This window comes from Arctopsyche grandis, chromosome 1 (assembly GCF_051622035.1).
Source record: "Arctopsyche grandis isolate Sample6627 chromosome 1, ASM5162203v2, whole genome shotgun sequence".
In the NCBI taxonomy this organism is placed as follows: Eukaryota; Metazoa; Arthropoda; class Insecta; order Trichoptera; family Hydropsychidae; genus Arctopsyche; species Arctopsyche grandis.
The window spans coordinates 28,073,410-28,201,997 of record NC_135355.1 but is presented as its reverse complement, the minus strand read 5'-3'; the positions used below and the strand labels follow the sequence as shown (position 1 = coordinate 28,201,997).

Sequence of the window (128,588 nt, the reverse complement as noted above, 5' to 3'; positions counted from 1 at the left end):
GTAAATAATTCCAATATCTCAATAAATACATCAATATAATTAATAATTTGTCTTGTTTTATTATCTTAATGATCCTAGTCATGATTTCAGAAACTTTTAAATCAAAAATATTGCGATATATACGAATAAAATGAAATTTTGCTACTGCGTACCTATTTTTGTCGCTCACTGTAAAATCGATGTCATTCATTATGGTATACGGTAAATTTTTCGAAAGCAATTCACTGCATGCTATTTATTCTATGCACTAGTGACGTTTTCTCCGAAGCGCAGTTCAGAACACATTTTCCGAATCGCTATTTTTTGAATGACAAATTGTTCGAATGCATATTGCTAGCCAAGTTTTAAACCGGTGGTAATATGTTTAATAATATGCGCCTGTCGTAACGCTAATTTTCGACGCGATGTCAACAGATGGCATAGTAATATAAAATTTTAAAACTTAATACTAGAGATTGCATACACATGGTTTCTGCTATACATTCTATTGTCAATTTCTTAAAAATGCCAAAGTTTAAAACCGATCAGAAGAATGTAGGAATATTTTCAGACTGATTGGCGAAGTGAACCTAATATAATAAACCTTGTAAAAACGGACATGATATAACGAGCTTTTTTGCCGTCTTGCTTTGAACACTGATGGTTTTCTTTTTAAGAAATTAACCATTTCTCATGCTGCGTACGCACCAAACCAACGAACGGCCCCCAGGCCAACTTTTTAAACCAGTATCGTACAAAATATCTAAATAAAAATTAAATTTAAAAATTGAAATTAAATATCAAAATATTAAATCATTATATTAAAATTAAAATAAAATATTGAAAGTTAAAACAGAAAATACACAATTTAAATAAATTTTCGATATTGAGCTAAAATTAGATCATATTTACCGACACATTGTTTTTATATATGTATGTATAGTAAAATTGGCTAGAAAGGCGCATTGGGTTTACCTGTTAGGCTTTCCACGTATAAATCTATGTAAATAAAAATAAATATAAAATGAACATCTTCTCAATGCCCTATCCGCATCCGGACGTTGGCCACCTCGTCGATTATTTGAAGATATCCGTATCGGTTTTCATCGGCTCAGAACAGTCTTCGGCACTCATATCGGTCCACATGCGTATGTTTCGAAGCCAAGACAACTGTTTCCTGCCAATTCATTTTTTACCTTCTATTTTCCCCATGGTATCATGTGTCCGAGGTACTCCATCTTTCTCCGCTTGTTGACAGAAACAAGTTCTCTGCGTCTCCCTATCATGCCAAGGACAGCTTCATTTGATATTTTTTTGTTCCACGGGATCTTCAGCATACGCCTGTAGACCCACATCTCAGAAGCTTCGATGCGGCTGAGCATCCTAGTCTAAGTAGATACAATATCGATAGCATAAAAATATAAAATTCTATTGAAATTTTTAGTCACCATTTCGATAATCTTCCACAGACTATTTTTGGAATTCGGATAGGGTCACAGGGGGCACAGTGGAACGAAAAACGTATTTCGATTTTTAGAAAAATAAACCTTTATTCAATCAGTTTAAAATCTTTTATAAAATCTTAAGTAGTCTTTGATTTATCATTTCAAAACAAAAAATATGAAAAAATGTTCATAGTAAAATAATTACAGGCATTTTTCCGAGATCAGAACTTTGTTCCACTGTGCCCCAGGTCTGGGGTAGAGTGGAACACCCCTAGGGGCACAGTGGAACATACCAGTAAACTCAGGAATTATTCAGGAAATTATACATTCTTAAGATGCGTTGTGGAAAGTACAAAATGTTGGTCTGTCGTTTTGTTGATGTTTGTCTTATCCGTGGCAATAATTTGAGAACTATGTCATTTTTGGACACACCTGCCATGTCAGGTTCAAGAGGAAAGTAAAATCCGTCAAACTTTCCACTTTTCCTGAGGTAGCTGATATCATATTCATCATTTTCTTTGTCACAGTCAGTTAGCAGTTGTCCAATAAAATATTTGATTTGTTTCCCTCGAAATTGGACCACCACAAAATCATCTTTTTTCGGTGCCTCATAACAGGATAGTGGGATGTCCTGGTCTGTGTCTGTTGAATCATTTGATTCAGAAGAGCTCATATTTTCTTCAGAGTCATTAAAAATATTCTTTGTGATTTGTTGCACTTTGTCAAGGTATTTTCTTTCCTTAGATATTTTTGCTATTTTACGTTTACTTTTAATTTCAGCATTTCTTTCAAATTCTTCTTTAACAGGTGTATCAGTGGCGATGCAAGATTTTCCTCGTTTTCTACCTTTCCTCGAGTTCTTTCTTTCTTTAGCCTTTGGGTATCCTCTACATGCTATGGGACTTGTCAAATTTCCCTCCTCGACATGTTGCATCTGAGTTGGTGCCTTTGTGGATGGTTGTTCATGAGTCAGGTCGATTGATGGTTCTTGAACCGTGTGATCCTGTGTTTGTATCTGGGCTGCTGAGCTTGTTGAAGGTTGTGCTGTCCGGTCAACATATGCTTCATCATCGTCTTCTACTATATTTTGTTGCTGTCCTACAATTGGTTCAGGCATAGGCCGGTTTGTGACTTCGCACGGCATAAAATCGTCTTCGGTGAAGATATTTCGGTCAAAAGGGAATATCCCAGTCTTTCGGAACCCCGATTTTATGTTTGCTGGCGTCATTGCTTTCTCAAATGCCACTCCCAGTATTTCCGATATGTTGTAAATAGTCAGTGGAACTCCGTAGTTTCTTAACATCCATGAATCTGCTGCTCCATTGTAAAATGTCATTAGGGGTCCATAGACGGAAACATCCAGCGGTTGTAGCTTTGAGCTTGTATGCGGTGGGATCGTCAAAATAGTGACACCATTATCCTTGGCAATGTTCAATGCTTGTGGAGCAAAATGACTCTCATGATTATCCAAAATCAATAAACAAGGATTTTCCTTTGATTATCCAGTGACTTTTACAAAGTGTGTTACAACATGTGGGAACAATTCGGTATTCATCCAGCCCGTGGGCTGGGCGAGGCCCAATGTACCTGCAGGAGCTTTGTTAAGCATGTGTGGCTGAGATTTCTTTCTAGGAAATACCATTGCTGGTGGCAATACTGCTCCCGTAGCTGATACTATACAACAAGTCGTTACTAGGGTCCCTCGCTCACCACTCGTGACTTTATTTAGTTGCTTTGAGCCTTTAGCTGCTATGACTTTCTTTGGCTTCTGCACAGTAGTAGTGCCAGTTTCGTCTAAGTTGTAGACCCTTGTGCCGTCAGCAAATCCCGGATGTCGCTTCATGACTTCTTCTACATTATCGAAGAATGTTTTTACATTGTGTTTATTAAATGATGTCGCCCTGGAAAGATTGCAAGGCTCCGGTTTTCTCAACGTCAATTCGGGATGTCTTTTACGGTATCCGTAGAGCCAATCAATGCCAGCCATTTTCTGATGTATCCAGCTTTGAGGCATAGTCAGTTTGTGATGCTTGGCTAGCTCATATGCGAGTTTTCTTGTTTCCAGAGTGTCTAGTCCATAGCACATTTTCGAACAAGTGATCAAATATATTTTAAGAGCACCTTCTAATTCAGGCAAAGGCTCAGGGGGGTACCGAGGGCGAAGCCCTAGAAGGCAAAGGCTCAGGGGGGCGCCGAGGGCGAAGCCCAAAAAAAAAAGATTTTTTTTTGTTTTTTTTTTATTTTAAAATTTTTAAAATTTTTTTTTTTTTTTTAACAAAATGTTTACTATTAGATTAGTCATGTTTAAGCGGTTTATATTATAAATACTGAGCGAAGCCGGGTAATACAGCTAGTACTTTATAATAACTAATTTTTTATATTTTGCATTTTTATTTGTATTTTTTTGTATTTCGCATTTTTTGGATTTTTAATTGCATTTGTTTTTTTATATGTTATATTTATAAAATGCAATAAATCTAGAAAATAAAGTTACTTTCACTAGTTTCATTTTTGAGAAAACTTTAATTAATTGCATATATGCGACGCCATACCTTGCAGTCAACCGGTAGTTTCCAATACTGAAGAGTGAAGCAATTTTTCTTTCTCGGCGAACGAACTCTACATGGTGCAATATTTGGGAGCTGATTTGAACTAATTTTAATCTTCCGACCGCTTTGATATTTTATTTATTTATTTATTTTAACAACATAGGGGGCCAGCTCGAATTAAAGAAAGCAAATGTCTCTGATATATCGCTTCAGGAATTCATCAGAATCGACTGTCAGATCGTCACGTTGGCAGCTGGCTATCAGAAGTGCCAGCTGACCTCGCCTCGAATTAACTTCACTGGTTATATATTTATGTAGTTTAACAGCTATAACAGATAGTTTTTTCGCACTATCTCATATTCAATTTTAACAAATTTTGAAAATGAATGATTTTTGTTGCTTTCTTCTCGTTTATGAGAAAAATTGAGTCTTCAGCTCAAAATCTAGTAGTTATATATACTATATATAAAAACGGACTGTCGCTAAATATATTTGCATATTTGTATATTTGTATATATGTGACGGACGATCAACCGTCAACCAGTATGGGGAACAAATTTTTTTTTTTCATATTTTTCATTTTTTCAGTTTTTTCATTTCGGAGCGACGGAAGCGCCGGGGGCGAAGGCCCCGGGGTGCCGGAGGCGTCGACGATGCACAAAATGTAATTCGTAATTCGTAATCACTTCGTAATTCGTGCATCAATTTCTTTCCGAAACCAGTCGATTCAATATCTTTAACTTTATTTTTATTCGAGTTTCAATTCCTTTTCGAAACCACCCGTTGAAATCAACGGGTCCAACACTAGTTATATATAAAAACGGACTGTCGCTAAATATATTTGTATGTATATTTGTATATATGTGACGGATGATCAACCGTCAACCAGTATGGGGAACAAAATTTTTAAATTGCATCTGTGCACATCGAAAGGTTACTCGTCATCTGATGTGCAATCTATCATTCGAGAAAACGAGAATTACGTTTAAAGCCGTTCTGTTAATCTGGCGATTTTAGAGCGGATGGACCAAACCCGGCATATTCGAAGCGAAATGCGTGCTTTTATATTCAACACTAATTGAAACGTTGCACACTGCATTCGGATTTAACCCCTAAAAAACATCCCTGTGTGCATTTTTTTCTGTACCAGCATACAACCTTTTGTGGTTATTTTCCCCGTTGCCGTATATTTTATTATCGGGAATCGAATGGTGGATTTGAACCGGTACGTTGTTTGAACACTCATCGCCACATATGGAATATTTGTTCAGTAGGATCCCGCCGAATGCATCCATTCTTTTGCCCTGATTTTAAATCGCATAATGATTAATAATAATAATAAAAAAAATTGAAAACTTTTTGTACCTGCGATTTTAGCACTATTGCATTTTCTCGCGGATGTCATTTTAAAATTTCAAAATACGAAATGTATCACAATTTAAAAATAAATAGAAGTGATAGTATTAAAAGTATATCGTGCTTATTTTGTTTATTTTTAAAAATTTTATTTAAAATAAATACTCGCTCGTCTTTTATTTTGAAAAAAAATCGATATTAACCGTCTAACAAATGGTATGAGTGGTTCATTTAGTTACTTTAAATTAACAATTATAGTGTGAATAGTCGTTTGAATATAATTGTAAAATACTAGTTGGCTTACGGACTATTTGTTACGGACTATGAGTGATATTTTTTTAATTTCAATGTCGTATTGTAATAAATTAAAGTAGGTATAAATGCAAATTAATACGGTCAATGAACTTGCTATTGCTTTGCAACCGGATACAAGTATGTATGTATGTGAATTTAATCCATTTATTTTCGGTATTGCACCACTTTACATTTTTTGTAAAACTATCATTGTTACCAGAAACGTTTTATAAATATACAGTTTATTCATTCGGTTTATTAAAGAGTAAAAGTGAGTCAGTGACTGTGAATGAATAAAGAAAATACCCCACGGAGACAACACGAGGTTTGTAAAATGTATTTTACGGTTTCAAATACAAGTATTTACGTGTATGAATTTAATTTAATATTTATATTAAATTTACAGAAATAAAAGCTAGTACTTCATTTGAACAGCTTACGCCATAAAAATGTGTGAGTGGTCTTTGCTTTATTTGTATTCATTTGAGACGGAAAAATAACGTAATATGGGGATCTAGTCTTGTTGTGAAGGTCTTCTTCACCACCAGTCCGCCATGTATTATAGACAGGTTCGTCTGTGTTCGATATTAAATACAGCTATGTTCAATATGGTATTTATTTGGTAGTAACACGTATACACAAGTATGATTAATTGTTGGCAAAAGTTTGTCGTTCAGCGGTCTCTGGATATGGTAGAGTGTCGCTGGCTCGGCATTCAGCTATGTTCGGCAAGTCGCTGGATATGGTAGAGTGTCGCTGGCTCGGCGTTCAGCTATGTTCGGCAAGTCGCTGGATATGGTAGAGTGTCGCTGGCTCGTTGTTCTTCCAAGTCCGCGTAGTGAAGTGGTGGCTGGTCAGGAGCTGGATGTTGACTGGTCTGCTGCTGTGTGTCGACTGGCGTTGTTTGCGTTGTACCTCCTTTTATATGGTTTCTGGAATGCTTGGTGGAAGTGGTTATTGACGCGTACGAAAGGAATTTTGTTTTCGTCGAGGCGTCGAATTTTCTGGAATGCTTGATGGAAGTGGTTATTGACGCGTACGAGAGGAATTTTGTTTTCGTCGAGGCGTCGAATTTTCTGGAATGCTTGATGGAAGTGGTTATTGACGCGTACGAGAGGAATTTTGTTTTCGTCGAGGCGTCGAATTTTCTGGAATGCTTGATGGAAGTGGTCGTACGAGCATTTAGTTTGTTGATGCGTACAAGAGGAATGCACTTTTGTCGAGGCGTAGTATTTTCTGGAATGCTTGATGCTGTTCCGCTCGATGTATTTTGTTGTTGCGGAATATTCTCGAAGGTTTCGATGACGATGACGACGACGAGATTCCTACATGGCTCTCCGGTGAGTGTTAGCGATGTGTGTGATTTTGTGGGAATCTTGATGTGTTGGAGTCTATTGACTCGATGGCGTCGTTGTTTGTCCGGTTGTGCTGGAGAAAGTTGTCTCAACAGCGGGTCTTGTGTTGCATGCCGGTCCAAGTCTTGTTCTCTACCAGGTTGCTTATTTTGGGCGAGCTGCGTTGGTAGTGAAGGTTTGTGATGGCTTGGATGGTGCTGTTGTGCAGGCTGCTGTGTTCTGCGTGGAGTCATTCGCGTGACTGTTTTGCTGGTTGTGCTGGAGTTAGTTGTCTCGGCAGCGGGTCTTGCGTGAAGAACGTTGGTTGACGAAGTGCGTTGAGTGCTGGTCTTCGTTGGTTGTGCTGGAGTTAGTTGTCTCGACAGCGGATCTTGCGTGAAGTAGCTGGTCCATATGTACTTTCACACCATGTTACTGTTTCGGTCGTTACAATGGTAGTGAAGGTTTGTGACGGTCTGGACGGTGCTGTTGTGCAGGCTGCGGCGTCCTGCATGGGCTCATCGAGGTGATGAATCATCGAAGGTGTGATGAGCGGTGCTGGCGGATCAACAGTAGTGGATCCATTTGGTTGTTGTCTCCGGGTTGCGTCTTGTTGTGGCGAAAGCTGCGGAGTTGTTTGACATGGTCACTAGTTGTGGGGACATGTAGCGGACTGCGTTTGAAGTCTGCGTTGAAGGCTGCAGTTGCGTGAAGTCTGCGATTGCATGAAGTCTGCGGTTGCTATGTAGGCTGCGATGTGGGCTGCTATGTAGGCTGCGATGTGGGCTGCTATGTAGGCTGCGATGTGGGCTGCTATGTAGGCTGCAATGTGGGCTGCTATGTAGGCTGCGATGTGGGCTGCTATGTAGGCTGCAATGTGGGCTGCTTTGTAGGCTGCGATGTGGGCTGCTTTGTAGGCTGCGATGTGGGCTGCTATGTAGGCTGCGATGTGGGCTGCTATGTAGGCTGCACTGTGGGCTGCTATGTAGGCTGCGATGTGGGCTGCTATGTAGGCTGCGTGGTTCTTAGTCGGGGGTCACCAGTTATGGTGAGGTTGGAAGTTGACTGCACTGTGGGCTGCTTTGTTGACTGCTTTGAAGGCTGCGTGGCTCTTAGTCGGGGTCACCAGGTATGGGGATCTAGTCTTGTTGTGAAGGTCTTCTTCACCACCAGTCCGCCATGTATTATAGACAGGTTCGTCTGTGTTCGATATTAAATACAGCTATGTTCAATATGGTATTTATTTGGTAGTAACACGTATACACAAGTATGATTAATTGTTGGCAAAAGTTTGTCGTTCAGCGGTCTCTGGATATGGTAGAGTGTCGCTGGCTCGGCATTCAGCTATGTTCGGCAAGTCGCTGGATATGGTAGAGTGTCGCTGGCTCGGCGTTCAGCTATGTTCGGCAAGTCGCTGGATATGGTAGAGTGTCGCTGGCTCGTTGTTCTTCCAAGTCCGCGTAGTGAAGTGGTGGCTGGTCAGGAGCTGGATGTTGACTGGTCTGCTGCTGTGTGTCGACTGGCGTTGTTTGCGTTGTACCTCCTTTTATATGGTTTCTGGAATGCTTGGTGGAAGTGGTTATTGACGCGTACGAAAGGAATTTTGTTTTCGTCGAGGCGTCGAATTTTCTGGAATGCTTGATGGAAGTGGTTATTGACGCGTACGAGAGGAATTTTGTTTTCGTCGAGGCGTCGAATTTTCTGGAATGCTTGATGGAAGTGGTTATTGACGCGTACGAGAGGAATTTTGTTTTCGTCGAGGCGTCGAATTTTCTGGAATGCTTGATGGAAGTGGTCGTACGAGCATTTAGTTTGTTGATGCGTACAAGAGGAATGCACTTTTGTCGAGGCGTAGTATTTTCTGGAATGCTTGATGCTGTTCCGCTCGATGTATTTTGTTGTTGCGGAATATTCTCGAAGGTTTCGATGACGATGACGACGACGAGATTCCTACAGTAACAACCATAATTACGAAAGTTTGAAATGTGCGCGCGCAGAATACGGGAGGAAAAGCCTGTTCCTCTTGTTCCGTTAAGTGATTCCGTCCAAATTAAGTGAGTATGTACCGTTTACCATGCACCCTTTTTTTTGATCTTTCGATTTTCGATCTTTGCCTTCCGATATTTGGTTTTTCGTGCATTTCTAATTCGATCCCGTGAGGTGCACCCGGTCAGAATATTTAAAAATAACAAGTAGTCAGTCAGCAGAAAATAAAACTTTATAGACAATATTGCAAATAATTAGGTAGATGTTTTGTTGAAGAGGGTTGTAGATAGTGCGTGAGCACGTGTGAAATGTCGAGTGAGCGCGCATCCGAATGATACTCGTTTGACGTTTGTTTGGCTGTTGTCGTCTTGACCACTTGTACTAATCTTCAACGTTGCACGCACTAGTAATGATACTGTGGCGGCTCGCTTATACGACATGGTCGAGTTTGGTTGCCTTCCTGCGAGTGGGGACCAACTCGGCTGGGTTCGGAGAGCCGCTACTCACTCTGCCTTCAGCTGTCATAAATAAAACACGTGCATTCAACATGCCAGTCGTCTCATTCGTTCATCCCCCATAATACTAGTGCCAACTGACAAAAATGAATTTAACTATCTGTCAACATAATTCTGACTATTCAATACAAATTATGACCAATCCAGTTTAAATTCTGATCATTCAATATAAATTCTGACCAATTATTATAAATTCTTACCATTTAATATTTATTCTAGTTCTAGTATTCTGAGCGTTTAATATTAATTTTGACCAATGTAATATAAATTCCGACCAAAAACGCCTTTGCCCTACGACCATTGTCATAGGGCAAAGGCTCAGGGGCGCACCGAGGCCGAATCCCTACATGGTAATGACTCTGGGGGCGCCGAGGGCGAAGCCCTACAGGGCAAAGGCTCAGGGGGCGCCGAGGGCGAAGCCCTATAGGGAAAAGGCTCAGGGAGGTGCCGAGGTTGAAGCCCTACAGGGCAAAGGTTCTGGGAGGCGCCGAGGGCGAAGCACTACAGGGCAAAGGCTCAGTGGGCGCCGAGGTTGAAGCCCTACAGGTCAGAGGCTCTGGGAGGCGCCGAGGGCGAAGAACTACAGGGCAAAGGCTCAGGGGGCGCTGAGGGCGAAGCCCTATAGGGCAAAGGCTCTGACGCTTAAAGTTGGTGCGCCTATAGTTTTATTAAGAAATTTAAATGCAACGCGGCTTTGTAACGGCACTAGACTGTATACAAAAAAATAATGTCGAACGTGATAGAAGCGACCATTGTCATAGGGCAAAGGCTCAGGGGGCGCCGAGGGCGAAGCCCTACAGGGCAAAGGCTCAAGGGGCACCGAGGGCGAAGCCCTATAGGGCAAAGGCTCAGGGAGGTGCCGAGGGCGAAGCCCTACATGGCAAAGGCTCAGGGGGCGCCGAGGGCGAAGCCCTACAGGGCAAAGGCTCTGGGAGGCGCCGAGGGCGAAGCCCTACAGGGATAAGGCTCTGGCACTTAAAGTTGGTCCGGCTATAGTTTTATTAAGAAATTTAGATGCACCGCGGCTTTGTAACGACACTAGACTTTGTATACAAAAAAATAATGTCGAACGTGATAGAAGCGACCATTGTCATAGGGCAAAGGCTCAGGGGGCGCCGAGGGCGAAGCCCTACAGGGCAAAGGCTCAAGGGGCGCCGAGGGCGAAGCACTACAGGGCAAAGGCTCAGTGGGCGCCGAGGTTGAAGCCCTACAGGGCAGAGGCTCTGGGAGGCGCCGAGGGCGAAGCACTACAGGGCAAAGGCTCAGGGGGCGCTGAGGGCGAAGCCCTATAGGGCAAAGGCTCTGGAGGCGCCGAGGGCGAAGCCCTACAAGGTAAAGGCTCAGTGGGGCGCCGAGGGCGAAGCCCTACAGGGCAAAGGCTCTGACGCTTAAAGTTGGTGCGCCTATAGTTTTATTAAGAAATTTAGATGCAACGCGGCTTTGTAACGGCACTAGACTTTGTATACAAAAAAATAATGTCGAACGTGATAGAAGCGACCATTGTCATAGGGCAAAGGTTCAGGGGGCGCCGAGGGCGAAGCCCTACAGGGCAAAGGCTCAAGGGGCACCGAGGGCGAAGCCCTATAGGGCAAAGGCTCAGGGAGGTGCCGAGGGCGAAGCCCTACATGGCAAAGGCTCAGGGGGCGCCGAGGGCGAAGCCCTACAGGGCAAAGGCTCTCGGAGGCGCCGAGGGCGAAGCCCTACAGGGAAAAGGCTCTGGCACTTAAAGTTGGTCCGGCTATAGTTTTATTAAGAAATTTAGATGCACCGCGGCTTTGTAACGACACTAGACTTTGTATACAAAAAATTAATGTCGAACGTGATAGAAGCGACCATTGTCACAGGTTGTGCTAAAGGCGAGGATGTTTTTATCCCGCGAATCCCTTTAATACCTACTGATATGCCTTTTCAATTTAAAAGGATTCTGTTTCCCGCGCTTCTCGCGTTTGCAAAATCGATTAACAAAGCTCAGAGTCAATCGTTAAAAGTAGCAGGTATAGATTTGTCTGATGATTGTTTCGCCCAAGGACAGTTATACGTAGCGTATTCTAAAGTGGGAACCGGAAAAAATTTATATATTTTAGCTGAAGATGAGAAAACCAGAAATATTGTTTATCATAAAAATTTAAAATTACGCGTTATTCGGTTTATATTCATTTAAATTTTTACTTTAACTATGTACTTTAATTTAATACACAGTATACTTTTTACTGCAATCGGTGTTAAATTTATTTTTCTTCTTTATTATAAATATTTTTTACGCCTTTATTTTAAGCACTAGGATTGTCAATGATGTTGGCGTTGATGACAATTTTTATTTATTGTATATAAAAATGCAATAATATATTTTTACACGTAAATATTATTATATATATATATATATATATATATATATATATATATATATATATATATATATATATATATATATATATATATATATATATATATATATATATATATATATGTATATGTGTATATGTGTACTTACTGTGATATTTAGTTTTATATTTTAACTGTGTTAATATATAAAAATATTTTTATATATTTATATTTTAATAATAGACTTTATTTTTTACAGCCGTCTGATTATTTTTTTATTATGCATAATCATTTTTCAGTAATATTTTAAACTAGACTACCTATTTTATAATATACATATGTATATAAAAAACAATGAAAATTTTACATGAAATTGTGAATATGGGAAGAGTATAAGTTCATTTTTATTATTTCAATTAAATACATGCATTTCATATACATATTTTTCGTTTATAGCACTTCAATGCCACTGATAAGGAATTATGAAATATTGATTCTCTCTACATTTACGATTGTTATGTGCTTTACATGTGCTAATCCACTTATGTACATACATACATATAATATTGCTTCTAACATACTAACCTGACTTCCAAACTCAAGATTACAAAGTAGGATTACTTTTTTTCATATATAGGGCGTATTTTTCCTACTATATTATATAATATGTGCACATACATATTTTAATTAATCATTTTCATTTTTTTCTTTTTAGTATTTAGACTTTCTCCTATCACTATCCCATAAAATCTGTTGTATAAAAACTATTGTCTTCTGCTATGAACACCCATCTCAACCTTATATTATAAAATTCCTTCTTTTTTCATTTAAAAATAAGGGAAGACTATTAGTTTGTTTGATTAATTTTTTTCTTTGATATCACATCTATATATTTTTTTGTTCTTTATAGCAATCGTATATCTACAACACTGAAACTACTTCCACATTTAACTAGAAAATATGTGATAAAAATAAAATACAACTTGAACTTGAAATTTACACAAACGATCAAAAGTTTTGGGAAGTTTTAGTTTTTAATTTAATTTAAAAAATATAAAATATAAAATATGTTTCAATAATATTTTTATTTTTAGTGTTTCAATTACGCAATAAGACGAGTAAAGAGTTATATTAATTCTTCCTTCCTGTGTCTGGTTGGCTGATGACTTTATACTACAATATATTGCCTGAATATCTATCATTATTTTATCTTTTAATATCATATTTTATCTTTTAATATCATATTTTATCTTTTAATATCATATTTTATCTTTTAATATTATTTATTTTCTCTTTTAATAAAAAATCGAAATGTTTGTTTATCTTCTTGACAATTTTGTTACGTTTATTTGATTTAGTCTTTTTATTGGTTCGTATTATTATGTTACATACATAAATATGTATATTATATTATAAATTTTCATCATCATGCCTTTTAATGTACATATGTATGTATGTATATTATTTAAATTTTTGTTCTTAAATACGTGTACATATGTATGTATTTTGAAATTTTTTGTGTTTTACATAATCTTATAAATAAATCTCTGTAACATGGAGCTCAAACAAATAACTGTTTACTATTAGATTACCCATATTGAAGTGGTTTCATTTACAGCGATTCATTCGCATTCATCAGCTACATTTGAAATTAGTTGTGAATGTATGCGAATCGCAGAATATGTACTCGGATATACATACTCTTCGCAAGCATGTCGCGAGCTCAAATCGGTTATTTATCTCTTCTACTATTCTTCTACGAATTTCGAATGCTGAATACGTAGTTTAAATACTAAACGTAGTATTTTTCTCGTTATCGTATCCATCTCTTTCCTTTACGTGTACTCCTAGGAGAATGGAAATTTTTTTTCGAATTAATTAATTAATTTTCGAACTGGGGGGGTATGGGGGGTATAAGGGGGGATTCGTTGACTCCACCCATGATAACGCCTCTGACCACGCCTTTTTCGGGCATTTAACATTCGCTAAGAACTAATTCGGGCTCACTACCGCAACCCCATTCGAATGACTCGCACTTCGATAATCTGCTATTCGAATAACTCGCTACGACCAATTGATTTCGAAGAATTAACCTATATAATCATTCATTACATCAAATAAAAATTGATATTCAAGATTTATTAATTTTATTTAACAACATCACAATTTCAAAAACGAAAATATCACATATAAATGCAAGAAAAATACTGGAATCGTAAACTACATTTATGTAATATAACAACATTATCTTAAATATTTACAATATCGTATAAAAATTATTGTGTTATCATAAATTTAAATTTTTGATCTACCAAGGTTATTCCTAAAGGTCTTTAGAATTATTACCCTCTACTTTAATTAAAGCTTAACGTTTCACGAGCACTATACCGATACGCATCATACTGACGATTCTGGGAAATTAAAATCCTCGTCGTCGTCCACGGCATCTTGCCGCCACAGAAAATTACTACGGATGCTGGCATCTGAGGCACCCCTCGATATGATACTCAACGAGCACGGCTCCAGCAGGTACGGTACGGAGTTGGTGCTCCGAGTTCGCAACAGAAAACTACTGATCTCGTTCAACGAGCCGTGCGATCTTGATTCACCGACTATATCCTCGTTGCTATGCGACGATAGTTTATTGTCAACTATATCACAGTGCACTACGTTGCAAAGGCGCGATTCACTCAAACTTCGTTCCGGACTTGGACTAAAGTCGACACTTATCGTCATATCGGAGCAGTCGTGACGTTCGGGCGACAGGTTTTTCTGGACCGTAGTAGATTGGAGATGTTTCTTCTTGGTTTGTTTCATCGGTGAATTTTCGTTCGTCGATGAATTGGAAGAGTTGTGGTTTGTGGAATTGTTACTACTGCTCGGCGACGAGTAACGGCATGAATAGTCTTCATTGGATGCATGCCGGTGAATTTTGATCGATAACGACGGAGATGATCTTTCCGATGACATCAATGGGGTTGATTCGTCGTCGCTTTCTTTATCCTTTCTTTCTATGCTGTTACTTCTGCTGTATATTTTCTCTTTGAGGCGGTTTAAAAGCTCGCCACTCGGTATGATTGTTGAGATGTTGCTTATTTTGGAACTCTCCTGTTGACAACTGCTGTCTTCAGCCGATTTTGATCTGTTTGTAAACTGCTCTCTGTTTGGATCGAGTCTTTCATCGTCTTGACTTAACAGTAGAGATGACGGTCTCGGTTTTGTTGATCTTTTCAGACTTTGATCGTTGCTTGGTTTGCAGTCGTTTTCAGGTTTTAAATTATCATAATTGGGTTGTACTACTTTTAATGATTTTTCGCTATCAGTCTTGTAAATGTTATTTTGAAAGTCTTTACAACTTGAATTTCTTTCTAGACGTCCGTTGTCTAATTCTATATTGGACATATGTCTGTCGATTGCGGTGGGATAGGTGTTAACGGTCTCGTCTTCGATCCGAACGATGATCGGTGACGTTTCTAATGTCTTCAGATTGACGTTAGAGCCAAATTTAAACTTTGTGTCGTTGATGGACACATGTTTTTTCAATGATTTTCGTTTGAAGCTGCCTTTTGATTTTAGTATGGAAGGATCAGATTTACGAGACATTTGAGGTGATGCTGTGAGCGAAGCTGGAGGAGTCGTCGGCTTCCAGCCACCGCTCGGTGTGAGGAGAACCAGCTGAACTGCCTCGCTTTCATCTGAAACTGAATACTATAAGTGAAAAGACAGTGATGTTAAATAGAGCTGACCTGTAGAACAAATTGTAAACCTAAATATGTAGGCGTGTTTGGAAGGCTTTAACATATTTTGTATAGAAAATTTAAAAGTTTACAATTTTTACTGCTAGTCAACTCTTTTAGAACATAGCGATGGATTATTTACAATTTTTAGTCAATCTTAAAGGCTTTTCAATTTTAATGGGCTGGATAGTGTGCAGGAGAGGAAACGTGCAGCAAAATAAACAACTTTAAATAAAAACCAAACAAGTTTTATTTTTAATTATATCAATAAAAAAAGATAAATCGAGTTTATATAGAAAATATATTTAATACTAATATAAATAATAATAATTAATTAAAAAATAAAATGATACAGACAAAGCAAATAATGACATGGAATTTTGGTGGATTTGAAATATACATAAAATATAACTTGTATAAATGTAATTGTTTTAAATAAAGCATTATTTTATTATTGAAAAACAAAGCATTGAAAACAAGAAAAAAAAATTATGCAAAACATAATCAAATATAACACTGGCACATAAAATTAGTTTTTGTGCAATTTTTATCATCACAGTTCTTTATACACATACACTAAGTAGTTTAAAAAAATATAAGAATCAGACAGATTCAATTTAAGTAGTGAAATACTTACTGAATAATTCATTTTAACTAAGGATCCACCATTACATATATCCAGAGAACCAATGACATAGCGTCAATCGTGAATATCGTTTTTCTAGATATATCGATGGGTATATATTTAAAGATCTTTGATATCTATTCAAACATGTGTAAATAAAAATCAATACACATACAATGATTAATTTGGAATAAATATATAAATTAATACTGGAAAATAACTGGTATAATATTAAAAGGAAGGAATGTGGTGAACGTTTTTACAAGTGCACAAACATAGCAGCCAAATTTAAAAGACCAAGAATTACTACATACATATATTATGTACTTCTTCTGTTCAAATATTTATCTGTTCAAATTACAAAAATAATTGAAATTTAATTCAAACATTGTCTTTTAAAATGGATGCTGTTTTATTAAAATCATGCAATAGCAAAATAACGCATGGTCCCAAAATCAAACAATATACATATGTTGCAAACCAAACATAGATTAAATAAATCGCATAATTTACATAAATTTAAACTATATAAGGAACTTTCACATATGAAAATAGTGAAAAACAACGTAATTAAATTCACATTAAAATATATACATAAATAAATACGCATATGTAACGTATGCATACAATACGATGGCACTCGAAACATATTGTATGATAAAGCTATTACGAATCTTTCAGATCGTTTCCTGGAATATTAACGATGGTGTGTGACGAATTGGATTTGCTCAACTTACCTGTGACGACAACTACCGAGGGCTGTAAATCACCATCATCGTAATCGTCGTCGATTAAAGTGGACTGATTTTCAAACCGCACTCTCGGTGCATCTACATTTTTAGTGCTCGTCAACGTCAACTCGTCTATATCACCGTCACCGTTGATTAAATCGTTGCTTTCGTCAGCCTCATCGTAGTCGGTGGAACTTGACGCTTGGTTTCCGGACGATTTTTTCAACACGCTATCGGGTAGGTGCTCACTGATCGTGGGGAGAGGTACCGTTGTCTCACCTGGAGCTGCTGAAGGCTCTCCCAGCAGCACGTCTTCCATCGCCTCCTCGTTCAGCGTCTGAAGAGCGCCGCATATCATTTGTTCTTCCAAGGTGACCTGAAACACATATTCAATCCGATGTATACACAATTTTCATCACTTTTCGCTATTTTAATTAGTACTTTTAAGTTTTAAGTGGACATGTGCTGTTTATTATATTACAACTATTACTCATATTAACACATTTTACTTTTACTATAAAAAATCCAAACCTTCAAACCTTGTTTATGTGAAAAAGTTTTGTATCAAATGGGTGTACTTTAAATTGCATATTAAAACAATCTAATTTTTACAAGGCTATTCTATGTATGTTTTTACTGAAGCATTGTAAGCAAAATTGGAAAATCTTTATAACAATGAAATAACTTGCTCATGATAAGAAGTCTATATACTATATATGTATGTTTCAATAAGTAATGAATATAAATTTGTCAGTATGCAGTCTATATAATTCGGTGCAATCTATGTCTGCAGAGGCGTAGCAAGGGGGGAAGGTGACAGGGGTATCGATGCCCCGGGCGCACCAACTGAGGGGGTGCAGCAAAGGCAAAATATTTTAATTTTATTGTCATAACTTTTATTGCCATAACTTGGTTCACTTCGGAAAGAAAAATATGATACAAATACAAAATTTATCAAAAACATAAAAGTTTATGAGTGTTTTTACAAGGTTTTGCATTTAAGCCAATGTTTTCTATACATGTACATATATTTTATGTCTGAAGACTTGAAAATACTATAATATAGAAATTCTCGTATTTTTCTGTATTTTAAGATATACTTGAGTTTGACAAATCGAGATTATTTTGTCATAAAATAATGTACTATGCGTTTGTATCTCAGCAAATTTTGTGTTGAAAAATAAAAAGCTTGCCCCGGTCGCCCGTCATTTGGGGCGCAAACGTGTTAATTTTTAGATCATCATCATCTACAGCCGCTCACCTTCCACTGCTGGATGAAGGCCTCTCCAACACGCTTCGACTCGTCTCTGTTTTCCATCTAACCTCACACATTTTCCTAATTTCGTCTACCCATCTTCCCTAGTTTTGCACATGTAAAAAAACCCGCTAGCACGCAAATGGCACCCAGGTTTAAATCCTTGTATTGACATAACAGTGATTCACATATTTGAATAAATGCAGGGGAAACTTGTCGAAAAAAAAATGCACCCTGTGGCTATTTAAACATGGGATTCCAAGAACGTTAAAGTTCAATTCAGCGTTTTCGCCCTTATCTTCGCCATTGCATATATGTATGGATAAAACAATGCTATAGCCAAAAATGATTTCGATGAAATTTATAACAAGTTTCTCTAATTATTATAAATATGTACATAAATATCTAATTTTTTTTAAAACAATGCAATATTTGATTGGCAATCAATGATCTGAAGAATTTCGCATTATTTACCTGATACTCTTGTCCGTACGGCTGCATACAGATAATAAAAAATATATATACGTGAACGAAATTGAAATGTAATATATATGCTATCTGTGCGGTGAATGTCGACACTCACCTGTTTTTCCATGTTCGACGGTTTGCTCTTCTTCGACTCATGCACGCTCCTCGGCTTCGGTTCGATATCGGCCCTTTCTTTATCTACTACTATTTAAAAAATAATAAAAACGTCATCTAATTGCTGCAAACGATATGCATAAAACTTTTGTACAGAAAACAGTCAAACGAAAAATCAAATCACCTTGCGTTATTGAAATATTCGGCGGCATTCCCGATTCGAGTTCACGCAAACTCAATATCAACAGTTTAAACAGCTCCCAGTCTCCAAAATTCAAATTAAGTACCTACAACAATACAATACCGAAATTATATAAACAAAATAAGTAGCAATAAATATAAAGTGTACTACATATATACGATAACATACTCCTTTCAGATCATTGAGATCACAGTGACGTAAGACACGTCCCGATATATTCTGCTGTTTCAATATAGTCGTAAGCGAACTAGCCGCTGATGGAAGCTCACGTTCAATTAAAGAACAAATTCCACTCACGCTTAAACGTGATAAGTAAACGTCACTTATATCACCCTACAAAAAAAAAAAACAACAACAAAGAATTATATAAATTCAAACTCTATTGATTGTATGTATTCAACGCCATTTTGTATTTTACCTGAAAATTAGACAAAATATACGGTGTCATTTGAGTGGGTCCTGAAAGCATAGGCTGTAAAGGCTGTTCCGGCCAACTCGGCCATCCGCTCGGTGTCATACCACCGTAGATAGGCGGAAGAGTAGAAACTTTATGCTAAATACGAAAAACAATAAAATCAGCAAGTTTGTCGAATTTACAATAGTACATCCTATAACGAATACACCTACTTGTTTATGACGACTGCCTAAAAACTTCGATGTTTGCTGTTTCGGAGGATACATTGGATTTACCGCAACCTCCGTATCCATATTCAATTGATGCTGTTCATCTGCAAAATGAAAATATAATGAAATGACATACACTTCAAAGTACGTTTAATTACACCGAGCAACAAAAAATCACGTTTTTCAGTTGACAGAGGGAGGCAAGTATTATATAATATGTAGGCATCTCGTATGGTAAGTAAGTATGCCATTTTGTTTGCACCACAATTTTTTACGCACACGAGCTTCAACGACAGCCTTTTTTAACTCAATTTAAAATAAATTTCCGCTAGAATTAATACGTTTAGATAAAAAAAAAAATTGAGATAGAAAACCAATCATTTTATTATTTAAAGGCAAATGAATCTTGACTTCTGAGTAGGCAAAAAATTCTTTTGTGAAATACAATTTTGGAATCATTGAACTGAGTAATGAAAAATCACGTTTTTGAGTTTACAGAGCGTAGTTAATAGAGGCAAGTACATATGAAGTCATATCGGTGACCGGTAAAATGCACTCCAGATAGTTGCACTCTCGAGACATCCAAAACTTTCAAAGATGCTCAAAGAGAACTAACGCAATAGAATTCCACAAAAAAGCGTCAAGGGGTATTTGTATGTTATCCGAGGGTGCTAACCTTTTTTTATTTGTGGAATTCTATTGCGTAAGTTCTTTTTGAGCGCCTTTTAAAATTAGAACTTCTCAAAACTTCGCCACTATTCAGCACAATTTAGTGCATTTTTCCGGGAACCAGTCATATCATTGTCATAATGTACGTGGGAACATTGTTTCGTCTAATTGTCTTTGAAACATTAAAAATACCGTGAAAAAGGGTGCTGGAACTAGAGGTTGTGATCGAGAAATTTCGTCTCGAGATTTCTCGAGAATTTTCGTCTCGAGATTTCTCGAGAAATTTTGATTCTCGTTTCTCGAGAATATTTTATTGTAAAATTTCGAGATTCTCATTTCTCGAGAATATTTTATTATGAAAATTCGAGATTCTCGTATCTCGAGAAATTGTTTATTAGAAATATCGAGAATATTCTTAATTTATCACTACATGTTTTTGCTCAATAAACTGACAGATTTGTATACTTATTTGTCCGGTAAGTTATTATTCAGTCATCATATAAGTACATATACACATTTTACAACGAAATCGCACCATTTTTAAGTTACATATGTATACATATGTATGTGCATGTAGGTACTAGTCACTAGTGCGAAAGTATTCGGTTATGATATCACTAAAACGCTAGTGAAACTATATTTTCACTGACAATATGACCCCACTTAACACACATAAAACAAATACTTTTGATTTATTATTTATTTATTCGAGTATTCGTTCCTTAGATATTTTAATATGCATAGATAGTCAGTATTTTTATTATTTGTCCGCTCACAAAAACACGGGCAAAGCCGGGTAGCAACACTGGGAATTTTATAAAATTCTTTTTTACATTATTTTTACTATTTTAAATTTCTTTTGTATGTTTTATTTTTCTTTTCATGCCTTCTTTTATAATATTTTTTTTATATAATTTTACTTTTATTTATTTTCAATGTTCTATTATATTTCTCGATATCTTTCTTTCGTCATGTCTTTAATAAAGTTGTAAACCCCTGATATAATATACATACATATGTATGTAGTGTTTGTGTCCTTTTGATTTTTGTATGTTGTCAAGTTTATATGCTAAAAAAATCAATTCACTATATTAAAAAAAAATTATACTTTTTCGAGAATTCTCGAGAATCTCGAGAAACAAAAAAAGAAAATCTCGAATTCTCGAGATTCAAATATTTCGAGAAAATAAGATTCTCAAATCTCGAGATTCAAATATTCCGAGAAAAGGAGATTCTCGAATCTCGAGAATCAAAAAAAGTCAAGAAATCACAACCTCTAGCTGGAACGCCGTTCCATCGCGTTATGCTGCGTACGGACCAAACCAACGACGATTTTGGTCCAACGTTTTAACCAGCAGGATAAAACCAGTAGCGTACAAAATATCGAAATAAAAATTAAATTTAAAAATTGAAATCAAATATCAAAATTAAAAATATTATTATTATATTAAAATTAAATTCAAATATCAAAATAAAATTATAATCAATATATTAAATTTAAAATAAAATATTGAAAGTTAAAACAGAACATGCCCAATTTAAATAAATTTTCGAGATTGACCTAAAATTAGATCATCAACAATCACATACAGGTAATCCTCGACTTTTGTTTGTCGAAGATGTTTTGACTTACGTAGATACGCACTAAGATCGAAAAAAAAAATCAAAGAATTATTATTTTTACTTCCCCGTAATGCGCAGTTACTGAGAATATATCATGTGTTAGTATGGGTGACCGAGTGATGGTCCCAACCCGACACGTTGTCAGTTTATCAAACGTTTTCGTTGTCAACGTTGTCAGTTTATCAAAAAATTTTTTTAGTCTTCAATTGTTTCTCTCGTCGAAATAAATCAATTAATTAAATCATTTCAGAGGTAAATTTTATCGGATAATGTCTTCAATTGTTTCTCTCGTCGAAATAAATCAAATAATTAAATCCATCTCAGAGGTAAAATTTATCGGATGTGTGATTATTAATTTTATTTCGACGAAAGAAAAAAAAAACCCTTTGACAAATCACCGACATTTTTTTTGTTAAATATTTCATCGACGCGAAACACATTAGTGTATCGTGACGACTTATAAGAAACAATAACAAGGTTTTTTTCGCTCGTAATTATAATATTTCTCTGGTTGTAATGCATATCGTCGTAATTCAAAACATTGTTGTAATTCAAAACATCAACGATGATCTAATTTTAGCTCAATCTCGCTCGTTAGCTTAATTTTGATATTTAATTTCAATTTTTTTATTTAATTTTTATTTCGATATTTTGTACGCTACTGGTTTTAAAAGTTGGCCCAAAATCGTCGTTGGTTAAATATTTCCGAAGGGGGAAACACAGTAGTGTATCGTGACGAATTATAAGAAACAATAACAAGGTTTTTTTCGCTCGTAATTATAATATTTCTCTGGTTGTAATGCGTATCTTCGTAATTCAAAACATTGTTGTGATTCAAAACATCAACGATGATCTAATTTTAGCTCAATCTCGCTCGTTAGCTTAATTTTGATATTTAATTTCAATTTTTTTATTTAATTTTTATTTCAATATTTTGTACGCTACTGGTTTTAAAAGTTGGCCCAAAATCGTCGTTGGTTTGGTGCGTACGGACCATCACATGACAAAAAAGCCCTATATGTATATACGTATATTTGACTTTTAAAATTCGCTATATAATTAATTATAAATATTTAAAGCAATAAAAATGACAATCAATAAAATAAACATCCGACTGTTGATTCCAATATTCACTTTGAGTACAGAAATACTATATTTTGAGTTAAAAACCACAAAAGAAAAAAAACTAAAGATTGCGCATTATTTAAAAAGAGAACGAGAAACAACAAAAATCACTATCATATTCGAACTCAGTGTGTCAAACTTATCATGCATTACCTTTGATAACTTTTTTCAAGTATGGATCCAAATTGATGGTAAATGGTAAGAAAATTTTCAAATCGGCCGCCAGCAAACTAGTACGATGAAAGCCTAAAAATACGTCCAACTTCCTTTCATCTCTGTCCAATTCCATGAAAGGTTCTGATACTCGCAACGATGGTATATTAGGACGCACTCTAAAATAATACAATGATTAATAAATTATATCAAGTTTCAGAAGACAAAAATTAGCACAGACGGGATGACAAACATGATTAAATTAGGTTAAGTATAATGTTAAATTAGGCCTAAGACCTGCCAAATTAGCGATCATGTAGTTTTAGGAGGCCACTATATCACTCTAGGTAATGTTTATATTCCCATTTAGCAACTTGGGCGGTTCTATGGCCTCTCAAAACCACATGTCAAGGTCTTCATAACTGTAAGAGTAAGTGATTGAAATAGCTCAGTAAAATCGCAAAAAAAATATTACTTATCGTAGATGCTTTTTAGTGACGTGTTATCATCGATATGCTCCTCGTACATTTCGTGATGAAAAATAATCCAAGATGTTCTAAACGGCCATTGCTCGGTGAGGTTGATCCAAAATGCAAGATGATACCAGTCAAAATCGATTTGAAAGGCTTTCAGCAATCGTCCTATATAACATAATTTTTATATAAAACACATTGTATATGTTTTAAGAGGTATACAAAACAAAATAAGCTTACCTGTAATGTATAAAACGTTCATGAGCCGTTGCATACTTCTAGGATTTACATCACTGAAATAGTCATCCGTGAGCAATACTCTAAAATACATTAAAAAAAAATCGATTATTATTTTTAATCACAATCAAATACATTATTGAAGTCTAAATATATTACCGATTTAAATCAGCGGGGCCAGTTGTGAGACCGACTTTATGAAGATTGGATTGCATCGACGAAGCCACTGATTCAGATATCTTCAATTTGCGACTGCTTCTAGAATTGCTTGCGCTAGCACCGAGACCCTTCAGCTTTTCTTGACTCGACATTATTTCAGATGCTGAAGAGAGACGTCGAGCTGAAACCTGTCATTAAAATTTTTACATCAGTTCAATACATATACATATACAATACAAATCCGTTAAATAAAACAAAAACACCTACAGATCTTTGTAAGGACGATGTAATATCATCAACATTGACTAACTGTTGTTTCTTCTGCGACGTCTGTTGCGCGACTTTCACCCGACGCAGAGCAGAATTTTGCAGATAGAAAGGAAGCTGGACCATATTTTTTAAATAGTCCCATCCTCCAATATTGCTTTCGGAAAACGCTCGCTTACTATTAACTTCCACTGCCTGTCAATGAAAACATCAAATACTGTACATTGCATTGAATTTAACAATACCAGAAGTTTTCTTCAAAAAATTGGCACATCAGTAGATGTATTATACCTTACTGATAATATGCGGATCGATGGCTAAGATAATGATGAAGGGATTGTTCTGATCAGAGCACAGCGTGTGGATAGCATTTAAAACAATAGGAACTCGGTCTTGTTCGCAACTATCCAACGCATCGACCACTACTACCAATCTAGTCTGTTGACCGGTAAAAGCGTCCAAACACTTAACCTATAATAAATTATTTATTACATACAATTGATGTTTGAGTTTTGCGATTTTGCATTGAAAAATCATGTTTCCTGACCATATCTGTAAGAAGGGTGACTTCGGGTCGAAGAGCCTGTAAGAAACCTTCCGGCTGACGGTCGACACTTCGTTTAATGTGCGCTCGTGGTGAAAAACATATAGCCATAACTATACTACTCAATGTACGTAAGTTTGCCATAACAGCTAAAGACAGCAGAGCACCAATGCCGATCAACAACCCTTCCAATACTTGTTTCTCTCTATAAATAAAAAGTTTAACTATTATACACTTGAAAAATATACATATGTATACTTTATTCATCTAGCCCATAATATGTTTCATTTAAAGATTAATCTGCAGACAAGTCTCTAGCAATTGGTCTTTTGTAAGAGCCCGGCTACACTGGGTGACTTGCGGCTAACACGGTGGGTGACTTTGTTGCGCGACCAGATCAAATGTATGCAGTTGTATGGATCATACTACACCACGCAACTCACCGGTTGCCCAAGCTTATGTTTGATGGCGTTCGGTCTGGTCACAGTGACTTTATTGCATGCTTTAGAGAGACTGGCACGATCCCTCAAAATGTATAGCGGCCATTGGCTTCTTGTTGTCCGAGTTGGATGATCAAGAGTGACCTCGAGAAACTACGATTGGGCAACAAAGTCACTCGCAAGTCACCCGGTGGGACCGGCTCTAACGGTTCTCTAAAGGTTTTCGTCTTTCGAGTTAGCAGATCGGAGCTAATCAATCGTTATTACGTTTGATCCACTGAATTAGAATATGATAATGATTTTTGTTGGTTCGTTCTTGTTTATGAGATATGAGCGTTTTAAAAAATGCTCAATTTTTAGTTTTTTAGCTTTGGCTTGTCCGTCAATAAGAAAATATTACTTTTGCACATTATTTACTAGTGGTTTTACCCGGCCTGGCTCGGTATTTGTAATATAAACAGCGTTAACATGGCTAATCTAATAGTAAACATTGATTTGTTATTTTATTAAATTTATTTGAATCGAAAAATAATAATATTCAACGACAGCCAATCAGAAATGAATTACACACACACAACGAATGAATTTTTTATATATGTATAAGGGAACCGGATTTCAAAAAATAATCCTGATCCGGAACTCAAAGAAAAGGAATCCGGATCCGGAACTGAAACAGCAATCCAGATCAGGAACTGAAAAAGGAATCCGGAATCGGAATTGAAATCAGAACCGGGAATCGGAAATGAGAATTGAAATCGAAATATGAATTGAATACGGAATCGAAGTCGATATAGAAAATTATATTTTATGTAGAAAATTAGATTTTTTCGATAACGTCACAGATTCTACGAACCAAACCTTACATACAAAGTTGCTTTAGAAATTTATATTAGATGCAGATTTTAGGACGGGGCTTAGACGAATAAAAAATAATATAAATAATTATATAAACTTACACATTTTTATCAGTTATGTATATTACTAAAATACAAATGCCAAATATGGCAAATAGAAAGCACAGTTCAAAAGCTATAACGTTAGGAATGCAACAAACACGTCTCCACCTGAAAATTCATATGTAACCATTAAGAACATGTGTTAATAAATATCAAATTATAAATAAAGAGAATTCAAAAGAAATACCTCCAATTGGCAGTAGCACGCATTGGTTTAGGTCTAAACGCTCTATATAACCTAGTACACAATCGTCCGTACTGCCCTTCAAGGGCATCGGAAAGACTAACTAACATTTGTATCACAGACGCTTCGCCTTCGTGCGTGCTACTTTTCGCTTGATCGGTAAAGTGAAATCTATAGAAGAAATAAATAATTATATACTCTTTTTATTCACATACTTGCATTACAATTTTCAATACACAATCGTGCGTATGGTATACTTTTTTACCTGATGGGTTGAGCCGAAGATGACGGTGAACTTTGAGGACCCGGCGGATGACAAAACACAACTTGGAGCACTAAATACAGTGAATTAAATCTGTGGCTTAAAGCTAACATCACAGTATAAGGCCATGACCACTCGTATCTGAAACAAACGTAATACGAAAATTCATTCAAATGTTTTGATTCGAGTATTGTATGCGTTTGGCGTGCTTGAACTCACTTTTTGCTAGCGTACCATAAACCTAATAATATTACGTATAACAGAGCTAGTATTAAAGCCGCTGACGCTAATGATAATCCCCACGAGGCTCCAGCTAAATGAGCGATGGCTCCTCCGGCAACTGCGATACGCCATAAACCCCAAACGACAGCCCAGTTCCATTGCCAACCCAATTCTATCCATTGACGGGCAAAATTATGCATATCCTCTGAAAAATTAATTCGTATTAGTATGATTTAATTCATGAATAATTCAGCATGAAGTCAAACATAAGTTTGATATTTTAATGGTTGCAAGGTCACGAATATTTTCATATAATGTATGCAAATTTTGGAAACAGTAGACAAAATATGGTTCCGCGAAAAAACATTCACAGGCAAAACGCTCAGTGATATAATGTACACTATAGAAGGTTCATGCACGTTCACGTATAACATTTTTAGACGAAATTACATCCACGGAGAAACATTCACGTGACAAAACGAACACCCACAAAACGTTCAAGAATTCGATGAAATGTGTAGTGACGAAGAATTACACACTATACTTTCACAGATAAATAAACATAGTTATATTAGATAAATAATAAGAAGATATAAAAAATTATTATGATAATGTTTGTACTTCGTGAATAAAATTCGATTATACTGGCTTATCTAATATATGTACATATGTATATCTATTGTGAAAGGATAATGTGTAAATCTTCTTCACTACAAGTTTCATAGAATTTTTGAACAATTTCGTAAAAAAAATCATTTTTGAACGTATGAACGTTTTGTAGGTGAACATTTTATCGTTTGAACGTTTTATCGCGTGAACATTCTTTCGTGTAAACGTTTTTTCCATGAAAGCTATTTTATGTGAACATTTTATCCATGAACGTTCTGACGCGTGAACCTTCTATTGGGTACATTACATATATATTTCGGTAAGCGTTTTGCCTGTGAACGTTTGTTCTTGTCACTGCAAAATATACTGTTATTATTTCATTTTATGTGTCTATGATAGACAAAATCTTTTTGTAAAAAAGTTTTGTATGAAATTTTTGACAATATTCAAGCTGCAACATTTTTAAAAAAGCTTTTGTAAAGATGAAACATATTTTTGTTGAGCTTAGTCAACATTTGCATACGAAAAAAAACTTTAAGATGGGATTTATCAAGTTTCCTGACATACCACTTTCCCATCGACTGGCTTGACTTACCTCTTAGTCTATTTAATAAAAACGATTTTCCAGATCCCCATCGAGCATATAATCCTACAGTAATTGGCATTGATAAACTGGGTTCAGAAAGCATATCGGCGAGAGCACTACTATACAATTCATATCCCAACATATTTTCATTATCATCATTAGTATTTAATCTTCCTGAAAAATTAAAGAAAAATGTAACCAAAACAAACTCATAGAACGTACAGAACCTATTTTAAAAACTCACTGGCTCCAAAAATTTGTCCTAATATTGTTTTTGAATAGCTCATGTCTATATTGTAAGGAGTTTCTTGGGCTCTGTTAGGTCTATAAAGCAATTGACTATTCTTTGGATTCCTTAACAAAATTTCTACTATTGCCTACAACACAAATACATACTAATGAGTTAATTAATATGAAAATCTGGAACTTGAAGAGTCATAAGATCAAAAGATAGTTATGGGAATGAAGGATTAAAAGATTATGAATACTATAGATTCAACATAGTACGGAAGTAAAAGAACCTTAGATCGAGCTCTCATCGCTATATGCAGGCAGGTATCACCACGTTTATCGGCAACGTTAACTTTGGCTTTCTTATCCAACAACATTTGTACCATATCGGCATTACGAGATCTTACAGCTCGCAACAAAGCAGTATCACCATCCTATAAAACGAATTTTAACATAAAATCTATCAAGAAAATACAAAACATACAAACATATGGAATACGAACTTTAGTAGTGAGCTCTAAATCAGGATTAGAGTGCAACAAAAGTTTCAAAATTCCCGTATGACCCTTTTCAACAGCATTGTAGACTGCAGTCTTTCTATCTTTACCGAGCACGTCCACATCAGCATATTTTTTAAGTAAAGCTTCCACAACGGAACGATGCCCGCCTTTAATAGCGTGGATTAAACACGTGTCACCGCCTCGATCCTATCATAATCCATAAATATTAATAAAACAATTGAATTTAGTAAAGCAATCACATGAAAGAAAAGCACCTGAATGTTGATATAAGCACCACTGTTGATTAAACAAACTGCGATTTCATAAGAACCTTCTTTACAAGCTAGCGTTAAGGCCGTGCATCCGTCTTTATCCAAAGCATTCACGTTGGGTTTGAGCTCCAGTAGCATTTGTACGATGTCGATGTAGTTTCCTAATAAGAAGCAACATGTATATTGAGAATGTCTAAATTTTACATTGCAGTCTGAATTGAAAAGTTGATCAACCTTGTGTCGCTTGCAGCAACGCCGTCCAAGAGTACATGCCCGCTTGATCAGGTAGTGCTCCAGCTGCGATCAAAGACCGCACAGATGCACTGTCTCCTCTTCTTGCTGCCCATATAAGAGCCGTTGTGCCATATTTGTCACCGGCGTTGGCGCGGGCACCGGCAGCCAGTAATCGATCTACTATTCCTGAATGTCCCCTTCCAGCAGCCCATATAAGAGAACTGGGCAAATAATGGGTATTTATTAGATAAAAATTATGCATACATTTAATACACAATCTATTAAAGATAAATTAGCATACATATCTCATTTATTCACAGGGCAAATATTCAAATTATTAGATTTAGCCGTACATTAGATCGGAGCGAAAAATGCAAATTTTTGATGTCCCACGATGGACTTAGTTGAAAAACCCAGAGTACACATCGGTGGGCTTAACTTCACCAATTCTCGTCAAATGAACTTTTCGTTTCTATATTTGAATATAATTTGTCATCAATTTTGAGCAATATTAATAATTTTATGTTTATTACAGCATAAAAATTCCTACTTTGCATTTAATAATTATTGAATTAAAAGTTGAGATAAATTGTAATATAGGAGAGATATTGAACAATGTTTCTGTAATGATTACTATGCTAATTATAGTACCAAGGCGAGGAGACAAGTATAGAAACGGAGAGTTCATTTAACGAGAATTGATGTTTCATAGGGATGAAATCAATTTAAAATATCAACAGTAATATTTGGTGATATCAAAAAGGAATTTTAAAATGCTGTGCAGTCTTACAATTAAATAAGTAAATAAATAACAATTAAATAAGAACAGAAATAACAAATGTACTTTGATTCGTAGCCTAGCAGTCATGACAAGTGTGTAAGCGATACAATGAATTTTACCAGGTAAATTTGTTTACCTTATATGATAGTTTCCATGAGCATTCACATCTGCACCGCGTTCTAAAAGTAAAGCTACTACATCCTCGTGTCCTTTATATGAAGCCCACATCAGCGCAGACCAGCCACCCTAAACACAATATTATATGTTAAGTTAAAATTCATACACTGTATTATACTTTATATTTGATATTGATTACCATTTCTCTGTGTTCGATCTGAGCTCCATGGTCCAAGAGGTTCAGGCAAACGCTCAGTTTACCCGCTTTAGCCGCTAGCAAAAGTGGTGTCCAACTGTCGTTGTCCTCGGCGTTGCAGTCCGCACCGTGGTCCAGCAATTCTGATACCATATGATGACGTGCATTCTGACATGCCACCATGAGAGCAGTCGTTCCATTCTGAAAGTCAAGTCAATTAATAAATCTGTTGTATGAATTGTTTAAAAACAATAATAAATAAAGAAATTACTTCATCTTTATCATCGACTTGGATTTGTTTGTTGGCCAGAAAGGATTGCAAGGCACCGAGATTGTTTTCATTTATAATGTTGGACAATGAACGGAAACATAAAGATATCATCGATTCTGTGCGATGCAGGCTCTGAAATAAAAAAAAATGAAGCGAACAAATTAATATTTATTAAATTTTTAAATGAATACGATTCTATTATATTAGGAACTATAGAAGTATTGAGTTTTTACAAAAATATGAAGCATAATTTTGTATTTTAGATTCTATTTATGTATATTTGAGCTTAGAGGCATGAAAGAACTATGTATAAATCTACATTAACACGACATACTAATGAAAAGGAGTTTAAATATGAGATAAATTTGAAATAAAAACTACGTATATGTACTTTATACTACATATGTACACATAAAAGCAATATATTTTTATTCTAATTTTGTATATATATTTGAATAATTTTAAATAAAATTTTTTATAGAAAATCATAATGAAAATGATTAAGTATTATCGATATAAATAAAATTACTATAATATTACATAATATGTACTGTAAATTATAGATCCCAATATAAAAAGTATTTTTATAGACATTATATTACTAATTATTATCACAAATACAATAGAAGCAATATTAATTGTAAATTGAAATTATACAATGACTCCGATAACAGAAATTCTATTATTTTTTTACATTAATTAATAGCACAACACTTATGAAGAATAAACTGCTTGTAAAAGTTATATAAATGCATATAACTGTATTCGTAGAATAATGAAATGCAATTCAATCAGTGGCTTAATCCCATTATAATCCTATGTTTACAGTATGGCTGTATGGAATTGTGGGGATTAGCCGGGTGGATTATTTTGCAGAAAAAATACTTCGAGATAAGTGTCTCTTTCTGTTATAAAAATAAAATTTTGAGAGTTAGCCACTGGATTGAAATAGACAGTGTTAGAATGAGACGAAACTGCAATGCGATTAGGCGAAAGCGTGATCGAATTCAAGGAAATTTCGCTCTCGCGTCAAGCAAAATGGCATTGTATAATACACAATACAACATGCAAGTGGAAAAGTTAGTGTTAATGAGAATGATAACAAAACACAACAATCAAAATTAAAAACGGTGTCGTCAACAGAGTGTATCCATCGTGTATAATATAAACGCACAAATCAAGGCACCCAAACACATAGAAGATCGAATTGTGGGAAGTTGTGGGGTAGGGGGGTCGGTCCATAGGTGCTAGAGAGACAGGTCAGCTTTGGTTATGCTCTACTGCTTTAGTACAAAATTTAGTGACTACATCCGCTGGACTGACCGTGTTCGAATGACGGCGTAGAGCGAAAGCGCCAAATCCGTGGAAAGCACTGCTCAGTTTCCTTGTGGCGGATTCGGCAGGACCGGTGATGGTGAATGTGGGTATATGAAAGTTGGGAGCTGCAGATTGAGATCCGTGACGACTCATCGAGCTCGGATCCGGCATGTTCAAGTGCAAGAAAGAAGCTCCACGTCTCTTGAGAGTAGTCATTCGGTTTATCTCGGAAGGACCCACACAGATGCTGTTCCGTTTGAGCCGCTTTGGATCATTTTCGGATGGGATGGTCAAGGAGGTTGAGGCGACATCTAGAGCGTCAGGTAGTGAGGAGTGGGCTGATTCCATGTCTTTGGAAGCTCCGGCTATGTATATGTCTGAAGATATGGAGCAGGCGCTGTAGGCACTGTTCAGCGATGGTTCTTCGGACAGTCGGTTCAATCTGTCTGATTCCTGTCTGGTCGAGTTGAGGAGGTTTCTGGCGCTGAGGATCTCCGTCTCCTTCGGGTCCACCGCGCCATAGTCTTCGATTGTTGGTGGTCTCGCCACATTCTTCGGTGCATGGATGCTTCCTATGAGCGCGGTGCACACATGCGAACGATTCTTCCTGTTTGACATCAGGATCTGTTCGAAAGCGGCCAAGGGCTGTCAACCACGGACATCGCTGAGGATAAAACAAGCCGTTAGCAGGTCCCCTCGAATCCGCTAAGCACAAGCAATAAGCTCCAAAGAACAACTCCAGTTCCCATACGAAAACGATTGGATGCTAAAGCTCTATTTAAATATTTTAAAAAATAAGCCCCAATAAGTAAACTGGCTCGATAAAAATAAAAATTCCACTGTGCAGTTGACGTTATCAAAATAAAAATAAACAGCTCATAGCGGAGATTACAAAAAATAGCATGGAGTTTATGAGTACCAAGAAAATTCCTTCAGAGGAAGGGGCTTTGAGGCTTAAGCTCTCTTTCTTTCCCTTAAAATTTTTTAATAGTTTTTAATAGGAGAATATATACCGTTATTAAAATGTTGCGTTTCCAATTGAGTAAAAATGATTTAAATATTTTTTGTGTTAAATTTTTTAATAAAAAATAGTTGTTTTTAAATCCTGACAAGCATATAATTTTTTTTAATATATTTAACCGTGGTGATTACAGGTTTCTAAAAGGCGACACCTATTGCCAAAGTTGTACATATATATGTATGTACTATAGAGATGATAAATAAATAGTAGGTAGGTGGCCAAATTCGGCAAGGAACCGTTTCAACAAATAAATCAGATAAATGGACAAACTCGGAAAAATCAAAATTAAATATCAAAAATCGAAATTAAATCAGATAAATCAAATAAATGGATAGGAAACTATCGACCTGGAGTCACATATATCCAAGTTTCCAACATAATAACATCTGCTTGAATAGGATAAAGGTGGTGTCCTCATGTTGAGGATTTTATAGGTTGGCCTTTAAAACAGCTATAAAATAAAATATCTTTAAATATAAACTAACAGGTAAATTCAATGTTTCTTTCTGGTCAATGAATTAATAGTTAAGAGTAAAGGTGCGGGCACACAGAGTTTTCGTGGCACGTGTTTTTTTTTAAGATAGTTTTGCACGTGCAAAATAACGCTAGCACGCCTAATCGCTCGCTCCCTGGAGTGTTTTCGGTGATATTTTATCTTTGTATTGCAAAAGGTTTGAAAGTTATTGATAGCGATGATTCCCATATTTGAAGAAATGTAGGAGTAAATTGTCGAAATAATAAGATCTGACGAATTAACAATGACATGAAGACACGCTTATTACAGCTGGAGTTTGCTTAGCCATGTCGTGTCGTACGATTCCGTGTGTTACTACCAAAGATCAGCGTGTCAAAAAAAAAGTTCACTGTTATAAATTTACTATTTTTTTACATTAATGGAGCTTTCTCTTGCTTTGTACATTACTGGAGCGGTCTATTGTTATTTAAAAAGTCTAGTTATTACCATAATGTTGCTCCATTGCAACATTTCTACCATCTATAATATGACTTTTGGAAAAGATATTCCCTTATCTTCAGCAAAAACAAATATGGAGCGAATTATACCATTATATATTATATTGTATTCGTATCAATGTATGTACATATATGAAATACAATTTATCAACCGAAGTTTTTAAAGAGAATGAATAGCATTATGAGCTGCGTTATTTTTATTTGTAACATTTTTTTTGAAAGCCAAAGTTTCTTTCACCAAAGGGAAGGCCACTCCACTACATACATTTTATAATAGCTTGTCGGAATTTTCAGCTGCCGGAATAATAATCCAAGCTCAGGATTTAAATTTAATCTTAAACATGTACTAAAGCTGTCACTGCACACTTGGCAGATTGTGCAATGCTCGATATTCGTAGTTTCGGAAGAATAAATAGTAAAATTATCAATGATATTTGAACGGCAAACATATTTTTAATCAACAAGCCTTGACTTATAAATAATAAACTAAAATCGCAATTCATAGATGAAGTCCTTGAAATAACAGTTAACTCGGATGCAATAAAAAATTGCACTCAGGTCAAACAAACGCTCGGTGCAAATAAGCGGAAATCGTTTCCGGTCAAGAAAAGCAATAATTGGACGAACAAAAACGTCCAATGGCAAAGTTCACGGTGTATTTTATTTATTTATATAAATATGGAATGATGAATGACCTCCGGATGCGTGGGTGGAATTTTACGAAAATATCGTCAGGAGTCTTTTACATATGTGGTTTGTTATTTGGCAACGATACCAGACTTTCAGCTGTTCGGTTGAAAGTCTTCAAGTATTTGCGGGAAAACGTGTTTTTCCATTGTGACATTGGCATAGAACTTTTGATGCGTATTATGTTTACGTCTTTAACCCTTTAGATGTTTGGTGCGCGTTTAGACATTGTGAAATATATAATATGCGGTTATTTTTTTTTGAGCAACAACAACTCATCCGTTGAACTGTTTATTATCGTGTTTTTCCTCTTGAATCAAATTTATGCGGCGCCTACATATAAAACGACGACTATTGTACCAGAAAAGGAAACTTGAAAATAGGTAAAACCTCATAAATTTATTATAATTTTCAAAAAAAAAAAGAATATATTTACAAATAAGGATAACACGCTACGAATTATGTAGCAATCGTGTTTGATATTTTAAAATGTACTTCTAAAGACGAAAGGTATGGACGTACTTAAATCTTTATAAAGGATTCAAGTCCTAAATAAATATTGTATTTTAGCACGGCAGCTAAATTTTTGCTATTCAGTAACTTTTAAAAGAAATGGTATATACATACATATGTATATACGAATTTGGTAATTTTATTTGTCTGTTTATTCAGTGGATAATTTTATTGCATTCATTAAAATATCCATTTCGTATATGACTCATATGTTTTCGGCTTCAAAATTCATTTCATTATTCACAATAGCGCAATGTAACATTATAAATGGTAAGTTACAAACCAACTGTCAACATAAACTGTCCGTTTATTATAATTATTGACTGTTTGTCTAATGACCCGAACGTACTGACCGTTTATTTTATTTACTGATTATTTATTAAAATAACTGAGCAAAAGCATTTAAAGTTACTAACATAGAAGTAGAATGCATAGAATGGTCATTGTCAACAAAAGTATCATCTAAAAGCGAGCCATCGAAGCGAGAAGAGAGACAAAAGAGACGGAAAGTCAGAAGAGAGACAAGAGAGAGAGAGAGAGAGAGACGAAGTTTAGCAAACAATGAGCAAACAATGAACAAACTCTACCGCGCAGAGTTTTTGTAGCAACATTTTTGGATGCTGAGAGCGATTCTATGCATTCTACTTCTATGGTTACTAACCAATAATATGCATTTTAGCAACTGAAACTTCTTGAATCTTTTAGTATAATGAACATGCCCATTTATATTTACCCGAAAAAGCCCAAAATAGCATAACATTACTAAAATAACCAGGAGATTCTATGACAGACGTATTACAACAAGATGTCTATAGTCTTCAAGTAAAAAACACAGATCATAAACACAATTTGCTAGAGATCGTCGACTTCGAAAAGTATTAGGCAAAAAATAGTGTATATGTTACAGTTCAAGTGTTCACTCTGGTTAAGTATTGGTTTTAGTTTAAGTGATAACAATCAAAAGCTATCTTTAAATACACTAGGTGTTGCATGAAATTTTTATTTTTGTCAAAACTTTTATTGAAAACTAAGTATTTAAAAAGGAAAATCTATAAGGATCACAATGTGGTGATCACTGATCACCACATTTTAATTATATATTTTTATGTTCATAAACAAAATATTCTTTTTATAAATCTATGCATAAAAAAATTAAAACCTGATCATCAGCGATTAGATTAACGCTTAAATATGAAATATGAAAATTCTTTCGTGCATACTTTGAACTTTGATCACTGATCACTAGAGGTAGGATAGCCAAGGTGCCGCTCATTGTTCCATTGTTGTAAATCCTTTGTAAAAAAGGTTCGGCAAACCTTTATCAATGCATTTACAACATTTGAACAACGGCACCTTCTGGGTCCGGGCTTTAGTGATCACGTTGTGGTGATTTTTTTTACAAAATTAAATGAAAATAAATATAAATTCACACACTTTTTCATTCAATATTCGGTTAATGACCGGCTATCTAAACGCAGATTGTTCAATGAAATTCTACGACACGAATCAATGTCGACAATAATTCAACCTCAAACGCCCAATGCGATGAAAAAAAATAATAGATCAAAGATACATTTAGAAAGTATAACACCATTGATCAAATAAACACAACTCACTGAAAGTATACCTATGTATGTACTACTACTCTTATAATATAGTATGTAATACCAGCAAACTACTATATACTTTTAAACTACCAATGCAAACTTGAACCCAGCCACAATTTTAAGCACCGATTCCGAAAATTTCACTCGATGAAACAAACACGCACATATCTGGAGGAGAGCAGATCGCGTTTCGCGTGTACCAGACGCAATAGTCTGGAGATGTTGAGGCGAGGCATCTCGACAGTCAAATCGAACGGACTGGTACGAAACGTCGAAACGTCGTTAATTTTATATGCACGCGAACGAACCAACGCACAAATATATTTATAAGGTAACAGTAAAAGTCGGATGAAGTTTATTTTTAGCCGGACTCACGAAGGAGTAACTGTTCCGGTTCAATACGGACACCCTTCTGGCCGAGGAGGGCAGGTCGTCCATGGTCCTTCGAGCCGGACACCAAGGGTCAAAAAACCCTCCCACTACTCCTCCTCGAGCCCTCCTCCGTCCTTGCGAGGGCGACGATCCAGCGGCAGTGCGCACGATCTCAGATCAACGACTGCGTTCCGAAAAAAGTGCATTGTGCGTTGTCGAGATGCGTCGGGTTACGAAATTGACGTTGTGTGTCGTTGGCGTTAATTACCATAATTAAGGTCGACGATGATTTAGATAGGTGAGTGACTGTTCGGGTCGTTATATCTGCGGATAATATCCAAAGTTGTGTTATTATGTATAGGTACATCTGTTGTGGTGTACTGTTTATCGGCAGATTTCAATCGATAGTGTCCTCGCACATTCTTTTGGAGCGAAGCTTCGACATATAGACATTACCAGTGGTGTAGTGCTAAACAAAAAAGAACCAGGTCGGTGCTTAATTTTTACGAGCCCACCCCCCCCCCGCTTTTTGCCTTACTAAAAAAAAGTTGTATCCTAATATTGGTAGTTTTAATATTTATAAAAAAAATCAAATAGTAAGTAACAAATATTCTCACTTGTTGAAATTATGATGTAATTTTTATATTTTATAAAAACTTCCATAATGCATCCTCTTCAACATCTTTGATTTTGCAAAACCCGTGTTTGTGTGTCAACAGCAACATTTTCTTTTAGCAATGCAAAACCATGTACATATGTATATGTACCTACGTCAAAATACTATAAAATTTTAACTTGTGAATTTAGAGATGACTATTCATTAAAGCCGAGTTCCATCATTTTATCTATCCTCAAGTGCGTATGGTCAATAGTTAAAAAAATGATTTCTTTCGAAGTTTTGGGTAATTTAAGATAAAAAAGCCAATAAGTTACATTAAACGTCTTTTAAGTTTTGAATGTGCTCAGATTACTATTCGATTGTGGTCATCGATTGTAAGAACGAGAGTCTGCTCACAATATTTGAAATACAATGTTTATATGAAATTTTAGTCAAAATATTTTTTAATTATATTTGAAAAACAATGTTTATATCAATCAAAGTGCCAGGACCTAGCTCAAAAATAAGTACCAGAGCGGCGACCTGGCTCAAAAAGAAGTACCGGGGCGGTGACCTGGCCCAACTACACCACTGGCATTACGGAAGTGGTCGTGGACTCTCAATAAATATGCCGGATTCACCATGTAAGACATCTGTACTACACCTGAACCTCTTTTTGCAAGGAGGATGCACATATATATATACAGGGCCGCCAAAAGGAATCCCGAGCCGTGGGAAAAATAATTCCGGACCCTATAACAAATTTCAAAAAATATCTTATAGATATATTTTTAATAGTCGAAAAATCTATCAGAACTATTAGAAAAATACCTACGTATATTTTGGTTTTTATTTTTTAGAATAATTGAATGAGAAAGAGGTAACGATTAACAGGTACGATTTCCGATACGGGGCCCCTAGAGTAGCCCGGGCCCTGGAATTTTACCCCGGGTCCCCCCCCTTTCTCGACGGCCCTGCATATATACAAATTCGGATGTGATCGATATAGAAATAAATATATGATGCACATATACAAATTTGGATGTGACCAAACCACGACTTTCCGTGAAAAGCACCCATATTTAAAGGGTCGAAAAATATAGTGGAAGAAAAATCGAACACGAGTAAACTGCCACTTCCAATTTACGGATGCCCACCAAATTTTACATATAACTTGGAATTAAGCTTATACTTTTAGATATGAAATTTCAGTTCAATAAACCAAAAGGCTTCTGAGAAAAACATAAAAAATATTTAAAAAATATAAGTGTGTAAAATTTATAATTTCTATTACATGTAAAAAAAATTTCAGTCTGATTCATTGAGCGGTTTGGGCAATAATTGAACTTTAAAATGTCCTCTTTTTTAAATAATCTACACTAATAAGTGGAGGTACCATTTCCGGTCAACTTAAAATTTACGTCATATCGATAAGCATTTCAGTAGCCGACACTAAATAAGTTTCAGTTCGATAGGACTAACGGTATTCAAAAAATCCCCAAAATACACGGACACACATACTAACACACACACACACATTTATTCTAGATCATGAAAACGTGATCAGTGATCGATTCTGAGTTCGAACCAGTCAAAATCTCGAGTTCAAGTTTTCCCGTGATCACAAAATTTCATCTATTGTTACTATGTACATATGTATGCAGTGGCGGACTGGCCATACAAGCGAACATGCCCGATGGCATGTGGGCCCCACTATCTGTTAGAAAATATGGGCCCTCAGTAAAATTAAATAACTTTTCAACTATTTCACGTGTGTAAAAATTTATAGGATATTGCACTTTGGGACCTAAAGTTTAGGTATTTCAACAAAACAAATTTCGTACGATATACACAAACAACTAATACATGCTTTTACAGCCCAAGGATCGGTTAACTTTTTATTAGGCTCGAAATGTAAGTTTCAACATTTGCGTGGGGCCTTTTGCCGGGCCCATTTCCAACCTCAAGATTATATATATACCAATACCTATGTAACAACTACCTACTGAAATAAAAATGGGAATAAACAAATTTCCGTCAATAATATAAACTGAATTGCTTAAAACAATTTTGATAGGACGATTCATCATCAACCAGCGATTAGAAATTTAATTCATACTTTCAAAATAACATTTGATTATACTTCGACGATATAGTAAGATTTAAATACATAATTTTAAACAGTTTCCGAATATAAAATCTATTCCTAATCTAGACACATCCATGTATATAGAAATATAGGATAGGGGCCCCCTCCCCAAAATCCCGATTTTCGATTAACATTAATTGAAAATATTATGCATTGTTTTCAGGGACGTAATTTGGGGGGGGGGCTTAGGGGGGTAATCGCCCCCCTAAATTAAGGAATAGTGTGAATTTATAAAATATTATAAATTTAATGATTAATGAGATACTACGGATCTATGAATGCTACGTTTATTTCTTATGTATGTTACTTTTGGGCTATGTGCTTTGAAAAAAAAAAAGATTTTATTATTTCGAAGCAAGTATATTTTGGTTTTTAAGTGGTATGCCTTGGGTAAAATTCTTAGAAATTGTTCATCCTATGGAGCGAATCGTTAGAAAGGTCCTCTTTACTTTATTTTGTCTCAAAAACACATGTGTAACGTTAATTTTTCCAAAAGTTAGTATATTATTTGTTATCAAGAAAGGTTTTAAATTAATATGTTACTGAATCGGTTCAATCACAAATGATTTTATTTCTCGTATTTTTATTTTATTTGCAGACGTCCATTCTCTCACAAAACAATGAATGAGATGGATTTAAACTTCATGTGTAATGAATTCGGTCCAAAAAACGTTTTAGTTATTCAATAAAATTGCTCTCTGACCAAAACCTTATCAAATTTAGTACATAAAGAATACAAATATAAATTTTCAGCTTGATACGTTCAGGGGTGTGGTAGAAAACATTTTTTAATTTTTTAAGAGGAAAAAATCCCAATTTTGGTTAATTAAATTTAATGATTTTTTTTATTATATTTTCATCACAATGATACAACGAATTATACATGAAATCATGAAGAGCACACATATTTAAAGGCTCGATTAAAATAGTGGAAGAAAACTGCCAACAGGAGTAAACTGTCACTTTCGGTTAACGGGTGTTCACGAAATTTTATATATAATTTGGCATTAGATTTATAATTCTATATATGTAATGTCAGTTCAATACGCCGAAAAGTTTCCGAGAAAAACATAAAAATATCTCAATCTTATAGGGTACAAGGACTAAAAGTTGAGATAAAAATAATTTTATATATACATATACATATATAAAATAATAAAAAGACACACAGAGCCACACACATTTTTCTATATTATGTAAACGTAATCAGTAATCGATTCTGAGTTTGAATTATCCCATGATCACAAAACTTTATTTATTGTTATTACGTACATATGTATGTACATACATAAGTAGATAAAGTGAAAAGACAGTCGGTAGAAATTAAGTTAATTGATAATTTTTTAGTGACAGTTTGATGGTCGATTTTTGGAAAAAAATTTTCACCTGCGGCGCTTTTTTAAATTTTTACATCATTTTTTTTTATAATTATTTTTGAAAAATTAAGCTTATTTTTTGCATATTTTATAACTCAATAAAGTTTATGCAAAGAATACTTTCCATTTTTATTCCGATATAAAAAAGGAATTTTTGAAAAAAAATTGAATATGATCAATCTTTGCCTGCCCCCCCCAAGAAAAAGCTGAAATGACGTCCCTGATTGTTTTCTACCGAAAGTAAAAGCCGCTTTTATGCCGCATTCTTTTATGATGAATTCTATTTACCTAGGACAAGGGTTATAACGAAATATACAATGTAATTTATGGATCTATTTTGCTTTTACCATTTTTCTTGTACCTAAATTTATGTATTCCCATTTTTGAAAAAAAAAAAAAAAAAATTCCCTTGATTTTTAGCGTGATGGAAAGAAGAAAATTTTGTTATATGGGGGGGGGGGACAAATTTTTTTAACCCTGGGTGGGCCCCCTTTGACTCCTGGCATGTACTAATTTCAGTCCCAGTCCGCCACTGTATGTATGTATGTATAGAAAGTAAAAATGGTAGATTGGTTCTCCATTGCTGAATATCAATCGAAAGTATGAAATTCTTCAACTCCAAAATACAATTTTTAATAATCTTTTTGAGATCAATTATCATTATTGTGCATTTTTACTCCAAATTTTTGGCATTCGTTGTTTGCACTACATACACTTGTACTAACAAGTAGTAACTTGTAGTACTTGTTATGTAGTAACACTTTTTTTTTGTAAATAATAAGATTAACTATACACTGACTGATATTTTTGGAAATCGAAGAATACCCCGTCAATTTAAATACTTACTTATTATGTACATATGTATATCGAACGTATCCGGTCCTCCGATATATAATATTAGATTGTTTGTTACTTACAGTCCCTGACCAGAATATTACGCCACCCCTCTCGAGATGCGTTTGGGTAAATTTGTCACGGTCGTAAATAACTCATTATGGGAAATTTTGGCCTCATTTTTTTTGTGATCTTATCCTTAAATGCAACTCTATTGACTAGCAAAAAATATCGGTGGATTATCCCTCAAAAGGTCTTCAAAAACAAAAGAAAGATGTTTGAAATCGGTTTGCGTCTGAATTTTGTTCAATATTGACGTGCGTTTCCGTTAAAATCATTCATTATTTTGTGAAAAGTACTGTGTTTTTTTCTCTTTTACTGCAACTTTATCATATTTCTAAGGTAAGTTGGTATTTAATATCTCAAAATTTTACTTTGTTTTATGATTTAAATTGCTTGTAAAACTTTTATTGGATTTTTTTAGATGGGTAGAAAATCAGATCTTTCTAAAGAAAAAATTGCAAGCATTACATCATTATTAAATACAGGAAAGTTTTCTCAAAACAAAATCGCGACAATGGAGGGTGTTAGTAGGGCGTCTATTAGAAAAATAAAACAAAATCTGGAGACTGATTGCGACCCCACACTCAAACGGCGAGCTAATAGTGGTACTAAAAAAAAATTTGGCCCTCGTGTGGATCGAAAAATCGCCAGGCTTGTTCCCAAGAATCGATTTATTACAAAAAAAAATATTCAACAACAATTAAAGGACGAAAACGTGAAATATCTACGTCAACAGTACGACGTCGTTTGGTCCAAGCTGGATTGAAAGTACGGCTACCTGCAAAGAATCCAATGTTGACCAAAATAATGTATGTATGTATGTATGTATGTATGTGACAACAGGCTCTTATATGTAGTAAAAATACATTGTTATTTTCCATAACAACCATTAAAATTAATGTGTATAAATATGTCACGTTTGATCAGATCAGTGGTATAAATTGATTGTTTCACATTTTAAATAAATATTCAGGCAAAAACTTAGCATCAACGATAATAAGCGTGTGATGAATTTTTACATACGAATACGCGTGCGATATTGATCTCAAATATTCCTTTGAATATTTTAAATGGTCATACTATTGAGCGTGAAAATGCCTTTATGCTTTTAAGGGCAGTGACTTGCGAAAAATAAACGCGGAATTTTCATATTTGAAAAAATTCTGCACATTCATTGATAATTTGTAAGACACATGTCCAAATACATACGTATAATATAATTTTATTTACATATTAACATGTACTGTATATGTACATATTATGTTTACAAACATGGAATATAATCTATGAACGATTTTTCGAAATTGAATTATGTCAATATATATTTACATAATAGCACCGAATGAAAATAAAATTATCAATTTTAATGTCAGAAGTGTGCAAATCCATCTTTACATTCCACAAGTTGCATTAATTCAAATAAAAAATGTTAATTTAACCGAACGCATATCATGCATACGTTAAAAAGTGAGAGTCGAATTCGATGCTGTGAATTAAATTTTCACAGTTTTTCCCCTACATTAATATGGATCTGGATTTTCCACATTGAATAACCATCATTAGATTTGCATAAAAAAAAATACTTACTTACGTACGTAATATAAGTATTAAGATAAAAGACGCACTAAATTTAGAGACAATTATCCTAATGAACATTATTGACAAACGAGTTTACGTACACTCAATTACTTTAATTTTGAAAGATTAAGACGCGTTAGCGATGAATGTTTCTGTGCGTTATTTGGCATTTAAGATGTAAAGTTTCTAACTGTAAATTGCACTTATTTTATTAACATTATATTTTCTTTTATGCATTTTTATGCATCAGGTTTTCCACAAAATATATGTATAGTAGTTTATAAAATTATAATTTAAATGTATGCTTCCGAGGATATACATATGTATATTTATTTACATATATAGTCGAATCCTTTCATGTACTTCAGTTAAGTAAATCGGATGCGGATGCTCTATATTGAATGCATTTTCGCGATCAAGTGCACGTTTTGCGATAATAAACCAGACAAAGCGATACGTCGTATCTTAAGCAATTATAGAGAAAAGCAATTAATATTTTAATGTTTATTCGATTATTTTTTGCAGTGCGCAATTGAATAGTATTATATCAACCATCTAAAGACTGACAATATAATCTTATATATCCCAATAAACATGTTTCAATATAAAATAGTATTAACAGTGGGAAACAATCGAAAGTGAAAATACGTACTTTTGACTTTTAATTTGAACTAGACGACTACTTGGAGATATTTGAAAGCTGAAAAGTACTACAAATGAAAGATAAAATAGCCGACTATATATGCCAATATTCATTTTGAACAGGAAATTTACAGATTTTGAGACATCGACCGAACAACACCAAGACAAAGAAAAATCGCGCGATTTAAAAAAAAACATATGTATATCTCCGAATCTCGAGCCAATCAACATTTTTTATTACCAGATTCGTGTTCATTTGGCATAGATCTATAAGAAAAGTCATATCTCGTCTCTGAACCAAAAAAAAGTCGTCATTTGTCGAACAGTGTTATTAGACATTTACGATTGTCGGATTTTATGAATTTATCTTCACAAATTTATTTTTGTAGTTTAATATTTTATTTGAATTATAAAAGTGCAGACAAAATATTCAATTCAAAGCAAATTTGCTTGTTTGAAATTTGAATTTATATGAATAATAATCATGATAGTTTTGTCGATGATCTAATTTAGAGATAATGTACATATGTTCAGACAAAGACGATCATTGCATTCAACAAAATATCAGAATAATTAATAGCATTTAATTTGTAAATTGGAAAATGATAACAAGTGCATGAATATATACTATTTACATAAAAAAAACACGTGACTATGAATTTTACCATTATTTTATGAAAGTACCAAATTCGATAAACGATTTATTCAAAATGAAGCTATTCGAATTACCTGGTGAAAACCCTTGAACGACGTGTGCTTGAACATTTTTCGGTCTCGGGTCGTTTCGACCCCAGTCTACGTTCGAAGATCGTTCGTTCGCGGCATCTAATTGCGAACTGGTGCTTTTTGGATAAATTTAATTAGCTTTATGTATTAACGGTAATCTTCAGCGGTGTAAGTGCGCAGATCGGTATCGCGTTTTATGGGGGTAAACATTTAACACTGTGCGGGCCGGAACGTTTCAATAAAATAATAATAAAATATCGGTAATGTTGACTCGACAAACTCTACGTGCGCACTAACTAATGCAAACTGGATGATTGCGTCGAGATTTATAATAGATTTTATATGTATGTATGTATGCGATTACTGCATAGATAACAGGGACATGGAAGCATTGATATAACTTTGATAGAGTTCAACCATTAACGTACCACTGTAATATTTGATCGAAGTGTAAATAAATTTTTGCAAAAGTATATACATATGTACTAAAAAAATCCCAAAACATAAAACAACATTATAATAGGGGCTTTTATTTCTACCAATTCTACAGTTAATAATCATTTAACAATACAACAAATAATCATTTAAATATTAAATAATTATAGAAATGAAATTTGAATCAATACTTTGCGTGATGTGAGAATAGCTCGGTTGATTGAATATGGATATTATCTATAAAACTCGCAATTTCCGATAATCTTCTTTTTTATCTCCCAAAATATATAAATTTAATGGAAAAGTTCAGGAGAATTTTATGCAAAGTGGTGTTTTGGTATACATAAGTAGGCATAATTAATCACTATTTCATAAGAGTTCAAATGGAATATTAAAGGTTCATTTACACTAACACAGATACGAAAAATATTATTTAGTACATTCTAATGTTCCGTAATATATAGGTACATGGCGTATCCGTACCAGCAGTAGCCGATATTATCCATTCATATTATAAAGTAAGTAGTCACAGAAACGTATCGAGCTTAACTGGTTTTCTTTGGCCACTGTGGAAATTTTGACGCACGATATGACGTCATAGTGGAGAGTGCACCTGTACTAATGAAAATGCTACCATGTATGCGCATATGAATATATTCGGAAACGTTATATTGTGAAAGTATTTACTCGAGAATCCGACGCAAGCAATATTGCGCCGCATCGTCGCGTTCTATAATGTATGTACATATATGTATGTATGTAAGCCGATTTTTCTTTGCTCCAAAACAAGTAAGAACGTGACGAAAACGGTCGGTGCTGTATAGTATGAATAAAAGTAGTCATTTTCGTGCAGTGCTGTGCCGAGCTATTGACGTCCAGTGATGGGTAATATAAACGGGCCTTTATGCGTAATCTTTTCAAGAGTTTATAAATATTAATGGAAAATGTCGAATAACGTCTACATTGTATTGATTTGAATGTTACGATAATAATGTGCAAAACCTTGAAAAAATATATAGATAAGGTTTAGTTTTAGGTTGATTAGATTTGAACGTTATTAAAATTCAAATTTATTGGAATTTCGTTTGGAACTCAACTTCTTATAATATTATATACCTATATATATTTTATTTTCCCCTTAAAAGCTTACTTTTTTAGTTAGTGTAAGAAGAGAAAATATACATAAATACATAGATTAGACTAGAAAAATCTCTACATCTAAAATATTTGTCTACAAACAAATCGGCAAGTGAATCTCTAGCAATTAGTCTGCTGTATTTACTTCTTAGATAGCAACAACTTGTCTGCCAATAGATAAGGTTTTTTTTCACAACATAATAATCAAGTCAGGTGAATCTATATCCTTGAATGTTTGTCTTTATCCATCAATAACTCAAAATATTATTAAATAATGAACTAGAGGTATGAATAGAAGTAGTCATGTTAATTTTTTAAGCAATTAATATGATATCATACATATAATTTTTTTGTCAATATGTTCCCAAAAAGGCTTATGAAAACAGTTTTTTTTTGTTCGGGAAAAGATTTTAGTGGATTTTGTCGTAGCTAGAGATTCTACGAGAGACTTATTTGTTGAAAAAATCGGTGTCCAGTCAAAAGCGCTCGGTTCAAAACCGTCCCGATATAACCGCCCTAGCAAAAAGCATTTGGCGACAAAAACGCTTCACGATATATGAACAAATTAAAATATCAATTTCAACCTAGTATTTAAGCGTTCAGGTATAAAAACAAAGGAAACGTTATAATAAACGCAGCCGAAGCACAATCCATCAATGATGTGAGATTTCCCGCTATCGACGTTAAACAAAACATCGGCTCAATTTATACAAATAATAAGTCGAAAACGAAATTGATGTTTAATTTTTTTCATACATTCTGGCGCGGTTTTGTCTCCCGCAGTTATGACGCCTCGCGGTTATGTCGGGGCGTTTGCGTCGGCGCGGGTTTGTCTCTCGCGATTAAATCTGTGTACCAAAAGAATCTCACAAATTGCATCGTTTTGTTTTGTCACTTTACTATCCTTACTACTTACTATCTTTACTATCCTTACTACTTACTATCACTTAACTATAGACGGTAATGTTCGCCAAGTATGTACTCACACACAAATTATGGATCATTGAGTACGTACGAGCGGGGAACAAAGTAAAATAAAGTAAACATTTAAAACAAACAGTTCACAGCGAATTCCAAAAATATATCGTATCGAAATTTAATAATCCAGGTCAAACAATCGTGCTTATTTGCATCTCATAAATATATATATTACCGCACAGAACAATATAAGATGTATGCAAAAGTGCAATAAAACGTGTTAAATGAAACCGCGAACGGTTATAAAGTGTTGACCGAACAAATAATGAAGTCGCACGATTGTTTACAGGGTCGAACTGCTGCGGGCAAACAATTTATAAAGTGTTCAATTAAAACCTATGTATGACATTTGCTAGGTTGCAAAGCGGTTTTAGCATTTATCCACGCGATTTTTTCAACTAGCAGCTTTTCCTGGAAACTTTTCCGCAAGAGGTATTTGCACGTATTACTGAGCATAATTTGAATCAATATTGATACGTGCGCTTGGAATAATATTCATTACGGTTCTGTTATTTTGCGCTGCGGATTTCATTCCAATTGAAAGCGTGGAAATTTGTCTTTAGAGATAAATAACAAGAAATCCGAGCAGAGCGATTTTATCGCTGACATCTGAAGAGGAGGAATCATTTTCGCGTGAAAAATTGACGTAATAATAACACCCGAGAAAGGAATAATAATACATACATACATACATACATAGATATCTCGAGATATGAATATGCCTATTCAGAATATAGCATTTTGAAAAAATAAATCTTGTCTACTCACTGCTGAATTATCACAGAAATATTTTTCCTAACATGTATAACTGCGGATTTTGAGCCGCATGCGGATCTATCATACATGTGTTTACAAGTGGTCATTACTGATTACAATTCATGTACTAGTAACATTTCTCTTGTTTATTAAATACAGACTATAACGTATATGTATGTATATTTTAGTGTGAGTGAAACGGTCACTGAGTAAGAGCAAAAAGTGGAATGACAAATAAAACTACAATATTTTTAGAGAAAAAATAAATTGCCTCGATGCTTTAGAGTAGGGGTACTCAACCGTTTTGGGAAATGGGCCAGTTCGGAATTTCAAAATTGTATGGAGAGCTGGATAATAAAAAAGTCTTATCGATATCAAGTTTGAACAAATTCGCACATGTGTAATAATTTTGCATACGGAATTTATAACTAATGTGCGAATTTTGGAACTTGGAAAAAACGTTCTGTATCATGGGAAATCAGTGAAAAATAATATAAAAAAATATTTGCGCTGCCGCCAGCCAGCCCATTAGTTTGTGAAAATCGTGATTTTTACCGATTTTCGAACGTTTTTTTCTAATCTATACACTGTTTATTGGTTTTTTTTATTAGTCACCTTATCATATAAACGGGGTAATTTCACAGTAAAAAAATTTTACATGGGATATTTATTCACATTCCTGAGATATGAAAAAAATTTTAAATATGAAACTTTGTCGCGATTTTTCAACATACGTTTTTTTTTCCTAAATTAAGGGAATCCCAAACGTTATTAGTAAAGCCCGGACCCTAACGGGGCTGTATCTTGTTCAAATGTTGTAAATGCATTGTTAAAGGTTTGCCGAACCTTTTTTACAAAGGATTTACAACAATTGAACAATAAACGGCACGCTTCCGGTCCTACCTCTAGTTATTAGGATTCCCTCAAAAGACAACTACCTGAAAGCCATTCATTCTTTAGTCAAAATCGTGAAGGCAATATTTTGAAAATATTTTTCTCGTATAACATTTTACGAGCAAGTCAAAAGAACCGAGGGCCGGATGAAAAGTGCTCGCGGGCCGTCGGATAGGTACCCCTGCTCTAGAGTCAAAATTTTACTTACAGTTATATACAGTTATATATATATATATACATATATATATATATATATATATATATATATATATATATATATATATATACATATATATATATATATATTTATATATATATATATATATATATATATATATATATATATATATATATATATATATATATATATATATATATATATATATATATATATAAAATTATATTGTTGAAAACGATCGGATAAGAGGCAAATTTTTCTCTGAACTGTAATCGTGAAACGTAAAGGAGGTTTGTAAAAAGCCATGTGAAACGTAAAGGAGGTATGTAAAAATGAATGTCTGTTTGTCTATCTGTATCGTATAGGCTCGTAAACCACTCAACCGATTTCGAAGGAACTTTCAAGATTTGTTGTATGCATGTCCGGGAAGCTTACTGTAAAAAAAAATCGTCCAAAAACGGGAACGAAAACGGGAAAAACGGGAATGAGTGGCATTGCAACGCAATAATTTCAAATGTTTTCGCGTCGCAACTTGCGTTGTTGGGGTAAAATAAATAAACAATTGAATAATTTCAAATGTGTATTAATTATAAATCAATTAATTCAAATGTGTATTAATTATAAATCGCTGCCTGCATTTTTCCGACAAATGTGAACGGGAACGAGAACGAGAACGGGATCGCAACGGGAACTGGAATTGCATGCGTTATTGTGACATTGTAACGTATGACGGGTTCAGCTAGTTACATATAAAAAACGTTTCTGTCAAATCCATAGAGCGGTTTTGGAGATTTGAATCCAAAAAACCTAAAAAAGAGTAGATAAATAATACTGGATTGACACGATGCGAATAGCTTGGATCAAGTAGTGTGAATGAGTAACTTGGACGTAACTTGGACCTAACTCGCAGCTAGGCAATTACGGTTTCTTATTTCCAGGACTTTTTCAATTCCCGGAAAACGGGGTGGATCTCGAGATCGTTCCTGGGACATGAAAGGGGATGTGAAAAAAATATATTTAATTTATTTAATATAAGTATATACATAACTTGGAAAATTTAATAATATAAATAAATTTATTTGAAACGGCTTCTTAAGAATACTAAAATATTTAAATGAGATCCAACAATGGATTCCGCAAAAATATTTCCAGCAATGGAAAAAAATTTTCAATTTCGGTCGATGTTAGCTTGATAGTTGAAAGTAACGAAAACATTTTTTTTTAATTATTTATTTTTTCTCTTGTCAGCATGAATATTTTCATTTCACTTTTAAAGTCTATTTTTATTTACGTTCATTTATAGTTTTGTCTTTGATAACTCCTTATTTAATTCTGCATTCATTGTGTCATCTTCATCAGAATCTAAAAAAGTTTCTTCATTCTCATGGAATCTTCAAATTCAGATACACTCGCTTCATAATAGTTTTATCGTAGGATATACATATATTCGCCTTTATTAAAAAATTTAAAAAACGTTTTGATTGAAATATTTTTCCTGGGGATTCGAGATAAGAATTCCCGGGACATGGAACATCAAAAACTCCGTGAGTTCCCTGTTAGTGTTAGAAGCAAGTAAATATGTATGTATGTATTTCTATCTATATATAATAACATGTGTTATTGCATGATAATGTTGCATACGTGTTTAAGTTTGCTTTATTACATATTATATTTCAAGGAAAACGATATTTAATATATGAGGTTAGCAATATAGGACATACACTATCCATATACATATGTATGTATGTATATAAATGTCAATGGATAGGGTTGTCAACCATTCTCCATTGCGGTATATTCATAACAAAGCTTACCTGAGGAGATTCGCCGGTTCACTGGTTACCATACAAATTTAGCATAATGCCATTCTAATCAATTTAATCCCCCTAACATGTCCACTCAAAATCAAAAAATTTGCATGATAAACCGGTAAGCCTTCTGAAAGATTTGTTGTAAATTTACTTGTAAGTTTGGACTAACCGTTATTCAGGCATTTTGTGTGATAGTTCTTTTTAGAGAATCTAATAACGTACATTTTTATCTATGTACTTGAAAACTGGTTAATTAGATATTAACAATCGAGTAGTATGATGTACAGCTGTACAGAACATGTACTCAAAGAAAAAAAATTTTTTTGATGTTTTTGTTTTTGTTGTTTTTGTTTTTGTTCAGTAGGTGGCGTGAGGTTCAGTTTCCCTTTGATTACTCTACAACTATTGAAATCAAAGAAACAAATTATTTTGTAAATATAATTGCTTATATGTATATTAAAATTGATAACTCAATGCTGTAAAGTCGAATTCACTCAAAGATGTATACAACGTTGTATGCTCGGAAAAACGAGGAGAGATAGAAATTGGAATACGTAGGTGAGAAAGTATGACAAGAATAGTTGACATGGTGGAGCGAGTGAAAAGATTGAAATGGTAATGGGCGGCTCACGTAGCTAGAAGAACGGACGATAGATGGATGAAAGAAGTGCTCGAATAGTACCCGCAAAAATGTAAAATGGTGCAAGGCAGACAAATGGGAGATGGGTGGATGAAATCAGTGAAATGTGTGGGATGAGATGGATTAAGGTAAAGACACATGGAGAGGTACGCGACACGTCTTTTTTTATTTTATTTTTTTAGATAATTTTGCACATGCAAAAAACGCGAGAACTTCTGCAATACGCCAAATCTTAACTGCTACGTCCCTTCGCAAACCTCACCCCCTGGAATGTTTTTCGGTGATATTTAATCCTTGTAATGACATGGGTTTGATTCCCATATTTGAAAAAATATAGAAGAAACTTGTGAAGATACACCTCTCACCGCTGGAGTCCATATACGTATCCCGTGCCGCACTTTTGAGTGTGTACTTACCACGAGAGTTAGCCAAAACAGAGATGGAAGCGTGCTGGAGAATATTTTCAATCAGCAGAGGCTGGCAAATGGTTTTAAATGATGATAATAGCTTACTTATTTTTTCAATCGTTATTTTTACTTAATTATTGAAAATAGTTCAATACTTTGAGCCTATTCGAAAAAGTTAATAATAACTATTGAAAAATTTTTTTTTTCCATTTTAATTAGTCGGTTTCTCGGTTACATAGTATGAAAGTCACTATTTGCATTATCTTTCAGCAAATCGGATGCCCTAGTTCTTTTAATAGAACATGGAAGAATGGTCCCTCCAAGTTGTTGGAATATTTTTCAATATCATAAACATTTATATAATAAATATATATATTTAATTTAATTTATTATTTATAATAATAACAACAATAAAATGACCAGTGTGACCTGACAGGTTGCCCTAAAGCGTCACACTAGTTTTACAAAACAAAATAAATAAAATAACAAAATAAAAACTATAAAAATTCCAATCATTCATCTCATTCAAATAGTCTCGTGTTGAATCTCAAGAACCTAACCAGCTCATCAACATGACAATTGAACAGGTCTAAATGTTCACCAATCACATTAAGGAACCGGATAGCCTTTACAAGAGACGAGTTATTGAAAGCAGACGTTTTCGCAGGAATAGGTTGGAAAAGTAAATGATGACGCAAAGCTCTACCGCAATCAGGCGCCGAAAATTTAAATTCAAATAAAATCGAAGGGTTGTCGATTCTTCCCTTTAATACTCAAAAGAAATATTTGGAAATGGCAATAATTCTTCTCGAAGATAGTGAGTCAAAGCCTAGTATACCTTGTATATGTATGTATGTACATACTTACAGAGCACAGACGGTACAAATTCCCGGGGCCCAGCAACTTTTAAGGGCCAAAATAGTCAAATAATATACTTATGTGTGCCATAGTAAAAGCGTCAAATCTCACAGATGTATACATTGTCTAGTAAGTGCATACATTCACCAGCATTAATTTTTAGCTAAAGATTACAACGCTAGATTTCACAGATATTCTTACTAGACAAGATATATACTGGCTGGCAAATTCATGCACTTGCCGCTATGCACCAAATTTTCTGATTAAAAATTGACAGATTAGCTGGTTTCGACGTAACTCTTTTAATGAATCTTATGCTCAAGAATGTAACCGATTGTATTTAAATAACCAATTTATTGTTGGATTAATACGAAATAGACAATATTAACAAAAAATTAACAAGGTTAAGTTTTACAAATCGTCATAGACATGTTTAAAGATCCAGAATTTTTCAAAATGGTGACAGCCGACGAGAACGCTCAAGTGATTGCCTTTCCACCCCCCAGTCGTTTTGTCAGATTTTAATTGTTTAAACGCCTATAATTAAAATTATTGAATGCAGTCTGTGATAGGATGCTATACACTTATTCACATACACTACACAAGTGCATTTGTTCGCGCCAACTTTCAGTAACAGACCTACATATACATATGTACACTGTTATCGCGCCAACTCTCGGTAACAGACCTATACACTGTTATTAGATCATTTCGACGATGCATATACATACTATACAATGTATACGTAAGCGAGCTTTACACTCTCACTGTAACATATGAACTTATTGGACTGCTGTTTTTTATTTTTAATTACTGTTTATTTTTTTGGTCACTTAATAAAATTTTCCAAACAAATTGCATATGTTGCATAATCTACTCCACACTTTCTCCTTAAAAAGCACACAACAGAAGTCAAATTTTGATATGTACGATATAAATACAATGATCAATAAACAATTTATGTCATTTCGAATATTATTGACACGTGATTATTGTTGTCGATACTACCTCTTGAATGTTGGACACATTCCTGACGAATTTGTAGTACGGAAACACACTTCCATAGCTCCTAGGGAACGCAGGTAGACACAATCTTTCGATTTCTTTAGAGAGCGACCTTCCAGGCATAATTCAAACAATGCCACACAACACTGACAGAACTAAACCGCGATAAACCGATCATATGTATGTACTAATTAGACGAGTGCGATGGACTGAAATGTTCCTTGGACGAACGAATAGCTGTCACTGAAGTCGATTTATCGACTACTGACAAATCGCACGTTATGAAAGATACGTGTTATCAGTCCACTGATAGCGACGTATTATTGAGTCCTTCGTTCGATTAATGAAATAAATAATTATACATGGGAATTAAACAGTGCAAGAGTGTTGCAACGAGAGATAATTAGGAATAAAACACGAACAAACAAGCACATCTATCAAATTATAAAAACGGAGAATGTGTACGATTTACATACAAGGCAATACAAATCTATTCATCTTTATACAAATATGTACAATAAAGGATTCATTGCATCTATTTATATTTATATTTGCATTGATTGATAGCATTGACAATGATCAGGCTTTGATCCAGGAATATTGGTCTAAGCAAAATAAAATTGGCACACCTTATATGTATGTATGTATGTATGTGAGATCTATAGGTAGGTGTATTTAAAATTAATTCAATTCGGAAACGTCATCCATATAATTGCAATGTCTGGATATTTATGGCACAGTCTATCACTTTGTAATTATGTATGTCTGCCTAGTGGCTAAGCTGAAGCGCAGTCACACGGTTATTTACGAGGTCGCAAAGTCACAATATAGCAAATTTAGATGAAAAGTAGTTTAGCCAAGTCGTAAATACGATCAATGACAACTTTTGTAGTGAAATGGCTAACAATAATATAATGGCTGTATACTAAAATGTTTAAATTGAAAATTATGACGCTTTCATAATAAAATGTTGATATAAATTAGTAACTTATACAGATAAAAGACAACACTTGCTTCGACTGAAATTGAGAGAACAAATTCATTTATAAATGTTCGAATATAAATAAAATACACGAAAAAATGTTCCCGGGCAAAACGCTCACCGAAATAATGTACCCGATGGATAGTTCACGCATCAGAACGTCCACGGATAAAATTTTCACAGGAAATAGTGTTCACGGACAAAACGTTCACGCGAAAAACGCAGTCACGAAGATTTGCATAAAATCCTTTCAAAGATCAAACCATCGAATTCTTAAACCTTTTTTGTTCGTAAAAAATTTCATATTTGAAAGTATGACCGTTTTGTGGGTGAATATTTCGTCGCGAGAACGTTTTGTGGCTGTTCGCTTTGTTGAATCCGTGAAAGTTCTGACGTTTGAATATTCTATTGGGTACATTTTGTCGGTGAGCGTTTTGCCCGCGAAAGTTTCTTCATGGAACTGTTATTAATGTGATCCAAGCATACGTAAAGTGTTGTTAGTATTATAACCAAATTGTTTAACGGATACTGATTCAAAATATTTGCGCTATGTCTATCTACATACATATGTACATACATATGTACTTGACATTTAACGTTCAGTGCAACATGCGATAACAAATACTGTAATCTTCGCAATCATTAATCAATTTCGCTGACTAATATAACATGTTTTACTATTTAACAATTGAAGACTGTATTTTCATTTGTTTACCAATTTTGTTTTCAGCTTAAATATTTAAAAAAAAATGGAGTATAATTTGACCAACTCAGTTGGTCAAAGCATATCACACAGATCAGGACATTGATAGTATGATGATAGATTATAACAGCACCGATTGGAAGAAAGGACCGAAGACTGTCCGATTTATGAAAAAAAATAGAGAATTTCACTCAGGAATCAAACGGTCCTCAATGAAGCGGTATTTGCGGATAAGCTGCAAAAGTTGGTCTAACATTATCAAAATTGCCTTCTGGAGGAGATATCGAAAAAATTTAATTGGAGGTAGAAGATAAGAAACAAAATTAGTAGAAGTATCACAAGTTAATGCGAAGTATTCGGAATATGAATTCCCTAAAACGCCAGTGAAAGTATATTTTCACTGCTAGTATGAAATAACTGTAACATATATGTACATGTATGTATACTGTGGTATATGTATATTAAAATACTCGGATGGTTAGATTCTATTAAGCACAGCAAAGACCAAATGTCACCCTTTAATAACGTTTTCGCAATTTGCGAGCATTTACATAAGATTAAACTTTAAACGAACCTACAGACACAATATAAATAGAAAACTGATGAAGACCATTTTTCAACTTTCAAAATATTCCACCGACAAGATTAATTAATATCTGTCCACGTCGAAGCAAATTGAATTCCGTTTGTTATGCCAGCTTCCGTCAATCTCACAATAAATCTAAATTATACAGCATCAACAAACAGAAAGATCCATTGAATATTCAGACGACGACAGATTGCAAATCTAAATAAAAATCATATATGAATGAACACGACTGAGAACGGCTCGGAAATGTGACGACTTTTCCACAGTCCATGCAAATGAGTCAAAACATCAAAATACCAGATTGTCGCGGAATAATGGGACACTGGTGATTCAGGTGTAACGTTTAGATGGCAGTGAATCATCTGAGCGGTCAACACTGGCATCGGTGAATAAAACATGAGTTCACTTGGGACAAAAGTTCGCTAATTGCATGTGTAAACACGATTTCTGCCAGAACAGTTTAGTCACAGTCACGGTCGTAGAGCATAAAGGTGACGGCGACCATAATAGAGAAGATTTGACGGAATGAAAAAAAAGAGCAAACACGCGGATGAAGTGGACGTATTTTTACATACCTCCTTTTTAAATACTGCTGAAAAATATCTGAAAGAAAAGAGGGGGTTTGGAGTTTGACACTAAACACCGATTAGCAGGCGATAAATGTCGCTATATTTTTTGTTTCATTTTATATATATGTACGATACAAAGTGAATATAAGTGAAACAAAACGCCGATGTGTTGATTGAACAAATTATACACCATTTGTGTTAACTTTTACATCACCATTATAATATTCTTGTTCCATGCTCGAAAGTTTGCAATTTCATTACGTGCCCTGGGAAGATTATCCTCCAATGAGTTTTGGAAGGGGTTTAACGGAATGTTTAATGGTGCCAATTACGTGTGAAGCCATCTTAAATATGTACTAATTACGTTCAAAGGTTAATACATATACACCATTTAGTTTTAAATTTTCGCTCCGGTGTGCCTGCTTTGTGTTGCGTTCTATATATGTAAAATAAATGTATATACATATGTATAATAAATGTGTATATGTATGTAGTTTACGATATGAGCTAATGTTCAAAAACATGCTTTTTTACAAGGTTTTTATTTTAATATAATAAAAGGAAAAATGTAAGAGCACCAAACGTTGTAAATATAGCAAACAGCCTACGCAGTTATATTGAACGAGTTTTTTTCCTATAATTTTTATCGAAAAATAAAATGTTATGTCTTTCAGTAAACATAATTCAAGCAGTCAAAGACAATGAGAGCCTCAAGTTATCAACATACAATGGATATTTATACTATTTTTTTTTTTTGATTTGGTTAATTATAATACTTACAATGCAAGTTTGAAAGCTTGCTACATGAAGATTATATGAAAAAAAATACTGTTCTAACTATTAAATTGTTTAACCTACATATGTATGTATGTGTTGCGAAGGGTAGAAATTTGAATAGCCAGTTGTCATCACATCGATCTGACAGTTGATTTTTAGGATTTCTTTAATAATTAAATTCATCGGGCTTCATGTCAGATACATTTCTTTCTTTAATGATACCTAACCCCCGTATTTCGTTAAAATATCAAAGCGAAATGAATAGTGGAAGTGTTTCAAAATTAGCTCACAAATTTTCCAGGCAGAAAACATAGTCAGCTTGTAAAAAGGTATGTATTTGATTGGTCAAAAACTTCAAACGATTTCGATCAGTTATTACAATAAACGGGTCAGTAAATAAATTCGGTTCAGTAGACAAACTGCCAGTAATTATAATATATGTAAGGTCAGTTATCCATACATTGATTAGCCAGTATTTTATATTTAACAGTCAGCACTTAAATGGTAAGTGTATTTAGACAGTTAGTTCATTTGATTTCCATTGTGAAACTTATTTATTTATTTATACAGATACTCATTTATTATATTTTATTTTACACGACATCTATGGTCAAACATTGTACATAAGTACTATTAAAGGCCAATTAAAAACATCGATTAATAATCTTTTAAACATCTATAGACAAATTTGCAGCATTTTTTTTATTAATCAGCAAATTCGAGATGCTGTAAACTCGAAATATGATTGGAAATTTGTTGGAATCGTTTAAAAAACAGATAAATTGGAAAACTCTCATAAAAAATAATCGACCTTGGAGTCACATATCCATGGTCTGGTTAGTAGCACAAAGCCAGAGATTGAACCCGTGATCTCACAATTGAAATTACGCTAAACACTGATCTATGCTGCTGGTTTTTTTATAGTATTTTATATAGCTGATTTTTTTTTAAATAGAATATATATGTATTTCGATAAGTCCAATAAAAAATTTACTGACTTAATTCGTAAATTATTACTAATTTAAAAAATGTTGACCAACTGTAATTGATGATTAATCAAAATTTTAGTTGTTTTTAAACAAAATAAATAAAATGAAAATTGGATATGAGCTTCATAAATACCACAGAAAATATAAGCGTTGTAATTTTAGAAATGTGTAAACATAATTAAGCAATTAATTAAGAGAGTAGTACAATCCGAGTCGACATTAATGTTGTATATATACATACATACATAGGTACATACATATGTACATCGTAGTTCCGATAAACACAAGCAATGCAAAGTTCAGCGTGAATCACATATTGATTTTCACCATCATAAGAAATCAAAATTAATTATTTAAACATAACTCGTACGATTTAAAATCGGCATGCAGTTGTATAATACGAACGGAAAGGTCAAGGTTGAAAAAAATCAATATTTCACATTGATTTTTACGGACAGAATTCATACGAAACTTCAATGAAAATTATCAAAAAAAAAAGTTTTACCATATAAAAATAAAAATAATATTCCATGAACATTATTTGTATACAAAGTATAAAAATATAAAACTTACGGATTTGAATAATCGAAATATAATTATATTAAATTAAATAATGAAAAATTATTATTTTAAGCAATTGATAAATTATATTATTATAATATCGATTCAAGCGACACGGTAGCACATGGACACTAAAACGGCACAACTTTCCGACATTTTCCACAGCACACGTCACTTCACAAACATCGCCGACGAGTGGTGCAAATATATTGTACTGTATATTACATATCGGGGAAATTTTCATCGGTCGAAACTCGATTTGTTGGCGTTGTGACGGGAGGGCATTTTCAGACGTGTGATACTCGGCGCGTGGCTAAAATAATACTGAAACTATCGCAGGAGGAAGCTGGTGGCCGGTCGAAAATATTAATAGTGTATAAGCTGGTACGTCCGAGCGGACATAGGAGATATCTAGATAGATAGACGGTCGGATAGATGGAATTAGGCGAGTGCGACAGTGCCAGAGACGTTAGTGTTGGAAGACATCTGGCCGAGACGCTAAATCAATTACGACGCAACAAAAACAGCTAGTCGAGGAAAAAATGTATCAAAAACAACAATGTTACGTTGATTCGATTCAAAAGTCATCCCATTTAGTGTGGGTGTGTCGTGCCCGTAGCGTCGTAAGAGGGTTACGGCGCAAGGTGTTCGCTATGCGTACAATGTCAGTCATTCATGTTGTTCTCTATCGCGGTTTTAATATCGCTGTTATTAAATTTAAGCTTGATAAATTTTATTAAATTTCTTCCAGGGTTTCATACAGCACGTTGAGAATTTCAAGAATTTTATATAACGTCCATACGTTTATAACGTCCGTACATACATATATTAAATTTTGATTTTTATATATTGGTGCTGGCTGTAGGTGAAAGACATTCCCTACTATGTATTTTGTTATTTGATATTTATGCTTTTACTCCTATTATAATAATTCTATTGTTTTTTTTATGATTATATACATCCCAGGCCGGGCCCCTGGCTTGACTCATGCTTGAGTCCCCCCCCCCCCATAAAAAAGTTTCAAAATTGAAATTAAAAATCATTTCATCAATAGATTTCACAATACACATAAGATTGAGGATCACCTGATAAGTGATAGCATATACTTTCACAAGTTTCAAATAGAAGTCATGGTCAATTTTTGAATAATAGCTAAGGTATCATCGACAAGTTACTACTTGAACATAGCTACGAAGTACGAAGACGAAAGACACTTCTCAATTTCGTAAAAAATTAAAAAAAAATGATCTCGGTGCTGGGTCCCTCGAGGTCCGGGCCCCCGGGCTACAGCCATGGCTGTCCCCCCGATACCCGGGCCATGAATTTATATATAAACTAGTGTTGTACCCGATAAAATGTCATCGCATGGGTGGTTGGCATATTAAGAGGGCTGTACACCCGAAACCTTAATTTTTTTACCGTTCCTTTCTTCGATATATATATTGAGTGCATGTATATACTGAGTGAATGCGACAATATATATCAATATATCAATATATATATATATATATATATATATATATATATATATATATATATATATATATATATATATATACGTATATATATATATATATATATATATATATATATATATACATATATATGTATATATATATATATATATATATATATATATATATATATATATATATATATATATATATATATATATATATATATATATATTCTCTCCTCCGAAACTGGACCAATTTTTAAAAAAATTTCATCATCGGTATGAGAAAGATATTTTCTATGCAACTATGCGCGTATTTTTTTTAATCGACCGTTAAATAAGCACGCTGGACTCTTCGTGGGTGTAAAAAATAGGCGATTTTATAGATGTTTGGCCGCTCCTAGCTCCTATAAAAAATAATTAATCAAAAAAATAAAACGATAGATGCACCCCAATGGTGGATATCCATAGCATATTAAATAATTTCTCTAGTGCCATAATTGAGGAAGGGAGAAGTATAGTACGTTTGTATGAACAAGGCGCTGCTGTCCAGCCCTCTTAAGGTATTAAATAAAAAATATACTAAAAGAAATTTGTCGGTCCTGTGTTCAATCCACTAATTTTTTTCAAATACCTTTTAAATATATTTAATTAAATATTTATATTTAATTCTTTAATAAGAAAAAAATGGTAAAAACTACCTATCTACCTACAACTAAAACTAATTAATTAAATAAATTTTCAATAGATAGCGCTAAATACTCAGAGACTTGCCTAGAGGAAACATTGGTAGCAAACAGTATATAACAGTAAAAATTCCAGAAAGAAAATGAAAATCACTCTGGTTTTAAATTAATCATATTATGTGTAATCAGTGTAAATATGTAATCAATCAGACGCCATTAGAACATATTTACATACATATATTGGAATTCAACTATATATGTATGTACATAAAACGGTGAAAATAATGTTAACTTCATAATTAACGTTTGGCAATTATGTAATGTTACGAAAGTCAACATTCAGGGGTGGCCCCTTTTATTTTATGTACATATATGTATATGTATTATATTTTATCCACATAATTCACATGACTAATTTTGATGAATTTATACATACATATACATATGTATATATATGTATGTGTTTGCGTTTTAGTTGAAAGATATGGTTGAATTCAATTTTAGTACGTAGTAAAAAGAAAATTTAGAAATACATAATTAAATGAGTCTATGCTGAAAAGGGAAATTTCACACATACATATACATATGTACATACATATATACATAGATAGGTATTTGAAGTTCGATCGCATCAATGATTCACGAAGGGTTTGCCTTTGGCAAATAAAAAATTGAATCAAGTGTGCATATATTTTATGTTAATCAATACTTTATTTTTTTTCTAAATGACCCAATTGTATGTAAGTAGGATTATATAAAAAAGTTAAAACAGGCGTCTTCAAAAATTATTTAATTTTGTCCATAAATATCTATGTGGTTTCTAGTTGTTTTATTCAGGCTGAGAAATCATTCAATAACCTCTACGTATATACATATTAACTGTAATATTCTAATCGCTACAAGTAGTAGATTAAACTATAATTAAAATAGATATATTTTTAATATGACAAAATGCTACTAGCACTTAGGTAATCAAAAACCGATGTCAATTTCACTAAAAGCCATACGAGTATTGCGAGTCAACAGTTTTTTTTATTTTCAATCCGTCATGTTCCATCAAATCGATTTTGTGAATTTTCAGCGCTTTCAGCTTTTTTCCAAATTCACAATAGACACGTTCGTCGTATACAATGTTTGATTTGGCATTCATCATTCAATTAAACATTTGAGAGCGGACTTCAAAGCTTTCGACCATTCTAAATACAACGATCGATTACAGCTGAAAAATTTGCAACACTAAGTGAGCCAAAAGCGTGAATGAAAAACATTTAGATAGTATTTTCGCACACACGTCCATTCACTTAGCTTCGTTCCTACGTAAACACAACGATAAAAATCAACCGAAAATAATAAACAAATATCTGCAAAAATAAAAATCAATATCGAGCACAGGTATTCGACAGATGAAACGTATTTTATTTGAATTTTATCGTAACCCCAAATTGACTCGGAACATTTATGTATTATTTTTTCAAAGTTTCAAGGCTTTTCAGATTAAAACCGTACGTGAAAAGATAGTTTTATATTGTTTGAAAATCTGCCATCGTCACAGTTTGGCAACGATTCCAAGGGCAGGTGAATCATAGTGGTCCATTCACAATTTAATCGATACCAAAATGGCAATCGATTCAATTATGTACGTATCTCACTAAACGGTCAACGAAATTACACACGAAATACTCAATGTACCTATACATAAATGTTACATGTTTTTAATTAAAATTATATTGACTTTATATTACAGCCGGGCATTTCAATAATGAAAGTAATAGGAAGCGAATCCAATTGGAGAGCTTTGTTGAAAGCTCTTTTCAACACGCTTCCGATTACTATTGTTAGCTCTAAGGTCGCGAAATGTCTTGTAGATACCTACGAGTGTATTTATACTGACAAATGTATGTATGTATGTATGTACATACGCAAAAAGTCACGATCTTTAAACGTTTGAAATAAATTCAGAAACATTCGAATCACATACTTACCTATAGATATGTATATCTAAAATAACAAGCTGACAGAAAAATAATCGTGAATTGTTGGTGTCTACTTAATTATTCGTGTGGATTAGGTTCATTAGTAAAAATTACATCTAATGAAATTTCTGTTCTACATACATATATATATATGTAGATGTTAATGTTTTTAGTCAACGAATATTACGCTTCCATTTTGAGGGTCGAACTTGTAAATACAAAGTGATAGCTTGCCTAAATGCACGCAAAGCAAACTTAAAAAGTTAATTGAGTTAAGCTGGGTCTATTTAGCTTAAGATTTTTTTATGTATCTATCTATTGTTTTGGATTACATCAAATTTGGGATGTATTTTACCAGGATATTTCTAAGTAAAAGCTTACTTAAAAAAACCGTTTATAATTATAAATCAAATTTCGAATGCAAGTTAACCTCAATTGTTCAAAAAGGTTATTTATAAAATAGCGATAACGTTAGAATTCATACTTTATATTTAGGTATTATATCAGGTATACAAATATGGAGATATACCATTATACATATACATATACCCTTATGGTATACATATACCATTTACATGTAGGTATATGTTTGAGCGCCAAACTTAAATAGATTCACATAATTTTTACATAAAAAAGAGAATAAAGGCGCAAACACACAATTCCAGGCGGGAATTGTCGTTATCGATCACTTTGAATAAAAGGAAAATATCACCGAAAACACTCCAGGGGACGATTTTTTGCCTGAATACCATAGCATAGATCAGGCGTGGTAGCGTTTTTTTTACAAATGCAAAACTATCTCAAAAAATACGTGCCGCGTACCTCTCTGTATGTCTGCGCCTTTATATATGTATGTATTAAGTTTCTGGTTTTGCCAATAATATGGTCTACTGTATGTATGTACATATATATATTACATATATATATGAGGCGAAAGAGGCCCCGGGCGCCAAAATCATCATCACATATTTGAATTATGATGATGATTTAAGCACCCTGATTTAGTATTCTAGTAACCGCTGCATGAGCTGAAATTCAATAGCTTAAAAGTAAAAAAAAAAACTCATAGTTTAAAAGTTTGATATTAACTTGAAATAGTAAAAAAGTTATCTAAGATCTTCAATGGCTTTGAACAGACTGAGTAAATTGTGTATACTGTCAATTGAAAGCAAGGAAATACAATAATTTTTATAGTAAATTTAAAAAAATATTTTTAATAGTACATTATTAAAATTTTATCTTAAGTTTTCAAAAAAATATGCTTATCTAGCTCATTAAATAAATATTTTAATAATTTATTTCAAGTTAAATTGACGACTTATTATTCTCATTATTAATATAAATTGAATTTCCTTATATTAACAAAATAAAATAGGAATAAATTTTTAGTAAAAAAAAATTGAATATGATTTTTGTGGAGAGGGGGGGGGGGGAGATTTTGTCCCGGGTGCATCTTTTTCTTCGCACAGATCTTTATACAATATATATTTCTTCTTAAATGCGTAGTTACACATTCAACAACTATGTATAATAAATCATTTGGGATTGGTTTGTCTTTTGTATTAGTTAATAAATATAATTGAATTTTAAATATGACTTCAAATTAATCGTCAATAGTAATTTGAGCAATAAAAAATATAGTTGATATTTAAAATATTAGAAGAAAATATATTTTTTAATTAATTAAAAAAGTTAGTTACGGAGTTTTATAGCGCAATCTATGTGTTGATTCAAAATTTATTATACCCACCATACGAAACTCAATCAATCGCCTTATTCAATGTTGTTTAAAAACTACTAGCAGCGCAACATGCGTCCATTTTAAACAATATAATTTTTTTAAGAAATAAACAAAAAACATAAAAAGAAAAAATATCAATTCAATAGATACGTCATCTGAAAAATGAACATATTATAAATGTGTACATTATCATATTCCGATAACAGGATACAAGAAATAAAGTAAAAATCTGAATATGGTATTAAATGAAATGATTAAATCTGAACGACCACTATCACAAATGTCATCTCATTATTGTATTTGATGCATCTGTCTTTTATCATTTGATGTTAAATTATGATGTTGTTTACATACGATAGCGATAATAAATCATATGAAATGTCAAATAATAATAAAGTGTCGTAATAGCAATAGGCCTACCGCTATACATATTGCATACATTCGAAACCTGCCGGTTTTGACGTTTAATAAGACAAGCCGTAATTTAAATTATGTACCCGTCAACGCGATATGCCAACAATGTGGACAAATTGAAGTGTCATTCGTAACTGGGCGATGATTGAAATCAATCAAAGAGATGGCAAACATTTCCAGTGTTCAATTGTGACGAATCAAATGCTTGACCGCGATCAAAATGCGTACACAACAACTATGACACAGAAATTATGCTAATAAATATGGGTTAATTCTTAGCATTTTTCAATATTAATATATACATACGTACACGTTGTTTATGCAAATGAATATAAACATGCTAAAATATCAAGAGCGTTCAATTCAACTCAATAAAAGATTATTGTTACACGACTTAACAATAAGCATAGAGGAGCGTCGAAGATGGAATCAATTGACGTCAGTAACAATACAATCGGAATTGTGAAATTAGACATGGAAATACATGGTATGGTGCTAATCAAATTCACCATCTTCGTTTTATATTTATACGGTTTCATCGCATGGTTGCCTAGAGACCGGCTTAATTACTACACATATATAAACTGACTAATTTGGTCGTAAAGTATTATTCACACTATTCGCTTGTAAACAATTTGATCTTATCTCAATGTGGTTTGGAACTCAGATTACTGTTCTATATGAGGTGCAATCTATAATCCTTAATCTGTCACCAAAGTTGGTCCAAACTGGTAGGAAAAGTTGTTGACTCGGATTGTGGTGGGATGATGGAGACGTTCATTCAAAGGAAAGAAATTGATGGCTTGTTGAGGCCTGTTGGCGAAAATGGAAAAATATGGCACATCAGCCTATTTATTATATACAAGTTCTTCAGCTATATGAAGTAAAGATAATGTTTAGAATAATATAAACAAATGTTGTATTGTGCAGGTAAGGTATTTCTTTAATTCATTAGTAGAATGAAGTACAGCGTGTACTAGTTACATTTTAAATAAGAGGTGCACAAACCATTAACACACCTAGCGATTGAAAAATGAATTGTGAAATTTAAATATTGAATTCTTAGAATAAATTCAAAAAAATTATGTAGATCGTTAAAAATTGGCACATTTCAAATACAAATAATTTTCCAGTTACACGAGCTCTTACGTCACACACGTAGAAAAGCTCCAACCGTGACATCAAAGGTCAAGAAAAGAGCGTCTCAATATTTATATTTTTACGTTATTAAAATTACACAATAACGTCGACGTGTGACATGACCTTTAGGCGACAAATGATCTGCGTTTAAAGATAAAAACGAGAAAAAAAGAGCATCCCAATTACACATTTTTACATACATAGGGCACGAATGAAAAAATTGCAAGGGCCGAAGTAGGCAAATGCTTGAATACAATTTACGGAATAAAAATCACCATCTGGTTATTTAAAAAACAAGTGCCAAGGTCATATATAAATTGATAATGTGCCTATAATTATGTATGTGCGAGGTAGACATCATCATTTGAGAGTTTTACTTCCTGGCCGCACAGTCTTTTATCGGATGGATCTGATTTCAAGAGCTATCCGACTTCTTAATGAAATCATTGCTGCCGTGCCTGAATGTGATATTTTTTTCATTTGAGTGAGCGTAGATTATCAGAGAGTTTTTAGTCTATTTGTCCGGTAACCGGCGCTCATCATTATTGTCATATGTAAGAGTGAATTTTCATCTTACTTCTATTACGGAGATGTTGATTGTGGCTAGGTGTTATACATATGTACATATGTATATATATGCATGCATATATTGATGCTGACTTCTGATGCAAGACATTCCCATTTCTTTTCTTATATTTAACTATTATCATATGTTTTGTGACTACTTTTATTATTATTTGAACTTTTGCTACTATTGCTTTATTATGTATTGTATAAATAATCTATTTTTGTTTTTTCTTTATTATATTTTCGACCATTGGCGCATTAAGAATTCCTGTGATGCCACAATGGTCCCAACTTTAAATTAAAAAATATAAAATGGAAGAAGAGATGTTATACTTCTGCTGGCTTTCAGATATTATTTATATTAAACATTGACGCATTAGAGTAACTCGCAAAGTCACCATGGTATTATATTTTTGTAAATAAATAAATAAAAGTATAATAATAATAAGTTCAACATAATAAATAAATAAATAAATATTACATATACGGGAATTCATTTCGGTTTAATTTCAATTGGAAGTAAGACCGATTTTACTGTAGCCGTTATATGAGTATGAAGAAATCCCAAGAAAAACAAAAAAGCTGTAAACTATAATAACTAATCTTTATCGTTATATACATATGTATGCACGTGTATGTATAAATAATTCTCTGAACACGTAAACGTTTTTGATAAGCAATATAAAATCATAATTTAATCTATCACATTCCCGAGAGTATTATATGGGCTTGCCTTTATTATACATATAATAACTAAAGATCGGTTACACATGGGTTAGCCTACACGCTTTATTTTCAATTTATTGGAAAGGACATGTTTTTACAAGCTTTTTTGACCTTTTGCTTTAAACACTGATGATTTTGCTAAGAAATCGAAATTTCTAAAATTTATAAATTACGTAAATCCAAATGTAAAATTCGGCTTTAAAAAAATAGCAGTGTGGTGAATTTAAAGTTAGACGAGCCGTGAATTCGAATTGTGCAAACGTCATCGTCGAAATGGATTCGATTGTGCTTATATAAAGCTTCGCGGTATTTTAATGTATGTAAATAGTCCTAGTCATAAACGAATCGTCCAAAAGAAGAAGAGATATTTAATAAAAATGAATTTTTTAAAAAGTGGAATTTAATTTAAAAAATTGTATGTATGTATATAAAAGTGAGAAATTTAATTATAAACTAGAACTGAACAAAGCGAATGGCCATAATAAATTAACCATAATAATATTTACAATTGAAGTTACACATTTGAAACGTTTACGACCCCTGACCGTGAACGGGTCGATTATTAACACGTTGCACGCCATTCGCGAGGCAACACGAAACTGTAACAAAATTACGACACGGTTTCTTTAAATTGCAATCGATTCGCTATACGCAAAAAATGCAACGAATTTTTGTCACAGTCCTTTTAACGAATTAGTGACTACGCCTCTTGTCGAAACACGAAGCGGAATAACCGAATCATTCACGATTTTATCAGAATCACTTGCAAGTACATGAATTGTCTAATGTAGATAACGGCATTTGTACAATGGCAATAGAAATATATGTACATATGTATGTATAAAGTTGGTTTTATGCGAAGGCCAAACAGTGTAAATTACATTTTAAACTGGCATTTATAATACTGACGTACGATTGTGGCCAACACGCGACTTTTATCTTCATCAAGGTTAATAGGTATATCCAGGAAAAAAACAAGACCATAGGCATGGTACCAATCAGCAAAAACATCCATATCCTCTCCTCTAAGGTATATAAATGTATTTTGTAAATTTTTATAGGCCTATATTTAGTGGGTCAGTAAATGTGTAGATACATATCTATACATACTTGATTTGGCCAGTGTTATGATTAGAGATGCAGAATTAGAAAAGTTACGGACTTTTTCCCCCAAGAATTTTGTGTGAATAAATTCTCTTCGAAAAAAAAAACAAATAAACAGACAAATTGAATAGTATCATATTTTTGTTTTGATTAATTTCTTTCACATACATACATATTGTATAACCACAAAGGTGTTAAATTTCGATATCTCGTTTCATCGACACTCATAAAATATTGATTTAATTTGCGGTGACGTAGAATTATTCCTCCAGAACGTCTTTAATTGAAGTAAATAATAAAATGCATCTATTTTAAATAAAAATATAATCGAAAAGTAAATTATTTCTTCATCGAAAATAAATATCGAACCATTTTAAGAAGACTACTCACTGGGCAATTTATTTCCGACAATTAGTCAATTTATCGCCCAGCAAAATAAATATAAATCATAGTTTAAACGCCGATATTGGGACACAGTCAGAAGTTGCCGATTTAGCTTATTCAATATTGACAAATATTTTTTGCAAACGAGCATCGATTAAAATCTAAATAAAGGAAACGTTTGCACATCGGTGCAAAAATATTCGTATACGAAATGCCAAGAATACAAACTTCACATATTAAAGTACACCGTTGCATTTCAGAATATAAAATGTTGCATGTATGCGATTAGTCTAAATCGAACTGTATTAGTTTGTGTCAAACTGTGCAAATAAAAATAAAAGGAACAATGTATAATGATTTGATGAGAGCGTCATAAATTTACGTTCCGCTAAATCAATTAGCATTATATTGCAATGAATAAACCAGGCATATGTATATGTTTATACAATTTATGAGTATATGTACATACGTAGATAAAGAATTCACCTTGTCTGTTCGTCGAAAAGACGAATGTAAATCGAGAAAATCAAGTTAAGACGGATGCGCTGGTTGGTATTGATTCGAATCAGACGCTGATCTCCTAACTGTAATCTTATTCACGAATGTACCTAACTGTCGTTAAAACGGTGATATGTCAACGATTTAATAGTCAATTTTTATTTATCAATCGTACTTTTATGTCAGCTAATGCACCAATAGTGGTTCAACTTGAGGGTTTTGTTAAATTTTGATAAGACACGTTTCTGAGATGCCACGATACTTCCCTGAGTAATTTCTAAGATTAAATCGTAATTTTATTACAAATCGAAATTATTCACTATACACAATATCGATAGAAGTATATTATATGTATGTACATATATTCAAGTTAACGGATATTTAATACAAAACCAAGCTATGGTTCCAGTAAGCAGTTCCGTCTTTAAATATACGTGTGCGCAAATTTTTAATTTTTCTTTTATAAAATTTGATAGTAATATACATATGTATGTATGTATTTTACATAAACGCTACATGTGTATTGTCAACTATCCTTTGAACAAACTAAAAAGGTTAAAATTTAAGAAGCCCCTTTAATATTCAGTACGGAAATCAAAGGAAACTCTTCAAATACATAGAAAATTCCAAAATTTTCTTCATAAGAAAGTGATTAAGAAAATTTGAATGACTTTTTATTTGTCTTTATTGAATCGTATGGTTTTCTTCATTACAATTGATTTTAATGAGGGTGTTTGAAAATTTAATACACATTACATATGTATGCACATATGTACCTATGTATATTGGCATTTGTACATAAAATTGTTTTACGAATGAATCAGTTTCCTGGACACGTACTGATTAGTGAAATTTTAGCATCGTTAAATTCCGAGTACACGATAAATCAGAAAGAACAGCTGACTCGATGAGTTTTCCCAAAAACAATGGACTGAAAGAGGATATTTCAAAACCAAAATTACTCACATACCAAAAATCAAAAATAACTACCATCATTCATGTGCATTCTACGTTATAAAGTCCGTTTTCGTAAAAAAGTGAGCAAAAATATTTACCGTGACGCGCCTCCAACTTACAGCAAGAGCACAAAACACAACAAAGCACACCCACTATCAACAACAAACTCTCAGGATAAGTACCTCGTTGGTCCTGGAGTGGACGTTCTCCGTACCCCATCGTCCTCTGAAGTCCTTCCAGGGTATCAAATGGGGTAAGTGGGGCAGGTGAGGTCTCCTAGAAGGGGTCCTGGGCGGGGGCCTAGGCGCAATGGGGGAAGGAGGAGCTGTGACAGATCTCCTGCGGGGTTTTTCAATCTTGTTGCGCAACTCCTCGCGGAGGACCTCGAGCTGACAGCCACCGTCATCGTCATCATCGTTGACGGAATCCTCGACGACGCGCTCCTCGGAGGTGGGAACGCTCTGGAACTTGGTCGAGGAGAGCGAGTGGGTCTTGGATACGAGGCGCGTGAGGGGTTTCAATAGAGTTCTGTCGATGGAGTTGGATCTGGTCGGGGTTTCCTCGTCGATGAGCCTCCGAGAAGCGTCCGTCATGTCGCCAGGACCAGGTACTTGATCATGTCCGTCGTCGGCGGTGAACGCGGCGCGAATGCCGACAGTCCGCCAACCGCGGTGAGGTCACCACATGGTGGAATCGCTGTCACACACTAGTAGAGGTGTATAGAAACGAAACGGGGGAAAAAAATGAGAAAAAACACTGAAGAAGTGGCCATCAATTGGTTGATTCGTTGCTATCGCTAACAGCCGGCCTGATAAAAAAAGCGGTGCGAATGTAGCGAAGTAGTGGGGTCAGTCAGTCAGTCAGTCAGCCAGTGTTGGTCGTGGCACACGGCTCAACTATGTTGAAAACGCGAAAGGGACGGTAAATAAATGTTTTTGGCCGCCCTGTACGAGGCATATGAATCGCAGGCCAAGCCAAGTTGCCAATGTATTTTAATTGGAAATGTTTATAATGCGGTGACGACGCAGTGCTCTGTGTGCACTGCGCAGTGCGCTCTGAAACTGTGGGTTTCGAAAATTTTGCATCGAGTGAATGTGCGAAGTGTCGAATTGACCCCAAGATTGGGGAATTTGCATCGTTCGGAATGTGGTATTTTTCAATTAAAAAATGACGTTTCTAAGTAAGTATTGGTTTTCACGTTTTTTGTTTTCTTTCGGATTCGGAGTCGTAAAAAATTAACCGACTCTGACTCCATTGTTTTAACTTTCATTTGTTGTATTACAGTATGTGTCAACAAGTTTTATTAAGTAAATCCACTAATAAATTAAAATTTAATAATTTCTTTATAAGAATCATTAATTAAAATTATATTATAAATAAAATCGTTGAATTGCACATGTATGTATATGATGTGTTGTGGGCCAAAACCGACTGTTTCCTCCGTATAATACTTTTATTTTATTCTCATTTTTCTCATTGATTATTTTGAATATGAAATTCATACACGTATACCTAGTGGTGTAGTCGGGCCAGGTCGGTCCAGGTCGCCGCCCTGGTACTTTGATATAAAAATTGTTTTTTGAGTAAAATTCCCATTTGAGTGCAATTTTTTTTTAAAAACAGCTCAACAACAACCCATTCAAAAAATCATAGACACATTGAATGATTTCGAAATCGAATCATCAGAACTATATATTATTATATTGCAAAAAATAATAATTTACTTAATCTAATAATAATAATAACCATTTTGATGACTTTTCAAGTTAATTAGCATTTGTTTTTTTTTATAAATATTTGTACTAACAATATTAGGACACATATTTTTTAAGTAACAAAAAAAGCAGGGGGGGGGGGGGTCGTAAAAATTAAACACCGCCCTGGTACTTTTTTATTTAGCACTACACCACTGTATGTTATATACCTATACTATTAATGCACTTACTTTTTATTTATACCTATTTAATTACCAATATTTCAATAAATTGGGTTACATGTCAATTTATAGATTTTTTTTTTTTCTATATTTTCAAAATCGCTTATTTTACAAGGTTTTATTATAAATATAATAAAATTATTACAAGGTTTTATTTTTATTACTAACAATTCTATACTTCTAAGGTCGATTTTACTAGAATCGTTCCAGTTGGAGTCGGAGTCGAATCATGAAATAAAATCGGAGTCGGAGTCGGTAACTTTTGAAGCGACTCTACGGCCGTGGAAAATACGAACATAGCTCAATTCAAAAGTTCACAGATTTAATTTGCGGGCGCCGTTAGGCCAATAAAAGTACTTATGTAATTTCCTTTACTAAAAAGTTCCCAACCAGCATCCATTCCTGCTCTTTATTAATCGTTATATTTGAAAAAAAAATACATTTGACTGACGCATTTGCCACATGTAATCAAAAATTACATAACGGCACGGATCTTTAAAGCGATTCTTTGACATGCGCAACGTTACGATTTTTTGTAATTAAAAAGGTTAATCATATACATATTTACATATATACATGTATATGTATAAAAAGCTAAGCCGTCCACCCGTTCGTTCGTTTGATATTACGTGGATACGATATAAATACTTTTAATTAATACAAACCGTGGAGCTATACGAAATAAACCTTCAGAATGAGTAGAGCTTAGCTCGGACTGGTTATCGGAGGGGTCCTCGTTCGAGCATATCGAATACATAAAAAATATTAAATGTGTAAAAACCAATCTTTAAATAAATGAGTGAAAAAAGTTACTTTTGCTTTTACTAATAATCAAGTTTTTAGCCTGTGATTTGCAAAGGGGCGGTAGAAAGCCGCGTTTGGATAGCTAGCTGTTATCGCTTCGATCTAACAAAAGATTCTGATATAATTTTTAATGAGTTCGTTGATGATTAAACTCCTCTAGCTTCATGTCGGAGACATAAATTAATAAGTGTTAGCTAACCCCTTGTATGTAGGTAAAATATCAAAGCGATCTAAAAAGTGGAAGTGGACAAAATCAGATCACAAATTTTTGACGGGCAGGAGTTTAATGGAAGCTAATAAAAAGCTTGTAAAAATTACACATTTCTACGGCATAATTTCTAAATGTTTACTAGGCTTATGTAAAATATCGAATAATGGTATATATTTTCGCCTCCAATTACGAGCACAGCTTCATAAATATTCAAATATTAAAATTTATTTTAATTGATACACGAACATAATGCTCATTGATGCGAAAAATCAACAAAGAAACATGAAAATATCCATTAATTTATTCTACGTAATATAATCCAAATATTAAATTTGATATTTCTACGTTATACAATACTGTCGTTTCCCTTTGAGTGCTAACGTCTTTTATATTGAAAGCCCGCCACGCTGAAAATTTCGCCAACATTTCCAATAAGACTTAGAAATCCAATAGAGAGCAGGTATAAAAATTGTAGCCAATTCAAACAAACCCTAGATCACTACCGTAGATAACTACTGCCGAGGATTTCGAGTTTTGTGTTTAGACTCTAATTTATGTATCTTAGCAACAATACAAAATAAACAAAAAAAGTCTATTAATGAATGTATTTTTCCAAAACTAGTTTCATCTTCTTCATTGTTATTAAAATGTAATGCTCACAATCTAAAATACTCATAAGTTAGGGATTTCCATCGGAAAATTCTGCTATAGTTATAAATTCAGAAATTCCGGTGTAAACCAGTCTTTATAAACGTTGAAAAATGAATGACATGCATTACACGACCCATGTTCAATGCATTTTTTTCAATGCTACCTGGAAAGGCTATGCGGGTAGCATCATTGTTTACTTTGTACATGCTCAAAATACAACGTCTATCTGCGTTTTTCAAGCCCATGGACTTGTTGACTCCGATCGATCCAAAGGGTAATACAACCAAGCGCCCCAGAAAACCAAATACATATCTCAATTTAGCGCGTGTGATATATTTAACTTGAATATTTAATTATTTTATTTAAAAATAATGTAATGTCACAACAACATTACAGGTAGTATCAATTCGTCACTATGACACGAATAATTATACACAAGCCTATATTATTTATGATACAAAACATTTTCTGCAGAATGCTCGAGAATTGCTCAACGCTGCAATCGCACTGGAATGTATAATTAATGATGCATTCGTTTGTTCTGAATGCACAATCAATGCGAAAATTTTTCACGCTCAGTGTGAACGATTTCCGAAATGTTTGCACAAACACGTATACACATGTTCATGAACACACGCGAAACAAAGAATACGCTTCAAAATTTTCCGATGAAATTTTCCATGAGATTTTAAGATGCGGAAAATTTTCGATTTCATGACCCGTTCGAAAATATTGGTTGAAATACAATAAATGAAAATTATGTAAATAAAAATGAGAAAAATTTATTACGGTATTGCGTATTGTGTCGAACAGACCGGTTTATTATTTTTTCATTTTGTCAATAATATGATAAAAAGAGCACATGTGTGTGCGTTGAAATTTACAATTTTTATTCAAGGTCACGTGTGTTATCTTAATAAACAGCGTGCTCGAATCAGGGGCGGGCCTATGGGTCGTCCGCCCCAGGGCGCAAACTAAGTATAAGTGATAGCACAAAAACATATATTTTATTAGATTTATTATACTTTCAGTAAACATGTCATGTTCCTATTTTTTTTTTTTTGAAAATTAGAATTTCGCGTGTGAGCCTACTAACATGCTATCTGTATTTGACGTAAAAGTGATACCTTATTTTTATTACTGATATATTATAAGGTAATGGTATTTTATTTTATTTCAGGCATGTATTCAATAGAAATACATACATAGATTAGAAGATACTTTTTAAATTTTTGAAGTTCTATAAATTTATTGAATATTTATTTATTTAAAAATACTAAGAAAAAGCGGCAAGGCCGATATACCCAAGGGGTTAGATAATCATACAGGAATACAAATATCAAAAAAGGCAATAAAGAAGGCCGAAAAGAAAATATTACCAATTCAAAATAGACGAAAAAAAATATTAAAGAAAAAATACAAAAGATAAACTTAAACTTAAAAGGGAAGAACTACAAAAAACATTTATTTTAAAGAAATTATTAAGTTTATTTTGAAAATGTTTTAAGTTACTAGAAGTTAATAAGTTATTAGATAGAATATTAAAAATTTTAACCACTCAATTTGAAGAGAAGGATTCTCTAATTAATTATTTTATAGTATATATCTATATTTTTGGAGTCTTAGAGAATGACCTCTCATGGTGCGTACGCACCAAGCCAACGAATGGCCCACAGGCCAACTTTTAAAACCAGTAGCGTACAAAATAAAAATATCGAAGAAATATAGAATCGAAATAAAAATTAAATTTAAAAATTGAAATTAAATATCAAAATTAAAACTATTATTATTATATTAAAATTAAATTCAAGTATCAAAATAAAATTATAATCATTATATTAAAATTAAAATTAAATATTGAAAGTTAAAACAGAACATGCACAATTTAAATAAATTTTCGAGATTGACCTAAAATTAGATCATCAACAATCACATACAGGTAATCCTCGACTTTTGTTTGTCGAAGATGTTTTGACTTACGAAGATACGCACTAAGATCGAAAAAAAATCAAAGAATTATTATTTTTACTTCCCCGTAATGCGCAGTTACTGAGAATATATCATGTATTAGTATGGGTGATCCAACGATTTTTGCTAACCCGGGGTGTTGTCCGTCACATCAAACGGATTTTTTTATTCTTCAATTGTTTCTCTCGTCGAAATAAATCAAGTAATTAAATCATTTCAGAGGTAAAATTTATCGGATAATGTGTGATTATTAATTTTATTTCGACGAAAGAAAAAAAACCCTTTGACAAATCACCGACATCCGACACCGCGTTTTTTTATGAATTGTTTTTTTTTTATCGATCATCCACGTGGAAATACAGTAACATCTCGTGACGACTATTTTTTTTCGCTCGTACGCAGAGAAATTATAATATTTCTCTGGTTTTAAATGCGGTATCGTCGTAATTCAAAACATTATTGTAATTCAAAACATCAACGATGATCTAATTTTAGCTCAATCTCGCTCTTTAGCTTGATTTTGATATTTAATTTCAATTTTAAAATTTAATTTTTATTTCGATATTTTGTACGCTACTGCTGGTTAAAAAGTTGGCCCAAAATCGTCGCTGGTTTAGTCCGTAAGCACCATCAGATGAGTGTTATTTTTAAACGTAAGGCTTATCATTAGTAGTCACCGGAGCCTGAGGGGGCCGTGTATTGTTCAAAGGTTGTTAATGCATTGTTAAAGGTTTGCCGAACAATGGATAGCACTGTGACTATCCTACCTCTAATCATTAGTCACCGGACCCAGAAGGTGCCGCGTATTGTTCAAAGGTTGTAAATGCATTGTTAAAGGTTTGCCGAACCTTTTTTACAAAGGATTTACAACAATGGAACAATGGATAGTACTGTGACGATCCGGTGTCTACTTATCATATCTACCATTTTTTGACAGTTAAGAGGGTTGGACCACAGCGCCTTATCCATACAAACGATTATACTTCTCCCTTCCTCAATTATGGCAATAGAGAAATTATTTTTAATATGCTATTTATATCCACCATAGGCATGTTTCTATTTTTATATTTTTTTGATTAATCAAAAAATCAAATAAATCAAAAATAAATTAATCAAAAAAATATAAAAAAATTTGAAACATGCCTATGGTGGATATCCAAATCATATTAAATAATTGATCTAATGCCATAATTGAGGAAGGGAGAAGTCTAATACGTTTGTATTGACAAGGCGCCGGGGTCCAGCCCTCTTAAGTTTATATTTGTGAAAAAAGTCAGTGCCAACTTGCATTGTTCAACAATTAGTAGTTCCAATCGAAAGCTTGAATTAACAATCTTGCAAATTTCTTGCATCCATCCTTACCTAAGAATGTATATAGGTACTCGTACATTAGATTACCCCAGTACCAGGCGCGTAACTACTACGCCGCACGGGCATGCGGTACATGCGGGCCTATTAGATTTAGGGGCCCAAAAGGTTTTCAAATAAAAATGCTACACATTTTTCAAATAAAAATCTTGAAAGTTTTCTTAAAATTATTCATATGACTAATAGGATACACTATTTAGAATTATATGCTCCAAATTTGATACGCAACACATTGCGTGTCGAATTTTCACCCATATGTACTCCTTCTCACGACATTCATTCGTCACTCGACGCTCCGTGAGAACGGACGTGCCGAAGACGTACTCTCTGTGCGAGCGCTCATAATACAGCGATACGCCATACCGTCAAAAAACCCACACCTTTTAACATACAAAACAAACACCCCCCACAAAACGAACACCAAACGAACACATGTTGGCACCATGCGAGGATCCAACCTGAAAAAGCGAATTAAGAAGACACTGATAACTACAACCGAAGCTCCTCAACCAGGCTGCTCTCAGACCGCTCAGATGGAGACCGAGTGGCAGTTTCCAAAACATACGGCAAAGAACGTGAAAGATGTTGCTCCTGAATTTAAAATTCAGGAGAAAAACAAATTTGAAGGGCTCTTGGAAGTTTCCGATGTCCCCAGAAGCGGTGGAAGAATCCCGCCCATCATCATGACAGCTACTGGCACTCACGGCAGCATGATCGAGTCGATCAAGAAGTTTATAAAAGACTTCACAATGACTTACATTGGTCAAAATAATGTCAAGATACAATGTAAAAGTCTTGAAGACTTTAAAAAACTTCGGGATGGATTGACACCAGACCGACAATTCCATACCTTTTCCAGGAAGGAGGAAAAGGAAATAAAAAGTGTCGTACGTGGCTTGCCGAAATTGCCGGAAGCTGATATTAAAGATGACATCATCAGACAGGGATTCCCTGTAACCAAAGTCATACAGATGAAGACGAAGGAGCCTAGGAGCAACGCCACCGAGCTATACTTGGTGTTCTTCGAGCCATCGGTATCGGCAAAGAAGATTAAAGAAATCCGGTACATCTGTTACACAAAGGTCAGTGTCGTTAAATATACTAGTAAATCACAAAATATTACTCAATGTTTCAGATGCCAAGAATATGGACACGCTGCGAAAAACTGCAATCGGCAGGCCAAGTGCGTCAAATGTGCCGGCACTCACCTCACCGCACAATGCAATCAAGGAATAGTTACCCCTGCTGTGTGCTCAGGCTGTTCAGGATCTCACCCCGCTAACTTCAAAGACTGTCCAAAAAGACAGAGCTATCTGAAAATGCTGGAATCGAGGAAGAATCGAGCATCAATTGTCAAAGCAAACCCTTGGAAACTCCCAGTGGCGCAGCCACAAAATATCCCGGTCGTTAACGATCATAACTTCCCAAAGCTACCGACCATTAAAACTCCTTCACCAAATATCCCAAATATCCCTAAAAAACCCCACCAACCAACCAATCCCAACATTCAACCAACAACAGACCTAACTTCCATGGCGTCTATGACGAAGATGTTGAAGATCCTCCAGGAGATTCGTGCCAAGGCCAGCGGTTGCACCGACAAACTAGAGCTGGCACTCATGCTTGTCGAATATCTCGATGTCTTTGATTAACGGGAGGCGCCTGAACATTCTAGCTTGGAATGCTCGTGGACTTAAGAATAAGATTGACGAACTAGAGTCGGCGATCGGTGAGTACTGTGTTGACATAGTTTTAATCTCCGAGACCTTCTTAAAACCTCATATCCGTATTAACCTACCTAACTTTAACTGTTATCGCGAAGACCGAGAACAGCATGGAGGGGGAGTTGCCATTTTTATAAAATCGTCAATTAAACATTGTCGCGTAATAACCCCGCCACTAAAAAATTTAGAACTAACCGCCATCGAACTAACAATTAACAACACCCATCACATAGTAGCATCCGCTTACAATCCTCCCCAAAAACGATTATTGGCATCCGATCTTAACAAAATATTTAACATTGGTAGTTCGGTAGTGGTAGCTGGTGACTTTAATGCCAAACATCCGTTATGGAGTTGCGTAAACACTGACCTACAAGGCACAACTCTTTATAAATACATTCAACTAACAGATACAATCTTACTTCATCCGGATACATACACACACTATCCCACAAATAACTCACAACCATCCACACTAGATCTTGTCCTCGTCAAGAACTGCCCAAAAATATCGACACCAAATGCCCTTCAAACCCTGTCGTCTGATCATCTCCCGATAATCTTCTCAATCGACGGGAAACCCGAGGAAATCATCAAGCATAGTTGGGATTACGGGAGAGCTAACTGGCGAGAGTTCAAGTCATACATAAATGACCAAACCATTCTAACTTCTACCACACTCACAAACAAAACCGAAATCGACAGCTCCATAATACACCTAACGGAATCAATAACTCGATCCAAACACCTTCACATACCTAAGACACAATACATTGAACACAAATTAGAGATAACTGACTTTGTTGCAAATCTAATTAAAAGTAAAAATAAACTCCGTAAAATTTGGCAAACATCAAAAAATCCAGCATTGAAAACATTAATTAATAAGCTCACATATCAAATTAAAATTAGAATCAAAGAAATCAAAAATGAAGCTTGGTCTAAAAAATTAGAAAAATTGAGCTCAGTTGATGGCTCTCTATGGAAATTAGCTAAAGCGATTCGCAGGACAAAAAACTCGATTCCTCCATTAGATGATGCAGGAATCTCAGTGACGCGTGATTGCGACAAAGCAGAACTATTATCAAAATCCTTCCAAAAACATCACACACTCACACAACATTACAATCACATACCAACGCATAATAAAGTCAACCGGTCCATTAAAATCATCACAAAAACTCCCACTAACAGTACTAAAAATATAAAATTGGTGCATCCGTGTGAAATCCAAAATATAATACGTAATTTAAAAAATAAAAAGGCACCTGGGCGAGATTCAATAGATAACATCACAATCAAACAACTTCCATTTAAAGCTTTAGTCTCACTATCTAAAATATTCAACGCATGTTTACTCACCGGGTATTTCCCAGAATACTGGAAAACAGCCAACGTAATTCCCATACTTAAGCCCGATAAAAGCTCAAAAAACCCGGCCAATTATCGACCCATTAGCTTACTTTGCACGCTTTCAAAAATTCTGGAAAAAATAATCTACACACGTTTACTTAAAGTCGTAAATAAGAAATTAATAAATGAACAATTTGGATTTCGCACTGGACATTCCACGACCCAACAACTAACAAGACTAACTGAACACGTGACGAAGAACTTTAATATGAAGAGAAGTACCGGAATGGTATGTCTCGACATAGAAAAGGCCTTCGACACGGTTTGGCACGATGGACTCATTCATAAGCTCCTTATTAACAAAATACCGAACTACCTAATTCTCATCATCAAATCGTACTTAACTCGTAGAAAACTAGTGGTTAGCGTAAATAATGAATTATCGTCTCCAAAAATAATCGCAGCTGGCGTTCCGCAGGGGAGCTTGCTTGGCCCACTCTTGTTCTCCATATATATAAATGACATACCTATTCCAAAAAACTGTCACATAGCCCTATATGCAGATGATACAGCTTGCTTCACAAGTAGCAAAAAACCAGACACTATTCTTAAAAATCTTGAATTTGCAATTAAAACAATGACTGAACACTTCACTAAGTGGAAAATTCAAATTAATCAAACCAAAACAGACGCCATATTCTTTAGTGTTAGAAAACATAAGCCAAGTTCAGATCTGAAAATCCCCTCTGGAGAAAGTCTGAAATGGCAGTCAGTAATAAAATATTTAGGAGTAACGTTTGATAAAAGAATGAGATGGGCACCTCACATTGAGGCAGCGAAATGCAAGGCGATGCGGGGTATATCCTCAATATATCCAATATTTAATCGCCATAGTTCTTTATCAACGCTAAATAAAATAAAATTATATCGCGCGCTCATATTACCATTATTAACCTATGCTTCACCTGTATGGAATAACGCCTCGAAAACTAACCTTTCCAAGCTCCAAGTAATACAAAATAAATCCCTTAAAATAATTTATAATACACCCATATATACTAACCTGAAAAAACTGCATGCTATATATAATATTCCGTTTGTTACAGACATTACTAACAAACTAACCAGTAGATTCTATGAAAGAATCACTAATAACCATACTAACACACTTGTGAAGAGTCTCGGTGATTACAACAAAATGTCTATACCCTTCAGGTATAAACACAGATTACCTAAACACAATCTGCTTTAGGTCATCGACTTTAGATAGTCTTTAATTAATATTATGTATTAGATGTATTATGAACATTTATAAGGATTGTAAATAGGTTTTTGAGCTCTTTTTCCTATTATGCTTTAGATTAACATTAGAATAATATAATACTGTAATTACTAACCAAATTAAATTAAAATTGTAAAATAGAAAATGATCAGTAGATCAGTAGCTATTAAAATAGATATAAGATGTATTGTGAACATAATTTCGTAATAATAAAAAGCATTTAAAAATCAAAAAAAAAATCACGACATTCAATAGTTTTCCGTAATGGTACAGTAATAATAATTGTCTGCAATTATCTATAAAAACGGTTTTAAAATAAAATGTCTTTGAAATATGTAATTGCATACTTTGCGACTTTGAAGGCGAGGAAAAAGAACATTTAAAGTATGTGAGTTAATTATCAATTTAATTTTTAATAACAAAAGTACTAAAGGGGGCCTGTTTATGTATAACATTTGCATGCGGGTCCATTTTTGCTAACTACGCCACTGCCGAGTAGTAAAAGTCGAGTAGTTTGGCATTCCTAGTGGTTAGTATGTACATAGGTTTATATAAAACGGATAATATTTATTTATATAACTGATAATGCTTATTATTATTATCCGCTATTATATAGCTTATTATTTTTGTGATTGTGTTAAATGTGTTTTTTATGTATATATATATTTTGTTTTTGTAATGTCTAATTTCTTTAGTTATTATTTTGTTTCTTTTCTGTTATATTTTTGGCCATTGTCGCGCATTAGGAATTCCTGTAATGCTACAATGGTCCAAACTTTAAATAAATAAATAAAACGATACTACATACATACATACATATGTACATAGGTATATTCATTGATAAAATTAATTACGATCAAGTACAATATGTATGATAGGCTTTATCTGAGGTTTCGTTTATGAAAATTTTTCGCCAAATTTTGAGTTGTGACACTGTTGATTCGAATGTGCGATATGCATTGAAAAAAAAACTTGAGTATTGTCACGGGTGACAACTTTATTACGAGCTCTTCTATTTATAAATGTTTGCTAAAAATACTGGACATAAACATATTTTTTAAATACCGGATTCTTTTAATCATAATCATCAATTCTTATTATTATGAATATGAAGACTGGATGAAGACTTACACGCTATATTTTCAGCAACTCTTAAATCGAAAACACAGAGAGGCACGCGGTACGTGTTTTATTTGTAGATAGTTTTACATATGATTTTGATAATGTAAAAAAATGTTAACACGCGTTATATTTCTTGCGGTGCCCAGTACAAAAATCACCCCCTGGAGTGTTTACTGTGATATTTTATCCTTGTATTGACATAGGTTTAACAGTGACTCCCATGTTCGAAGAAATGTACGAGAAACATGTCAACATAATAATATCGTACGAATTAGCAAAGAATTGAAGGAACGCACTTCCCGGCTGGAAGCCACGAAAAAAGCATGTGCCTCTGTTTGTTTTCGCCCTTATCCTTTTCATCCACCCATCTCTACCCTGGTGGCCTTCCTTGCACCCTTTTACATTCTCTCAGGTAACAGTCGAGCACTTGGTTCGTCTGCTCTTCTACCCATGTGACCCGCACATTGCCATTTCAATTTCTTTATTATCTCCATTACATAAACTAGCTTCGATACTTCGTTCTACACTTTTTTTAGTGCATTGATCTTTATGCAAAATTCTGGCGTTTAATGCCCATGTTTAACATCCATCCATCATCACTGAAAATACACGTTGATTAAAGTGGCATTTTAGATTTGAATAATTTGCCCGAATGCACTCCATTCTATTTTCGCACATCTCTTCATTTCTTCTTCTTTATCACCGGACATGTTGATGATTTGACCTAGATACAAAATAATTTCTAACTACTTTTACTGTCTTATTCATTCAAAACTAGGCTTAATTTTATTTAACACTAGTGGTGCTCCCCGGCTTCGCTCGGTAAATGGAAGCGAAATGAAAACCACGAAAAAATCTTCATTTGTCTTTTTATTAAATATCTTTGAATCGAAAAAATTTTATATTATTTAAAGACCGACCAATCATAAACGCCAATCAAACGACCAATCAAACCAATACAGCCAATCAGAAACGACTTTGATGACAGCCAATCAGAAACGAATTGATGCCGTTTAGGTTTTATATATATGTATGATTAATTATTATTATACAATTATTACGACACGATAACTGTAGTAACGTCAAGCACTTGAAATCCAAAAAGTATGCCATATGTAATAAACATCTAGCTAAATTAAGCCGAATAAATCAGAGTTTCGGAGAGAATTTTCGGGTTATTAACCGCAAAGAATATGTAAAAAAAACCTGAACATCATATATATAAAGACGGTTATCTGTGTGTGTGTGTGTGTGTGTCCTAACTCTCGCCGAACATAATGAACGAATCGATAAAAATCGATTAATTTATTTTTCGACGAGACGACTTTGTCGCGACTCGAACCGATCACCCCAAATAGCCTGAATATGGGTCTAAATTGAGCTAATGGTCTCGGACATCACGCCAAATCCAATTTTTCATTTCGCCTTTTTTTTTTAAACATTAATTGAAATATTCCTTCTCGCCATATAAAAATACGTAATTTTAATAATTTCATTTAGCGAGGTTTTGAACCATTTTTTTATGTATTTATTTTCAATTAAATTATAATTATAATTTAAATTATTAATATTTTGACGATATTCGAGAAAAAAATTGACTTCATTCACCGCGGGCGCCGGGAATCGAACCTCGGACCCTCCGATCCAAACGCAATGGCCCTCACGAGCTCGCGTCGCATGCCATATCCTCGCCCAGAATACGTGTTGTAAATACACATCATATGTATATGCACGTAATTTGTTATGTGTAATAATAATATTCAACGTTACGAGGTCAATGACCGTTTGTGTATAATCGGAAAATATTACATTTTGTTAACGTTAACTTTAAGAATTGAAAATTATTACAAATAAAGAATTGAAAACTATCTATGAGAGTCTACGAAAATAACGGTTCCGGTTCCGGATTTTTTTTTTTAGTTTTATGCGGGTATATAATAATTTTATACCCATGCGATGATATTTCATCGGGCTATTCACTAGTGAATATATATTTTCATATATGTATGTATGTATGTATTCTGAAATTAGAGTACTCACAATTCGATGGCCCCGAGTCAACATTTTTTTCACTGTTAAATTCTCTTTGTTTAGTCATTGAAGCGTTAAAAATCAGACGTCACAACAAAAAATAAAAACTAAAAGTAAAGGTAAACGAAACGTTTAAGCCGGACCATACAGAGCCAACGTTGAAATATTGACATGACAAATATGGTGTTGTAAAACAATCGACTTGAAAATATGGAGATGAAAACAATCCAGTGGATGATCTAAAACTGGGGAAAACTACAAAACTGTCAAAACTTCTAGCTATAATAAGCATCTATTGTCACCCATTCTTCCGATGTTTACGTACATACATAAATATGTAGATCGTTTGTTCGGAAACACTTCTGTTTGCGTATAAACGCATCAAGTGTTTACATTCCATATACATATATTCTGATTTATTTTAGAATCAATGAAACTTACGAAGAACGAAAACAAAGGAATGGGCTGAATCTGAACACGTACGGAACCACTTTCGTGTGAGTGTTTTCAGAATAAGGAAATTGTTAAAATTGGACTTAATGCGAAAATAACTTGACGTTGGCGTGTATTAAATTTGACGTTTGAGAATACGGATTGTAATTGAAAAGAACAGTATGGCATTCTGCAGGTCAAGTTATACTATATATTTTATTTTATTGTTACAATCAATATACACTCGTCATTACAGATCGCTCCAATGCGACGAGTGTACGATAACGGTCAGAAATACAATAATACATATACAATCAGAATACATAGCATATAACAATTAATCAGTACAGAAATAATAATCATAGATACATCTATGGATTATTTTTTTTTTAGATTTTTGTGTACAATTATTATTACAATTTTTATACATATAATAAACACTAAATTATAGAGATGTCTATAAATTTCAGATTGCTGTGCATAACTTTTACAAATTATACACACAGATTTTGTGACAACAGGAAATGAACTAATACCAATTTTCAGGAACCGTTTCAACAATGATCAGATAAAATTGGCAAACTCTGATAGAGAAACGATCGATTTGGAGTCACAAAATCCCCAAACCTAACCAGCAGTTTGACGAGGACTCGAACCTTCGTGGTACTAAATATATACGCTACCATTAAGCCAAACTGCTGGCTTAATGTATATGTATATATATATATATATATATATATATATATATATATATATATATATATATATATATATATATATATATATATATATATATATATATATAATACAGTGGCGTAGCCAGGATTTTGTCAAGGGGGGGGTTTGACAGGAAAAAAGGCAAGATAATTTATATAATTTATATTTAATTAATATAAAATCACAACATATAAAAATAAAGTAAAGCTAACTGCCGAAGTGTATGATGCAATCGACCGATCAATTGCGACAGGAGTGGGATATTTTGCCACCGACTGCGCTCCGCCAAGGGGGGGGGTCCAGACCCCCCCGGACCCCCCCTTCGCTACGCCACTGATATAATATATATAAATATATATATAAAACGTGTAGGAAGGTATGCATTTCATGAAATTACATCCATATACATATGTATACATGTAGGTATGTATGTATATTTTAGACCGGAGCGAAAAACGCGAATTTTGGATTTCTATCAACGGACCTACATATGTACATATGTAGTAGAAAACTCGCGTCTTATAAAGGAAACGTTAAATAACTTTAAAAATTCGCCGATTTTAAGCAATGTCCTGTGCCTCCAACTGATGTATCGCCATGAAAATGAAAAAAAAAATAGTTTTTTTAAGATTTTTTACTATTTAAAATAAATAAAGGATCAATATTCATTTATACTAGTACAGCTCAAGCTGGCAACTGCATGTAAACAAAAGTACGAAAAATATTCTTTAGTACATTTTATATGGACACATTAATATCTTCCATGTGTCCGGAACAGCAATAACCGACACGATCTATACATATTATACAGCAGTCACCGAAAAATATTAAGCAGAATCGTTTTTCTTTGACCACTGTGGAAATATTCACGCATGACGTGACGTCATATTGGCGAGTGCACCTGTACTAGTGAAAGTGTTGCCATACGCATATGAATATTTTTGGAACCGTCATATTGTGACAATATTGACTCGACGATACCACGTAAGCAATATTGCACCGTATCGTCGCGCTATGTAATGTATATGTAAGTAAAAATGTGCTAAAAACGGGCGGTGCTGTATTTTATGAATAGGAGTAGTCTGTTTCGTGCAGTGCTGTGCAAGCGGAAATACATTTCGTGCAGTGCATTGTTAAAATGCAGTGCTGGATAATTTATTAGCCAGCAGTTTGGCTTAATGGTAGCGTATATATTTAGCACCACTGCGATCGATGGTTCGACTCGTCAAACTGCTGGTTAGATTTGGGGGTTTTGTGACTCCAAATCAATCGTTTCTCTATCAGAGTTTGCCAATTTTATCTGATCATTGTTGAAACGGTTCCTGAAAATTGGTAATAGATCATTTCCTCTTGTCACAAAAATCTGTGTGTATAATTTGTAGAAATTATGCACAGAAATCTGAAATCTATAGATGTCTCTATAATTTCGTGTTTATTATGTGTATAAAAATTGTGCACAAAATCTAAAAATAATCCATAGATGCCTCTATGATTATTATTTCTTTACTTGATTAATTATTGTATTCTATGTTCATTGAACGTACTGTATAAGTTGTCTGACCGTTCTCGTACACTCGTCGCATTGGAACGATCTGTAATGACGAGTGTACATTGATTGTAATAAAAATAAAAAATAAGCGGTTTAATTGATTTGATTATGATAAGTTTTGATTGATTAACGCGAATTCAAGGTCACTGTTTGACCAGAAACTCCCATACAAAGCGCACCACGCTCAAGGCCATTTATATGGCGGAAGCGGTCTTTAAAGGAAATCATCATTGTTTTGAATATGAAAGTACATAGTTACGAGCTTCGTTAAGTTTTTATATTAAATTCTTTATTCTAAGGTCTATCGTAGGAATTCCGAAATTCATATTTGTCTGTATATACATATATATGTATGTATAATATAAATTTTATATTTTACAATGATGCCATTATGGGTTGCCCCTGGGCGACATCTGTATTTAACTCATGGTATTTAACTTGTAAATATGTTACAGGGAAATTATAAGAGCAGTGAAATTATAATTTCACTGGCGTTTCAGTGAAATTATAACCAGTTACATATTCACTGACCCCTATCAGTGAAATTATATTTTTTGACAGTTGGATGATAGTGCGTAATTATAATTTCACTGACAATAACAGTTTCAATGTATCTAATATATACTTTCGAAAGAGTCTTTGTAACTATGTAAGGTTTGGGTGGGAGAATCGAAAACAAATCAATGTTTCTATGATGACCATATCGACATCGTTGAATGCTATTTTTTTTTTCCGATTCCAATAAATTTAATAAAAAAAACAAATTAATGTTTACTATAACATACATTAACCATGTTTAAGCGATTTCTATTCCAAATACCGAGCGAAACCGGGTAAAACCACTAGTATATTATAAATTTGAAATCATATTCAAATAGTGGCTGCAGAAATACTGGGAATAAATTATTTTCAATCGAGGTCAATCCAGGGCTCAAACCCTGACACAAATTATGATGCAATTCCAGGGATTTGTTTTGTGGTTTCCCGTCACCTCGATAAAAAATCAAATAAATAATACAACAAATCATAAGATGAGGTGTTCTTTCATATTACATAATGGATACAGCTTTGAGGCTTTGCAATACTTTCATATGTACATATGTATATAAAATTATTTTAAAACATTATTAGGTACATTTTGTTAAAAATCATAGTATGTATGTATTAAAAATTTAATTAAAATCTGCAATATTTCACTAGATCAATGTAATTCGTCCAATATCCACACACATAAACGCGTACACAATCAATGTAATTTTCAGGTCAAGTTCACGTGCCACAGTTTGATAACAACCCACTCTCAATCAATCGTATTGATCAAACACAACAAGTTGGATACACAAAGGCGACGATATTTAGCGCCAATTTCGATCGGATTTATTAATCAGTTTAATGGATAGGATAGTAATGTTTGCTTTGCGTCGTTATCGAAACAATTTGTCAGCATAATAAAAGGATTACGATCGCTCATTAAAACAGCCGTGACTAATCGTAACGGAAAATTCATCATATCATCGGGAACGCACGCGGAAACTAATTTTCCAAGCAAATCGAATAAAAAATGCTCACATTTTTATAATGTATTGCAATAAATGTTGATCAAAGCGTTTGAACAATTTTTAAAATGGAAAATCTTTTAATAATTCAGGAACCACTTACGCAATAAGCGGCTGAGAGAAACGTTCAAAAGAAACTTCAGATAAAAGGAACGAATGTTATGACAGAAAGCATTTGTATGAAGCTTAATATAAGTATAATCTCCAGGGTCTTATTTTAGACGATGGGAGCATACATAAAAGCTAAATTATAATACCTCAGATTCAAAGCTCGACTAAAAGTATTCAAATAAACGTAACATCTACAATGGCGAATTTAATTTAAAAAAAATACGCAGCATAAAAGTTAAGCTTACATATTTACGCAAGATCTACTACACACTAAGGATTGCAATTTACTGTCAAATTTAATTTACCGGTAAACGGTCAATTATTTTCCCAATGCTGGTTTTTACTGGTAAAGAAATCAACTTGGTTACTTTTCCTAAAAACGTTAACCTGGATTGAACCGTTCATAATTAAAAATAAATCTCGGGTGAATAATGTCACATAAATACATTCGTAATGATTAATAATCATAATTGAAGCAACCGTCTGATCGCATTCATTACGACTGGGTTGGTCTGTGTTGCCATTCTTAAGCATGCATCAGTGTAGCCACTTCAACGAATGCATCAGTACACAAGGAGAACTGTCAAACTGAAAGGAGACTCGCTAGCCCACTGCAACTTATTACAATCAATTACCATTACTGTGCTACCTCTGTACAAAACTTCAAAACCTAATAACATAAGATAAATATGATTAGTAAGGGACGGCGGTCAGGTTGCCCGATAGCTAAAAAATGGTTCACTACAGTAAATTTCTATTTTCAACCATTTTTTTGCACTCTTGCTTTCTAGGACAATGGAGAGGTCTATTGTTATTTTATGGCGAAAACCTGACCGCACAATTTTAACGCTGAGTTTACTTTCTCGTATATCTCCTATTCATCTCGTCATTTTGAACATTTAATACTAAAAATAAGCAAATTCCAGACTACCTAATCCACAATACGCTATTTGCATCAATTTTTAATGCAATAATATGCCTATATGTACTAAATTTGCAATCAAATAATTTTTCAATTTAAAATTGGAAAATTTACTGGTTTACCAATTTACCAATAAAATTTACCAATGGCGAAATTTTGGCGATTTACCGGTGAATCGGTAAACCGATAATGCAATCCCTACTATGCACAATTAAATAAGAAAAATATTATTTGTGAGGTAATTCTCGACGGGGAAGCTGCATCAGTTACATCGAAGCAATTCACTATACCGTCCGTAAAGAAGTTTTACTTTAAAAAGTCGTTTCCGAAAGGAGTTAAAAATGAGTCGTTTAAAAATACTTCGTTGCAAAAGGTCATACTTTTGCAATAATTGGCAAAGAAACCGTACAAAAACTGAATAATTTCAATATATACATATGCAGATAAGTTTCTGAAAGCCGGCTGGAGAAAAACGTCGACGAGTTAATGCCACAAGCTTAGTCGGCTTAACCCGTTTAGTGCCCGGGCACGTGAATGTATCGACCAAATCGTGTTAGTCCACAAAACACGTCGAATGCCTTGACCCGTGAGTGCCTTCAAACCCTTTGTGGGTTAAGGTCTTCCGCTTGTCGTTTCGGTAACGACTTGAAAGAAACCTTCTGAAACGTACAATAAATATTCACCTGTAGATGGGTTCATTGTTGATTTTTCAATTAATAAAATAAAATAAAATAAAATAAAATAGTTTCATACATATGTTCATACGTACGTATGTAATATGCGATATCGATTGGATTTCGAATGTACCATTATAATATTGGTTCATTCGAATAATGAAATTTCGATCGTTTTTAAGATCCTGAGATGGATTCTCTCTCACAAAACTTGACTTGGTATAATATTAGACAAACTATAGGGCAGTGGTTCTTAACCTTTTCAGTGAGCCGCTTTCGTTTGAATCCGAAAATACATATGTTCCCGTTATAATCTTTAATTTAGAAAAATACATTTATTGCAAGATATATACTGTTTATTTACAAACACATCTGTACGTTTACATATTACATACAAAATAGAAATTCTTCTATTATTTATTTTCCCTTTATATGTATATCTCACAAATACCAAGAGCTGGCAGCAATTATCCACGTCAGTTGACTCATGCAGTTGCATGCTTATTTTCAGAGGACTGGCTTTTATGTCTTCTATAACTTGAATTATATCGTTCGATAATGGAATCTGATGGATTTTTTTTTTTGTGCTTCAGAATCTAATAAAGTTTTAGCAATTATTAATGCAAAAGGTTTTAATAATTCCTCAGCATTCGTGTGAGGCTTTTTTTCTAAGCGCACAGATATCTCACTTGATAAGACACTTCTAACAAGAGCTTTTGAATTGTTGAGCCACATAATTTTGTGATTGTATCACTGGCATCAAATCGAATCTGCACCTTCACCACCATGCACATCGTTGAAATGTTTCAACAACTTTGGTGGTTTAAGATTGGAGTTTGAAAACATCTTGGAACATATGATGCATTGAGGTCGTTGCGTACCATCGTTTTCTGTTGTACAAGTGAATCCGTAACCAACATAATCGTCTTTCCACTGGCGTTTTTTTACATGGCGGGGTTTACTACTGTCAATTAAATAATAATTCGAAAGAAAGTATAAAATCATAATATATTATTCAAAATTTGGCGAGAAAAATTCTTACGTTTGTGTGATCAATATATCCTATTCGGGCTTTAATCACTGAACAGGTAACGTTTGCAATCGAACTTTCGTGTGTGTACACATGCTAGTCTCAAGAAGTTTTTTGCTATACTGCCACTGTAAAAACAATTGTAAACAGTATACCAGTGGAGACGAGGGTGTGCAAATTCTGAGGAAACTGTTATTATTTGCGAGAAATGAGGAGAGAGCTTGAGCGCGATATCCTTCCATAAATGATATTATTTTAGTTATAGCTACCCGAGCGCTTTCGTCACTTCTTGGAAATGAAAAAAATTGGCTGATGTCATCGAAAATTACAATAGTTTTCAAATATCACAAAACAAAATTTATGTTGTTAGAAACGCCTCCCACACCCCCTGATATGCCTTCTCGCACCCCCGGTTAAGAACCACTGATCTAGAGCTTGAATCCTATTGGTGGCCGGAGCTTTCAAATGCACGATTCCAATTGGTGAGAATATTTTAGCTGATCAATAAAAAAAATCGCTTATTTTTCTACCTACAACCAAGTTAATCGAGATGGAGATAATTCAATATATTATTTAATTACATTTTTTTAATCGCTCTGTGGTTGATTTTTTTACAAGCTTTTTATCAGTTATTGAGCATTGAGTGAATTTTTTGTTATATTACTGTATATTATATGTATGTATGTACACATGTACGAGTAGGTATACATACATTATACATATGTTACAATCGAAGTGTATTACCAGGAAAATTTATATTCGAATACAAAATTATCATTAAAAAATTCATACAGTCTAATTTATACCTTTGCAAGTATATTATGATGAGTATAAGTTATACACAAACTTTTAGGGAGGAGTATGTTGCGAGTTCTAAATGTTTTTTTATAATATTCAAGGTTGCAAGGTCAATGATCGAGTGTTGTTTATAATTGGGAATAAATAAGAGGGGGTGAAATAGGCGAGATATGTATATGTCCGTTTCTAGTGCCAGTAATTAATTATATATTAGCTTTGGCAGTTAAAATTTTCAAACAGATTGCATTAGGATTCAACAATGCGTTAATATTACTATTATGAATTATGGAAAAGAGTTTCATATTAAGATAACCCTTAGAATGTGTTAAAAAGAAAAATGAGATTTTTCGACTCAAATTAATAAAGTCATGTAACGTTTTCCAGAACAGCAATACTGTCAATAAATTACATTAAAATCAAGTTGTATTGAAAGCCTGGATATATGGGTTCTGTGAATCGTATTCAAAAAATGTATGAAAGAAACGGTATACGGCGAAGAATGGAATACATATTCATATGAAATAACCACGTGGGATAGATGAAACTTATTTTAACTAGTCAAAATATATAACTGGGAATATAAACTTTGACTGTAGCATATACATACAATCCGAAAGGTATGTGTGTATGTGCTAATTTTATAAAAAATAATACAAATGATTTCAACAATAATTTTTTGATCTCTTGAATTAGTCATATGTATACGTCTCTCATTATATTATGCAAAAATAGCAATAATAATACATATTATGTATATAATTTTCTAAATTTGTTTTTAAATATTCCAGAAAAAATCAATGAAAATGTGTTGTTCAAAATACTACTCAAATGAGTCAGATAATAATTGAAGAACTGTCTTTGTCCTGTTATATCTATAATAGTATTGAAATAGAAAATTCTACCTGTAACACCTGTAAATTTAATATTTTGTATGTACATACATACATATATTAAAAAACATGTTTTTTAAAGTAATCTCCAACAAAATGTTGAAAGATTGTTGAACAGATTGCTTTCTGTATTAAGATTGATTGCACAGTGACATATTAATCGACAATATCTTCTATTGGCATTCGCTCAATTGATCCAATTGACATCAGATATAATGTTTAAAAGTGACTTGAAGCATTCCAAATGCCAATTTAATTTATTGTGAATGGTTACAGATGAATAACAGTAATTGATTAATAAAATAAATAGATAGCAGATGCCAAAATATATCAAAAAGACACAGTCAAAGTAGTTAAATGCCAGCACACGTATAATGGAAACATCATAATGTAGATGAAAGATGTGTATATGATTTGTGTCCGCTAAATATAGGGAATAATATTATTTTGAATATTCATTTTACATATGTGTGTATATCTATATGTACATAGACGTGTCTCAGCAATTTGAATATTTATTTTAAAAATTAAATAAGCTCTTTTTCAAAGATTAATGTATGGAAATTACACATTTTCAGAACTTAAATTTTTGTATTAAAAAATTAAATGAATACCAATGATAGTAAATCAAATAAATTTGAAAAATGTGCATTTTTAAGTATGTATGTAAAATAAATCAATATGAATTCTAATTTTTTAAATATATGCAAAATATGTGCGTATCAATACATTTTTTTTGCGTTTGAAACTCGGCTATACTTTTTGAACGTTTTAATTGTTTAGTGAGATACAAAAGACGTGTATTCTAAAAATGTAAATTTATTTCTCGTTCCATTCATAAATGTTGTGAACGAAGGAAATACAACAACCTCAAAATAAAGAAGAGTGCGGAGTACAATCCACTATATACAAAGAGCTAGTTTACTTTAAGCCTTTTCAGTCGCTATGTCAATAGCACTTCACCGCTACCACAGCTAATTTAAGCAAAATGAATCTTAACAACCTCTAAAAATTACAATGCTACTTGTCAAATATAACACAATCATATCAAAAATATAACAAAACATATAATAAACAAATACAAGAACAATTAATTTAACTAATTTTATATGGAGAAACAAACTTTTCGCCTATAAAACTGAAAGTGCATTCTTTGGAACAGTGTCAAATATCTGTTGTTTTTTACATGTGGAAATGCTATTTTTAATTCAATTAAACACAAAGACAGTATCATTATAATTATTAAATTAGTTACTTTTATTGAAATTATTGGACAAATTGTGAATTTTACATACAACTATTGAACAGTGAGCTTTTGTACACACAAAGCTTTCTGTCATTGTAAAAAACCATCTGAAAAAATAGTTCATTTCAGTGTCCCTTTTTTGAAAGAATCGTTGACGAAAGAGTGACGAGCTTAAAAATAAAACATAGAAAATTAAATAGACAGTACCTGAAGCGGCTGAAGCTTGGGAAGCAGTCTAACGACTGAAAGCCTTCTCTCTGAATATAACCTGACAGCCATCGGCCGTAGACAATACACTAACTGTCATTTAGCGGATAAAGATCACATTGCTCCCTTATTAACAGCATAAAAAATATATAAATGAAAAACCTTATTTTGACTCATTGTTATTTATGAAAAATTTAGAATATTACATTTGTTATGAGATATAATTTAGCAAGAAAAACTATATTTATTTAAATTTTCAAATAAAAAATTAAAAAGATTCACAAGATGATAAAAAATAAATTTAATTTTAATGGTGGATAATCTTCTGATATATAATCGTAATTTAAGTCTCATAGGATTGCCAAATTTCGATTAAACATAAAAATACATTTAAATAACGCACAGAAGTTTTAAATGTTTAACCCTTTTTAAATAAATTGGTCGAAAATTTAGCTGGGTAAAATAGGGTTTTTGGAATCCTTTATTAAAACATGGTTTTAGGTTGGCGTCTTAGATGTATAAAGTGTGCCAAGTTTCTAATAATTAGCACATGTAATAATTGTATTATTAATCAAATATTGAAGAGCGCACAATCGTAAAGTATATTTATTAGACGTCATTAGAGTTATTAGCAGTGGCGGCTCATCTATATGGGCTGTTGAGCTACAGCCCTCCCAGAACGGTACAAATGTATGCTATTGTGACGGCTCGCTATACGACATGGTCGAGTTTGGTCACCTTCCTGCGAGTGGGGACCAACTCGATTGTGTTCAGTAGCTACCTCACTCTGCCTTCAGCTGTCATAAATAAAGTACGTGCATCAACATGCCAGTCGTCTCATTCGTTCATCCCCCATACTATTTTTGCCGTCCAAATGGGCTGCACGGCTGCAGACCTCCCAGTATAGCATGCTATATGCATGTTATTTTTATCTGCATTTGATCACCGGTATGGTCAATAAGCTATTACATCCCAATTAATCTCTGCAGCCCCCCCTCTATGAATTATCACGAGCCACCACTGGTTATTAGACGTCAAATATCTTTGTGTCTTTATAATTCTGCATTTTTATACTTCATCTGGTGTCATTGCCATCATGACTTTGTTATTTCACTGCTATTTTCTGCGTGTTATAAAGTATGAATTTTTAAATAAAGGACGATAACTCAACAAAGTGTCAAAATATTGAATGATTGTGAGTAATACAAAGCTGCTAAATTAAAACCATATAATAGTAAATAATCCTTAAACTTTATTTCATCGATATATTTAGTGTTGCTTTAAAAATATCGATTTTAGTCATACGATTTGCTGTTCTTCTATTTAACTTTTTACCCCGATAATTCGAAATAATGTTTTTTTTTTCAGTTGGTGTTACAAAATGGCCGTATAGTGGTTGCTTGAGAGCGCGTTGACACTTGACAGCGCACAGTGACAGTTCGCCACTTGGAGGTTATGTCGGCCGACACGCGCCAGCAGGAGCAGAAGCTCCGGCATCAGGAGCTTCAACTCCCGCAGAAGAAATACTATCGTCAGCGAGCACATTCCAATCCTATCGCTGACCATTGTCTCGAATAGTAACAAATTTTTGAATTTATCAATTGGAATTTGTATAATATAATTTTTGAGGTCCTACAAATGTTATCTGAATCATTTCAGACATATATTTTTATTTATTACAGCCCCGCTAGACCCGAGGATTATGACTGGTCCGAATTGTATCCAGAAATATGCAAAAGGGATGAAGAAAATCCACGAAGAAGAGTTGAGTTTGCCGATGTCGGATGTGGATATGGAGGACTTTTAGGTTCATATAATAAATTCGTTAATTTCTTTTGGCGTATACAACTTTTGCGTTTAAATGAATAGTTTTTAATATATTTGATTGAGATATTTCTATGTACATATATATTAAGTTTGTCTGTATAAAGTTTCTCAGAAAAATCTACTATAATAATCTCTTTCGCATTTTCATTTTCAGTTACTCTGTCACCAATGTTTCCAAATACCTTGATGCTTGGGATGGAAATTAGAGTCAAAGTTTCTGATTATGTTAATGATCGAATATTAGCACTGCGATCACAAAATCCTGGACAATATGAAAACATTGCAATACTTAGAACAAATGCTATGAAGTATTTACCAAACTTTTTTTTCAAAGGACAAGTAAAGTTTTTTTTTATGTAATTTTAAATTTAACATAAATATTATATATTAGTGTTTTTACCCGGCTTCGCTCGGTATTTGTAATATAAACTGCTTAAGCATAGCCAATCAAATAGTCAACATTTTATTAAATTCATTTCAAAGTTTTATTTTATTGAAATTTATTTGAATATTCATTTGTTTTTCTACGAACCAAAACAATAGACATATATATTAGAAAATTGATAATTTGGTTTTTATTTTTTACAGCTCAAAAAAATGTTCTTTTTATATCCAGATCCACATTTTAAAAAAGCCAAACATAAATGGAGAATTATCAATAAATGGCTGTTAGCTGAATATGCGTACATTTTAGCTGTCGGTGTGAGTATCAATTTTTGATTTTGTTTATTATTTAAGTATATAGAGAATTTTCATAGTTATCCATACTTTTTTAGGCTATAGTTTATACAATAACGGATGTAAAAGATTTGCATGAGTGGATGGTGACACATTTTGAAGAACATGATCTTTTTGAAAGAATTTCTGAAGATGATTTGGTTAGTATTATACATATATGCTTACAAATTGTTTTGGTTTTTCACATTTTAACAATATATTTTGAAACTTTCAGAAATCTGATCCAGTTGTTGATAAATTGCATGAGAGTACTGAAGAAGGTCAAAAAGTTTCTCGGAATAATGGGGAAAAATTTCTTGCTGTGTTTAGAAGAATTGAATACAAATCGTTACAATGAAATCCAATATGATAAATAATTTTTTTTTATGATGTCTGCATATATTTTATCATTCAAGCATATTTGTTTCATTAACCCCTATGCGATACCTTTATTCCCATATGTACATATTATATATTCCATTGAATCGTTTTCAAATTTTCATGTATTGAATCATTGACGTTTCATGTCAATTATAATTCGCTATAAGAGCAATGCGTGGATGATGATTGTATGCTGTTCACAGAAAGAGCGGTGCAGTGAAGCGATCCACCCACGGTTTACCCTTTAATTATAAGTCATAAATTAGCTAAATGTTCGATATAACGCGATAGTGTCTCAGACGTGACAAAATTTAGTGCCCTTCAAGCAGCAGTGGCCTCTCTGGGTGGGACTCGCTGTGGCTTTGAATGCCTCACCCCGTCACATGTAAAGCTCACTTCAGGGTTGTCACATACTTATGTTTAAAAAAATCACACTTTTAGCTCAATTTCAATAAATTAAAATTATCAATCGAAATATATGCAGATTTAAGAAATAAATAGATTAAATTGTTATTAGTTTTTGTTATTTGTTAGCTGTTTGAATTATGTAAATATTTTTTTTCATTATAGTATTGATACTTACTATTTAAATGATCAGTTTACGAAAGAAAAAGTGGACCTTGAATGGATATTGGGGATGTATCTTATGAACAATCGTGCATATGTATGTATAGTGAGATGTTTTGATAGATGAGCAAATGCCAAAAGTCTGAAGCATCCCTCTTTTGTCGATATTTTATGCACTAAAAAAAGGTTGCAGGTAGTTAAGTATGTCATTCTTAGGATGTATAACGGTAAACATTCTATTTCATTGTATTGTAGCGGCTCTACAACATAGTCGAGTTTGGGTCGCCATCCTATGAGCCGAGACTGATTTGAAAATGTTAGTGGCCATTACTTTACTTCTTTACGGTCGTCACATTAAATAGTCGTGCATTAAGCTCATAGTATTTTTAAATTAAATAGGGATATTTTTGGTTCGGTGATTACTAGTCAAATGTGAACCAGTCACAGGACAACCGGTCGCTCTAGATCGGTCACACGTGATCACCCGTCACCCTAAAACTGGTCACACCCAAAAATTAAAAATTGGTCGAATTTCGAGTTATGTGAATCGAAGAAGGTGAAAATTGTTTCATTCAACTATCAAGAGACGAGTTCGGTTAAAATTGTACAGCAATTGAATTAAGCAGCTCAAAAAACGATAAAACAAATAATAACAACCAGATCAAATATTGTTAAGTCCCAATCTGTAAGAGAAGAAGATCGAGGTTTTGAACATATTTATTTATTTAAGTTTGGACCATTGTGGTATTACACGAGTCCCTAATGTGCCATAATGGTCGAAAAAATACAGAGAGATGAGAAAAATAAAAATATATACATATATACACAGACAAAAAAAATTCGGATGTGACCACCCCATGACTTAATCTATGTATTTGAGGAATATAAGAAAGTCACAAAACAAAATTTTATATTGAACCGTACAGACTAATTCACACATACCGGCAGCATTATGAAATACTAATAGCTATAACTAGTGAGCGGACCGGAAGCGTGCCGTTCATTGTTAATTGTTCGTGGTGCTTTGTTAAAGGTTCGCATAACCTTTTTTTTGCACTCTAGCTTTGTAAAAAGACCCAAAACGCCCTGATTCCTGGAAAAAGCACGCTCCCTATCCGCCCTTAAGCTATAACGGTTCGGTGATTACTGGTCACAAATTCACTAAAATCTTTAAAACGGAACATTTGGCAGCCGAAAAGTCCATACTAACGATAACTATCATACTAACGAGAACTTGAGTGCCAAATATTGCGTATTTGCGATTTTTATGGCAAAAATTGTCTTTGTGACCACCGCAATGTGACTAATAATCCAATTAACAGCTATAACAGAATTTTTGATACAAATTGAGCGCAAATGTATGGAAACTTGCACAAGACAAAAGTTCTACTTCCGGTCATCGGCTTTTGTTCAATTTTTTTTATTACTTAAAATCACTATGTGTTATATATAATAAATATTAAGAAGATTAAAATAATTTAAAAGGTCAAAATAAAATAATGAAATATTGTTTTAAAAAAAATACTACTTCCGGTTTACGAATTCTGACCAAAACCTAATCAACTCTAAGTTAGTACATAAATAATACAAATATACATTTTCAGCTTGATACATTAAGAGTAAAACGTATTTTAAATCGACAAAATCGAGGTTTCGTATTCTCCTATTTTCCCCTCCAAATCTGGACCAATTTCATCATCGGTATGAGAAAGATATTTTCTGTGTAACTATGCGCGTATTTTTTTTTAAATCGACCGTTAAATAAGCACGCTGTACTCTTTTCGTGGGTGTAAAAAAAAGAGGCGATTTTATAGATGTTTGGAGGCTCCTAGCTCCTATAAAAATTAACTAATCAAAAAAATAAAACGATAGATGCATCCCAATGGTGGATATCCATAGCATATTAAAAAATAATTTCTCTAGTGCCATGATTTCATTAACTTGTAGATATAATATTTTATTTTTATTTATTTATTTCATTTGATATGAAATTTCAGTTCAATAAACCAAAAGGTTTCTGAGAAAAAAACCTCGATTCTCTAAAGTACTACTTCCGGTTCAAATAAAAATATTTAAAAAATATAAAGTTATAAAGATTATTATTTCTATTACATGTAAAAAAATTTCAGTCGCATTCAGTTAGCGGTTTGGGAGATAATTGTATTCAAAAACTTAAAAAAAAGAGTACACCTATAAGGAGAGGTACCATTTCCGGTCAACTTAAAAATTTGAAAAAAAAGTTTCAGTTCAATAGGACTAACGCTGTTTAAAAAATCCCCAAAATACACAGACAGACACACAATTTTTTTCTAGATCATGAAAACGTGATTAGTAACGAGTTCGAATCAGTTAAAATCTCGAGTTCGAATTTTCGTATGATCACAAAACTTCATCTATTGTTACTATGTGTACATAGATAAAGTAATACATTTATACATAATCATAAAAACACAATAGTCATATAATAATAGCAAATAAAGTAAAAATATCAAATAATAAAATACAAAGTAGGGAATGTCTCGCATCTATAGCCAAATAACAATGTACTTATGTACATATGTATATCTCAAATAGACCCCAAATGGTGTCTTCAGAGTTGACTGCTGAAGTTAGCAAATCCCATGGAATTGAAATATCTGCAAGGATAGTAAGAAAACAACCCGACAAAGTTAGATTAAAAGCAGTTATTCATCATTTTACTGAAATTGTTTAGGTGTGTTTACGCGACAGCCCTATTCAAAGTGGGTGGCGGGTGGCACGTTGAGGGGGAAAAATTGAAATGATTTGTGGCCGTTAAGATCAAACATTGTTTGGAGCTGATAAAATAATGAACAGTCAACTAAAGCGGGAGCGTCACTGCGCTCTATCGGGGATGACTATCGTGCGTTCGCCCTGACGAAGGACACTACCCTATTTCGTTTGAACAAATATTTCATAATTACCAAAAAGGACACGACAAAGAGTGTCTGATACCCCCGAAAATCTTTATCGGGGATCAACACGCCGATATTTATGCACAAGGCGGGAAAATATCGCGAGCATTTTCCCGAACGATTTTCCGTACGCGGGGGAGGGAAACGTGAGACGATTCCGCCTCCCCCTTTTCAAGCTCCTTCCCGCCTCCTCTTTCTCCTCCTCTCAACCCGAACAATATCAAAGATGATGAACAAAAATAACGTGTGCGCTCGCATAAAATATTTTGCTCATTTGGGTGCGGCCCATTCGCTTGCAAATTCGTTTTTCGGCCATAAATATCCGGCCGGCTGACAGTTGGTATCGCTTGTGCGGGGGCATCCCCTTGCAAAAGCAGGCAATTCGTATGCAAGGATCGGCCCGCTCACCTCAAGATGGCTGTGCCACTGTCAGTCAAACAGTAGACGTTATCTTCGAATGGCTTCGCGCGCGTATATATATATATGTATATATGCATACATACATATATTCCTCTCGAGATGAGGTTGCGCGTTATGGGAAACCCCCGAACCTACCATGTATTCTGGAAACCCAGCAACGACCGGATTCAAATTGACGAATGGAACATACATAGTGTACGATTGTACGATCTGCTTTTGGAAAGTCAATTTATAAATATTTTGGGAAAATAACGTCATCGATAAAGATTCATATGGGTTGAAACGTAAAATTTGCATATATGTACTAATTTTGTTATTCAAATGCTTAGTATATATGTAGGTACTATAGTTAGTTCCTACAGAATTTCTAAATAGTTACTTGTGAGGAATGTAACTTTAAATGCGAAAATAAGGGTTCAGTTCTACTGATTTTGTGATGTTTTTATTTGAGGCGTATCATGTACATATTGTAACGTATACTAAACAGAGCCGCCGAGTAATGGCGATCGGATTAGGCCAGGTAGCGTCCTGAGAGACCGTGAGACCGGTGTAAGTGGTTTTAAGGATTAGCGACAAGCTAAGTGCATGAAAGCTAAACAATGATTGCACTTCTCATACCGTGGGAATACATATCCGAATACGTGACTATACAGTAGGTAAACAGATTAGACGTCCTGAGAGATCTACCCCTTATAAGGCGGTACGTAGGCGATATCAGGTCATTCTGGACGGAGCACTGGCAATGCGTGTATCTCCTGAATCATCAATAAATGCTGTGATACGACTGTTGGCCTTTTACTTGGATCCTCCACCCACCCCTACGCAACAATATTATATGTACTAGTATGTATCTACATATGTACATATATAAAATGTAAGGCCGCTTATTTGTTTGTTAATCCGTTCGTGATGGATACGATATTAATTCTATTTCATATTTGAAATAATTTGAGGTATTCGAAATAAACTGTTATAGAGCCGGGCCTGCGAGTGAATTTGGCGCTCAGGCGTAGTTGCTCGTGGTCACTCTAAGGGCGAAATTACACAGCGGTGAATTTGGCACGTTTTTTTTTTTATATACTTTTAAACACGCGAAAAAAATGAAGTGTACCATGTATAGATCCATGGGACGGGCAGCACGCGTCGTCCCAAAATGACCCTCTGGACCTTTTTCGGTCAAATTGTATGCTTGTATTTGTTCTTGCTTGACAGTGATTGGTAACGGTGTATCCCATATTTGAAGAAATGTAAGAGACCACCCACGGCGAGGAGCTATGTGTCGTTCATCAATATTTGTTTTCGCCCTAAGAATTCGCTCACTAATAACTATTAAGAGTGTGCAATGTGCGACAAAGTCACGCGTGTTCAAAGTTTTTTCATTATGTAGTCTAATAATCTCAATACAACGGTATACATTTTGAGGGATTCTGCCGGTCACTTAAGTCACAAAATCACTGTGACCAGACCGAACGCCGATAGCCAATCTCGATGGCTTATAAAACCAGCGAGTTGGCCGTTGGGGTATGCTCCACACAACTTCATACATTTGATCTGGTCGCGTAACAAAGTCACCCACCTGGTGTGGCCCGGCTCTTAGAGAGAGTTGAGCTCAGACTGGTTATACTAGGGGTCCCAATTCGAGCATGTTGAATGGCTCGATTTTGTGTCGAGAATGTTATCACTAGAGTCCGGACCCACAGCGCACCGTTTATTGTTCAATTGTTGTAAATGCTTTGTTAAAGGTTCGCCGAACCCTTTTTTTTGCACTCTAGCTTTGTAAATAGAGCCAAACCACCCCGATTCCTGGAAAAAGCACGCTCTCTATCCGTAGTCTAGTGATCACGTGTTATTTTTTCGAGGTCATCATTTGTTTCGGGCTTTTTGTGGTGAACTCGAGATGCATTTCTTTGTAAATATTTGGGTCGGGGGTACATGTTATTTATTCCTCGATTTCGTTCATTGTTATATTCAACGCATTGGATTTAGATTTAAACTGAAATTTAGAATACAATCTGCGTAGGTATTACAGATGACAGCAAAAAAATATAAAATAAACCGCAACAAGTACATTACGGCATAAGAGTTTGGTGAATTCAAAAGTTACAAGACCCAGATTTCGAATCTGTGGTTTCTTTTGGAGCCACTTTAATATTCAAGATTGGGATTCAGCCGGTTGTAGAAGGGTTATATCCGGGATAACTGGCGTAGGCTTTAGTACGCAGAGGTGAGGAGGCTGTGATTTCTCCCGCGGGGTTGGCGTAGACGCGCGTTTGAATTTTATGCTCCCTCAGATAACGGGATCCACGGGCATGGCTACGTGGTACTCCACCTCGGTTAGAGAGTATACCACAAGAACGAGATACCACCGACACAAATTAACCACATTTAAACTAAAAATCACCCGAGTAAATATATGTATATACAGTCATCCGAGGGTACATTGCCGGGACGGACTGTTTCATCTCTTGAAAATGGATGTTTGTTGTTTATGTTTCGTTTTTGTTTTTTTTTTTTGCTCTTGGGTAAGAGGATGCGGCAAAATCGCTGTAGAATTAAGCGCAGTGGATGGTAGTATTTAACTGTGACTTTATTTCGTTATTTAATACTGGCTGGATATTAATTTCTCGTAGCACTTCCGTAGGAAACTCTGGGGGTCGTAACTCGCCGAAGCTCCCCCGCGGCCAAACACCATCTTTATAATGGTTACGTGATTCACACGGTGCACATGAATACTTTAAAAACAATTGGACCGAAAAAGATACCTATGTAATTCAATTTCAAAATCCCTTTTAAAATCAACGCTTGATGAGTGCTAATACTATGGAAGCCGGATGATCTCCACCTTTGATAATACACACGAATAACTTTTGAAAAACACTATTTTTCCGATATAAATTTTAATTGTTTAAATGCAAATGTGAGATATCATTATAGTTTATAATTTCTTTTATAGTAATCTTTGATAAAAATAATAGAAAAAATGAAGCATGTGAAGGAAAAACTCAGTTTTCCACCACATACGCAAAAATTTGGAATTATGTAGGTGCACAACTTTCACGTTTTGTTGTGTGTGGTGCAATAAATTTTTACATTGTTAAATTTTCAGACGAGAAGTATATTCGGGTTTGTTGTTAGCGTTTAACTTGTCGCTCTTTGTATGTGTAAATATGTATGTGTTTTCTGAAAATATCTCAACAACACGAAAATAAAATAATTATATCGCCCGAACTGGTACGTGAAATTCTTCTGTCCGTAACATGTATTTCGGCGATTCTCAAACATAGCGTTTAACATGAATACGAAGCAAGATTGTGAATATATTTTATCAATACAAAAGAAGGACAATATTATGTATACATATATGTATATGTATGTATACCTATATGTAAGTAAATAGTAATGCAGTGGATGAAATATCCATATAAATACAGTATGTAATGTACGGGAAATTATATTATATTATGATGTGATCAGAATAATCTGCATTTTATAAGTATTTTTGTTATTTATTTATTTAAACTTTTGAAAGGCAGCATAACCGATGGACCCAATTTTATATTTTCCCATGATGCCATATTTTGGGTTGCCCCCAAGCGACATATGTGATATCAAACTTGTACATATATAAATTTAAAAATTATAAATTTTGAAATCATATTCAAATAGTGGTGACATAGCGAGTAGGATAGTATTTTGCCAATTTTATGGGGAACCGTTTCAACAATGAAATCAGATATATTGGTAAACTCTGATTGGAAACGATCGACTTGGAGTAATATCCAAATTTGACCAGCAGCACTATAAACAATACTCGGAATGAATTCTATCCAATCGAGGCCAACCCACGGGACCGAACCCGGTAACCTCTCGGTGGTTGGCACTAGTGCAACCACCAATCTATTCTTCTGGCTGTTTTATGTAATTTGTGGATTATAAATTGAGCGATTTGTGAATGTACATATGTATTTAAGAATATTTGAGAATTGCGGCATAGCTGATAGACCGAAGGGTTTTGATTATACATAAAGTTATAAAAAAAATACAAATATCAAATATGATAAAAACCGAAAAGAAATATAAAGAACTCAAAATAGAGGAAAATAAAATAAACAGCTAAAGCACATGTACATATGTATGTAATTTATGTTGTTTGAGTATTTAAATCGCTTAGTAGAAAAGGCTTCAATATTTAGCTCATGAAAACTACTGGTTATGGAGGGTATTCGAATTCCATTGATATCCCCCGTTGAACAATTTTCAAAACTTACATTTTTTCTTAATTTTATTACATACATACATTCATGTATATTAAATAAATGAAAAATTTACAATCAGTACTCAATTACATAGATAAACACTTTTAAGTCAGGAAGATGCGTCTTTTAAATCCTTAGCTCGAATACGGGAAGCTTATTTATGCGTCTTTTCTGTTTATTTGAAGTTGCATAAGTTCAGTATTACATTTAAGACTTAATAAATATTTTAATCTCTCGATGCAAATTTTTAATTTCTAGAATTATTGTAATTAGGTATAAAATTTTGCATGGCGGTAAAGTTTGAGTGTCACTGTAGCTTTATAGCGAGCTTATATGACGCGATACGGGAATGGAGCCAAAGCTCACCAAAGGAAACAAAGAAATATAATTTGATCTGTTTATGAAGCTACCAATTATGTTTTGACATTGGCCCGTGCGCTCACGGCGTACAACTATCGGCCCTCGCGAATTCCATCACCTATACTTTCCGATGCCTGATATTACATTACAACAGCAATATATTAATATTTTTATTAGATAGACATACTACATTTACGCCAGACGAAACAATCGGAAGAGACACGGGAGCCCATTAAGAACGCTTAATATATTTTCGTTTGCTTCGGAATGTGTGTCCCGTATTTGCGATTGCGTTCGATCCCGACTCGGAGTAAACATGTTAACTGTTTCCGGTCGGCCGCGCGCAATACGTTATCACCACTTCCGCTCTCGGAAGCTGAGCTCGTAAACAGCGTGCTATGTTCGGCATTGTTTCGACGGACGAAAGCTCTGACGTGTGCATTAAATCATTACCATATGTGTGCCTTGGTAGATGCAAATGCAGAATAGTGCAACGAGCGGACATGTTGTCATATACGAAGAAAACAAAATCACCAAAATTCAGTCATGTTAACGTGGAGATTTTTAAACTTTAGTGAGGCGCATCATATTTTAAGCTCAAGTTGTCATAAATGAGTTTCAAAAAAAACTTTAAAATTTCAGTATACAATATATAAAATTAGCTCAGTAGCGCCGACTATATCGACAAGTTGCTGAATATGTACACGATTTCGATTTACTATGTACATACAGTTAACTGATCATATGATTCTCTTACATAACAGTTTTTCTCTAACTCTATGATCAACGGAATTAAATGGAATACTAATGATGATATTTTATTTAGATAAACCAGACGATAATTAATATAATAAACTACTAAGATGAGCTTTAACTAATTTGATATGAGGTAAACGTTGGCGGTGGATCTTGTGGACAGAGAAGCGAACTAATTTATTTATTTGTTGAACACCAAGATGCTACACAAAGTTTTTGTCACAAAGAAGTTTGGAGCGCTATATGCTCGGCATAACGATAGAAAGAAAACGGAATACGAGGGTGAGTATGATAAGGGTAATATAACTTTTTGAAAAAAAAAGATTTTCCGCTGAATTGTCAGGGCGCTGAATAGTCCGTGCGCTGAATTGTCGTCCGCTGAGTTGTCGGTGCGCCGAGTCGTCGGCGCTAAGTTGACGTGCGCTGAGTTGTCGGTGTGCCAGCTAGAAAAGCGGATGAAAGTTGGACAAAAGAGTGCTAAAACGGTAAAAGAAAGGTCGCAAGGAAGATGGGTAGACGAGATCAAAAAAAATGTGTGGGATGAGATGGGTGAAAGTTGCGCAAAACAGAGACAAATGGAAGCCTGTTGAAGAGGCCTTCCTCCAACAGTGGATGGTGAACGCATAATTGACATAATTTAACCCAAAAAGAGGTGCTCTATTGCTTCACACATGAATGCAACAATTGTATTAGGACTTTTGACAAATTCAGGCGGGGAATTGTAAATTTGCATACCCATGTTGAATAAACTCCTTATTTTTTTTAACCCTACTTACAATGAAATAATTCTTATATCTAGTATTATGGCTATGGAACATTTGATACAAATCCATTGTTGGAATTAGGTCAGCATTTTAATATCAAATGCGGGCATTTTATAAGGTACTTTCATAACACAAGAATTGTAAATAGGTTTTTGAGCTCTTTTCCTATTATGCTTTACATGTACGTTAGAATAATATAATACTATGATTACTAACAAAATTAAATTAAAATTGTAAAATAGAAAATGATCAGTAGATCAGTAGCTATTAAAATAGATATAAGATGTGTTGTGAACATAATTTCGTAATAATAAAAAGCATTTAAAAATCATAACAGAAAAAATATTAAGTAACCTAAAATGAATGAAATACGCATTAATTTAAAGATCTCACATATATGATCGGTAATGTCTCCAACAGCAACCGTCAAAGTTGGCCCACTCGGTGGTTAATCTTAACTCGCGAGTTAAAAATTTGTGAATTCAACTGCAAATTTGTTTTAGTTGAAATTATAGGAGTTTTTCAATTATAACTTTTACTGCGTACTTTTTTATTGTTAAATGAACGGGAAATTTTTTTATTTCATACTACAAATAAAATATTTAATTTGTAGTATGAAATATATTTATTTAATGCGCAATTTCTTTTATTCCAATGCGCAAATGATTCGTTCTAAGGAGCAAAATAATATTTTAAATGCACCGCTGTATCGCAACCACTTTTAAATATTATGAATTGTAATTGTAATTTTAAATATTATGAATTGTGTAAATAATTTAGAGCGCTATATCATGACTAGAATAAACAAGGAAAATGAGCATAGAAGAATTATGTATAAGTACATCAGATGCAAATAAAGATGCCAAGTTGAAAATGAAAGCGGACTTATGTATAAATGGTACGTCATTTTCATTTTTACCTACAATATGTATGAATATCAGCCGTCAAGGCTTGCAAATATGACTTGTGTCATATTTGCAACCCTTACCACTGTAGTAACTTCACACATATGTAAGTGTTGATAAGTATGAGGCTATATCTTCCAATTTCAAATTGACATTCTGACCTTTACTTTCATATTGACATATCTACTTTATCAAGTTAGCAATTCATAGAGCTTTCGTCCGATCCGATTCGTTCTAGCACAGCATAGCACTGCTTTCAAAAGTGTGAGCTGGTAGCAGTTTTGGGGTATGGGGTGGTTATGGGGTGTCGGTAAAAAGCGTCAGGGCCGAACTGGTGCAATTACAATAATTCATGCACTAATAATGAGCTAGAGCAAACGCTAATTATGGCGTGAATTAGGCGGCGTCCGTGGCCCGTAACTGGTGTCTTGGGAGGCGTTAGCCCACCCCCGCTATCCGGCCAACTTTATTATCTACTCTGTTATATTTCACGTTTTGCGAGAGATGCCTTTGCCCAGAACTGCCTGGCCTACTACTACTGCCGCCTACCTGCTCCTCTCATCCGGAGTGTGCCGGATCAGCGGTCACGGCGACCCATAATCGCAATTCATTCCAATTTCTGGAATTCGATATGAATATGTGCTTCCGAAAGTTTTGAAGGAGCGTTTGTGCCAACTTTTGGTTTATGTTCAGATTTTAATAAGTATGAAGCGCTAAAACGCTGAATTATATGTCATCAAAAGGTCAAGGTGTAAGTGTATATAGCTATGCTGATTTGTTATATATTCACACAATTGGTCTATAAATTGGAACATTTTCGGGAAAGCGTTCCGAAAATGCATTGTTACTGAAAATTGTTCATATTACATATTTGTTCTGACCATCTAATTATTTAACTTTGCTCTTACTACATACTTCATCTACATATGTATGTACGTAGTAAAAATATATTAACTCGAGATTTTAATTGATTTTAATAATTCAGAATCGATCACTGATTACTAATTACATGATCTAGAAAAAAATGTGTGTGTGTCTTTGTTTGTCTGTTAGTATGTGTGCCTGTGTATTTTGGGGATTTTTTGAACACCGTTAGTCCTATAAAACTGAAACTTAGTATTGGTTACTAGAATGCTTATAGATACGATGAAATTTTTAAGTTTACCGGAAATGGTACTTCCTCTTATATGTAGGTGTCCTCTTTTTTTAAAGTTTTTGAATTCATTTATCTCCCAAGCCACTAACCGAATCAAACTGATTTATTTTACATGTAATAGAAATTAATAATTTTACAAATTATAAACCGGTAAACCAGTATACCGGTATTGCAATTCCTAATTATATTCTAGTATATGTAGTTTGTATATTTACGTTTAGTATAGTGTTATGTTTTCTTTAAAATACGTTATATATGTAGATACGTTTACTTTAAAATATATAATAAGTATTGTAAAGAATAAAAAATTCCATAACAATCACTTACTAATGCAAGTCGCACGAAGTTACATTTCGTAGAAGCGCTACAACCGAATAGTTATAACTCACAATAAAATTTTCTTATACGAAAACTTCGCAATAGCACTTTCTCTACTTTCGCATACGAAAAATACAAAACGAACCGTACAAAAATTTGAATACATTTCGAGTTGCTTTGTGTCGCTGGTGAAAAACACACACACACAATCATAAAACGTAATATAAAAGTGTCTTGTCGTGCGGGGCAGGAAACATTACCAGCTCATTCTTGGATTTTATAACTTGGAGATAATCTTGTGTAATATGGCACTTAATTTCGAATGCGATTAAATAAATTAACGCCAGCGGGTAAGTAAAGGTAGGGACAATCATATCTCATTTATTACGGCCCATTTAATTCGCACACTTTAAGAGAGACCGTTTCGGGCAATAAAAACTTTGAACCGTGATTTAGCGCCGAACGGATGCTAATAAGATTCGCTAATGATTTCGGTGTGCGCGTTAATAACGAAATTATTAACCCTTTCGATCCGGTTGTCGGCCTCATCTCCCCACTGTCAAACTACATGGTTATAACGTTCAAAGTTTTAAAATTACCCAAGTGTGGGACAAAAACACTCGAACAAACTTTGTCGGAATCTCGCGGCTAACGAACGGGTGCGGCAGAGAAACGGGCTGTTATATAAATACAAATGTTTTATTAGATGATTTATTTATTTATTGCATCTTATATAAAATTTAAGGCTATATTTTCGTATTAAACTTCAGACGCAGAGAACGGGTTAAATTCAAAGTGGCATATTTACAAAGCGGCTCCAGTCGTGGGGTACAAATTTCCGTAATGGTACGAAATAAAAGGAAAACGCGGCTGGGCTTCGCGGGCTGTGGGGCTATGGGAGGCATGGAGGGTGGTGAACAGAACCCCCCATACCTACCCCTCAACATTCCCCGACCATCAACAGGTGGCCCATAAAGCAGACATCCGCATATCAGTGCTCGGGGATTGATAGAGTGGCGCTGACGGGGTGAGAAACACCGGCCATCTGCCGACACACTTGTTAACCCAACAAATGCTACTAAATTTCAATTTTCAATTCAATTGAAATGTAATTAAGCGTTAAAAATGTACGTATTACAATATAGTACTGAAATCGTAGAAGAAAATTTTATTTGTTACAAATAAATTCATCTTATCGCAATTATCATAGAAAATAGTAATAATACCATTTGAATTATTGCAAGTAGTGATGTCTCAAATACGTATAATTTCAAACAGTAATGTGTCGTCATTGAACTAGAGGGATTAGGCTAGTTCACGAAAATCTTTTACCTGAAATTTAAAAATATCAACAATTGAATTACAATAAATTCGAATCGTTGTCTATATTGATATTGGTCATTCGGATTAGTGAAGTTCAAAAATTAGTATCGGACCTACCTGAGGTAGTGGTAATGGTAGTGGATTGTTATGATTAGAGGTAGGATAGCCAAGGGGCCGATCATTGTTCCATTGTTGTAAATCCTTTGTAAAAAAGGTTCGGCAAACCTTTAACAATGCATTTACAACATTTGAACAATACGCGACATGCTCTGGGTCCGGGCTTTAGTTATGATATAGTTCCCCGCGTTGTTCACTTGCACGGGCTTGCCGTCTCAATTCTGTTCCCTTCGCATAATGGCAATTTTTTATATGTAGGCGCTCCTTGGACATAACATTTTTAAATTTACTCGTCTCTTCAAGCAATTATGGAATTTTCACTAAGAATATTCTGATTTGTGTCTATCAAACATCATTCTATTTTTTTGTTTTTAAAATATTGCATATTTGCACAGAGCTTCTGAATATAAATATGGCAAGGGGATTCAGCTCACGAAACAATTCCTTCAGAACGAATTAGTGCGGAGCACGCGGAAAGAAATAACGAGGCATTGTTTTATTGTATTCTCAATAGATTGTTCGACAAACCATTCAGAAGATTTTCTTTTGATCACAAAAATGATATTATTAAGAATAGTCAACTACTTGGGATATTTCTGTGAGCACAAAAATGAAAAAAATTATCCATCACTTCAAGACAATTAATAATGAAAAATTTTAAAATGTATTTTTTTTTTTTTAATATTTCTACGCAGTCCCCTGTTTTAAAAATCACGATACGCCACTGCTCTCAGATCTCAAATATGTATATGTATTTGGTTGGGTGGTTGTTTGATTCACTTGATTTAATTGTTGTAGTTATTTAAATTTATAACAAATACTCATCTTAAAGTGACGATCACCATGAACGCCATGAAGAGAATATTTTTTGCATGGTTTTCCTCGCCATCAAATGGACGCAAAAAATAATAGAATAATAATTATTATAGTGACCATTTTGCTATGTTTAATTTGTATGAAGTTATCCAAAATAAGTATGATAAAATTGGCAAACTTCAAATTCAATTCAAAAACGTGAAAATCTAAATTTCACTATAATATGAACTATGGAACTTTACATAACATAAGTATGTATATAAATTCCAAATATAATCCACCCTTAAAATACATATATTCCAATAACAATAAGCTATTCTATATTCAGAAGTAGGACACAAAATAAATCGAATATGTTTCTATGTACTTGTTTATATGTACACACATATATCTTCAATATTTATTAGTCAATCGTAAAAAGTGTGGTGCACGACTTGAATGCCATATTACCATTAGCTGGAATAGTTTTACAAATTTTATCGATTCTAGGTGGGGTGGGTGGGTGGGATAGGGATGAGATTATGGCACTGTGACGCTATGGGTTTTTAGTGTTTGTACATGTAGATTTGGAAGGGCTGGTGAGGGGACATTAACGAAAGTGGAAAGGCGGCGAGCGTGGTGAAGAATTGAAATTGTTTATTAAGGCTGTTAGTGAGATTTGTTTATTTAAATGGGGCACACGCCCCGAATTAATAATAGGCGCTTTTCGTCGAATCGGGGCTAACCGACTTAACCTCCCCCCCATTCTCCCTTCCCCTTCTATGGCTAATTCGCCACACGAAAACGCTATAATTATTGTCGACGAAGCTCAAAACAATCACATAAATGACGAGATTTACTTCCTTGCTGTTTCTGTCTCAGTAGGAAATAATATATTGTATGATAGAATGAGCTTCGTCATAACATTATAATAAAATAAACATTTTTAGAAATTACTGGTAGACTAATTGTAAACCTAAAATAAAATTCTACGTTCATTTAATTTAAATTACGTACAGCTAACTCCAAATTTACCGATTATAATACAATTAAGCCAACAATTTTACGTGCTTCCCGAGAATATCTCGTTGTGTTATTTCTTTCTTTCAGAGCATACTTTATAAAAATAAGTTTCCAAGGAAAAAATTGCATTTGCGGACAGAATTTCAAAAGTTTAATTATACTAGAATTTTATTTAATTTATTTTTCATGCACACAATAATTTTTTCATAGCGGCAAACTAGAGCATAACTAGAAGTGGCATAATTTATTGAAATATACATAAGTACATCTAAATTCTACGACATATACATATGTATATGTAGTACTATTAGTAGTATATAATAGCCCACGATCCAGCTGATAATATACTTGAGATACTGAATAATATACTGAATATATGTAATAGCTGATAATATACTGAATCATACTTGACAGACTAACACAACTGGACAGGGAAAGTAGGAAGGCAGGGCTAAAAACTAATGTAGATTAAAGTAATGTATAAAATATATTTCATGCCCAATAGTTATATATTGCATTAGACAATAGAATAGTAGAAGTAGTAAAAAATTATTTATATCTAGGTGAAATCATTGACATTGATGAAGTGCATTTGGGCAAGTGAACGAAGTTTTCAAATCCAAAATGCCCGAAGAAAAAAACTTCGATTAATGTGTTTAATCAGCAATTACAAATGAATATACATAAATCTTGGTATTGAACGCCAGAATGATGCATTAGGTTAAATGCACCCAAAGAAGTATGGAACGCTGTATACTCGACATAACGAAGTGAGATAGGAAACGGAATACGAGGGTGAGAAGAATGACTAAAGTGGATGGTATAATGGAGAGAATATTAGGACATTGAATGGAAATAGACGGGTCAGGTAGAAATGAAAAAGAACGGACGATAGATGAACGAAAGACTGTTCGAACGAAAACGGGCATTGAATTCTGTGTAAAGTCCAATGCACTCGAATAAGTATAAAACGGTGTATGCTCGGCATGACAAGGAGAAATAAGAAATGGAGTTCGTGGGTGAGAAGTATGACAAGGGTAGTCGAGAATGTAAAAGAGTGAAGGAAGGCTACAAGGGAGATGATTGGATTAAAATTGAAAAAAAAAATTGATGATATGAGTGAGAGTTGCTCAAAACAGAGACGAATGGAAGCGTTTTAAAGGGCCTTCTTTCGGTTGACATTTGACATTTGGCCGAAAGGATATTAGGCCGAATGAATGATACATTGTAAAATTGAAACCCTGAGCCATTGAAGATCATAAACATCTTTTGATTATTAAAGTTTATTGAAAAGTATTTCAACTGATGCGGCGGATATTTAAAAATTATAAATATTTTCTTCATCAAAGAACTTCTAGGTGGTAAATGTTTTTAAGTTTTCGTTCAAAATCGGGATTGATATCTTTGCCACTTAAAAATTATGGAATTTGACGCATTCATTTAAATTAACTTAATAAGCTGTAATTTAAAAATTTGACCGCAGATCTTAATTGATATGTAACCAGCAGCATGGACTAGTGGTTAGCATATCTTATGATCAGTGTGGTTATGAGTTCGAGTTACACTGGTTGCTGCTGGCCAGACTTTGGCTTGTGACCAGGTCGGTCGTTTCCTATCAAAGTTTGCCAATTTTTATGATTTTTATTGAAACGATTCATTTAAAATTGGCTTTCCCTCCCCATTTCTCTCGCAAAATCGTGCGAGTTATTATGTTATATCTCAAGGTTCGCCGGGTTTCTTTAGATGTCTCTGTAGATCAGTGGCGGACGGTGGGTGTTAATACCGGGTGTGCTGTGTATGCCGTAGGGCGTAGGGTATAAAATTAGCAATTAAAAAAAAATACTCGTTTTGCATTACAAAAATGTTTAATTTATTAGTTATTTATACATAAATTCAATGCGACGTTTCTGAGACATAAACTTTTCAATCACGTCTGCATAGAATGTGTCTTTCTGTTTTAATTCCACCAATAACTTTTTTTCTATTGAAATTAAGCTAAGGCCACATAATCTATCTTGACCTTTGCGTACCTCTATAGCAAGTTTTTATTCTTTTCAGCGCCGAAAAAGAACGTTCTGCTGAAGCTGTACTGCTTGGTATCGTTAATATTAATTCTCCCAGCTTAAACACCTCTTTAAAACCAGATTCCAGGTTATTTTTTGTCATGAATTGTATTAATTCATGAACAGCTTTCTCTGAAAATTCAGAGCTGGAATATAGCACAATGAGTTCGTTTTTCAATCGAATATAATCAAACAGTGATCCATAAAAATCTTTTAATTTATTAATTAAAATATTTGGAAAATTTTCTTTATATTCGTCATATTTATCATTACAAAGAAGGTGGAAATATTCTAATTTGGAAAGTGAAGAATATCTACATTCGACTTGTGCGATTATGCTATCAACTATTTTGAAATATAATTGACGAAATGAAGTTTTATCTTCTACTTCTGAATATTTTTTTAATCTTTGTGGCCTACGATCATGATCATCATTTTTTTCATTTAAATAATTATTCCATAACATTTCAAAATTATTATCCCTTTCGTATTTCAGTTGCTGCAAAACATCATTAATTTTTTTACAACAATATAAAACGTCCGAAGATTTAGATTGAAGAATGTTATACAAAACATCAGTTATTCCAAACAGTTTTGAAAACATTTGAAGAAGTTTATTTGTTTGAAAATCCTCTAAAAAGCCTAAAAACCCTCGTGCTTTTATAACAGTATCTGTGTCCCATAATTCACAATTTTCTATAACATGTCGAAAAAAATCTGTAAATTGACTTCTGTATTGTTGTACTGTGCTACTTAAACGAGATGTAAAATTCCACCTTGTGGGTGCTACAGAGGGAAGTCTTTTTGTCACAAATTCCTGTAAAGCGAATACTCTTTTGGAAGATTTTGAAAAGTATGTAGACAATCCATTTAAAGTTTGAAAAATGATTAATTTTCTTTAATATCAGAAAGACCTTGCTGCAATACTAAATTCAATACATGAGCATAACAGTGTGTAAAAAGAGCAAAAGGATAAGCATTGAGGACTTTGGATTGCAAACCATTTACGTGTCCACTCATTACACTTGCTCCATCATAAGTCTGTCCAACCAATTTGTCTTGAATTTTAAATTCTTCAACTATGTTCACCACGTGACGGAATAGACCATTAGATGTTTTATCAGCACTAACGTCTGTAAAACTAATAAACCGTTCATGTACATTGCCTTTACATACAAAACGTAAAACTGTTGAGAGCTGTGATTTTGTCATTATATCTGAAGTTTCATCGAGAATAATAGCAACAAAACTTGCTGACTCTACTTCATTTTTTATATGAACTTTAATAACATGAGCGATTGCTTCGATTATGTCATTTTGTATACTTGGAGAAGTACCACGAAAGGTAGTAGCAGTATTTAAATGAGTATCTAAAACAGAATCATATTCTCGAAGAGCATTTAGATATTCAATGTAATTGCCTTTGTTTACGGAATTACATGACTCGTCGTGACCTCGCAGGGACAGTTCTTGTTTTCCTAGATAGATTATTGCGTTAATAATTCGTTTTAAAACATCTCTATTTTTATTTACTTGTTCATTATGTCGACTTATTTCGGCTTTACGTTGACTGTCAATTAATACGTCGATTCGTTGTTTGCCAAACATTTGTATGGAAAGAAATGATTGAACGTGTGCCTGCGATCCTTCGTGTTTCTTCAGTGCTGCTGTCAAATGGTTGAGATCAGCAAATCCTTCTTTGTTCCACACATTAATATCTTTGGAGAACAATAAACATGGCCAGCAGAAAAGTTTGGATCGAATTTCACAGCCTGTAATCCATTCGAATTTTTTATAATTTGAAACGCAAAAATGTCTAGTGTAAACTTTTGTTTTTTCTTTATGCAAACTGGATAAATTTGGAAGAGACGGACACGGTTTCCCATCTTTAATTATTTTTAATTTTATCTCAAAACTTCTATTTGAAAACGGAATAGTTAAAATGTTTTGAACACTGTTAGCCATTATTAGTTATTAGAGGTAATAATATGACCATAAAAATACGAATGTGCGAAAAAGTACGAGACCACGTGCCGCATCGCATTGGTCAATTGCCGACTGTTGCGCGGTGCTCTGAAGTCGTAGCACACCGTACGTCTTAATATCGCGAACAAACCTATACAAGCGAATATCCGCCTGCACACACCAACCAAACCCACCAATTTGCTGCACGGCATAGGTATTCTCTCGTCGCGGCGCACAAACTACATCTAACATCACACAACACGCTGCAGACTGCACACCACACCATACACCATACATTTAGCGCACGCGGTAAATACACCATACACATCAATGCCTGTTTATACAACAACACATTATTTTGTATTAAAATACTACTTTATGTGGTCTTTGGTTTTCACGGGTGTGCGCCGCACACCTAGCACACACCCAATATACGCCACTGCTGTAGATGATTATTATATAGGTATAAAAAATCGAATTGTTGTATAAATATTGGTTAATCGTATTGTATATGACGTTTGCAATGCACATTGCTATGTTTGAACATAGATGTCATGTATAATTTCGAATTATGTAATAATTATGTATATAATTGGTGTTTATTGATCTGTATAGTACACTCATCGCATTGAAGCAATCTGTAATGACGAGTGTACATAGATTGATTGATTGAATAAAATAAAATAAAATGTGTTTACTTTGTATAATTCCAATAACACTTGTAATATGTACAATTAGTGTTGTACTCGATGACATATGTATTATCGCATGGGTGTTGACGTATTAAATTATCAAATAAAAAAAATATTAAAAGAAATTTGTCGATCGAAAGTTCGATCCCCCACGCGGTCCAATTTTTTTCAAATGCCTTTTAAATATATTTAATTTTTTAATATGAAACAAATGTTAAAAACTACCTACCTATGTACCTACATATGTATGTATAAACAATATAAAACACCGATAGAAAAATTTATTAATTAAATAAATTTTCAATAGATGGCGGTATATTATTTCAAAATTATTTCGATCTATTTTCCTAGCGGAAATATTCATATCGAACAGTATATATATAACTTTTTTCTTTTGTTATTATTCGTATTACATTCGTTCGTCGTTTTGTTGGAAGCGGCCTAGCTTACGTACACATGTATGTCGAATCGAAACGACTATTATAGTACGGCGAGCGTTATCTCAGATACACAGACATACAGACAGAATAGCGAAATTATATATATATATATATATATATATATATATATATATATATATATATATATATATATATATATATATATATATATATATATATATATATATATATATATATATATATATATATATATATATATATATATATATATATATATATATATATGACGTTTCTGGCCACATTGGTGTTACCTGTTAGGTCTTTGTGGTATAAATAAATAAAAAATAAAATAATACAAGATTACCTGAAAAACGAAATGAGGTACGTATTTTGCGTACAAACGTAACATACATACATACATACATATGTATGTATGTATGTATAATGGGATTCCTTCAGATTTCTATCAATATATTATTCGAATATATTTTATTATACGATGCTGGAAAAAAATCGAATGTCGAAAAGGGCGAAAAATGGAATACAGCGCGCGCGCCAAAACTAAAAACACAAATTTACTGCCCTCTACCGGTGGTAGTCGGCATTAAGCGCTTGCCGAACTTTTCCAATTTCGTTTCCACGACTATGAAGTATGTCAATGTTGATCCCGAGCCGCAGATAAGGAAGCGGCCAATAGCCCGTAACGAGTTACGGGGGCGGCCCTCTCGCACACAGACGTTCGGCCACTCTCATCTCCCCGGAGGAATGAAACGGAAGAGGCGAGAGAAGAGGGGATGCTGAGGAAATAAAGTAAAACATAGGTAGGACGAAGTACTAGGGTTCGGGAGTAAGAAGTGGTTTGAGAGGGGGGGGGGGGGAGGGCTTGGAAAAAAAGAAACATCCATAAAAGTCAGTTGGGCGGAATGAGCGACAATAAACTGTACATATAAATCAACCGGCGGGAGCTATTTTCCCTGATTCGCCTCGCGATTATCGTCCCGTGGGCGGCTCGCAGGGCGGGGGAGGACGATGCGGCCAGGGTCGTATTTGGGTGGATGTACGCCTCCCCATTTTTCCCCCTCCCCTTAGCTCCCGTTCACAACGTGTTTTAATTGTCCGCATTAACATTTTATATATATTTGTATTTCTTTTTTTTTTCGAGCGGGGTGGGACGGGCGTGGGGTCCGGTGAGCCGGCAAATATTTGCAAAATAAAAATTAGCAACGGGCGACGGGCGGGAAAAAATCCAATTTGAACGAAGGGCCGTTTTTATGCGGTCGTAATTCGCGCGCTTGTACGGTTACCTCGACGTGCCGTCGCGTCGGCGAGGGAGGAATGGTCACGATTTGCAGCTTCTTTTCTTTCTCAAAATTGCCCCCCCCCCCTTTTTTTTCCTCTCCTCCGACTGTAAACCGGATGTGGTCTTAAATTTAATTTAGAAATGATCGAACTGTGGGTGCGAGTACAGCTTCTAAGTAAACTATTACAGCGCAGAAACAATTGTACATCACGGCGTACCTAGGTGACTCCAGCGGTGATTGGGCGTGTCTTCGTGTCACTGTTAATGCGTACGATCTTATTATTTCGACAAGTTTCTCCAACATTGATTCAAATATGGGAATTACCTTTATAGATCCTGTGAAACCTTTGTCAATACACAGATAAAAATCACCGAAACACTCCAGGGGGTGAGTTTTTGCCTAGATCGCCATAGCATAGATCAGGCATGCTAGCAATTTTTTTTTACAAAAAAATCCTCGTACTGCTGTGTGTCTACGCCCCTGAGCATTCGATTCATCCGTGAATTTAGAAATTTTAAATTGATATCGCGGCGGTTGGAATCAAAAGTGCAGGTGATAACAAAATTAGATAGGTGTTTTTATCGGTTTTATATAAATACAAATGTCGATATGCGGTTGAATCAGAGTCGATTTCTATGATTTTTAGTGATGTCGTAGCTATTGTTTATATCAAGTTTTTGATCCGAAAACTTTGATTAAAATGCAGTAAGACAGTTATTAAAAAAAGTTATTAATGAATAATTTTTTAAATATTAAAAACATTGTTTAATCAAGCATAAAATTTTTGATTGTTGACTGCACCAGTTTGTCAGTAGATGAAGCTATTGTGTTGTATTGTAATGTTTAGTATTTACGTACAAAAATTTGACTGAAAGTGTCGCCTTTGTGTAACTTGTCATCACACCTATGATAGAAATGTATGTATAGTAAAATATTATATACGTATAACATAAAACGATCTTTTTCCAATAATTAAGCATTTAAAGGAGTGATTACAATCAAATTATTATAATAAGAACTACGGTTCTAAATATTTTGTATGTAAAATGAGACGAAAGCTTGGGAGAACATTGAAAGACTCACAAAATGTCTATTCAAATATAATTGCTGGTTTTTTTAAACCTTTTGTGAAACAATCATAGTATGTACATAGGTCTACGTGACGAGACAGAATGTTAAGTGACAGAAAACGCAAATATCGGAAGGCAAAGATCGAAAATCGAAACATCTTAAAACGAAAGATAAAAAAAAAATGGTGCATGGTAAACGGTACATACTCACTTAATTTGCGCGAGCAGGATACAACAGGAACAAGAGGAACATGCTTTTCTTCCCATATAGCCAGCAGCATAGCTCGGACGTTAAGCTTCTGCTTACCGTCAAGAAGGTGCCGGGTTCTATCCCTGAATGAAAATGAATTTTTCAGAGTATGCTGTTGGTCAGACTTGGATTTGTGACTCCAGGTTGATCGTTTCCTATCAGAGTTTGCCAATTTTCTCTGATTTCATTGTTGAAACGGTTCCGGGAAAAAAAAATTGGCTAAAAATCCTTCCTACCTACTATGTCACCACTATTTTGAAATTTGATGGATGTACAATAAAAATTTATGTACAATTCATAGATGTCTCGTTAATTTGCGAGTTTTTTCAGTGTCTCGCAATTCAACGACTTTTAATAAAAAAATGCTGCATTTGTATTTGTAATTGGCCAGGAAGGCGCATTGGGATTTACCTGTAAGGCCTTCCTGGTATATATGTAAAATAAAAATAAAAAATAAAATAAAAATAAAATATTCTGCGCGCGCACAATAATACGGGAGGAAAAGCCTGTTCCTCTTGTTCCTGTTGTATCCTGCTCGCGCAAATTAAGTGAGTATGTACCGTTTACCATGCACCATTTTTTTTTGATCTTTCTACTTAAGATCTTTCGATTTTCGATCTTTGCCTTCCGATATTTGCGCTTTCTGTCATTTAACATTCTGTCTCGTCACGGTGACCGTATCTACATACATACATATGTACATGGAATATAATAATTATTATTATGGAAAAACAAAATTAAATATGTAAATACATATGTATGTATATATGTATACTCTACTACAATTGAGGTCTAAATATATATTTTTACTAATAATATATACTTTACTATCTAATTTAAGTGTATTTTTAATGAATAGCAATTAAAATTAGCATTTCCATAGAATTTTAGTCTGTATTTTTCATCCATCTCACCCCATACATTTTCCTAATTTCGTCCACCCATTTTCCCCGTTATTTTAACCTTTTGCATTTTCCCGGGTACCATTCTAGCCCTTCTTACTTAACTTGGAGTTCAATGTTAAAGTTTCACATCCATACATTATCACTGCCAAAAGACATTGATCGAAGAACTTTTTCTTCAGGCAATGTGGCATTTTTGATTTAAAAACCTCATTCATTCGTTCATTCGCACTCCATCCCAATTCCATGCGTCTCTTTATTTCTTCTTCATCACTACCGTTATGTCTATTATTTGTCCTAAATATAAATAACTATCGACTACTTCTACTATATTATCATCTATTTTGATGCTATTAGGCATGCAATAGCTATTGAACATTAGTTTGGTCTTATCTACATACATACATTAATTTTTAATCCTAATTTCCTACTTTCTCTGTCCAGCTGTGTTAGTCTGTTAAGTAAGTCAGATGAATAGCGAGCTATTAAAACTATATCGTCTGCGAGCCGAATATGAATCAAGAAGTGACCGTTGATTTTTATTACTCCTGCTATATATACATATGTATGTACATTTTTTTTTTTTGTGTTATATTTTTTGACCATTGTGGCGCTTTAGGAATCCCTGTTATGCCACAATGGTCTGTTTAGAATAAATAAATATATATTAAATAAATATATATTAAATATGTTTGTAAAAATATCTAGTTTATCTTTTTGTAAAGCATATTTAAAAATCATTGAACATTTCTATCCGGAATTTTTGTAAATCTTACAAATTTTTCTAATTTGTATATATGTATGTACATACATACATACATCTCGATGAAAACAAAATCTCGACTTTCTCAACTGGATGAAGATTTTGTTAATTTGTTGTACGCTTAGAGGATAGCATGGTTTTTTGGATATGAGTCCGTAAGTATTGAATAATTATTGATTAGTACGTATGTATTGAATAATAACATCTTCACTATCCGTCTTAACCTATTGAACACATCAATCAATCACACAATGCATCAGCACAATGTCAATATCGAATCCATTCATATGCAGAGGGGTGTTCGCATATAAACCCGTCGCGATAATTTCTCCGGCTACAAATTTCGCAACAAAGAAGGCTTAGCCCCGTCGCTGGGGTTGGCGAGGGTGGGTGGGCAGGGTGGTGTCGAGGCCTAGGCATTCCATTAAATAAGACACTGGGTAAATTATCCCCTCTGTCCGCCGCCCGCCCACCCTGGCCCGTCAGCCCGGTTGATTTACTCGCGGGCACTAAATATCGTCCTCAGCGACAACCAGTCTTTCCATAAAGAAGGATCTGTTCCGGAGGCCGAGCTGATGAGCGGGGGATGGGGTGGGCTTGGGTGGGCGTACGGTTCCCCCATCCCATCCCTGAGTGAACCCCCAGCTATTCCCCCTACGCTAAGAAAAACAAAAGATGAATCCCAAGCGCGGAAACAATGCGACGAAAAAACGTGCCACTCGGGACACTCAAATCTGGATTCACTTGCGTTCGAATGCTATATATTGCTTTTTTTTACTTTAATCTATTTTATAGACGAAGTTCTGCAATCTTGGGAAAATTGTATATCATGTACAATAACGTGGATTTTTAATTTTCAGAATGATGAGGTAAGATTCAAATTGCCCGATTTTTATCATTTTTATTTATTTATTTATATATATTTTAGCTATCAAGCTAATTTAAAAATACATTTTGATTATTATACTTAACTCTAAAATTTATAATTAACTTATATGTACTGTCCCTCACAGAGGTGTCTCTTCGCACCTCGTAGAATTTGGCATCGCTTTATAGATTATATTTAAAAGCCTTAACACCCGAAACCTTAATTTTGTTGCCGTTCCTTTCTTCGATATATATATTGAGTGAATGCGACAGTTTCGCTTCGACCAGATAATACGTATTTTAAATCGACAATATCCTATTTTCTCCTCCAAAACTGGACCAATTTAAAAAAAAAATCATCATCGGTATGAGAAAGATATTTTCTGTGCAACTATGCGCGTATTTTTTTTAAATCAACCGTTAAATAAGCACGCTGGACTCTTTTCGTGGGTGTAAAAAAGAGGCGATTTTATAGATGTTTAGCGGCTTCTAGCTGCTATAAAAAATAACTAATCAAAAAAATAAAACGATAGATGCATCCCAATGGTGGATATCCATAGCATATTAAAAAATAATTTCTCTAGTGCCATAATTGAGGAAGGGAGAAGTCTAATACGTTTGTATGGACAAGGCGCTGGTGTCCAGCCCTCTTAAGTATAGAAGAGAAATAAAAAAGATACAACCAATTTAAATCAAAAACACATGTAATTTTGAAGAGAAAATAATAGCACTTTTGGTTTACAAATTCGAAAAAACCAGGTAGGGCAGGTAAAATATAAATATAAATTTGCCTTCTTTGGAAGGAGTAGACTCATTTGCATCATATCTGATATAATTCAGATATTTTCCTCATCAATCTGCTGTACATTCGTTTGGTTTTATAGAAAAATTATTGGATTACAAAAGTCCATGCCCGATCTTGATAGCTTTTTCAACAGAAAACGGGTATGAACATTGGCAACCTTTTTTTGGCTACAGGTCAAAATCAATGAAAACGTGACTATTTAGATGATGTTTCGGGCCAATGGGTATTTTCATTTTAAAACTGTCTTTTCGTGAATATTAAGATATATTTTATTAAAAGACAAAAACTTTTCCATTCCTCGTACATTTTCAAAATTGTGTAGTAATTTCCTTGGTTCGAGTCGTTCGTTGAAATCATTATGATATATTATATATGTACATATAATGGTTCATTATGTTTGTAACAAGAAGACAAAAGTCTTAAAATCATTGAGTTCGAAATCATTTTAATCGATTTCATTAAGAAATATTTGTATGTCATCAAAGCACTCTACAAATCTATCAAGAACTTTGCTTCGACTTAACCATCATATATCAGCATGTAACAGTAAATCTTCGCATTTACATTAATTTTCTTTCCAAAAAGATTTAAAGTGCCTGTGTGTTAATGCAGCTCGTGATACTGTTTTGTTTAAAATCTTAATAACCTTTACATTATATCCTCAATTTTCATAGATGCTTTTGTAAATAAATAGTCTTCATGGATTGCTTATTACATCACTAGATAACACATAATTGTTGACCTGACGCATATTCTTAAATAAATTATTTTAAAATATATATTTTTTGATACTTATTATACGAAAAAAATCTTAAGCCTTGAACGGTTTCCATCAAATGAGAAACTTAGTTTGTGGAATTGACTATTTACTGTTATACTGTCATACTTAACTATAAAATTATTTTGATCTGTTGTTCTGTGAATCGTATATTTGGTGTACGTACATATGTTATCAAACATGTGATTTTATATATTACAAGTATCATAAAAATCACATTGGACATTGTCGGTATGTATGAATGAGGTCCGACGGTGGGCTTTAGACCCAGAAGACCAGAACATACAACAAAGCTCGATAACAAAACGAATAAATTACGAGCCCGGGGAGGATTTCAAGGATAACTGAGAACTAGGAAATTGGATGACTGTCAAACTAGGTCTGTTAATTATCGAATAATCGCATCGAGATTAGCTTTTGTTTGATTTAGCGGTAACTGTTCCCCGGTTAGCCGATTACGGTTTATTCAACCGGTCGACCGCAAGAAACATAAATTAGCCGATATTGCCATTCTGATAATTACTATACACGCGCTCCCCGTTACTATACTAATCAATTTTTTTTTGTAATTCAAATTTATCACTATCGCATTATGACGGAACGTCATAAATCGAACGGATTGTGAAATAAATGCACGCACTCCCTTTACGATCGTATATCATTTAATTTTATTTGCATGGGGTTTAAATTTGCATTCGTTCATTCCGTGCATTCCCGATGTAGATTGTACTATATATTTTGTCTAATATTTTAAATTGAGCTATTATTAATTCATTTTAATTTATTGGTTATTACATTTATTTCTCTCAAATGAAGTATAATGCAAAATGATTACGGTTTTTTTTATAGTTTTTATAAATAGTAATTTTAAATAATTAGTACATATTTTAATTTTAAAATGGCGTTTAAATTTTTTTAATTTTCCTACTCATCGCCGGTGGCGCTAAATGATGTATCAATAATGAGAGCATATCCGGGACATTTCAGACATTTATTTATTTCAGATATTATACATATATGAAGAATATTTTTTTATATATGTATAGGTATTATAGAATAGAATATAAGACAATATTTTATAATTTTTGAAACAGACATACATATGTGAAATTTAGATTATTGACTTGTATATATCTTTATTCATTTATAATACAAGAGTTAATTATTTCTAAATATTATTTAATAATTAATTAAGGTATAATGTATTATTTTCCCGAACATAAAATAAATACAATAATAATTTAAATGTATTCTTGTATTTGTATGTTTGTATAAATATATACATATATATATATATATATATATATAAGATTATTATACTTAGGAATAACTATGGAGGATTTTTTAAAGATATAAATTGGTAAGATATAAATGAGAATAAATTAATACAATATTTGAACAATTACGAACATATACATATGTATTTCAATATACATATGTAAATAATAGAGAAAACATTTTTTTTTATTAATTTTAACCAAGATCACGGGATTGCAACTATGACCAACTTTGAACATACATACATATGAACTATATTTAAATTTATAATATTATTTTAAATTTGAAATTAAATTCAAATAATGCTGACTAATGAGGGTAGGTGGCCAATTGGGTGGGAACTGTTTCAACAATAAAATGAGATAAATTGGCAAACTCTGATAGGAAACGATCGAATTGGATTCACAAATATCCAAGGTCTGCCAGCAACACTGGATCAGGGCTTGAACCCGTGAATTTTCAGCTGTCACTGAGCTACATATGTACATATGTTACTGGTTATGGTTTTATTATGATTTTAAATATAAAAATATGTTTAAAAATCCGTGTCTTTTTATATTTACTCTATTTATATATTTATATGATACCTACATATGTATTAAAATGTAAATATTAAAATAAAAATATTTAAAAATACATATTATTTAATTTGGATTTTTTAGAAAATTATCTCATACTTATATTACAGTTTTGTTCGATATTGAAAGAAAAGCGCAGAAAACTCAACATAAAATGTCTTAAGCTCGCCTCTGCAAAATCGAGATTTTCACACTGGCAGACTTGGACTTGGATTCTGGCGACGAGCCGTCTTCAGGATCCTTATTTATGGATGACAGCTAGGAGTCATTCTAATGCGGACGAGAGTCATTTAATGGCTAATCTATGCAAATTGCATTCGCTAACACCTCCCCCTATCTCGACTCCCCACCCATCCCACCTAAAAACCCCCCCACAAACTCCGATAATGCAACAAAACGCAATAAAAATTTAAATGCATCAAGCCGCGGCACTATAAAGACTGATTTATGCCACTTCGGACGGAAGGGGTGCGTCCGAAGATAATTTTAAAATATCGCTCTTTCTATCCTTAGGGGGGTTAGAAATCCACCCGTTTCGAACGTTTCATCCGAAAGATTACACTGTTACCCCCACCCACCCCCCACCGGCATAGAAAATAAGGCCTTGTCGGTGGGGGCAAATCTATGCACGAGCAGATGTCCGCGATCAGAAGAAGCG

At 33.9% G+C, this 128,588-nt stretch overlaps 3 protein-coding genes across 6 annotated transcripts; 2 read left to right on the top strand and 1 right to left on the bottom strand.

Annotated features, from left to right (window-relative positions):
• The first annotated feature begins 11,220 nt into the window (after positions 1 to 11,220).
• On the top strand, positions 11,221 to 14,117 carry LOC143917465 (uncharacterized). The gene is made up of 3 exons (XM_077439043.1): positions 11,221 to 11,568; positions 13,368 to 13,511; positions 14,097 to 14,117. The coding sequence occupies exons 1-3, from the start codon at positions 11,221 to 11,223 to the stop codon at positions 14,115 to 14,117; spliced, it is 513 nt and encodes a 170-aa protein (XP_077295169.1).
• Positions 13,900 to 71,661, bottom strand: Arms (Ankyrin repeat-rich membrane spanning). Of its 2 annotated transcripts, none has more exons than XM_077442370.1 (28): positions 71,200 to 71,661; positions 30,648 to 30,779; positions 30,380 to 30,577; positions 30,200 to 30,309; positions 29,283 to 29,503; positions 29,052 to 29,209; positions 28,780 to 28,983; positions 28,567 to 28,710; positions 28,290 to 28,422; positions 28,055 to 28,219; positions 26,848 to 27,055; positions 26,632 to 26,769; positions 26,370 to 26,537; positions 26,183 to 26,290; positions 24,790 to 24,991; positions 24,534 to 24,713; positions 24,243 to 24,437; positions 23,976 to 24,163; positions 23,820 to 23,899; positions 23,582 to 23,747; positions 23,107 to 23,285; positions 19,540 to 19,640; positions 19,331 to 19,465; positions 19,081 to 19,245; positions 18,895 to 18,997; positions 18,712 to 18,800; positions 17,153 to 17,249; positions 13,900 to 15,481 (listed from the first exon to the last, which is right to left on the bottom strand). In XM_077442370.1, the coding sequence occupies exons 1-28, from the start codon at positions 71,608 to 71,610 to the stop codon at positions 14,178 to 14,180; spliced, it is 5,682 nt and encodes a 1,893-aa protein (XP_077298496.1). In that variant the 5' UTR covers positions 71,611 to 71,661; the 3' UTR covers positions 13,900 to 14,177. The 2 variants fall into 2 exon arrangements, with proteins under 2 accessions (XP_077298496.1, XP_077298504.1); XM_077442378.1 differs by lacking the exon at positions 71,200 to 71,661 and adding an exon at positions 31,971 to 32,107 and having other exon boundaries at positions 13,907 to 15,481; positions 18,712 to 18,797.
• A 111-nt stretch (positions 71,662 to 71,772) lies between these two features.
• LOC143919840 (tRNA (guanine-N(7)-)-methyltransferase) lies at positions 71,773 to 99,922 on the top strand. 3 transcript variants are annotated; one of them, XM_077442397.1, is made up of 7 exons: positions 71,773 to 71,938; positions 96,968 to 97,176; positions 97,282 to 97,406; positions 97,581 to 97,765; positions 98,015 to 98,128; positions 98,203 to 98,304; positions 98,379 to 99,922. In XM_077442397.1, exons 2-7 carry the CDS (start codon positions 97,055 to 97,057, stop codon positions 98,499 to 98,501), a joined length of 771 nt encoding a protein of 256 aa, XP_077298523.1. In that variant the 5' UTR covers positions 71,773 to 71,938; positions 96,968 to 97,054; the 3' UTR covers positions 98,502 to 99,922. The 3 variants fall into 3 exon arrangements, with proteins under 3 accessions (XP_077298523.1, XP_077298515.1, XP_077298531.1); XM_077442389.1 differs by having other exon boundaries at positions 71,799 to 72,197; XM_077442405.1 differs by lacking the exon at positions 71,773 to 71,938 and adding an exon at positions 96,805 to 96,833.
• Positions 99,923 to 128,588: the final 28,666 nt, after the last annotated feature.

What these genes read in the sequence shown, in the direction of transcription:
- LOC143917465 (XM_077439043.1), top strand. Translation starts at nt 11,221, where the DNA reads ATGCACCGCGGCTTTGTAACGACACTAGACTTTGTATACAAAAAATTA. An exon ending in ATGAGAAAACCAGAAATATT is followed by an intron (nt 11,569 to 13,367) that starts GTTTATCATAAA and finishes GTTTACTATTAG; the next exon opens with ATTACCCATATTGAAGTGGT. An exon ending in CATGTCGCGAGCTCAAATCG is followed by an intron (nt 13,512 to 14,096) that starts GTTATTTATCTC and finishes TGATCTACCAAG; the next exon opens with GTTATTCCTAAAGGTCTTTA.
- LOC143919840 (XM_077442397.1), top strand. Translation starts at nt 97,055, where the DNA reads ATGTCGGCCGACACGCGCCAGCAGGAGCAGAAGCTCCGGCATCAGGAG. An exon ending in GCTGACCATTGTCTCGAATA is followed by an intron (nt 97,177 to 97,281) that starts GTAACAAATTTT and finishes TATTTATTACAG; the next exon opens with CCCCGCTAGACCCGAGGATT. An exon ending in GAATTTCTGAAGATGATTTG is followed by an intron (nt 98,305 to 98,378) that starts GTTAGTATTATA and finishes TGAAACTTTCAG; the next exon opens with AAATCTGATCCAGTTGTTGA.
- Arms (XM_077442370.1), bottom strand. Translation starts at nt 71,610, where the DNA reads ATGACGGACGCTTCTCGGAGGCTCATCGACGAGGAAACCCCGACCAGA. An exon ending in CTTGAAAAAAGTTATCAAAG is followed by an intron (nt 19,641 to 23,106) that starts GTAATGCATGAT and finishes TTCATTTTGCAG; the next exon opens with ATGAACAGCATCAATTGAAT. An exon ending in ATCTCAATGATCTGAAAGGA is followed by an intron (nt 18,998 to 19,080) that starts GTATGTTATCGT and finishes GTATTGTTGTAG; the next exon opens with GTACTTAATTTGAATTTTGG.